Genomic DNA, 123,380 nt, shown 5'->3' on the forward strand with positions numbered 1-123,380 from the left:
CCTCCCACGGGTAGGCAGAGCCTTTCCCGTCCTGCAGCATGATGTGACAAAGTGCCAGCCACTGGCACAGGGCACCCCTTGCAGAGCCCCCACCTCCTCACTGCCCCATGGTGCTCCAGGGGTTAGAGAACATCCCAGCATCCTGCACCCCCTGACATTCCGCACCCAGCCTCCCCTGGCCCCCCATGTCTCCCAGCCCAGCCCTGGATCCACCCCAACTGGCTCAGCTCAGGGGAACGATAGAGAAAAGGGCTTGAGAGTGGCATGTTCTTGCAGAGGGTGGGAAGCCTGTGTACGAGATGCTTAGTGCAGCGAGCACAGGTGAGTAGCAGCCTGGGAGGGGGTTTGAAGCAGCACAGGGAAGGCAGCAGAATTTGAGGGTCTGCCCAAGGGCCAGGATATAGGGGATACAGCCCCAGCCCTGCATGTTCACACTCCTTCACTGTGTTCCCCTGGGGAGATTCCACTCCAGCCAGGCAGAAGGGCCTTGTGCAACATCCTTCCCTGTGTTTCAAACACTGTGTGCTTCCCTGCTCCTCAAATCGAACATCATGTCCCAGCCCAGCCCAGCCCTGCGGGAGCTTTGCAGACAGATGCATGTGTGGGATTTTCCACATGCATGTGTGGGATTTTGCTTGGTGCCCAGCACCCCCATGGATCCAGGTCAGCCCACCACAGCTGGGGAAGCTGTGCTGCACAGTGGAGGGAGAGTGGCACAAGCCGTGGCGCCAGCCCTGAGTAAGCTGCAGCTCGGTGCCGTGGTGGTTGGTGCATGGTGAGAGCAAGAACCAGCTGGAGCCTACACAGGCAGCCAGGGCGCTGGGGCTCTGTGTGCAGCAGCCTCCCAGGATACCTGCACAAGCATTCCATGAGCACTGGGACCCAACCCCATCTGGGACAGCTGGAGAGGGTGAGATGCAAGCATGAGGATGCACCAGCAACAAGCCAGCATGCTGACCCCATCCCCCAAGAACCTGTGCAGCAGGATGGGTGGAGGGCACAGAGGAGCTGCACCAGAGCCGAGGGTCCTCGTCTAGCACATTCCCACAGCTCACCCACCCTTCTGCTGTGCCTCAGTTTCCCCTCTGTTCACGTTCCCTGTGCAGGGGGTTTTTTTTTCAAAGGTCGAGTCAGGCTGAGACCCTAGCATGCCTCCAAGCAGTCCCAGCTGGGTAAGAGGTTTCAGGCCTCCATGGCAGGCAGACCACGGCCCGGGCAGAGGGAAGGGAGCAGTTTCCAGCACACGTGCATGCCAGGAGCTGCTGGCAGGGCTGTCCACCACAGGCACAATGCAGCTATGCCCTCTGCCAGCACTGTCAGCCTATGGGCACTGGCACCTGTGGGGTAGTGGCAGCACATCCCAAAACAGTACAGGCAGTCCTTGAGGAGCGGCTGTTGCTGTCCCGGTGCCATGCCACCCTTACATAACTGGGGAGCCAGTCCAGGCCTGTGCCCTTTGTTTAGGGCTGGGACAGGACTCAGCAGTGCCAGCCGGCAGCCCCCTCGGGGCTTTTGGCCCCATCACAGGTCTCAGGGCTGTCCCCCCTTCCCAGGAACACTGCCAACCCCTGTCCTCCCGCAGCCCCAGTGGGATGGGGACCTGCCAGAGCAAGCCCAGCCGGCTGCAGAGGGCAGTGGCTGCCTGCGCCCAGGGCTCACTGTCAGGGCGGGGGCCGGGGCAGGGCTGCTCGGATGGATACTCAGTGTTCCCTGGCAGTTTGTGTCCTCGGCACCCGACCCTGACACCCAGCCACAGGCATTTGTTGGTACCAGGAAGTGAAACAAACAGCAGGCAGTAACCTGGCAGCAAAACCGCAGCCGCCCCAGTGTGCACAGGGTGCGCTGCGCTCCTGCCGAGACCTCACCACCACTTGGCACGGCAACTCTCCTTGCCCTGAGTACTGCTGGGGATGCCTAAGGAGAGCACCTGGCTCATTCTCTCAGTCCTCAGGTATCCTTTTTACATTCTCCTGTGCTGCAGGATGAGTTTTCCCATTGGGAAAAATAAAAATAAGGCCATGGCCTGTGCCCTGTGGGCTGCAGCTGTGTCCCCAGCCTGGTCAAGTCCTGTGGAGGGAAAAACCTGTCAGCAGGTCCTGTTGCAATAGGACAAGTGGGACAGAATTAGACTGGATATAGGAAAGGAGTTTTTCATGAAAAGGATGGTGAGGCCCTGGCACAGGGTGCCCAAAGAAGCTGTGGCTGCCCCTGGATCCCTGGAAGTGTTCAAGGCCAGGTTGGAGGGGGCTTGGAGCAACCTGGTCTAGTGGAAGTTGTCCCTGCCCATAGCAGGATGGTGGAATAGATGACCTTTAGAGGTCTCTTCCAACCCGGACCATTCTGGGATTCAGAATGGTCCGGGTTGGAAGTGATTCTGTGATTCTGTGTCCCTTTGGTCTGGCTGGGTCCCGCTGTCCCTGCAGGTCCCTGCCTGTGGCACAGGGGTGTCATGCTTCTGGGAGCCAGACATGCTGGCTGCTCTGTCATCCCCACCCAGCTGGAGCCCAGGGAGGAGCCATCAGCCCACATTCTGCTATGGGTCAGCACACAGGGAGCCACAGCTCTGTAACCAGTGGTGAGGTGGCTTTGTGTGTAATCCTCTGCTCAGACACTCCCCAGGGCTGCGATAGCTGTGGGACCTGCTGTAGCAAAAGGACTTCAGATTCCCAGCTAGAAACGAGGTCAAACAGCCCCAAGGAGACAAGCTTAGAGGATGAGAGAAGAGGGAAGGGGATGGAGTGTGTCGGATTGTGTTAGGGAAAAGCAGGAGATACTGTCAACAAAAGTTGCTGAGGCAGGTGGAAAACAGGTGGGTCATGCAAGAGGGTGACAAAATTTCAAAAGGCACAAACAACCTGAGATGCCTCCTGACTGTCCATGCCACAGCCAGCACAACAGCTCTTAGGAGGTTAATGGGATCATTAGTGGCGATAAGGAGGCAGCTAAGCAGTAAAGTGTTCCTGAGAAAGTGAACTTCCTCATTCCAGCCAAGAAAGGGAGATTGGTTCAGAGCAAACAGCACCAGAATAAACAACTCAATTAGAAACAGCAAGTTCTCGAACCAGACAAACAACCCAGACCCGGAAGGTTTCATGTGGGAAGAGCCACGCTTCAAGCAAACACTTCCCCATGGGACTGCCACTTAATGAATAAGCACTTGGAGTTACAGAAGGTGTCAGGGATTAACTGGGATTTAGGGGCCTGGGGGACCTGGCCAATTTGCTTTAATTGATCATTAGAAACAGCATAATCCTCAGGAAAATCAGTGTGGGAAATCCGGGCACCAGGCTCCAGACTTTGCCAGGACTTAACAAGAGAACACAAGTCACAAAGGGTTTGCCTTAGTTGGAGAAGGCTTTGCAAATGTATGGCTTATCTTGTACCTGACCCTCTGGGGGCTGCCCATGGCCTGTCTCAGTCCCCAGCTGCCTGGGTGGTGCCCTGCCTGCAGATGCAGCTGCCCACACTGCCTGGCTCCCAGACCAGAGGGCAGAACAGAGGGACAAAGGTTGACCTGCACCCTGGGTAAGGCTGACCTCTCCGCCTGCTTCCTCCACATATCACTGCCCACAGCCCAGGGCTGCCTGCAGGCAGTGCGGAGGCAGGGATAGACAGCTCGTGATCTTGGTATGGATGACACTGGGGGCAGCCCTGTGCCAGGTTTACACCGTTCCCAGACACTGACATGGACATTTTCCCCTGAGCTCAGCACTCGGGCCTCTCTGGTATCTGAGGTCTCTCCTGCCAGCCTTCCCAGCCTAGTCAATGATTACCCAGGATGGAGGTTACCCAAGAGCTACCAGGACAGTAACAGAACACGAATGACACCCCCAAGCAAACACTGGCTATGCTGGCGGAGGCAGGGTGCCAGGTCCCAACAACTCCTGCACAGCTTTTTGCTCACAGCCAAGGTGTGTGGGGCCACCCCACTGCCAGCTGGTAGTCTGCTGCAGTGGGACAGACCAGAACCCCAGAAGTCCCCAGACCCCTCCCTGCCCCTGCAAAATCAAGATCCATTGGGAGTCAGCTGTGATGGCCCCTCTGCTCCCACTGGAGACATTGGCCCTTGCCAACAGACAGTCAAGGGAGATCAGGACCCTGGTATAAGATCACTCCAGCTGGTTAAATCACACAGTGCTCAAGCATATTTGTCATGTCTGAGCCCTCCTCTGCCCTGCACTGCCCTGCCTGGGCCTGGTCTGCTGCAGCTGGCAGTTGTAACCCCGGCAGGGCTAGGGCTTGCCTTCATGGCAGGACATCTCCCAGCTCTGGGATCACAAGCCAGACTGATTTTTTGACCTTCGCTTTTTGCTGTGCAGCCATCCTAGCATTTCAGAGAAGGGGACCTCAGGTGAAGGGCTCACTGCAGCAGGCACCAGGGGTATCCAGGCCTTGGAAGAGATAGCAAGAGGTGGGCTGCAAAATGCCCCTGCTCTCCTGGAGAATGGATGGGCTGTGTTTGTACTTGCACAGTGCAAAGCAGCACAACACTTCCAGTCCTTCCCCTCCACCCCTGGAGAAACTTCCCTCTAAACCTTCCTACACTCTCCTATCAGTCAATTCATTAATTATTTTGTGCCCACAGCAGAAGACACATTGGCAAAGTTAAAGATAGTCGTTGGCTACCTCTGAGCCAAATACAGCTAAACTTCCTGTCCCAAAGGTCCTAGAGGTGTGAAATGGGACTCCTGACCTGCTGAGAGTATTCTGGTGCTCTGGAACATAGAACATCAGCGTGGTGCCATTTTTAATGAGCAAACTCTGGTAGAAGAGTCACCACAGCAGAGCTGCTGTGATGCTGAACAGTCCTGTGCACTTGGGAGAAGCCCCCAAGGGTGCTTGTGCCAGGGTGATGCAGGCAGGTTTGTCAGTGGGTCTGGAGACCCTTAGCTGCTGTGGCCTCCTCTCCAGCCCCCCAGAGCATGGGCTGACCATGGGTGACCAAGGTGATGTGGTGGCAGGGGCATTGCAGCTGGGTTGGAGCTCCAGGGAGATGGTCCCACAGTGGGAGAGCAGGCAGGGGGTGGCCACTGCCAGGTGTGAGGCTGATGGCTGCAGCCTTGCCAGCAGCCTGTTATTCATTCTCCAGGAGGGAACCTTTGGACTGTGGAAAGTTCGAGGCTCAGGGAGGGCAGGGGCAGAGTCCAGGCTAGGCTCTGTATGTCTGGCCTCCATCAGTGAGGTGACTGCCAGGCTGGGAACTCCCGCAGATGAATGCATGGCTTGTGCAGGGTGAGTGGGTGTGAGTAGGGCATGCAGAGCCTTGTCTCTGTCCCAGTAAGGTCCAAGCTGCAGTGCCGTCCCATCTCAGTGTGAAGGGGCTCCATCAGCCTAACACAACCACAGAGAGAGGAGAGAGCAGGAGAGCTCGCTCTGGGTCTCTCCAGGCTGTCTCCAGCCCAGCACTGACCCCACAGCAACGCAGCAGCCCCTGCAACCTGGGCTGCACTCACACGGCTGCAGCAGCAGCCCCTGCCCCGTGCCTGGCAGCAGGAAGGAACCATGGGCACCGGGGCTGCGTGTCGGCTGCTGTGGCCTCCAGCTGGGACCCGCTTCCTGCCACGGCAGCTCCCAATTAAACCAATTTCTTGGATGGCTTCAGTAATGCAGGAGCCAGAGGCTTTGTAGTTGTGCGGTCTCTTGGGCCACCCCCAGGGTCTCCCTGTCCCCCCAATGCCCTCACCATCCCTAGGGCAGCACCTGCTCTCTTGTGTAACATGTGGCCTGATCCCCTGGGGCAGTGCCTCCCCTGGCCCTGCTGCTCTCCATAAGCCTTATTGGGAACATATCACAGCAGGAGCCAAGTGCTGGGGGACTGTCCCGGCTTCACCAGGCACAAACAAGGCAGCGCCATGCCGGGATGTGAGCCAGAGGCACCTCTGAAGTGGCCGCCTGGCCCAGGCCCCACTGATGCCAGCCTGCTGTGCCCAGAGGCTGTGGCACCAAGCAGAGCTGCACATCAAAGCCCTTCTTGCCTCAGGTCCCCACCACCCTGGCCAGGCACAAAGCGGGAGTGGCAGGGAAGACAGGCTGGCAGGGCCAGGGTCCCCATGGGGCTGGGGCCAGGGAGTCAGGTGCCTTCTCTCTCTGATCAGCCCCTTCTTCCCGCCAGAGCTCAGGTACTCAGAGTGGCTGGGGTGGAGTAGGATCAGGAACACTGTAGGGGCCAAAGCAAGGCTCACAAGCACAGCCTGCACTGATGGCCAGGAATGAGGGGAGCCTTGAGCAGGCTGAGCCAGTCACCACAGGACACAGGAGCTGCACTGCCTCAAGCCCAAAACAGATGGACAGACAGCACAGTGGCAGGGATCTGTGCTGTCTAAACAGGAGGATGCAGAAAACTTCCGGGGTGTGGCTCCAGGGAGACCGACCCAAAGGTGTCCTGGGCTGGGTGGGACAGTGCTTGGACAAACACCAGGGTCCCTTGTCAGTGCCAGTGGTGCAGGGGCAGCTCTGGGGGCACATAAGACATGGGCTTGGGCCACCTGGCAGAGAGAGCCTCTGTGGCTATGAAAGTGGCGATGCTGCTACTGGCCTTGGTGTCACCAGCACTGTGGGACACTGCACTCACACAGGGACACATACTCAGCCCTACAGCCACGGCACTGACACATACACACACGTGCTTTAAGGCACATGCCTGGCTCCATGCTCAGTGGGACCAGAGCCTCAAGGTACCCCAGGCAGCCTTTGGGGTGGCTGAAGGCTCAGGAGGTGAGCAGGTGAGACCCTGATGCACACAGAGCAGAGTGTGAGCAGTTTGGCTGCCGCAGCTGCACTTTGGGAATTTGGGTCCAGTGACGGACATGGGGCAGAAATTCTTGGTGCTGACACCACCCAGAGCTCTGGTCCCCGCACAGTACAGGGGCTCAGGGACAGAGGGGAGCAGGGCCAGGACCCAGGCAAAGGGTCTGAATGGCAAAGTACTGAGCAGCAGAGGCTGCAGGCTCCTTAGCTGGGTAATTATTGTTATTGTTGTTATTATTGTAATTACAATAACAGCAACAGCTACAGCTGGCTGCCGTTGCATCACTGCTGGCATCATTGCCATTGTCATTGGACTGGGAAAGAGTCACCTCAGGGCAGGAAGTGCCTCAGCCAATGCCCAAGCCTCTGTCCCTCTCTGAGGGTATTCACAGAGTGTGCCCCTCACTCCAGGGCCCACCGCCCGGGACTGTGCTCTGTTGCACGCAGGCGTCGGGACTGAAGAGGACAGATGGTTCTGGAGATGAGCTGACAGTTCCAAAGCTCCCTGCTGATCCCAGGGCTGTGCCTCTTCCCCAGGTCAGTTCGTTCCAGGGACCATTTTACTCTGTCCCCAAGGCCTGGCATGTTGTCATTTGGGGTACAGCCAGAGTGGGTGTCACTGCTCAAAACTCTGCCAGGGAGGATGCCCTGGTCATGGGATTGGCCCACGTAGCTTTCCAGCTCTCCTCCCACCCCAGAAAAGGCTACTATTAAGGAGGGATTGTTAGAGAATTAGAGAATTAAGGGTTGGGGCAGCAACCAGGCCTGGGCTGTGGGCTGCAGAGGGCCATGGATTACCCTGGGACAGCAGTCTGGTGCCAGCACCTCTCCAGCCAGAGCTGGTACTGCCAGAGAGCTAAACCCAAAGTGTTGGAGCCCAGCCCAGCTGGCAGCACCTGGACTTTTCTCCTTCAGGAAGTTGGAGCAGGGATGCTGCCCACCTCTCTCCCTCCATGTCACCTGATCATTCTCAACCTCCAGATCCTGGAGGGGTTCTGCTGCACAGCTGGAGCTCCCAGCTCTCCTGGGGTGGTGGAGCAGTGCCTGGGAGCTAATATTAACCAAAAGCTTACCAGCTGTCCTGGACAAAGGGAAACATTCCCCAGCTTCCTGTAACTGCTCAGTCTTCTATAATTTCACACTTAGAGAAGCACCCAGCACCCACCCAGACACCCAGAACAACCTGCACCCAGCAAGGGAAGCCATCCCTCCTGCTTTGCCCCCAGTTGCCTGCTTCCTTCAGGATGCCACGGGGGAGCAGGGCTGTTCCTGTTTCTCACAGGGCTGAGCACTCTGGGAGCACCCTGCAGCATTTCCAGCAGCCCCAGCTGTGCCTCACCATGTCCAATGCAGCCGTAACTGAGCTCACGCCTCTCCTGCCAAATGCCACTGTATCACTGCATGGAGTGGAGGAAGGTCCTTCTCAGCCCAGAAGAAAATCCCTGCTCCAAGCCAGGCCTGGATTACACTAAGGGGTTTGTGGCAGCAACAGGTCTGCCTGCAGTCCATGCAGTCCTGCCTAGGAGAAAGAGTGTGGGGACATGTGAGCACACATGGAGACCCTGTGCCTTGGCTGCGAGGGGCATCCCAGCAGTACCGGAACCACTGAGGCCATGACCTCTCAGAATTCCTGTACTGGGGAAACAGAGAAGGACTGTGTCATTTTAACAGCTCTGACCTGGCTCCACTCCCCTCTGTCTGCCCCCCACAAAAAAACTCTGCTGGCAGGCAACCCACAGGCCCCGTGGCAGAGCTGGCCAGGGAGAGGGGCAAGGGTCACTCTGCACACACGCTGGGCGTAATGAGGCAGCCAGAGGCTGCTGCAAACAGCACTGCTGCAGCACAGGAATGCCACAATACTAATTAATCCAGGCACTGGCTTGGGGCCAGCATAGACCTTCCAGGGCTGCAGGAATTCAGGCAAGAAGACAAAAAGTCCCTCCAGGAGGTGGGTGTCTAACCAGGGCCTGGATCTGGCAGCCAGTGTGCTCACACTTGGGCTGCATCTGTGCCCTATGGCTTGGGGTCACCAACTTCTGCCTAGGGGTGGAAGAACCAGCCTGTCCCCCCTGCCACCACCCTGGGGACATTTCAGCCCCCATGGCCAAGAGGGGCTAGCAGCTGGGGGTGGAAAGCTGACAGGGCTTCATGAGAAAGAGAGAGTTGGCCATCTGACCCCCACCCGAGCCACAGGCCGGTCACCACAGTGTGCTCAGTCCTTTGGCATCCAGGGTGCCAGGAGCCAGGCACAGTGCTTTATATAAGAACGGCTGCTCTCTGCCTGCTGCTCCCATCACAGTGACAAGAGGGCACCAGGCCAAAAATGCCTTTCCCTTCCTACCTCCACAGGGCAGCAGGACAGATGGAGGTGGACAGCTCATGGGAAAGGTTGAGGGAAGGAACCAAACCCTGAGGCTGGCCTGGTGCCCGTGCTTCCAGCCTATCTCACTGCATCCCAGCCATGGGATGCTCCCATCATGGCAGGTTATGGGTTATGCTGCTATGGCTCAGCCTTCAGCTTCCTCCTCCTCCTCCTCTTCCTCCCATGAGCTTGCAAGTTGCCCTGCTCAGCCCAGGTCTGCTCACCAGTTCCTATATTTTCTACCACCAGCTGTGAGCAGCACAGGGCAACCTGCTCCAGGGTATTTGCTAGAGCTGGGTCTGCAGTCTTCAAAATATCCCTCACCTGAATCCCCCTCATCCCATCCAGATGTCTTGGTGAGGGATCATGTACATGTGGGGAACACAAGTCCCCACATGTACTGACCAAGGCACTGGGGCCTGGAAGAAGTTGAAGGGGCTTTCCAGCCAAAACCTCTTCCAGGAAGGATCAACTCCCAGATACATCAAATACAAAACATTTTCTTCCTGTTTCAAGCTTAATTTTTGCATCAGAAAGGAGTGATTATTTTAAATGAACCGTAAACATGGAAAGAGGCACTGTGCTTCTGCAAACTGTTTCCTTTGGAATCTCCCAATTTTCAGGTCTAACAGATCCCACAGATGATGCCTCATTGGCATAGATGGAGTCTGGTGGGGAGGGCTCCTGGGCTGAAAGCCGAGATGTGCTATGCCCTGTATTTTTAGAAGGTGGAGACAGCCAGCTGGATCCCAGTCCAGATCCACCCCTACCTTGCTCTGACCCCGTGAACTCTGGATCTCCAGGTTGAGGTGCCTTAGGACATGCAAAAAGCTTCTGTCCCCAGCAGGGTTGTACTGCTGCTGAATGCAGTCATGCAGAATAGGACTTTTTTTTTAATTTAAACTGGTCTCTCTATGTGTTTGCCATGGAGGTAATATTCCCATGTCTGTTGTATCCTTCCCTGGACAAGGAGCAGATTTCGAAGGTGCCACTAGCGTTGCAGGGGCTGACACACACCACATGCCTGGGGCTGTTTGCAGCCGCAGTGCTGGCAGGATTGGGCCATCCCCATTTGTGTCCAGCTGGGTGCATCATAGCCATGGGATAACAGAGATCCTCAAGGCTCTGGCTGTCCCACTGATGACTCTGTCTGTCCCAGGAAGAGCTGCTGCATCCTCACTGCAGGGTCCTGCAGAACCTCGCTGTGCCTAGGCACTGCACCACTGCTGCAGCCCCTTCCATGCCTGGCCCATGGAGGAGCTGCTCCTTGGCCATGACCATGTTTGGGTGTTTTTGAGCTGGTGGATGACTCAGATCTCTGTTCCCGGGACTTGTTTACCGGATGGGTGGGAGCAGTAGAAGCATGAGGCTGGTGGCATGGCGGCCATGCACTGCCCAGTGTGCTCCCACGTGCAGCTGCCTCTGCCACTCATTCCTGTCATGCCAGGCCTGGTCAGAGACAACTTCTGCTTTCGTAGTGGGAGGTTGCTGGCCCCTGCCAAGCACAGGGAGTGCTGGGGAGGGATGTGCCCAGGCTCACACGGCGAGGTGGAAACAGACCCGGGTGTGCTGCTCCAAAGTGAGTCATTCCAGGATGTTTGACCCACTCCTTACAGGATCAGCCCAGCAGTTCCTTTTGTCCCGACTTAATGCTGAAACTATGCAGTTCCTTGCCAGTGCCATGGCTGTGCCCCTTTCCCACTGCCGGCTGTCCCAGCAGGCAGATGGCACTGTCCCCTCACATACATGAGTGCCTGGTGGAGCCAGGGGGTTTCTCGGAAAACAACCCACTTCTTGGCCTGCTTGAAATAGCACCTCACAAAACACAGTGCAGAAATCCCCAGGGCTCAGAAACAAGTTGCTGCTCATGCACAGCAGCTCCTGCACCAGGGCGGTATTTCTGGGAGGCTGAGCAGCCTCCCCAGCATCCCCCCCAGCTCTCCACCATGTTGTCCAGCCATGAGCATCTTCCCACCTCTCCTTGTTAGTGGGGCCCTGGGAAAATGTTAAGATAGACTTTAAAAGGTTAAGCTTTGTACCTACGTAAGTGGTATGATAAATGATATAATTGTTAGATGTGATGATTGTTTAGTAATTAAAAATAGTTATTGTATAATCATAAGAAGGATCATGAGAAACTGTATGTTCCTAATCTAAGGAGGCTATGCTTGGCTGAAATCTATGTATACAATTGAACAATATAAGTTTAATAATTAACATGAAAGTTATATAACGGTAGAATATAAAAACATGTTCATCCCGAACCCATGTCGGAGTCAGATTTGGGCTTGTACCCCTGACACCCAGAGCTCTTCAATAAAAGCACCTGCATATAATCATTTCTCGTGATTATGTGTTCCTGAACACTAACATCCTGGCCAGGACAGCTCCCGGGTTCTCCTTTGGCTTACCTCCACCCTGCCCCGCCCCGGTCACCCCCATCCTCAATCCAGCCATTGCTCTGGGGGCAGGAACCAAAACCTGTCACTTCCGCATGCCTACACAGCACGGCCCAAAATAGCTCAAAAAGCCCAAAAATATCGCTGCCTACTCAGCCCAGCTAGTTCCCCGAGGAAGACGTAGGAGTGTGTGCAAGGCTAGGGGTGAGCAAGCAGAGGGACCAGCCCAAAAACGTACATCCCATGGGATCATCATTTCCCCAGGCTGGCAGAAAAACAGCTGTTGCTGTGGCGACAGTTCAGCGTTTGTTGCTTCCTCCCACAAAATCGGGTGACACGACGTCATCAGCGGCCGGCCGCCAGTGAGTGCGGCCCGGGCCGTGATTCAGAGCTGGCCACCGGCCCCATCTGCTCCCCGACCTCCCCCTCGCCTTCTCACCATGCCTGGGCATCTCTGGCTTTCCTAGAACACCCATCAGGCAGCCTGGGTCACGATTAGCACGTTCAGGCTCGGAGACGGGGTGTCCCCAGCTCTCCAGCCCAGTTCTGGATTAGCCAATAGCTCCCCTGGCATGTTGGAGCGTGGGTTGGACTCGATGATCTTAAAGGTCTCTTCCAGCCTAGAAATTCTGTGATTCTGTGATTCTGTCCCCCACTCGCTGTGCAAGTGACAATAACTCAGGCAGAGCCACCTCTGCACAGGCTCCCTCTGCCTTCTTCGCTTTCCATCCTGGGCATGCCAGGGCATCCAGCAAGGACCAGGCTGCCACTGCCCTTAAGCATCCTAGTCACAGGTGAAATACTTCCCAGCACTCTCAGGTTAATCCTGATTGACTGCCAAACCATCCAGGGGAGATGCCAAACTGTAGAGTCATCCAGGGTTCACCAGCTAGGGGAGAGATCAGGAGAGTGCGTTTGGGGGAAGCTAGGTACAAACAATGCCTCCCAAGGCATTCAGCCATCCTGAAATGCTCACAGCATCTCTGGAGAATGTTAATCCCCCTCTATTAAACTCAGATTGCATTAAACTCCCTGTGTCCAGTTCTCTCTCCCTAGCTCTGCTCTGCTGGAGGACTCCCCCACCTCCCTAGCTCCAGCACCAGGCCAGTCTCCAGGCTGGGCTGTCCCCACACTTCCTTTGCAGAGCTGGATGCACAGGAGCACTCCTGGGAGAGCCTCCCCCATGGCCAGGCATCCCAGGGTCTCTCTGCTTGTCCCAGCACACAGACCCAGAACCTGCTGAAGGTGTTTTAAAACTGCTCTGTTTGTGAACAAGGGAATCCTGGGGGAGGTGAGACCAGAGCTGTGCTGTGATGCTTTTCAGGAGCAGTTTTCTTGAGAAGGCAAAGAAAAGGCCACGCCCAAAATCACAGCTGCTCTACTGCTGCCCATTGCCACCCACTGAATGCACCCAAACAAAGGAACAGCTGCTTCCAGACCCCCTGGCTCTCCCCTGGGCTTCAGCATCTCAGCTGGGAGGGCCTGGACTGTGCCAGGGAAGCTCTGTTGTGCCCATACCAGGACACAGCAGCAGCAGGCTCACAGAGCCCTTTGTCTTGCTCTCCTGAGACACAGAGTACCTTCTCCTTGGTGGTTCTCAAGCAAGCTCTGAACCCCCATCCCATCATGGAGCAGCATAGATACCCTGAGCCTCCTTATCACCAGGCAAGGAGCCAGCTCCCCTGAGTCTCCAGCACACCTCCTACTCCATCCAGGATCCCCTTGCCCGCCTTGTGCTCCATACTGCCTGTTTGTATGCTGCTGCCCTGGTTACTGGCCACTGAGTCACCACCAAAGCTCTCTGACGGGCAGGAAAGTCCAGACTCATATTTTCCATGGGATTCCTACAACTCATTCAACCTTCTGAGATGGGGAAAGATGTTTCTGAGATGGACAGAGATGTTGACACCAGAGGGATGTCCCAGGGACCAGGGCTTTCTACACCATGAACTGCCAAGAGCACATCCAAGTTCTGCAGGCATGTTGGGGTTCCTTGGGGGCCGTATGGTAGGGGATTCCTTCATCCTTTTGAAGAATGGATCCAGGAGAAATCTTTCCCCAGCAGCTGCTCTTGCAGCTAAGCAGCCGTGGTGCCTGTATGCGGGTTCACTCCTGACATGTGCTTTGTGAACCCCCCCTCACATGGGTGCTGAGGCTGTTCACCCGTCCCCTTCAAATCCCCAGTTTTGCAATGCTGCAAAATAATCCCCAGCTCCCGATAGCGCTCCCCCCCCCCCCAGCACAGGTCTGTGAGGAACCAGCATCTGGAAGGGATCAGCACAGAAACCACTGTGGGGCAAGGGGAGGGCTATAAATAGCAGCAAGTTTCCAAATCAAAGCTTTAGAAACAACAACAACCACCAAAGAACAGAGGCTGAGGCACTGGCTTTTCTGCCTGGCATGTTTATATATATAGTAATTTTGTTATTCCTAGCTTGTTTTCAATCTTCCCTCACTGCTGGGATGTTCTGGGTCTGTCATCTTTCCCACTGGGCAGCTTCCCAGAGACATATTTCTTGGAAGGTTGTAACCTCTTTTAGTAGATTTTAAATTACTCTCAGGCAGGAATGTTCCAGGACTCATTTTCTACTCATTTAGCAAAATAGGCTTGTCCCTGGTTTGGGGGTGCCACAGAGCTGTGATGGCCCTGGGGAGTGGGGTCATAGCAGGGAGGACACCAAAAGTTCCATCCAGCTGGAGGGGTGATGTTTTCTGGGGGAGCTCATTGGTGATGGGAAAGTCTCAGCACCTGCAAGGACAGGCAGGCTGCACACCTGAATTTAACCCTCATGGCTAAGAGGCAGTGCTGGTAGAAAACTGAAGCTGAGAAACAGTGCCTGGGGGTCTCCTTTGGAGCATCCAAAGGAATGGATGAGGGTTTCCTTTGGACCATCCTCAAACAATGTCCTTTACTCAGGCATGGACACTCCTTGGAATAGCCCAACCACAATCCCAGCTGTGGGGCACCTAACCATAGCCCTACTCTGGCACAGGCACTGCACCTCTTGACCTTCCCACTGTTCCTGTTGGGGCCCATGGACTGGCATGATCCCATAGTCAGTCTTGAACCTCCCACAGACACCACAGCTCTTGCAGTGCATCCTTCCTGGATGGTTTGTGGCCCCATCCGCATCCAGTGTCCAATTGGACATCTGTTCTGCAGAACAGTGGCCCCCAGCTCCTAGTAAAGCAACTCAGATGTTGCAAGACAAGGGAACAAGGAGAAATTGCACCTTTTCCCCAGCAAGTTACTCTCCAGCTTGAAATCCCCAACTGCAGCTCAACTCCTTGAGCCCTGGTGTGTCCCTGCTCCCCCCCCGCCCAGGGCTCCTCAGTGACTGTGAACAGCAGCAGCCTGGCCCTGGGAACTGTGGATGCACGGCTTCCTGTGCAGACCAAGCCAGTGCTGCTATGTTTATCCCAGCTGTATCGCCCACTAGAGTTGTTTTGCTGGAAGGGCTGTGGTCTGGCAGGCTCTGCCCTAGCAGCAGTGCTCTGGTGCAGCCAAGACAGGATGGCATGACACACACGTTTGAGAAATAACCTCATAAATCTGCTTAATTCAGTCAGTGAATCATTCCCACTCCCTGTGGGCTCCCTTTCCATGAGCCGAACTTTACTGTCCCTGCTCTGGGAAACAACACAGGCAAAAAGTACCCAGGCAGTGTCCCCTGAGCAACACCAGCAGCACTGCCTGCTCTCTCCCCACAGTTCGTTTGCCCTGCCTAGCACACCCAGCCTTTCTGCAGAATGCTGGGAACTGCTTGGCACCTTGGTGACACATCCCCAGACTCCATGGCATTCCACAGCCAGACAGCTCCAGCTCCTCAGTCCTGGCCTCCCCAGACCAAGTGGGGAATAAGACAGCAGGCACTGGAAGCAGCCGCAATGGAAAAATGCAGGGCCAATATAGCAGCCACCCCTTGGGATGCCAGCTGCTGTTGGCTCAAACCAGGTGAGAGCAGGCCCAGCTTTCTGGGGACCCACTGGCCACAGTGATGGACTAGGCACACGACTGATATCAGCATGAGCAGCTGGGACACTGGCAGCCAAATGGTGAACAGCAGGGAGGCCACAAGCAGCACCTGCAGACAACAGCATGTGTGCCCATCTCCAGGCAGAGCACAGCAGGTTGTGCTGGCCCAGCCCACACCAAGCTGCCAAGGGGCTCAGGGCTTCCGTCACAGCAAGGATTGTGCTATTGGCCTGCAGTAACATTAGTGTTACTTCTTCAAATGATGGACACTCCAAACTCATTCCACAAGGAAGCAGTCAACTGGGCTGTGTGCTAATTTGGGGCAGCGAGAGGATGGCACAGCCTTGCATGCTTTCCCTTGTACAGTAGGACTCAGTCCTATCCTACAGCAGGGACACGATCATGGTTGACTTGGCAGAAACCTTCCTCAGAACTGGATTACCATGGGAAGCAGAAGGCTGGGTTACACTCCACTCTATCAATCCAGATGGGTGAACATATCCACCTAGTTCAATGTCACAGCTGACAGAAGCACTAGGAGCAGTGCAGGACGTTCCCGTTCAGGCGTGGTCCCTGCCCTACCACTGGCAAGGAGCTGGTGCTCCCAAAGGCTGGTCCATCCACGCAGCACTGCTGCCTCCTGGGGTCCATGCTGACATGGGTAGGTCGTCAGCCCTCTCCATCCCCTCCTGGGGTGGGTACACAGCCCATGGTCCACAACCTTCTTTTGGGGGAGAAAGGGCAGAGCAAGGCATCTGGATGTCTCACACCAGCTGGTGCATTAGAGGGTGCATCTGTGTCCCACACGTGGGGTGGAGCTGCAGCACCTCCCTGTTTCCATCACAACCCCCTTCTGACAGTGTCCTGCCCAAATCAGAGTGCATCTGCCTCACGTAAGGGGCACATGAAGGGCCACAGGGACATGGACACTTGTCATGTCCCTGAAATAGCAATGACCTGCAAATATGGGCAGGGGCTCCATGTCAAGGCCTGCCACTGCAGGAGTCCCAGCATTAGGTGACAGTCCCAGTTTTCCTTTTAAAGACAAGGACACTGAAATGAGTTTCCTGCGTTCCCAATTATGGAGGAGAAATTCTGGGAACCTTTCTAAATCCATGCTAATAACATCAGCAAAGGAAATGTCATTAGACAGAATGTGAAAAGATGTGACAAAAGCCCCACATCCCATGACACCTTGGGGACTTGAACTCCCAGGATCACACACACCCTGCCCCGCTCCCCTGCCTGGGGCAAGCCCCACCCCTCTTACGTGACCACCTCACAGCATCCCTCTCAGCCGGTGCCAGTCTGGACAGTGTCCCAGTACTGTGCCCTGGGGAAAAGACTTGTGGAGATGGAGAAAAATCCAGGATGAGCCATCAAGCACTCTGCTGACACTGCACAAAATGGAAGCACTGCACTCTGTGGAAGCGCTTAGCCAAGTTCAAGGTCGAGGGCTGTAAATTCCTTGTTATTTTTAACTCCAGGATAGTAGCTGGCTGAAAACAAGAGGAAGGATAGCTTGGATTCGGAAAGGCAGGGGAGGTGCATCGTAGGTGGATTTTTTTGCCTGTTGAAATAAGGGTGAAACCTTAGGAAAGAGGCAGGGGGGTGGGAGAAAACTGGTGCTGCAGGTGGCAGGAGGCCCCCAAAGAGGGGTTGACAGGATGAGCAGGGTCCCTGTCTGTACCCCATCAGTCACAGAGTTGCAGCTGGACACGTTCGTTTGGATGGCTGAGGTGACCTGCAAGGACAAGTGCTGCTGTAGCCTGGGGCCATGGGAGGATTGGGGCACAGAATGAGCTGGGCTGAGGCATGTACCGGCACACACGTGTGCAGCCAGCGGTTTTCTCTCCCTAGAAAACAGCAGCACGTGGCTGATATTGGAAAAGAGACTTTTCTCCTGCGGGGTGTAATATCCAAAAGAGGGCTGGCATCCCATCTCCCTCATCCTGCCCTGCCCATCTGACAGTGGGCAGGTTTGGGGGACCCGGGCTCCACCCCCAGACACAGCAAATCCACGGTGCCCACAACACAGTGTCCCCTGGTCCAGGTCTTGACATAAGGCTCCATGAAATTGACATTTCCAAACCAGCACATCGTGTCACATCCCTCAGCAATAGAATGCATATGCTGAGGGGACAACACTGAGAGCACATGCCTGCAGCTCCACATATCCCCCATCCCACACACGGCATCAGTGTGGCTGCCAGGAAAAAGCAGTGACGTTCCCAGGGTGTGAAACAATTAAATGCTGGCATCTGAGGAGAAAAAAACAGTCAAGGAATAACAGAAGCGAGAACAGCCTTGCAGCACTCACTGTGAGCAGCGCAGGGTGGAGGCGTGCACAGGAGCTGCTTGTACAAACACACACACCCACTCTCATGCTGGCATTCGGATCCTGTGCGAGCGAGCTACGTGCACAAGGTATGTGTGCCCACACATGTGCATGCACACCCTGGCAGGGCTGTGTGATCCTGGGATCCAGCTACAGGCAGCATGTCTGGGTGGGCTCAGGGTGTCCAGAAACAGCTTTGCACCCACCACAGCCCCACTTGGCTCCAGCTGCACAGGGCTCTGGGCCAGGTGGACACCATGTACTGGGGCCAGTGATGGTGCTCAAGGGAAACCTTCAGATCCTTGTCCTTAAGCCCAGCCAGAAAAACTAGGCAACAAAAGGGGACTTCCTTGCTCAGAGCCTCTGCTACTAGCACAAACCTGTGCCTTGGCCTTCTCCCAAGCCTGCACTCCTGTTGTGCCTCGTGCTCCAGCCCTCCCTTGCTGTCATCTCTGACTGCAACTGCTCCAGCTTCCTGGCTTCTCCATACACCCCACAGATACACTGGGGACAATCCCAGCCCAATGATGCTGCTGGGGTGGGTGGTTCTGCATCTCCTGGCTTAGGGCAAATCCTCCTTGGGAAAACCAAGGCCTGACTTCAAAGATACCCAGGGCTGGCACTCTCTGGGCTCCTCAGGGACATTCTTCAGATGGTCTCTGAGCAACTGGGGTCTGAGACAGCCACCATTACCTGTGGCCCCTGCCCCATCTCAGCTCTGGGCTGAAGAAACTTCCTGGGTTGAGAGGCACAGTCTTTCCACCACCGCTCCATGCCCAGGAAGCCCAAGAGGCTGAGGGCTCACACTGCCCTTTCTACGCTGCCATAGGGGACACCCAAGCTGCCAGAACATCACCCCTCCTGAGGTCTGCACCCCTGAGCAGCACAGTCATCATGCCCCAACCCATATCACTGCATGGACCTGCATGGACACAGGCAGTGGCACTGCCCCATGGTGCTGTGGGAACACAGCAGACACACCACTGCAGGGATGCAGACAGGCCCTACCAGCAGAGGTGACAGCCAGTGAGTGTCTCTCCCTGACTGGCAGTGCCAGGCTAGACAGCTCTGCCAGGAGGATAGATGAACATGAGAAGATACTTCATGGTCTTGTCAAACCCAGTGCAAACAAAGCAGTGTGATCCAAGGAGTGAGGGGCAGAATCTGCATGGGGACAGAGCCACTATGCTGGCATACAAAGGTCCTTTCACTTCCCTGGAAAGATGAGCAGTGTGTGCAATGGCATTGAATCTGGGACAGGGACAATCATAGTATGAGCCCTCCTCAGATAGAAAGGCCTTTGTGAGTCAGGAGCATCCCCAGCTCTGCAGACACCATTGGTGACCAAGCACAGCCCAAGCCACAGGGCTGGCTTCCCTAGAGCCAGATCATGCCAGAACCATCCCAAACACAGTCTGTGTGATGGCCAAGTGTGTGGGAAGTTCTGGGAGCACTGGCTGAGCTCTGTCAAGGCTGGATGGCACCCAGGCAGCCAGGGAGACAGAAGCCAGCTGCTTTCCACAGCTCTGCCTGATTACCAAATCCCTGCTCCATCCTAAAAAGCCCTTCTCTGTCCCATCTCCCTCTGATGTGACTTATGCCATGCAACCCCTCAAGCTACACATCGTAAGGGCCTGGGCACCCCAGAGCCATCCTGGTGCCTCTGAGTGCTGCAGGCAAGCAGGACAGGCAGCACCCCCTGAGTCACACCAGCAGCACCCAGCTCTAGCCTGCAGCACACTCAGACCTGGTGGGCTCCCTAGCACAGAGCAACCCAGGTGCCACCCACCCAGCATCACCCTTCCAATGTCAGTCATATCAGAACTGGCCAAACAGGGCACAAGTCCACCAACAAGGTGAGACAGCAGTTTGCTCTTGCTGTGCATCTCGAGTCAGGATGCAGGGGGCTGGTGCAACAATCCCCCTCTCTGGAGACAGGATTTAGGGGAGACCACAGTGCTCCCCTAAACACAAGCAAAACAAGCAGATGCTGCTAGACCATGACCTGGTGAATGACATTCTCTCCATGGTCATGGTGGGCAGGCAAGGAGCAGGCAAGCTTGGGCAGGAGCCTCACCAGACACCAGAGAAGCCATGGCATGTGACATCCCACCTCCCAGAGCCATCCTGTTCTTACCATCTCCACATCTCAGCTGGCTCCTTCCAACAAGAGGGTGAGCATCAGGGTGTGGCCATGGCTGGTGGGGACCATCTTTGCTACTGACAGTGCCAGACTGGCCTGCGATGCAGAGTCAAGGGCTGCTGCATCCCCTAATCTGCCATGCGTGTCTCTCAGTTCCCCCAGCCAGGTGACGCTGCTCCTCTGCAAAGACTCACTCCAGGACCTCCCAGCATGAGACAGAAAAGGAACCAGACAAAGGACCTTCTTTTCCAAAGAGGCTTGCTGTTTCTCTTCTGGGATGTGGTAAGCTGCCAAGGCCATCTGAGCTCTGTGGTAGGGCAGAGGCAGGGCTAGCAGTGGGGACGGGTGGCACCACAGGAACCCCAAGCAGGGGCTGTCCCAGAAGAAGCCATACAGGGTGCATAGGAAAGGGGTGGGAGGAGTGCCAGGAGTGTGGTGCTCAGTTTATGAGCCCAGGACCCATCACGGGGACCAACCACAGCTTCACAGCCCTGCCAGGGGCCCTGCTGCACCAACATGGGTGTTCCTATGTCTTTCATTACCTGAGGAAGGACCACAGGTTTCAGGCACCTGGAAGAGCCAAGCCAGGAAACTGCACTATGCTCCAAGAACAATGCAGGAAGGACATGCTCTGCTGCCAACAGCTGGTGCCTCAGCCCTTGTTTTCATCTTCATATAAGCAGGGAACCCAAGCCTGCTCCGGGACATGGTGAAATTGGATCCATGGGGAAATAATTAGAAAGGGGAGGGATAAGGAAGAAACTTTGCTTTGTTGGCACAGCTCTCTGCCCAGGGAAGAAAACAGAGCCCATGAGCCAGCCCAGATGTATTTGTGCTGGGGAAAAACAACCCATAAGTAAAAGAGAGGCACAGAGGTGGGGATCACTCCACATATCCCTCTGGGACCAGCTTCAGCTAAGAGTGATAGGGGCAGGTCCTTGAGGACAGAGAAGCTCTCAGGGAGTAGAATTATAGAATACCCTGAGCTGGAAGGGACCCACAATGATCTTCAAAGTCTAACTCTCCTACCAAGGAAGTGATGGTATCTCACCAGGGAAGCTCTTCTCACTGGGTTAGAGACAACCATCTTTAAGCCAAGCCCAAGGCAGTCAAATGAGGACTGTGAAATGCCTGCTGGGATCCCCTCTGCCAAGACCACCTCATCCTCAGTGGCACGCTGCTCGCACAAACTGGAGGTCACCTTTGCCCAGGGGACCCATCGTCTCCACAGGGCAGGGAAAGGACATACGTTTTGCTGATGCTCTGGGTTACAAGCCCAGCCTGGACCCCGATGTGCCCCAGCTGCTCAGGCAGGCCCTGCGGGCCCCAGGTCCTCTGGGATGTGTGATACCTGCAGGGCTGGATGACAAGAAACACTCGCCCCCAGAGCTGCTTGGGAAAGACACCCCGCAGGCATGGGGTGTTCCAGGATGAAAGCAGACCGTGAGTCAGCTCAGAAAGTGGAGTCTGGACGAGCATCTTCAGGGGTGATTCCAGGATGCATCACAGCAGTGGGAGAGGTTCACCATCTGCCTGTGCTCATGGAGAAGTCCTTGGTCAGCCTGTGTGGGTAGGTGTCCACCTGGACAGAGGAACAAGTGCTGGTGCTGCAGGGAGATGCCTCTGCCTGCAGTACAGTACCCTCAAAGCCACATCAGCTCCCACCGCAGCTTCAGCACCCTCCTCGAACCTTACCCTCCAGCCACAGATCCTGCATAGCCCTGGGCCAAACCCCCTCTCTGCTCCCACTGAGGGAGCTGAGGGGAGCTGAGGGGAACAACCTGTTCTCAGGGTACCCATGGAATGTAGCTGTACTCTCCAGCTCCCCTGCCAGTCTGCCCAGAAGGACAAAATGGCAGCAGGTGTTTCATCATCCCTTTCTGGGACAGGAGGTCAACAAGACAAACAGGATAATAGACAGCACCCCGTGCCTCACCCCAGTGAAACCTGGGAGCCTGATGCAAGCACATGGGGAACTTGCTCTGCTGGCAACTTCCACTGTGTCTTTCATCAGCCAAATGGTCTGTTCCAGGTTTGTGTCTTTCAACAACAAAGTCCTTCAGAGCAGGAATCCTGGGAGGTAAGTACCTGGAATGTGTTAGGAACAGCTAATCCCAGGTTTGTCTTTCCCCACAGGAGAGGAGGAGCGGGGCAGGTGGGATGGGGCTGCAGGTGCTGGCTGGCTTCCCAAGCTGCTTAGCAGGAGCATGGGCTGCCCTCCCAGCAGCAGCATGGCCACTGCACTGAGCAGAGGTTCTCCTTACCCTGACCCTGCTGCAGACCTTCCGCAGGGACCACGTCTGTGCCTGCAATCGCTGCTGGAGTCTGCGCATGATCCTTTGTCCCCTTCTCCCTTGCAAGGGAACGTGGTCTCTCCCAAACTGCTGGTGTCCTGTCATTGGTGTCCCTGCTGTCACAGCCTGTGATGAAGCACTATGGATCTCCACTCTGTCCCTGGCTGAAGGCTGTTCTTAGCTGGTGCTCAGCAGGGTGAGAGATCGGGAAAGCAGGAGGTGAGACCTGCCAGCCCTCCTGTTCAGTGTGCTATGCTGGGGCTGAGATCCCCAGGAGATGTGAATGGTTCAAGCCTGCACTGGAGCCAGGAATCCACAGTCACAGGACAGAGGATGTGACTGAAGGGTGGCAGAGCCAGCCCAAACCACCCTAGTCTATGGCATGGAGATCACCCTCCATGGGAAGAGATGTGCCCATGCTTGACCCAGCCTGCCTCTTTGTGACAAGTCACCACTGACACTGGAACTACTGCCTGACACTTCCTGCCCTGTGTTCACCAACATTGAGCTCTTCAAGATCTGATGGTCTGCTCCGAAGTGCCCTAAAACACCCCAAAACCTCTCCCTCAGTTTGACATATTTTGGGCCAGCAAGGCCACTTGCCCCAAACCAGGCAGCCCAGCTGAGCCACTAGAACCTCTTTGGTGACCCATTCAGCTTGCTCAGGTGGCTGTTTCCATTCCCTACCCAGCTTCCTGCCAAGTGTGGATTGGTTTTGAAATGATGGATTCCTTCTTTGCTTCCAAATGTGAACATTGTTTAGTCTTGCATGTCTTTTGGGTATTTTTTGTGTAGGATATGGAATATTCCCAGCACTTGTCAGTCTTGGAGCCCAGGCAGGGAAGAAAAAGCAAACACTGTACTCAGCTGAGGGTGAGGAGGCTGGAGGGGCTGTAAATTTTAAGCATGAACTAACCCCAAATACTTTCCTATGCTGTTCAACCAGGCCTGGACTGAGCCTTTCACAATGACCAGGTGTCTTCACACAGTGACTTAGTCCCTCACTCCCTGCTCACCATTTCCCACGAGTTCCAGAAATCATAGCCCAATCATAGCTACCTCAGCCTGACCTGGATGATGTAAGCCACACAAGGAAGCAGGTGAAGCATGCCCCAGAGGACACAGCCACTTCCACTCCAGGCCACACATCTCCGTCTGCTCCAGGGAATAAATTCCAAACTCACTCTGGTCCTTCCCTTTCTGTCCTGTCTGACCACTGCCCCAGCACTTCTCCAACACAAGGACCTGCCAAAAACCCCCTCTCACCCTTCTTAGTTCCCCCCGCCCGGCAGCTCCCAGCATTGCCCTGACCCTTTTCCCCTGCTTCTCCTCCTCTCCTCCCACCCACGGTGAAAGTGCACTGGTGTGCTCAGGCAAACCCTCTGCCTGCACCCAGCGACACAAGGCACTCATATGGGCATTGGTACTTTCTGAGGGCATCCTGGAGTGTCTCTGGCTCAAATTTCCTAATGATAAAGTTCAGTAAAACTCTCAGGTGTCCATTTTGCCCATTGAGCATCCTGGATGTGCTTAACACAGTGGAAAGAAGTTACCCTATGACAAAAATCTCCTGGGAGAGCTGTGATGGGCAGAAGTGGAGCTGGGTGCCAGCCCTGGGAGCTCTGCACTGCTGTCTCCAGCTGTGCCCATGGCAGCCAGCAGTCGGGTGTGCTGCTACCACGCCAGATAATTATAGCTCCACTGTTTATATACCTTCAGCCCATGGCCACAGGAAGGAAGGCTGAAGGACACTCTATGTTACAGAGCTCTCCACCCCTTCCCCGCTCCCCCTTCCACCTGCACCTCCCCTGCCCCCCCCCACGTGTGAATTTGGCGTGTATGACAAGACACCATGGCACAGCATTGTTTGTCAGAGCTGGTTACAGCCCGCAGCTTCCCCTTTTGGTCACCCATGGAACTCTGCTCTGGACTCTCCAGGCACTCAGTCCCCCCTCTGCACAATTTGCAATCTCCTTCTGCATCCCTTAACCTGGCAGCTTCTTGATCCCACAGCTTGACTGAGGACAGGCTTATCCCTGTCCCCATGCATGGCTGAACCATGTGGGTCCTGAAGCCTGTGCTCCTCTCCAGAGCTGTGGGTGCACTGAAGCACTCAGTGATGGTGGGTCAGTGCTCTCGTCTCCACACAGATCAGCCGTGGCATCTGTGTGTCAATCCCGCCTCCCTGCTGCTTGCAAATGCATCTCCACAGCAATCCCATGCTGCTTGCTCAACCCGAGCAGGACCGAGCAGAGTGCAACGGAGCTTCTGAGCCACGGGGTTGTACATCTCTGCAGGGACAAGTGACCCTTGTCATCACTGGAGTGATATCCCAAGAAGCTGCCCGGGAGGCATCAGTGATGGCACTGGAAGGGGTTGAACAGCTGCAGTGACGAGTGGGGGAGCAGACCCCCTTACTCGGCCTTGGAGAAGGAATGACCTGGCAAGGCTGGGCTACAGGATTAGGATTAGGATGGGTTGTGTCCCACACGAATGAGCCAGGCCAGCCAGCTGTGGCTGAGCCAGCACTTTTGTGTTTGTTTGGGCTGTTAGATAACTTCGAAAGCAGAAGCTGGAAGGGCTGGCGTCTGAACAGTTTGTTCTTTCCAACTTCCATGTGCCGCTGCCTCAAACCTCAGTGCTGTGCAGGACTTAAATCACAGCTCTGTTGTGCTGCTCAGTGCCGTCCTGTCCCCTCATCTTCACCCCAAAGTGTGCCTGGAGTCCCTCCAGCCCAGGGCCAAGCTCTGCTTCTTCACGCTGCCAGAGGAGGAAACAGAGCAGGGGGAACGCTTCTCTGAAGGGGTCTCAGCCCCACAGGCCGGGCCTGGCACAGGGTGAGGGGCTGCTGCCATCTCCTGGCCACGGCCGGGACTCAGGCAGCCCACGGGCAGCGCAGCACGGCACGGCACGGCATAGTGCAGCTCAGCGCAGCTCAGCACAGGTAGCTCCCGGCCGCATCCTGCTCCCAGCTAGGGCTGGGGAAAGAGCGAGGGTCACACACCGCCGCCACCCGGCGCAGCTGGGAACTGGGACAGCGAACAGGACAGGACAAGGCCACTGCAAGCCCTGTTGCAAGGACTGTATCACACGGCTGTGCCAAAGGGCAGCAATGGGAAGTGGGTTCAGGTCACCTTTGAGCACCCGAGGCTCTCCAGGGACAGGCAGCCTCACCTCCCCAGGTAAAAGGGACAGCTGTGGCCACAACACTGAGGTGTCACCTCCTTGGGGACCAGGACAGTCCGAACAGCCCCTGAGCCTGAGAGGGTCCAGACCGTGGCACAGTGCTCTGCCTCACTTTCCTGGCCACCTGAAGTGAGGACATGAGGCACACATTGCTCTGCCATGAGCAGAAAACGAACAATGCTGAGAAATCCTGCAAGGGTGCCCTGCTCCTCTGCTCCTGGTAGTGGTAGCGCTGGGAATAGAAACGCCAGGCTGGGCAGAGTTCTCACATTCCCTCAAGCTGCACAAAGTCCACCCCACAAGGGGAGGCACCATTACTTGATCAAAGAGAAGGCCATTTTGCCACAGCTGGTCCCAATATCCCTCACTGGGTTGCATCACACCTCCCTTCCAGCTGCTGAAACATCCCAACCAGTGATACAGGATCCCAGTTCCCAGCAGCAACTGGGAGATTCCAAGAAACTACAGGGAGAAATGCAAGATTGGGCTGAGGCCAAATCAGTAGCACAGGTTTTGCCTCAGTCCAAGGGAGTGTGGTGAGGGCCTGATCCTCTGTCTCAGGACTGGGGAGACAAGCACAGTATCATGAAGTCTGCTAAGACCCCTCTCCCAGTGCTGGAATACTGGGGATGAAATCCTCCCAGGCCGGGACTGAACAAGAGGAGCAGTGTGTGCTGTGGCCCAGTCAAGAGCTGGCACAGGTGAGGTGGGGAAGCAAGGCTGTGTCATGGCTGCCCTGGAAGGAGAGGGAGGCAGCAAACCCAAGCAGTAGAAAGGACAGGCAAGAATGGAACAGGAGCCAATTGGATGCAGAGAGGACGATGCTGCAGACTTGTTAAGGCTGGGGCTCACGCAGATGAGGACATACACAGGACTGACCCAGGGCCCTGTTGGGTTCCAGAGGCATTGGTCATACTGTGTGCTATGGCCAGAGATGGTGCAGGGGGCCAGGGGTGCTGCAGGGCATCATGCCTTGACTCAGGGTACAGTCCCTGTGCACAAGGCGGAGAAAGTGGAGACAGTGGCCCAGGCACAGGAAGGCAAGTGAGTGTTCATGGGGCAGTGTCCAGATGCCTCTCAGAGACCTTGTGTTCGGGACAGAGGCAGCCCTGGGAGCCTGGCAAGCACTCTTCCTCCCTTGGATGCCCAACTTGTGACAACATGGTCCTATAAACTGCCCCAGGGCTGGCACAACTCAGAGCCAGCCCACCAGGTCCCACCAGCCCACCAGGTCCCACAAGGCAGCTTTCCTGCTGCTCAATTGCCTTCCCATGGGCAGGGACTGGGGAGAGCCCCAGGGCCAACAAAGACAGCCCTATGGACTGTGCAGGTAATGGAGGGAATGGGGCGGGACACGTCCCTGACAGGTAGAAGGGCAGGCTCTGACAGCCAGTGAGGTTCACCCTCACCTAGGACAGAGTCCTGGAAAATGGTGTACCTGCCACACCATGCCCATTGAAGAACAGGCAGGGTGAGAAGCTGCACAAGAGCTGCAGGCTCATGTGCTTTCCTGTAGGCTCAGGGCAGACTAGTTTTCAACCTGCCTGACACAAGGGAAGGTTCAAGCTTCAGCTCTGGGGACAAACTCGGGACTCCAGCTCTGCTCTGCATTCCCATAGCATGCCCTCCATCTGCTTTCACACACTCTGGCCTGACACAAGCCACCTGATTTTCTCTGCTTGCTCATGACTGCCATGCACTCCTTGGGAGCCCCTGGCAGGAGCACAAGAGAAATAGGCCAGATGCATATTCCAGCCCACAGAACTTAAAGCAATGAGGTCAGACTCCTATGGAGCTCAGTCCTTCAGTCAGAAGTCCTTCAGGGGTCTCAAGACCCCAATACACCCACCCACAAGACTCCTCCAAAGCAGTCAAGATGCTCGGTGCTCTGGGCTTTCCTGGCTGCAGGAGGGCAGAGCCACCCAGACTGCTCCCTGTGGGCTTAGGAGCAAAGGCAGGACTTTGCCGGTGTGGACATCATAATATAGGTACCCCTAAGGGATGTGGCTGCTCTGTGCTGAGGAGGACCAGAGCACAGTGTGTTTGATTTACCACTTTGCAATCACGTTGCTCCACTGGAAGAGTGGAGCCATGGCACAGAGTGAGAGGTAAGCTATCGCTGCTGCAGCTGGGCTCATCAGAGGCACCTCTGCTGCTCCAGGCCTGCAAGTGTTTTGATGTTTTTTACATCAAGCAGAAGAGACGCTCCTGACATGGAGAGCGCTTGGCTGGGCTGCTATCCATGATGGGGAGGGCCCAGCAGAGCTGTTGGCTGTCCTTAGCAAGCTGCTCCTGCCCCAGAGAGCTGGCCTTGCATGCCACAGAAGGGACGGGATGTGCTGGGTTTGTGCCAGATCCACTTGACTAGACTCTGTAAATGATTTTTTATATAACTCTGTTTTCTGGTTGCTTTCAGCACCTTCCAAGTGAAAGCCACAGGCATCCATAGTCTGCATGCCTGGCTGTTATGAATGGGATGAAGGAGTTGGTTCCCCCCACACACTGTGAGAAGCTGCCCATTCCTGCAGCGAAGCCTGGTGAGGCAGTAGCAATGCTCTCAGGTCAGACTCAGGGTAGCAGCATAGTGAGCAGACTATTCCTACTACTGCCACACAAGGAGCCTACCAGCTATCCCCTGGGATGACCCAGGAAGGAGACACATATAGCCAGGCTCCCCTCTGGTTGTTTTGCCCAGGCTTTGCCAGCCACATCCCTGCTCCCCATAGCAGCAGCTGCTGGAAGCCCAGCAGCCCAAATCTACAGTCAGTGGCACCAGCTATACCCAGTATATCAGGAGAAACCCCATTCTCTCCAGGGGAATGACTCCTGGGGCCGCAGGCAGCTGTCCACCACAGGCACTGGTTGAGAGCATCCTGCTGGTGCAGGGAGGGGGTCCCTGCATCCCCACTCGGAGCTTGGAGGAGTGCAGACCTTGGATGTGGCTCAGGAATACAGTTCCTACACGCTCAGCCCACACAAGCAGCAGCACATTGCTCCTGCCTGCATGAAACCTGGGAATGTGGCTGCCCAGGCTGGCTTCCTGCAAGTGGATGTTATTTTAACTCTCAGTTACTCTCTCATTTTTGCCAGGCAACGACTGATTCTCTTCTTGGCTATGCAATAAAGAGCCCCCTTTTATTTTTCCTCCTCCACTATTTCTAGGTTAATTTTGGCCTTTTCTCAGTGGGTCTTTGCCACAGACACTCAAAGGGCTGGAGAAGTTATACTGCTTTGCGTGCCCAGAGGAAGGGGAGCAATGTGCAGGGCACAATCCAGGTGGGGAAGCACATGCCTTGGAGCACCTGCTGCCCCGTGCTGCATAGAGGAGCAAGCGCCTCTTCTCCCACCCACCTGTGCTGTGCAAGACTTGGCCTTCCAAGACAAGCAACTGTGATGCCCACATCTTCCCAACTGTGGCAGCAGCAGCCTTCACCTCTCCAGAGCCCAACCAAGGCAGCTCCTCCATGTGGTGCCCGTGGGGAGGTTCCTGTGCTGGTCCAGCTGCAGCCCTGGGCAAGGTGAGGTGCAAAGGCATAGGGAGGGACTTCTGCAGAAGGGAAGTTGATGGGACAGGATGTGAGCTTAGGGTGACCCCAGAGAGGTGAGCTTAGGGTGACCCCAGAGAGGGTCACATAGAGCCATAGCAGTGCAGGAACTGCCAGATGGAGCCGACAGAGCTGAAGTCAGCCACTGTCATATTCAGGCTTGGGATAGAGACGAGGCCCCATGAGGGGGAGAGAAGAGTGAGAGTGCCTGCCAGCACTGCGGAGTACCTGTGCCATGGCCAGAATCCTCCCACTGAGAGTACTGATGGGAGTGATGCTGCCCTGTCCCCAAAAGAGAGGGCAGGAGATAGCACATTGCAAACCCCTTGTCTGGTCAATGCTCAGGAGAAGGAAGTGCTCTTTGGGCAGCAAAGAAAGAAACAGCCTTTGTTTTCACCAGGCAGGGACATTCCAGTCTAAGGCTGGGATCCTCTGCATCCCCTCCGCAAAGGCTGTTTTGTCCCTGGGGGCAAAAATACTCTGCACTTGGGGCAGGAGGTGTTACTTTGTGTGGCCCCACAGCCCTTTGTCTCCCAGAAAATTGCAAAACCTTAAGCTTCGCTGCAGCTCCAAGAAGCTCAGAAAGAGACAGAACCTGCTGGAAGGCAGACGCCCATGTCGGCGCTGGGCCAGCTCGAACCTTCCAGGCTGTTCCACACCCCCACAGCTGCTTGGCAAGGACATTGCAGACCCTCCCACATCACAGCCCCAAGCAGCCTGGGCCAGCTGTGTCCAGGCACTGGGCCGGGGGAATTGCTGTTTTTCTGCTTTATCAGGATGTTGCTGAGCTTGGCGGTGAGCGGGTCCGGTTTATAGAGCGGTTTGTGCAGACTCACGGTTATGTAAGCGATCGGGGTTACTCCGGAGGCTCGGCGGTGCCTCCCCGCGCATGCGCGCGGTGCCCGCCCGCCCGGCGCGGGGATCGGGGTGAGCTGCCCACGGGGCCCCGCGCTCCGCCGGGTTTGACACTGGCCCGGCTCGTTACGAAGGTGTACGGCGTGTGCCCGGGCTGCCGCGATGCCCGGTGCTATCAGGCTGCATGCCAGGGGGCAGTGACCGAGCCACACTGTCGCGCAGCGCTCTTCGAGAGCTGCAGCAGCCGTGTTTACCCTGCACGGGCTCCCGACCCGGCGCTGCTCCATTGCCAAAACGCCTGCGCCCGCTCCAGTAACCCAGCTCCTGAAGGTCGCTGGCTGGAGGCCGGGCTCGCGTTCCATCTGCCTGCTTTTATTATTGATTGTCCTTATCAACACTTGAGAGAACAGCATGTCCCAAACACCCGGGGGCAGGACGGGGCTCGCTGCCGCTGCAGCTGCTGCCTTTTGCCCAAACTTTGTCTCTCCTCAGTGGAGAGATGCAGGCACCAAAACTGTGCTGCCACTGTCACCTCTGCCCACAGGCACAAGCCACGATGCCAAAACTGAGGCCAAGTGACAGCAGTGTTCCTGTGTCTGCTGCCCTATCTCTCTTCCTCTTGCCACTGTCTCCATCCAAAGCACAGGTTCCCACACAGCAGCAGACCCCTGCGTGTGCCTGCTCCCAGGATGTGCTCCCAGCAGGACCCTCAGCAAGTGCATCCCATCATCCTGTCACTGTCTCGGCTCTCACAGTGCCTTGGTCCAGTACCCACTGACCTGGAGGCTGAAGGGACATGGGAAGGGACAGGGGACCCTGATCACAGCAGTGGTGCTGCTCCATCACAGCCCAGCTGGGCTGGGACAGCCACCATGCATAACACAGGGCAGCAGCCAGATGTGAAATGGTATGAGCAGCCCATCTCTGCTGTCGCTAGCCTGGACACCAGAAGGATAAGGAAGGGAGCACCAGGATGGCAGCAGAGGCATGTTCAGGTGGCTGTGTTGGGGGATGGGGACACATGTAGCAGTGTGCACAGGTGCATTGTCCAGGTCTGTGCTGCCTGGCACAAGCTTTTCATACTTCTGTTGAGAGCACAGTGGGATGGCAGCAGGGATGAAAGGAGCTGCAGCTCCAGGACACACTGGTCAAATCAAATTGGTCTTTCATATGCTAATTACCAGACATTGGCTAGCACAGGACCGAGCACACCATACCATAAATCTGCTGGTCTTTGAGGCATTTCCACCTTGCTAGAAGACACACCTGGGCAGAACTTACCCAGGCAGCTTGGAGGGCCCTGTCAAGGGTCACCCATTGCCTTCATTGCCTATGGAAAGAGGACCAGAATCACAGGAAAGCAAGTCCCTGGGACAGGGAATGGAGAAGCATATGGCTCACCCCAACTTGGCCAATGTGCTTGGAAAAGGGAAGCTAAGAGGCAATTCATTGCCAGGACACAAGAATAGCCCCATGGTGAAATGGGGGTGGTGGGGTCTCCTTAAGGATGGTGGGACCCTAACCCAGCCCTGTAGGGTGTCACCATGCCCCAGGCAACCCAATCACCACTTGTTTTGCAAGGACAGCCCTTGCATGGGGAGTTTATTGAGCCTGACAAGCCAGCTGGGACACCAGATAATCTCTGCCTTGCTGGGGACAGTCCCCCAGCAGGGTCAGGCACACTTGCCACAGAGGAATGGAAAATTCCTCTCACTATGCTGGCACTCACTACAGCCCAAGCACATCAGCTGTCATCCTGCAGGACTTGGCATGCCCTGGAGTGTTTACCCACACCATTTCGCAAGAGCCATGGCGTACAGCCTGGCAGGGGCATGCAAGCTGCTTGAGCAACCCGCTCTGCTGAAAGCCTATGCTCTTGGGAAACACTCCAGGCTGGGAGTCTGGTGTGGATTGATGTCATCTGAGTGGCCATCAGCACCTTCTCCTTTCTGGTCTCCTGAGTTCAAAGACAGTGCTCACAGAGCTTTGGTCTTGGCCCTCTCCCAGTCCTGCAGAATCCTTCTCTTGGTCTCATCTGGCAGGGTTGGCTAAATGACCTCAGCATGCTGGTTCCCCACTCACCCAGGGCATGCTCCTCCATCCTCACAGGGTATATGGCTTGGGGAGAGAGGCACCCCACTCCCTCCAAGGGGTTTGGAGGTATCAGTTGGAGAAACAGAGTAATTGTGGTGACAGCACATCTGGCTGAGGGCTGCCCTCCAGGCATTGACCAGTGGCTGCATGATGCCTGAGAGATGACACAGAAGAGCCAGCCTGCTCCAAATTGACTCCAGATATACACAACTGACACAATCCTCTCAGTGAGGGAAGAAAGCAGGCACATCCTGGATGACACTGGCAGGGGACATGGAATTGCAATCAGGCCCTGGGCGCCCTGTGGTTGCTGCAGACAGGGCTGGCTATGCCCACCCAGCTCCATGGTGCTGTACATGGCCATCATCAGTGGGCGCAGCAGCTGGTTGTCAAGAAGGCACGATGTCGTAAGGTTTTGCTCTGCTCGAGGCACTGGGGAGACCAGGAAATGTCTTAGCTGCTCTTGCCATTTCAAGATGCACCCCAAAGCCCTGCTTTAAGTGGGAAATGTGTGGTGGGTTTGTGAGGCGGGTGTCCCTCCCTCAGGGTAAAGAAGCAAAGCATGCCCCCACCTAGCCTTTCCAAAGGGGCAGCAGCTCTGCTTGGCACCAAGGGGATATGGGGCACAGCCTTCCCCAGCAGACAAGGTCCCTCCAATGGAACTGGAGGTGCAGGGACCGGGGACAGATGGGGTGTTCCAGTGCTGCTTCAGCTGCACTGGAATTGGGGCCGGGTCTGTGCAATGCTTCAGCTGGCCTTTCTGGGATAGCTGGCTCCTGAAGCATCGCACAGACCCGGCCCCAATTCCAGTGCAGCTGGAACAGCAGCAGCAAACAGGCTTCGTGCAGCCGCCAGGATGTTTGCTGGAGCAGAGGCACGCATAAACATTTTGTTTAATCAAGGACTCGGAGTGAACACAGTGTACCCCTGGCTCCGTGCAGAGGGAACAGCTGCGGCCCTGCGGAGCAGGGCTAGGGACACCGATCGGCGGTGGCAGAGCGACCTCCCGTGGCAGGGCTCGACCTCGGGGTGCTCAGCACCGTCGCTGCGGCGGCAGCAAGAGGAAGCCCTGTGTCACCCGAGTCCCAGCCCCCTGCTCTGAAGGGAGGCTGTGTCCCGGCTGCAGGCGGTTCTGGCTGCTTCCAGGGCAGTGTGTCTGGCAGCTGTGCGAGACTTGGTTCGGCCCAGTCCCGCTGCAGGCGTGGCGGAACCGAGGACAAGCTGGGAGAGCTCTGAACTGCCCTGCCAGTGGGTCTCTGGGTGTATTGTATCATGGCAGTATTGTATCAAGAGTGCCGGAGACCCTGGCAGCGCCAGCAGCTCTGTTCTCACACAGGCAGGATGGGATTCTTTCCGTGCACTCCTGCCCTTCCAGGAATGAGGTGTTGGGGCTTGGGACCTCCTGTGCCCCACCAGGCCCCCTGCTTAGCGAGAGCAAGGTAAGGTCAGAGATCTTAATCTGCAAAGCCCCGAGTGAGCAGCACGGGCGCCCACCATCTGCTGATGGATCCCAGGCCAGCTCGCAAGAAGACAGCTGATGAAAATGCAGAGCACAGAATCCCTCCGTGGTGGATCTGGCTAAGGCCAGGCTTGGAGGAACTGCCATCAAATTTAGGTTTGTTTTATTTTCTGGGATCAGCTAGGAATTAAGCATCAGAGTTGCTGTGTTTAAACCTGAACCTTTAAACATCCCACTCCCCCCATGTGCTGCACAAACCCCAGGTTCCTTTGGAAGCATTGTTTTAAGGATAAGATTTAAAGGACACCTTTCACAAATAATTGTGCTATCAGGTTCTTTTTCTTCTTTTAATTTCCAAAAAGGTATTTTTTGTGAATTGGGGAGTAGATAGAGAAGAGCTTTGGAGAACACTGGGAAGGCAGACAGACTGTGGTATTGCCAATCAGCGCACACCTCTTCTTCCCCAGCCTCCCACTCAGCTGCCAAAGCCTGTTTCATGGCTTCCCAGGCAATGAGTGGTTGCAACACACATCCACACAGCCAGCAGAACCACTCCAGCTTTCCAGCTAACCTCTTGTGGTTTTTAAAGCCTTTGGTAGTAATGAAATGACTGAGGATAATGACAAGCATAAACTCCCAGAGTGCAAGACCTGGAAACGTTTTTCTTCTTAGCAGCTGGTGTCCCTTGGTGGGACATGTCTGAATGTTGAGCCCCCATGCTCTTGGCAATCAGACTGGACTTAACTGGCTTCTTAGTGTGCATCCAGGGGGGTGTTTGCTTGGTTGGCTTGTTATGGTAACTGAAAATAGTCCAAATCACTTCAACCTTAGGTTTCCAGACCTTACCACTTTATTTCTAGAGCACCTTGTATCCTATTTTTCCCATTTTTCATGGAAACAAAGCTCCACTGGCCTATCATGAACTCTTCTCCCCTCCCCTCCCCCTGCATCAGGCAGGAAGAAAAGAAAGTATCCTTGATAAGATTGTGAAATGAGAACTTACTATCAAGATGACTTCGAAGTCAGCTTAGGTTTTAGGGGACAGAGGTCAGCCGATGGCCTTCTAGGGCGTGTGTGCTGCAGATTGTTCTATAAATGCTGATATGTTGACTCTGCGGTCATAAAAGATTTTCACAAGAAATGTATCCCTTTGTAGCCTTGCTTTGCGCTGATAATTCAATTGCCAGCTGTGTGGAAGGGAAGAGATGCAGCAAGGCCTGCTCACAGGCTTCTTTAATTGTTGCTTTAAAAGACTATTTTTTTCCCCTAACATTACCAATTATTTTGCCCTGAGGGTTGAGGATTATACAAAGCTCTTCCTGTTTCCATAATCAAGCACCTGAACACCTCAGAGCATGTTTAAAAATAAGTGTGATAATAGCTGTATTTTATAAGGGAAAAGCTCAAGAATGAGGCTCGGTGTTTATAACGCATAAGAACATTACAATTTGACGTCAACCTTAAACTGATAGTTCTTAATGTCCCGTAGTTACGTTAGGCACCCAATAGAGCGTTTGTTGCACAGTCTGACCCAGAGGACAGGCTTTTAGATGGGGATGGGCAACCTCTGTCGGAAAGGAAAGCTTCCTCCTTCCCGCTCTAGCCCGGGACGTTCCCGCGGACAGCTCCGCGGCATTTGGGCTGCTGGGCTCAGCCCGGCGCCTTGGGCTGCCGCCGCACCGGGCCAGGTGAGGCTGCCAGGACAGCCCTGCCCGGGGCGCGTTTCGCTAAGCCGCACACGCGGCCCGTCGGGAGCGCCGCTGTCACCTGGCGCCAGCACAGCTCGCCTTCCGTGTGCGCCTTTGTCCCGGAGAGAGGAGTGGGCCGGCCCGGGGCGGACAGAGCGGGCCTGAGCGTCAGGCAGCGAGACAGGAGGTGGGCGAGGCCGCCCTTCTCCCCGCCCCGCCAGCCATCGCTGCGTTCCCAGGCGAGTCCGGGCCGACGCGGCCCCCGGGCAGGCGGCACCGCGACGGGCACCGGCACGGGCTGCGGCGGGACGGTCGCCACGGCAACGGGGGGGGGGAGTCGCCCTGTCGTCACTTCCGCGCGAAACGAGGCGGGGCGGGGCGGCGCGCAGGAGCCGTCATGGCGCTGTCGCGCGCAGAGCGCTGTCTTGCGCTGCTGCTGCGGCTGCTGTCGCGCGCCTGCCTCGCCCTGCTTGCGCTGCTGCCGCCGCCGCGCGCCGGTCCCGCGCGCGCCGCTCCGCGCGCCGTCCCGCCGCCGCGGCGCGCGCTCCTGCTGCTGCCCGCGCGGCGCCTCGCGGAGCTGCTCCGCGCGCGGCAGGTACCACCCGCGGTCCGGAGAGGGGGAGCGGGGGCAGCGGGTCTCGGGCCGCCCGGCTCCCGCGCCTGACGGCGGGACCCGCTGTGTCCCGTGCCCAGGTGGCGTGCGTAGAAGTGGTGGAGGCGTACGTGGAGAGGATCAAGGAGGTGAATCCCCTCATCAATGCCCTGGTTAAGGACAGGTGAGCTGGAGGCAGAGGGCACCCTCGAGGAGACAGTGGCTCCCCTCCTGCTTCCCTTCGGGCCCGAGGCCCGGCCGCTGTACTCCGCCAGGGGCACGGGGATCCCCGCGCCGCCACCGCAGTAGCGCCGTGCCGAGCGCCCGGCGGCGGCTAGGCCGGGATGCCGCTCCCGGCTCCGACAAACGCCAAGCAGTCTCACTTCCCCCACAAGCTCCTGCAGCACTTGAGGTCCACCCGCACTGCGGGGAGCCCGCTGCTCTCTGATCCAGTGCCAGAACATCGCCGGGTGCTTTGTTTCAGGTTCGAGGAGGCCCTGCAGGAAGCCCGGCAGGTCGATAAGCTGCTTTCGGAGGGTCCTGGCGATGACTGCCTGGAGGAGAAGTTCCCCTTGTTGGGAGTTCCCATCACCGTTAAGGAGGCCTTTTCTCTCTATGGTGGGTTTATCTTTGTGCCTCTCCAGGTCTTGTTGTGCTCCCCAGAGTGGTGGGTGGCTGTGGCAGGTGCTTGGAGGGAAGTACTCTCCCTGATTTGCGCCAAGCTCTACCTGGGCTTCTGCATTTGTGTTAAGTTGTAGCACACAGATGCTCCAGAGCTTGAGGTGCCTCAGAGGAGCAGCCCTCACTGGGAACCTGCTTCCTGTGGCTCTGGGTCGTCTCAGGGCACTGGCCCTGATGCCTCCCTCCTGTTGACCTTGGCACCATAGGGATGCCCAACACCTCTGGCTTGGTCAACCGCCGCAACGTGATTGCCACCTCGGATGCCACTGTGGTGTCACGGCTGAAGCAGGCAGGTGCCATCCCGCTAGGTGTCACCAACTGCAGCGAGCTCTGCATGTGGTATGAGTCCAGCAACAGGGTCTACGGGCGGACCAACAACCCCTACGACCTGCAGAGGATTGTGGGCGGCAGCTCAGGTGAACCCCAGCACCTCGGCACGGTCCTGCACTAGCAGCAGGTTAAAATGCAGAAGGGAGGGAAGAGTTCCAAGTCTTTGCACACAGCTATTAACGTGTCCCAGGGCTCTTGCAGAGCTTACAGGCCTCTTTCCTGGGCACTGCTGTAGGCTGTTGAGAGGTCTAGCTGCTTTGCCTCTTCTCAGTGTTTCATCTGGCATTGCTTCAGCCTGCTCTGTTGTACTTTGGCAGGAAAATCTCTTTGGCCCACGTTCCCCAGCTATCACCAAAGCCAAGGTGTCCCCCACTCCTCTTGCTTTTAAGGCCCCCACTCCTCCCTGTGAGGTGTTCCTGCTTTCCTGGATGATTTGCACCATAAATCTATGGTGTTTTGCCATGTTTTCTCCTGTGCAGGTGGGGAGGGCAGTGTCCTGGCAGCTGCCTGCTCAGTCGTAGGTGTGGGCTCTGACATCGGCGGCAGCATCCGAATGCCTGCCTTCTTCAATGGAGTCTTTGGCCATAAACCCACAACAGGTAGGGTGGGTGCTGGGATCTCCTCCTCTTCCGCACGAGCAGAAAGGCCATGAGGTGGAATGGGGGCTGTGAGATGAACCCTTTCAGGACACCCCTGTGCTGGTCTCTGGTGGGATTGCTGTAAGGAGTCAGGTAGCCTCTTGCATGGGACAAGCCTGTTGAGGAAGCATAGCTGAGGTTGGCAGTTGGGAAACTTTTGGTGTCAGAATGCCAGGCACACAGGAGACAGTATTGCAGATATTGCATCCTCAGCATGGGATGTTTTCACAAGGTTGGGATCTGCTGGGATGTTTCTCTGTCCTTCAGTGTCCTGACTGGTGCTTTTCCTCCCATCCCCCCCACCCCATGAACCTTGCCATCAGCACTTGTGGGGTGTACAGTCCCTTGGGAGCCATGTCTCCCTGTACCCAAAGACCCCCCAGGAGGGCTGTCCCCACCTGGAGGCGATACTTGGGGTAGTGTCTGACTTCTCTGCTCTCAGGGGTGGTGCCCAATGACGGCCAGTTCCCAAACGCTCACGGGGTGCGGACCAGCTACCTGTGCACAGGGCCCATGTGCCGCTACGCAGAGGACCTGGAGCCTGTGTTGAGAGTCATGGCCGGTCCTGGGGTCAGCAAGTGAGTTGTTCCCACTGCTCCAAGCTGCTGAGCTGGAGTCAGCAGTTCTCTGGTCCTTACAATGTATGAGGCCTTTGTACGAGACAGGTCTGCACCCCATCCAGTATGCTTGTTACTGATTTCCTTCCTCTGCTGCTGGCTTCAGCAGGACTTGGCTGCTGGGACTGCCCTTCCCACCACCCACATGCTCCCAGGAACCAGCAGCCATGGGCAGACTGATAGGTCCCCCTTCACCAGTGAGCTGCTTCCCAGCTGTGTCCCACACACACACACCCCTGGGCTGGCCTTGCCCCTGGGTATTACAGCACCTTTTTTCCTGTTGAATGAGGAGTTTTCCATCCCCACACCATGGCCAGTTCAGTTCCTTCAGTTCTTGGTCCATGCAATCAAGTGCAACCATGCTGCATGCCCGTGAGGAGCAGGGCAGAGATGAGGCACATGGGGCAGCCCTCCTTTTTGCCGCAGCCTACACACAGTTGCTCTCTCCATTACCAGTTTGCTTTTTCCCAGGCTCTTGTGCAATCTCAGGCTTGGCTGAAGCCAGGGTTTTTAGTCACAAGGTGCTTCTGGAGAAATGAGAACTTTCCCAACAGAAACTTGATGGGACTGAGGGGGCAGGTGAGCAGCTGGATGTGTTGTGGGCAGTAGGTGTCTGTGTCTTCAGGGTCTCACCTTGCAACTCTGGGGGACAGAGAAGGGTCTCTTGAGGACACATAACAAGTGTGTGAGAACCTCTAGCAGCTGCAGAGGAGCTGGGATGGATTTGTGACAAAGCATCATTCCTTTCCCAGGCTGAAACTGAATGAGAAAGTGTCGCTGGAGAAAATCAAATTCCACTGCATGGATCATGATGGCGGGTCCATTTTTGTATCACCTGTGGACAAGGAGATCTTGCAGGCCCAAAAGAAGGTAGGAAGCAGCAGAAGATGGTACTCACTGGGGTGAGCCTGAAGATATAACCTGGGGAGACCAGTCAGAGGAGCCCTGGGGAGGGGAAAGAGCTACTTTGTGTGTGGTTCCTGCAGTAGCTGGCAAAATAAAGGGCTGGGGAGGCAGCCTTGCATCTCAATCCTTTGCTTTCAGGGGTTAAAAAGTAGAAAGAACTTTTTCTTCTTCAGGGCTAAAGAAGACACAAGGGGAAGATCTTGTGAGTAGGTCCCCTTACTTTCTTCTGTGTAGTTTCCATGGGCTGATGGCAGGCATCAAATCTTTATGGAAACAAACCCATCCTTGCTCTTCCCTGCAGGTGGTGGAGCACCTCGAAAGTGACCTCGGTGTCCAGGTTCAGCATGTGGAAATCCACAAGATGAAGTACTCTTTCCAGATCTGGTCAGCCATGATGTCATCCAAGGACAGTGAGGGACAGGTATGTCAGAGTGAGTTGGCAAAGGCACAACTTTGGAGGCATCAGGGAAGAAACAGCTGTTTGGGGCTAGCTGTGGAGAGCTGTAGGCTTCCCAAAGCTGCCCAGGGGCTTTCCGTGCTCCATGTACCCCCCCCCCCCCAATCTTCCTTTCACCTTTTCCTAAAGTTGCACAGCACTTTCACCCTTACTGTCCCGTGGGTTGAGGCCCTGGCTCTCAGCAGAGGAGCGATGTGGTAATCAGGAGGGGGGAGGTTGTTTTGGCACATTGACCTTTTTCATGCAGGTTGGTAAGTCAGCCAAGCAGGGGGCATCCTGACTTGCTCTTTGCCCCATGCTGTGTCTTCTGACTTGTAGGCTGGGATTAACACCCTTTGGGATGCCAGGACAGGCAGGGGACTTGCAGCTTTCCAGCAGGACGCCTGCTTGTGTAATTTTTCCCTGGCATTGCCACTGCTGTGCTATGCTATGTGCGTGCAGGAAAGTACTTTGTAAAAAAATAAACTTCTGGGAATGTCATTATTTATGCATTCCTGGCACAGAGGCAGTGATGAAACAGCCCAGCCCCACCACACCAAAGGAGGGCTTGTCTGGCTCCTCTGCCTACTTCTTTCAGGTCCAATTGCCATATCACAGGAGGAAATGCCTCTGGAACATTATCCTGTGCATTTTGTCAGTTGGGTGCTGCTTTGGGGGGCTCTCCCTTCTCCTTGCTGTCTCTGGCAGGGAAAAATGCCCCTCCTGCTGCCCTGGATCAGTGTCAGAGCTGTGGAGCACCTGATGGGCATCTCCTGTGTGAAAGCGAGAACACCTCACATTGGGATAATGGTTAACCGAAGTTTCATTGTCCATTGCCAGCTCGTGCCTCCCTGCTGCATGTTGGCTTTGCTGACAGGGAGTGGGTGTGTTACAGGAGGCACAAAGATTCACCGACCTGCTGGGGGACCATGGGAAGCCAGTGTGGCCTCTGTGGGAGCTGATGAAGTGGCTCATGGGGATGTCTTCTCACACTCTCCCAGCTATCGGTAATGCTGGCAGGGGCCCTGGGAAGTGCAGAGTCAGTGGTGGGGTGGGCAAGTTGTTAAATGCAGATATTACCCTTCCAATGCCCAGTGAAGGAACTCGGGGTTTGCCCTGAGCAGCTTCAGCCTAGTTTTGTAATGACACAAGCTCAAGAGTGTGGATCTTTGATAAACAGGAGTGGGTACCTTGGGGGAAGAAGTGAAGGTGATGGAGCTGGGGGCAAGGTTCACTTCTGCTGTGAGCCATACCAGAACTGCTGGGGGCTCAGAGGGCTCTGTCAGGGTCTACACTGATCTTGTTTCATAGCAGCAGGTACTAGAGAACCCTAATTAGACCCTAATGCTGTCTAATGAGTGCTGGGGTCGTTCTGCCAGCTCTGCTCAACCCCACTGGCTGGAAAAGCTGGAAGGAAGGGGGAGGCTGAATGCTTGTCCCTTGGCAGAGCTGGGGGAATGCTGCCAACAAAGCTGTGCTGGGGGCAATTGCTGTGGCTACTGGCAGGAAGGGGTACTTGGGGGGCCACCCCAGAAGCAGGGGATGTTGCATGTGGCTGAGCATTGTGTTTCTGCCCCACACAGACCACAGTCCTCTCATACACTCTTGTCCCCATTTCTTCCCTTTGCTGCAGCCCTGGGGCTGACAGAGAAGCTGGTGAACCTCAACCTCAGTGGGAAGGCCAAGCTGGTGAGCATGGGGAAGAGTCTTCAGGAGGAGATGGAGGCACTGCTGGGGCCGGATGGGGTGCTCCTCTACCCTTCACACCCCACCATCGCCCCCAGGCACCACTCCCCCATCTGCACGCCCTTCAATTTTGCCTATACAGGTGAGCAGCCCTGGCTCCTGTGGGGTTGCAGCTAGGGCTACCAAAATGATCTCCCTGTGGCGGAAGTGTGGGCTGGCAGCTGGGGTGTTGTATCCAAAGTGTTTGCATTGCTGACGGTGGGTTGTGCAGCAAAGAGGTGTCTTGTTGCTCCAGAGAGTGGAGTGAGGGTTGTCGTGCTTCATACTGTGTGGCATCTTTTACCTTTTGCCAAAGGTCCACAGCAGAGCAGGTGTGACTTCGTGTGTGATATTGGGTTTAGTAGGAACCTAAGACCTGCCATCTCTTGGGGTACAGTCTGGGGCCCGTTGTGTGGTTCCCATGTGGTCTGAACACCTCAGTGCCAGTGTCAGTGCTGCCTTGCATTGTGGAGTGATGGAGGGCTGCTGCCTGGTGCAGGAATGTCCCAAATTTGGCATGCCACAGTGTGTGCCATCCCTCATGGATGCTGTTTATACACACGATGTGGGCACTGCGAGTCTCTGGCCAGTGATGTCCCTTGTCACCATGTCTCTGCACTGCTGCATGAAGCACCAGCTCCCAGGATCTTGGTGCTGTGTATGGCAGAGCTGCCTGCCCAGGATGAGAGAGCCAGGCAGTGATGTATCCCTGTCTTTGTGCTCACTCTGATCTATCCAACCTTCTCTCTTGCAGCCATCTTCAATGTCCTGGGCCTGCCGGTGACACAGTGCCCGCTGGGGCTGGGCAGTGAGGGGCTGCCGCTGGGCATCCAGCTGGTGGCAGCCTCCTACAATGACCACTTGACGCTGGCGGTGGCCCGGTACCTGGAGAAAGCCTTTGGAGGATGGGTTTTGCCAGGGGAAGTTTAACCTTGGGAGACAGGGACAGAGACAGTGACAAGTGCTGATGCTTGATCCCATCACGGCACTGCCTGCTGCCTCTGCATCCCCCTGCACCCTGCTGGGAGTGGCTGGTGGTGCCTCCAGTGCAGGAACAGCTGGACCGCTGCCACTGGAGTCCTCATCCCTGTGGCACCCTCTGTCAGGGAGAGACCTGCCTTTCCCAAACTCCTCAGGAGCCCCAGTGCCACAGTCTGAGGATGCCCTGCCTGCAGTGGGCACCCACCCACCTTTTCCAGACTATGGAGTTGGCCAGCTCTGTAACCTTTCTACTTTCAAAGCACTGAGTGAGAGCTGGGCAGAGGACGTGCTTCCAGATTTCAGGCGGCAGCTGTGCAGCACCCCTCGGGGTCCTCCTTGGCCTGACCCTACCCACAGAGCTGGACTGTGCCTGCTGCACCCAGGCTTGCTAGCCCCCACAGTCCTCCCAAGCTCCTGAAGGCTTCCCCCCACTCTCTGACCAAAAAGGGAGAGGGGTTGAGGGGGCTGGAAGAGCTATAGGCCTGCCTCACCAACGGTGCTTTGTGGGCGGGTGGGTGCTGGGCTCTGCAGTGTGTGCAGCTGTCAGGCACAGCTAGGAGCATTTCAGCACTGGTATTCAGTGAGGTATTAAAGAACCTGTCCAGTCTACTGTTGCTGTGTGTCCTTTTCCTTGTGGCTGTCTCCCTTCCAGCTCCTGCCAGGCCCCAGCCCCATCTCTACCAGGGATGTGTCAGGGTTACCCAACACTGCTGGCCATTGAAGTGGTGCAGGGACAACAGTGGAGATGCTGGCATTGACCTCCGGGGTGGCTCTTGGCCATAGGGCTCTTGTTTTGGAATGCTCAGGCCAACGGTGACTGCTGGGCTCTGGGCAGAGTTGAATGGTGCTTATAAGCCCCACAATGCAGCCGTCAATGGCTCTGTTAGTCTTGCAATGGTTGTGCAGTTCTTGGGAAGCTCAAGTTCAGCTGTGTTTTGTCCCAGGGGGCTGCCAGAGGCCTGGAGCTCTTGAGGTGGTGCAGAGCCATGTGCAGGTAGGTCCCTCATGGTCTCCAGGGCAAAATGAGGGGCCCCAGCCCTCTGTTTGTCTTGGCAAGGATAAAACCTGCTACTGGTTTTGCTGGGATGTCCTGGCCTGTGTCTGCCCTGCCACATGTCACCCCTGGCCTGAGCACTTGCTCCTTTCCATCCCCAAGCCACTGGTGGTCTGTGCAGGGGTACTGCAGGATGCTGGGATGGCGTGGTGGGACAGGCTGTGCCTCAGCTCTGGTGTGCAGAGGGCACTGCTGAGCACCCATGCCCAGCTGGGATGTTGCTATTGAGGAAGCAAGGAAGGAAAAAAACCAAACCCTGGCTCAGCAAAGGAGGTACAAACCACCCAAGTCAAATCACTCCTCCCAGCGTGGTGGCACACGCAACACGAACTGTTCCCCATCTGGAGGAAGCCTGGCAGCTGAGCAGACCGTGGTAACACTTCCAGTGAACACTCAGAGCCAAATGTGAGGTTGCTGAGATGAGGGTGTTATGTTTAACAGTGTGGTTGGTGAGGCGGGTTTTTGATACAGCAGTTGGGCAGAGAGGAGATGCTGGATCAAGGCTGGGGGGAGTGCTGGTGCTTCAGGGTAGTGTGACCATGGCAGAAGGGGAACGGATGTGCTGGGGTTCAGAGGGGGGCTGGGGACTGGCCTGCAGTCACCCTCAATGCTTCAGGGAAGCATTGCCTCCCTTGTACTGCCTTCTGCAGTGAGAGCAGCCCTGTCCCTGCCTGCACAGACAGCTGGTCCTAGGGTCTCTATCACTTCCCCAGCTCTGTGCCTCCATAAGCCCCAGGAACAATCCCGGAGGCTCTTTCTCCCTCTGGACAGAAATACTGCCTCCTTCAGTGGGCTCTGGTGCAAGGCCAGGAGGGTTCTTGCTGTTCTCAGGGTGGGGGGAATCCCTAGGCCGACTGCCTGTGCTTCGGCTCTGGTGTTTCAGAGGTCTCACCTCAGTCCTCACCCACAGTTTGCAGCTGCATGTCCTTGCTTGTTGACTGTTCCTCCTTGTCTCAAGCTCTTAATCCTGCAAGGGACAGAGAAAACGTGGGGACAATGTTTTGTACCCACGTGCTGAGGTGGTTGCGCTTGTAACAGTGAAAAGAAATGGGAAGAGTGAGAAGCAGTGACAGTGGTAAGCCAGCCCCACTGGTGTCCCATCTGGTCAGGGGTACTCCCACCCCTCTGCCTTGGGAGGTGGCCATGAACTCCCCACCTTCATGGGGGAATGTGTCCCCACAACCACAAGGTTGGTGTTGGTAGCCTCAAAGCCCTTGTATGTCTGCTCCAGAAGAGGAAGGTTACCTCCATGACCGGCAGGAGCAGGGCAAGATTCCTGGTGGCTGAATGGTGGGGCAAGGCCAAGGTAAGAAGGGACTGGCCATGTGCAGCTGCCCAGCCAGACCAGCCTCTGCTATGGTTCACAGTCTGAGGTCTCTGCTTACAGCCCAAGGAGGTCCCTCATTGTGCCCCATTTTGCCCTGTGGGTGATGCCCTCCCCATACCAGGGAGTCTGTGGGATGGCTGTGGGTGTCCTGGCAGTGGTGTCACAGGTTGTCCCAGTGTGAGTCATGCCCAGAGCTGCGCTGAGTCACCTCCCCAGTGGCGTGAGCATCAGGTGAGGAGCTGAGGAGCTTTCTCAGACCCACATCCTGGTGACAAAGGCACTGTGGCTTCTCACCACGGGGTGCCAGAGGTGGGTGCAACAGAAGACTGCTGCACACGTGCATAGTGCCATAGAAGTGTAGCAGCTGCCCACTGTCCCTGTGGGTCCACTTACCACCACAGCCCTGAGGGTACCTGCCCTGCTGCACCCCCAGAGTGCAGCAGGACTCCTGCCCTCCATAGTGGACACCTCTGTGCCACAGTAGGCATGTGAACTCCATGGGGCAGTGTCACTGGCTGAAGCTTCTGTTTTTAATTTTTTAATCCCAGGTCCCAGCAGCCCATCATGTCTGTGGGTGGCAGAACAGCTCCAGCACACCTACCCATTTCCATGGCCCCTGGCACAGCTGCGTAGTGCTGGGGCAGATGGATGGACTGTGGTCAGGATGAGCCCTGCCCTGCGCCTGCTGCTGTCCCTGGCCAGCTGCTCCCTGCTCCAGGGTAAGCCAGTGCTGAAGTTGTCACCAGAGTCTGGGGGTGGGGGGGTGGGGGGTGGGCAGGCGGGCGGGCGGGCCTGGCTGCAGGGCAGGAGGAGGCACAGGGGCACCTCTCAGACCTGCTGAAGGTATCTGTGAAGAGGAGAGGCCCAAGTGGTCATCAAGGAATGATGAGAAAGAAGACCCCCGGGTCAGCAGCAGCTGTGTCAGGGTGTTGTCTCTCCCATTTTGTCAGCTGTGTCTCTGCTTTGGCAGAAGCATGGAGAGGATGTTCTCAGCATGCAACCAATTGTGGGGGTACAGGTGCTGAGCACCTGCTTTGAAGTCAGTGTTTGCCCATGTCAGGATGAAGCTGGGGAGCCTGTGCTACAAGGGGACCATGCAGGACACTGCTTCATACCCCTCTGCTTCTTCCCCAGGGATGCTACTGAGGCCACGGCATGTCAGGCTGGAGGCAAAGAACTTCCATGTCTGGCTGCACTGGGAGCCAGATCCCAGCTCACCCAGCTCTGCCACCTATGAGGTGGAGTGGAGGAACAGGTAGGTGGGGAGGAGGGGGTGAAGAGGTCTGGTCCTCTTACACCCTGGCAGAGGCTGCTGGGGACCCCTGGCAGCCAGAGGACTGTTGTCTGGCAGTAAATGCCACAGGGTAACAGAGCAGTGGAGTTGGCAGGGATTGGCTTGCCCTACCCCTGCACTTGCAAGGTCAGCTCAGGGGTGTGTCCTGGTGGGTTTTGAACATCTTCAGGGCAACATCCCCGGTCAGCTTGGTCCCTTTCCTGGTCACCATCCCAGTAACAAAGGGATTGCTTTTGGACTGAGGTTTTGGATTTGTTTTTTTTCCCATTATGCTAAATGGGATTTCCTGTATTTCAACTTATGTCCACTGCCTATTGTATTTTTGCTGGGTACCACTGAGAGGAAGGCTCTATCTTCTTCTTGTGTTGATAAGACCCCCCCCACCCAAAGTCACCTTTCTCTGAGGCTCAAGCTGTCACCACTTGCTCAGTTTCCCTCGTAGCACAGAGCCTCAACAGCCTCAACTCCTTGGTGGGTTCTCCCTGCCACGGCTGCATGTTTTCTCATTGTGGAAAGCACAGGTCAGGGCATAGTGCCAGATGCCATCTGTCCCCAGGAGGGAGTGAACTTGCTGGTGACCCCCCTCCTCACACATCCCAGGCATGCTGCTGGCTGATGTCTGGGCCTTCCTGCACTGTCCAGCTGGGCAGGATGGTGGTGGCTGGGCATCCCTCCCTTTGGGCTGGCAAGATGCTGAAAAGAAGCAATCCCTGTGTTTTCTCCCTGTGCAGAACCTCGAACTGGACCAAGGCAGGTGCCTATGGGGGGAACAGCAGAAACTCCTGTGTGTGTGAGCTGTATTTTGACAGGATTCATGACACCTACTGGGCACGGGTGAGAGTGGTTGCCGGAGGTGAGCAGTCCGAGTGGGCCAGTTCCAGCGAGCTGCAGCTGTACAGAGACAGTAAGGACTGCGGAGCTTCTCCATTTGGGCTCTTCCTGGGGAGCCGATGGGGAGAGGGGACCTTGGAGAGATCTGATGGGATCCAGTGGGAAAGCATACTAGGATACTGGAGGGAAAAGAGTCAAGAGCCCTAAACAGAGGAAAGGGATGAGGCAGAGCTGCTGGAGGATAGCTGGGTGAAGAGCTAAAGGACAGAGGAGACACAATGAGGTGATTGGTAGGAGGTCCCAGGCCAGCAAGGCACAGTGAGAATTTGGGTCTCTGGGGAATGCAGCGAGATGGGGCAGGAAAGAGGATATGCCTCCAGGCTTGGCTTTTGAGAGGCTCATCTTCCTCCCCTGTCATGGTGTCCTGGGTCAGGGCAGATTTTGGAGAGAACCCCCAAAGGGCTCCTCTAGGAAAGCAGATTCAATTGGCCCCTCCCTCCAACCAGTCTGGGAGGAAAATACCTGCTTGGAGAAAAGTGGAAAAAACCTGTTTATTAAACAATAAAACCTAAACACCATTAAACTTTAAAACTCCTTGCTGGTCCACAAGAGATGACAAATTGAGAAAGTCCCCTCCCTGGGTTGCAGTTCAGCTCATTCAGTCTCTGATCAGTCCCTCCGGTGCTGGGAATGTTGTGGGCCAGGCCCAGCCTGGTGGGCCACAGGTACAAGCTGCTGGTGCTCTGCTGGGTGTTCAGTCCAGAGCAGGTTTAGACAGGTCCAAAGAAAAGGGAAAAAAGAAAAAACCCACAGTCCATGGAACTTCTTTGCCTCAGCTAGCTGAAACTAACTACAAGCAAAGGAGAGCTCTGTCCCGCTGTCTGTCCATCCGCAGATCACACAGTCCAGGAGCGGGAATGTGGAGGAGTGAGTGCAGGGTCTGAAAACAAACTGCACACTTCTTCTCTCCCCCCTTCACTCTCTGGAACAAGTCTTAAAGGTGCAAAACTAATTATTCAGCATAAACAGAACAAGACAACTGGGTATAAAAGCATCATAAAGCCAACGCAGGACACATGGTCTGGGATGAAGCTGGCGGAGGCAGGTGCAGGCAGGGGCAGACCCTCCGGTAATCCATTTATCCTGACTATTGTGTTTGCCTGGTGTGGGAATGTGCCTCTTCTCAGTCACAGACTGGCTGTTCTGTCCAAAAAAACTAGCAGTCTCTTGGAGCTAGAAAATTTTCAGGACCCTCCTGTGACCTCTATCAGATGGGTTATTGCAATAAACAAAATCTGTAAGATAATGGATTCTACACTGGTGGTTTGTGTTCCCTTATTCATTCCCTCTGCATCCAACTGACGTGGAAGTGGGTGCATTCAGTTAGAAAGTGATTGCTGGCTTTGGCAATCTCCAGGCCCTGGTGGATGGCTCAGGGGTGAAGGTCTCAGCAGAGGGAGCCGGTGGTGCCATAGGTCTGTCTGTCTGAAGAGGAGGCAGAAGCAGTGCTAGCTGTCATGAAGATGTGGTGGCTGCCATTCCTAGAACTGGTTTCAGAGCACCAAGTGCCATCAGGCAAGACCCGAGGAGCTTCTGTGCTCTGAGAGGGGAATGTCAGACAGAAAAATATAATTTCTAGAGAAACAAGATGTCTGCCTTCCTTTGAAGACTCTAATTTTTGATTTTTTTCCCCTTCCCTACAGCAATTGTTGGCCCCCCCAAGTTGTCCTGGCTACTCCAGGACCAAATCCTCAGTGTAAACATCATCATACCACCCACTCCCTACCAGAGAAGAACTGGTTCCTACAAGCCGGTCAACCGAGTGCTGCTGAAACTGTGGTATTGGCTGCACCTGTACGAGGGGGACCTACTTGTCCAGCAGGTATGTGTGGTAGCTGGGCAGGGCCCAGAGGTGCAGAGCTTGCACAAGCTTTCCTGGTGCAGCAAAGCCACCATCTCAGGTTGTAGTGGTGTGGGGGTGCCTGTGCTGCAGTCCTGCCCACACCTCGCTGCACATACAGGTGTCAGGTGCTGTGCACCCCCAGTCTGGGGCTCAGCAAGGCAGGAGACCACTTCCCTCCCCTGGGTAAGAAGAACTGGACTGGTTCTGTTCAGATGAAAGGTGATGCCACAGGTGTCCGGAGATGCTCTGGGACCTGAACACCTCCTGGGGCAAAGAACTGAGTGTTAAAGGTGCCTGGGAGGAGGGACCATGGGGCAAGTGGGATGTTGAGGCTGCACAGAGCAGTGGAGCCATGCAAAAACCCCATCTCCAGCTTCTGTGGCCACCTGTTACATCTGCTTTCAGGTGCCCTGCAAACAGAGCAGGAGGGAAGTGCCTTGCACCTTTGGGCACCTGAAGCCCAGCACACAGTACTGTGTCCGGACGGTGGCTGCAGACATTGCCAGAGAGCGGAGCCAGGAGGCTGAGCAGTGCCTGGTGACTCCAGCAGGCCCTTCAGGTGGGAGGACTCTCACCAACTCAGCTGGCATCTCAGATCCTGCTCACAGCACAAACCTGTGTGGAGGTGTGAATACCTCACCCCCAGCCACTGTGGTCAGGGTTGTGGCCCAGTGCTGCCCAGTGGGGACCTCTCATGGAGATGCTTTCTTGTGATCTGCCTTGGGCTTGCCTCCTGAAATGTCCCAGCATGACACAGATGGGAAACACTGACAGAGGGTGGGGTGGGAGGGATGTGTTTGAGTGACCCCTCAGCCTGCTGCGATGTCCTGGCAGGCTTTCCATGGGTCCTTGCTGTGCTGAGTACCTTCTTCCTGCTGCTGCTACTAAGTGTGGCCGGGATCTGCTTCATGCAGCTGCGTGTCTTTCCCAATCCTCCGGAGACCTGCCTCCCAAAAGCACTGGTGAGTGACGATCCTCCTCCAGCCTCCACCTGGTGTGTAGCCATAGCCAAGCCAGGGTTCCCTGCATTTGCAAGAGTTCAGCACCTCCTTTCCTCCAACTCTCACATCACCAAGCCCATTTTGGTACCCATGTGCCTCCCCTGCCGTCTGAACCACTGTCCCCCAAGAAGAAGGTACTGGTGGAGGGCATTGGCCAGCCATGGGGCACAGCAAAGGATGGGGTCTCAGGCAGTGCAGCCCTTGGTGTTCAGCACAGTTTGTCACAATCCCCTAGCTGGCAGGACTTTAGCCAGCTGAGGCTGACTATGTCACTGCTTTTGTCCTTGTAGGCTCTCCAGAACAGCGAGCTGAGTATGGCCATGCAGGTGCTTCCACTCCAGCTTGAGGAGGACCCACTGGCCCTGCTCCTGCAGACTGTGCTCCCCTCCCACGGGCCACCCACAGCTGTGCAGGCATCAGCCACGGTCCCACAGCTCCTGCAAGGCCTTGTCCAGGATGTGAGTAGTGGCTACTGTGCCAATGGGTTTGGCCCAAACTGCACTGAGGGAAGGGACCCATCCTGCACCCACAGTCAGCTGGGGCACGCCTTAGGTTCTCAGGTCCCCTCACAGCTGGAGAAGGATGGGGAGGCAGGTGATGGGGATGATTTGCCAGAGCAGCTGGTGCTAGTGGGACTGGCTGGACGCAGCTACATAGGTGATGGGGACAGCCAGATACCTAAAACATGGCTCCCCCTGCACCTTCAGCTTTATTCTAAATGCCAGTGCCCAGTCCTGGGAGCAGGCAGCCACCTTCCTCTACCCGTGCCAAGCAGAAGCTGCAACCAGGAGTACCTGCAGGAGAGTCTGGGCACGGCTGGGCACTGGATCCGGCTCAGCTCCGTGAGGCTCCTGCCCAGTGCGGAGGCAGAGGGAGGGCAGCGCCTCCGTGCTCCCCAGCCCCTGCGTGGCGGCTGGACTGAACTAGAACAAGACGACAGGACCGCGCAGCGAGGCTGCCTGGAGCAGGCAGAGTCGTGTCTGTGCAGCCCCTACCAGCTGCCCTCCTCGCCCTGCAGCGTCCCTGGGGCAGTTCCCTTCCCCGGCTACGAGCCCCGTGCCCCGCCTGGCAGCGAGCCTTAGCGAGCGGGGCCGCCTCCAGCACCCAGCACAGCCAGGGCGCCTCCCCGAGCTCCCCGGCCGGGACGGCTGTCTGTCTGCCCTAACCTGCTGGGGCAGGGCTGGGGATGGGACCGGGGCAGACTCCAAGGGCAGGCACAGACACGTTCCGAGCACGGCCGCCGAGGATCCGCCGAGCACGGGCAGGATCCAGAGCTTTCCTCTGGGGATTTGGTGCTCTTGAGACACAGCATAAGGAGCATGGATCAACGTTGAACCCCAAAACTTCTTATCTAGAGATCTGTCTGTATGTGTGCATTTATGGTACTAATTAGTATCTATACTAATGTAACACTTATATATACATATATATTTATAAATCTCTTTAATGAAAAAATGTTGGGGTTTTTACTTCTGTGGAAATGTTGATTCTGTGCTGGAGTTGTTTTTAAATATCACTAATTTATTCTAGAAAACTGGCTTCTCTATTCATTGTTTCTGTGTTGCAGACCCAGCACGACCCTTCCCTGTGCAGCAATCAGGAAAGGCACGGGGTAAACTTGGGGTTTTCCAGGCAGAAAACTGCACCCACAATCTCTGTCTTGCTCTCCTGTGGGAAAAGACTGGTTTTTAGCACCATGGGATACATTTATTATTCCTCTTCTGACACTGGGGTGATTTATGGCTGAGAAGCCCTGCCCTGCGGTTCTCCCTCAGGATGTGTTTTGAGGCTGTGCCTGAAGCCACAGAGGCCAGGGAAAACCTCCTTGTACTGTGTCACAGGCTGGCATCAGTGGAGTCAAAATGCAGTGACAAATCCAGGCTCTTGGACTCACAAAAATTACTCTGGATCTGGGAACAGGTGAGAAACTGGTGTCTAGTGTCCAGGCAGCTGGTGGAGGGGATGGAGGTACAGTGCTGCCAGCCTTAGGGAGCCTTTGGGGCTGTGCTGGGCCATGTTCCAGCCCTGTGAGTCACTCCTGACACCCCAGCCATGTTCCATCCCTGCCACGTACTGCAGGCTGACTCCTGTAGCCCACAAGGGTCCATGAGGTCCACGTGCAGTTTAGGGAGGACCCCATACCAGATGCGCAAAGGAGGCCACGACTATGGGAAGATCATGACTGGAGCAAGCTCCTGACAGGCAGGACCTGTGGCCCCATGGAGAGAGGAGCCCAAGCTGAAACAGATTTGCTAAAGGGAATTGGACCTTGTAGGGAGAGCGACAGAGCAGCTTTGGGGTGTGTCTGGCATCTGGCCCAGGTCAATCTTTCACAGTTGATGTGAGGACATGTCATGTATTGAAGAAATTAAGCTGAATTAACACACACACACACAAAAAAAAGAGACAGTCCCAAAAGCTGTTTGAGGAACACATGTATTACCCATATGCTTTTTTCTACCTATGAAGTTGATGTCCAGTTGCCATCTCCTTCTCACAGTCTCTGATCTGCCTCAAAGTCATGGTGAAGCCCTACAAGCCTGCAGCCCTGTTTGATCAATTGCCTCATCCCCATAGCCCACAGGGTCTCCAACCCCATGTCACTCTGGAAGGTCACTGCATAGTCCCAGGCAAGGCAACTCTTAGCAGGAGCATCCGTCAGAGCTGCTGTTTGTGCCACAGGCTCATGGCAGGAGCCACATCCCAAGCAGGAGCTTGTCCAGGCCCAGCAGCGTCCATCATGTTGCTCCAGCCCAGTCCTGGATGGTTTGCCAGGACATTGGAGCACTGCAATGAGACCAGACTGGCTCCCACAGCTGCTGTGTTGTCTCTGATCACAGCTGGCTGTGTCTCTGCAGGTCTGAAGAGGACCAGCTCTTTCCTGAGTCTGTGCCTGAACAAGGGTGCTGGAGTCCCCATGGATGATATAGGCAGTCACTCACTGGAATCAGGGGCTTGCCCTGGCCCAGGATTGGTTGGACAGCTGGAATGTTCCCACTCTTATAAAAGAGTTCTTCATGGGGAGTGGAAAAAGACAGAAGGGTTGAGACATTTCAAGATGCCATCAGCAGCTGAAGTTTCCAAGTAGATGCAAGAGAGGGTTTCTGCTTTGCCTCAGATGTGTGAGTAGCATGTGGATTTCTGAAGAATCACAGAGAGAAAGTGCAACATTCACTGTGGGGTGAGGTCCCAGCATGTCCCAGGAGAGACCTATCACCACTATGGGCAGTGTGGGGCCTGGGTGGAGTGTCTGAACTAGATCCCACTTTGGTCTACCTGGTGGGTTGCTATGTGCTGAACAGGACTGGACTGTGCTGGAGGATGGACCTGGGTCAGGGGTAAGCCCCCAGCCCCAGACAAGATGACAGCCCCAGGCAGGTCTGCACAGGACCCTGGACCATCCCTCCATCACCACTGCAGCCTCAGTCCCGTGCATACAGCAGGGTCCTCCATCAGCATTCCATGCTCCCTCTGCAGCCTGGAAAGGGCTGAGCCCGCGACTGGCCCTCAGGCACCCAGCCTACCCTACAGCACCATCATCTTGGAGGTCAGATGCCATCTCTGGAGCTGGCCTCAGGCCCACAGCACAGTGCTGTGCCTGCAGCTACTGCTGTGGGGGCTGGTGAAAGCTCTGACTCACCACCATCTATCCCCTGTTCCTGCCTTCTCTCTGTGGTGTTTTCAGATTCTGCTGGTGCCAGATCAAAGCAACAAGAGAGATGCTGCTGCAAACAGCTCTTTATTAGAAACAGTGGGTTTAGGACTGTGCAAGAGCGTATTTCTTATTACTAATTCTCAGAGAGCTGCCAGTCTATGAAAATGATGTACAGTGGAAAATTGCTCTTTGCGGGCTAATAGGGCTTTCACAGTCATTGAGTGGGAACCACTGTACCTGACAACCATGAGAGATGTGGTGGCCCTTGAAATGATGGGGGAAAATCAAGCCCTTCTATTTTGTGGGCTGGCAGTACCCAGGACCATCCCCATTAGCCTTTGAAAACCATGGGAGGCAGAGTTGCAAATAGCAAGGTCTGTTCTGACCCTGTGCCCACACTGCTCTGTCTGCTTTCTCTCCTGCCTGTCACTGCAGCTGCCCTGCCACCTCTCTGGGACAGCCCAGAGCCACCCCAAATCCTCACAGCCGCCTCAAGTACTGTCCAGCACATCTGTATATATGGCAAAGACCTGGGACCTCACTAAGGCCCTGTCACTCATCCTCCCTGTGCAAGTTGCCTTTGTGATAGGTCTGTAGCTCTAGGCAGGTTCCTGAAAAAGCACAGAGCAGCTGGACCCCATCCTTCAGCCCCGAAAGGCTTTGTGGGCTGACAGGTCTGAGCTGCAACATCCAGACCACTGACTCCTGCTGCACCTTCCTCTCAGTGGTCTTAGCTGCTTGCCTTGGTCGGGAAGCCGAGCAGGATGTGGGTGGGGACTGTGAGAGCCCCAAAAGCTGGAGCCTGAGTGTGGTGTGTTCAGAGGATATGCATCAAGAGGGCTGCAGAGCTGACAGGATGCATAGAAGTGAATTTGGTGGCTCAGCCCTGTGAGGTTTCTCTCCAGGCAGGAGCTTTCCTGCAGTTTAGTGGATTGGAACCCAAGCAGGGTGATTGGGACGTTCAGGTCACCCCAGAAGACTGTAGGGCAAAACTGGTCCTTCTTCATGTGCTGGTCTGGGTGTGCCCTCACCTGGGGATGCATGGCAAGTGTCTGCACTCAGAAGGTGCCAAGGGCACCCTGACAGACTCATATACCATCTAGCTTGGTCACCAGGTTCCCTTACTCTGCAGGACAACCTCCCCTGAGTTGTCCTCACCTCTCACCACTGCTCTGCTCAGGGTCTGTGACACACAGCCAGTTCCTGCGCTTCCCATCCTTCAGATGCCCAGGAATAAGGGATTTCTGGTCCTGCAGCCTATGGGATTGGCAGCTCAGCTTAACACTTCCCCACTTCCTGGCACTGCTCCAGTAGCTCTCTGTCCCCTAGGGTCATTCATGCCCCTGGTGACAGACAGGACCAGCAAGCTGCCCTCTGAGTTGGGTGCATATTGGCTCATGATGCACACTGAGTTTTGTTGGGCAGGGGGAGGGGGGGTGGGGGGGGCTGGGTGTGCTTACTCCTCATGGCACCATAGCAAATGGCATGAGCCTATCTCCAGAATTTTTCATTCTGTAACATAAAACCTGGCAGGATTCTGATTTTTTTCCATCCTCTATTTTCCAGAGGATGGAAAACAGGCTAGATAAATATTTTTGTTTGGAGAAAAGTCCCAGCTGGGTGGCATGCCCACTTGAAATGGATGGTAGATTCATCTCAGCTGTTTCCCAGTTGTATCCATGCCTGACAGATGGGGACTGGCAAACAGAGGTAACCAATGATCTCTGGATAATGCACCTTCAAGCACTCCATGAGAAATGAGAGTCTCTGTTTTGTGGTCAGCAGGGTCACAGTCAGCCTCATGATTAAACAAAAGAGGCTCAGGCTGCTCATCACCCTGTCCTGTCTTCCTCAAGAAAGTCCCAGTGTGATGTCCCATCCCATAAGATGAGACGACACAATAGACTGAGAAACATGGATCTCATGCCAAGACTTCAGAGGGACTTTCCATGTGGCACCTATGAAGCAAGCACTGTTTAACCTGTCTGAGCCCCAGCCTCGGTGCAGGTAGGGAAAGGCACAGAACAAGTTGCCCTGTCTCCTCTCCTCCATGAATAACACCTCAGGATTTTAAGCTCTTCAAAGTTTAAAATCTTCTTCTGCCTGTCAGCCACTTCCCCACTGCCCCCAGGAAATGTGGTGCTCAGTGAGGTAGGGCATGAGCTGCAGTCACAACAAGAAGGGTCTGGTTGAGGTCATTCTAGCTGGATTTCTCTGAATTAAAGCCTTCCAGGGGAAGAGGAGTAATTAGAAGCATTTCCAGTTGGCTGATAGCATGGTAATTTGAAACTGAAGTCGGGTTAAAAAACAAGATCTCTAATGGGAACTGGAAAAACCTAAACACAGGAGAACTAGGCCAGGTCCCAGCTGACACAGCCAGTGCCTGGGAGCTGCCTCTGTGCCTGCAGCTTTGGGAAGAGTGTGCACTGCCTCAGTGCTGTTCTCTCAGAAAAGCCATTTTTCATGACCCTGTCTCATGGATGGTGTTTTGGGATATTGGTGGACTGGTGTTGGGGAAGATGAAACAGGAAAGCCTTACAAATATGATTGCCTGGCAAAAGATTTTAAGAATATAGAAACTATAAGCGAGATTGAAATGAAAGCAAGCTTTGACATCCCTTAGTTACTAAACAACGGGAAAACAATGGTGTGGCCGTATGAAGGTAATCCCCTTTTGATGATACTAGACCCTCTGCAAGCAGGCAGGTCCAAGGGTCTGAGCAGACCCTGCCAGCTTGGCAGAAGGGGTCTGAAGAGTAGTTTTTAGGGCTTAAAATGTAGCACAGTGTGGTAATGTAGTGATTCTTATAGGCTGTATGTAAATGCTATAGGATTTGTGTGTTGTACTAGATTGGTTAGTGAGAATCAGAATATTCAACACAGATGATTTATTGTATTGTAATGGGAACTTCGCACTCTTACTCTTGCTCTCTTACTCTTACTTACTTTTCTATGCTCTTAGCTCTTGCCTTTTACATTATTACCCTCTCATCCTCTCTCTTCTCTCGGGCCTGCTCCGAGCTGCAGCTGGCAGCTCCCAGCAGGGCCCTGTACCCACGCCCTTTGCAATAAACCGCAAGTTCCACGACCTGGCTTCAGAGATCTCTCATCTCCGTCCATCCCGACAGTGCTACCCCCCGTCTCGCCCACAGACCGGCCTCAATCACTGCCTGCCTTTTTTCCAGAGAGCAAGGATGAGTATTTCCCTCTCCAAAACTCCCTGGACCCCAGCACTTGCTCTGAATTGTGCCACTTGTCTTTTGCTGTGGAGCCCAGACTGATCTCCCCAGTCTGCAGGGGCATCCACCCCAGGAGTGTCCTCTGATGACCCCAGCCAAGGAGTCTAGGATTACGTCAGCCACCTGGAGCTCACAGACACATCCTCCAGAAGGAGGAACTGCATGGCCAGCTTCTGGGATGAAGGGGAGAGGCTCCTCCAAATGCCAGCAAGGTCCAATACTGCTCCAGCAAGGAAGCTCTCGGCAGCAGAGGATAAGCCTTGTCACTGGCTGAGTCCTGTCTCCAGGGACCAGAGCATGCACTGAGAATCAGTTTGGGATGCCCAGATGCCCAAAGACTTTGTCACTGCCCTCTTGCTGCCATGAGATGTGAAAGTAGCAGAAGACGTGTGGTATCCCTCAGGGAGGAAGATCATGCAAAAAGAAAGCATGGATCCATGTGTTTTGTCCAAACCTCAGCCTAATGTTCTCCTGATCAACCTCCAAACACCACTGGAGCCAGAGTTAACCTGCCCAGCCTTCCACAGCACTTCCCACTGACACAACGCACCACAGTGAAGAGCAGAGCTTCTGAAAAGCCAGACCTTGTGCTGGTCAGCAAGAAGTGCCAAGTCCTGCCTCCAGGGAGGAACAGCCCCAGGCACCAGGACACAGTGGGCTGACTCTGAGCCAGTGATCCAGGCCAGCACAGACTGCGGCTACAGCTTCACTTCTGCTAAATCTCAGAGGAGTTTCCACTGCAGGAAAGCCCCTGCCACTGCACAGCACCCTCTATGCCAGCAGTGTTCGTGCCTGGCTGACAGCACACCAGAAAAGCATATTAAAATATAGTTTATTGCTATTCTTAGTTTATAAAAAACAACAAACCAAAACCCATTAGTAACAAACCCAGTCCCCAAACCCAGCACTATCTGAGGCAGGCTTACGAGGACACACCTTTAGTGCAAAGAGGAAAGTGGCAGTGAGGGCTGAGGAGGCTCTGCTTGCTTCAGTTCCCACAGAACCCACCATGCCCACTGTACAGTATCCATTTGCCTGGGGCTAGTTAGGGAGGGCTGGCCGAATTCTCAAGGTCTGGTGGGAGTTCTGGGGAAGCTGGAAGTGTCAGAGGGGGAACACATGATGTCATGGCTGTGCAAAGCAGCTTTGACACCTCATGTCACGACACAGGATGTGAAGGCATGCTGAGCCAAGGGGCACTGCCCACACCTTTCCACAGACACAGCACTTTGCCAAACAGCTGCTGTCTGTTCTCCTGGGCTTTCCAGTGTGAAAACTAAACATGTGCCCTACCCTGTGGCTGCTCCTACCCTCAGGTGCTAGACGTGTTGTTGGGAACTAGGGGGTATCGAGCTAGAGCATGGCTGCACCCTCTGCAGGGTTCAGCGAGGCACAGAGACTTCTGAGCTGGGAGAAGCCATGAGGGACCTTGCAGCTAGCAGCACGTGGCCCTGGGTGCTGGCAGTCATGGGAGGGATGCCCTGATCCTCAGCCCGTCATCCTCAGGCCCTTTGCAGGTCCCCTGACCCTTTGTTTCCTCCCATAGCTGGTCCTGGCACTGCTGCACCAGGCATCACCCCCAGCACCCCTCTACCCCCATGTCCTATGGGGAGTCAGACCCATGTCACAGCCCTCAACAGTGAGACAAATTTTTCAATGTGATGAGCTGCCAGGGCAAAGCCTTTCCATATCTTCAGAGGAAGCTGATGTCTTGGAAGAGAGGGCTGTCCAAATGCCAGCCACAGGTGCTGAGCAGGTTGGCAACAGGCAAATGCAAACAGCTCCAGCCCAGGGGAAGCACTGGGATCCCACAACAAGGACAGGGTGGCTGGGACCACACAGGCTGACAGATGGGAATGGGGAGGCTGGGCTGGCCTAGCCATTTGGGGGTGTCATCTCTTGATGAGAAAGCACTACTGCAGGAGGCTAGTCCTCAGCTTTTCCCATGACACATAGTCACAGGCTGTGAGAAACATTTTCGGGGAGTCAGGAGGCAGCTACATCCAGATGGGAGCATGTATACATGTGGTCAGCACTGCTGTTGCCCAGGGGTTGCAGCCAACAGCACAGAAGGAGGAGGCAGTGGCAGGGGCTGTGAAGCAAGGTGCTGTTTCTGAAAGGCAGGAGCTAGCGGTGTTGTAAACCCTCTCCAGCCTCTCCATAGGCTGGTTTTGGTTGTGTCAGAACTGCAGAGTTGGAGGGCTCAGCCAGGGCAATGCTGTCACCCCACCCCATGGCTAGGTCATCTTCCTGGCAATGCTGGCATATGTGTGCTCGATCTCCTCATCTGCAGGACAGGTTTGATTGAACTCATCACAGGCATAGGCGTTGTTGAGGTAACGCCAGACGCCCGTCATGTCCTCTGGGATCTCGAAGTCACGGTACTTTTTGGCTGCAATCTAGAGGAGAGTGAAGGAGGAAGAGGCTGAAACTTCCAAGACCTGGTGGAGACTCACTCTCTGGCTTTGGCAGGGGGACTGTCTGCCCACTCCTCCTGGAGCAGGTGCCTGCCCTGGGGGCCAGTGGCATTACCTTGATGATATGCAGTTTGGGGAGGAGGTTGCAGTCAGCCAGAGTCAGATGGTCTCCATCCAGGAATTTCCTCTTGGAGATGGTGATGTCCTCCACACTATCCTGGTCAATCTCCTCTGGGAGAGGAGTGTTCAGGTAAACATCCAGGCGCTGAAACTCCCGCAGCAGGGCCTTCTCAAAATCTGGGAGGGTGGGAAACCAAGAGTAGTGAGTGTGTGCCCTGGATTCCCAGGCAAGCTTTAGGCTGTGCTGGGCTGCCTGAGCCTCACACAGGTTTTGCAGAAAGGGAAAACACCCTCAGGACCACACCATCGGGACACAGCCTTCACCCTGGCCAGCTCTGTTCCCAGGTGACTACAGCAGCATCACCCTGTGCTCTGCTGTTATCCCTGTGGAAGGAGCAGAGAACTGCCTTCATCCTTCCCCTCTGCCCCTCCACTTCCCAAGGAGAATTCAGTGAGGCAGGTAGCAGGAACCTTAACCCCATGGCAGGATTTGCCAGCACACAAAAGCATTTCTTGTGCTGCAGCATGGTTGATGAGAGTCGAACAACCCCAATCCTTACTGATATTTGCTTCTTTGCGTGCGTTCTTGATGTATGCCGAGAACTTGGCAAAGATGTCACTGCCCACATCAAAGGACTCCTTGTACTTGGGGCTCAGGTGTGGATACCTTAAAAAAACATTTATGTCAGTGCAGGCAGGAATGGAGTGGGGATGGAGCAGGGATACAGCAGTGTCAGTTCCTGGGCCACAGAATCCAGGGCTGGTACTGGAGGATGCAGAGGATGTTCATCTGGCTGTGGGAGAATCAGGATGATATAAATTACTGCAGCTGCCACCCTGTGAGTGTGTCTTCTATCTGGGTGTTTGCCAGGAGACAATCTCAGGGCAGATACTCCACAGTTTGGGAACACTGGTGGCAACAGAACCCCAGAGCAGAGCTCTGCCTTCAGGCAGTTCTGGACCAGCCCAGAGGAGGACACACATTGGCATAGAGGGGTCTCAGGAAGCTAGAAGCTCCCATGACTTCCTCAGGAACTGTCTTCTGTTTGCTGACATGTTCCAGGCTGTGCTGCAAGAGCAGACACGTTCAAGGAGTCAGGTGACAAATGTATTTGAGCTTCCTCTGCAGCAGTGGGGGGCCTGAAGCCACCCAGGGCACGGGGAAGCTGGTTTGAGGGACTCCCCAGTGAGCTCAGGGAAGACCATCCAACCACCCTCTGGCCACCCTCTGCATTGCTGCTGTCAAGCTAGGACATTTGCTTTCATTTCATTTCAACAAGCAAAGGGGTCTCACATTCCCCTCTACCTCAACACCAGCTGCCACAGCCAGTGGCAAACCCACCAGTGCCAGGGTCACTGCAGGGACCTCCCCATGTTCCCCCTCTGCCCCCAGAGCAGGGGTGCAATGGCTGGTGCATTTCCTCCCACTCTTTTCCGTTCCTGGTGTCCACATGCTTGACCCAGCCCCTCAGAATCAAAGGGCCTGCCCTGCAGAGCAGGCTTAAGGGCTGGGGGGGTCATCCACCTGCCTGGGCTACCCTGGGGCACCTCCTGGCACCCTGCCTTGATTCCCCAATCTGCTAAGCCCTGGACAACACTGTGACAGGCCCCAAAATGGGGAAGGAGTGAGTTTGCAGTTACATGGGTGGACCCAGGGTCTGCTCCAGGAACTCTTCAATCTTGATGAAGTCTGTTTTCAGCTCCTTGTTGAACAGCAAGAAGGGTGGGTTGGTGCCCGGTGCCAAATCTTTCAACTCTTCAGGCTTCCTGGAGCAGAGAAAACAAGCTGGCTCAGAGCCTGTAGCACATCTGCCTCCACCAGTCCCCAAGGAAAGTGGCCACAGCAGAGGTGGGGGCTGAGAGGTAGCACAGGACCAGGAACATTCCCAGCTCTGCTGGTTCAGGGAGCTGACAAGTGCTCTCCAGCCTCTGGATCTGCCCAGTAGTGCCTTCAAGTCGTCCCCACATTCCAGCAGGACAGGGAATCCCTGGGCCATGCACATTGGCAGGTGGCCCAAGTCCGTGCTGACCCACACCTGCACCCCAAGTGAGGTGGGCAGTTTGTGGGCAGTGATTGTTCCTGTGCAGTGACACACAGGCTACAGAGCAGGCAGGGGGAAGAAGTGCTGATAGGGAAGCTGAGCAGGGCGTGTCTCACCCCACTGCTGGCCCTCGGCTTCAGTGCCACCTCACCTGGTCATGTCCACCGTGGTGACATTGAACTTGACCCCTTTAAGCCAGAGCACCATGAAGAGGCGCTGGCAGAAGGGGCAGTTTCCAATGTTTTCTCCATCCAGACCAGCCTGCCAGGAAAGCAGAAAAATGAAGATTTAACCCTTACACAGACTGGATGCCTGGACCTGAAGAGCCACTGGGTACAGCAGGCTGCAGGGAGCCCCTCCCGACTCCGGGGGGTGGGGGCTCAGCTGTAGGAGCCACCCTGAGCCAGGGCCCTGAGGGCCACCAAGAGCATACTTGGGATGCAAGGGATCAGATCCTTCCCTGAAATGTGAGATAAAGCCGGGAGGAAGTGGAGAAGGAGGCAGGGAGAGAAGGTGATTGCCAATGGATGGGGAGGAAGGGAGGGTCCACTTGGCCAGGACGCCAGTCTGGAGACAGTGGGAGAGGGAAATGAGCTCATGTTTGCCAGGAAAAGAGCAATTTGTTTTCATGTGCTGGTCATGTCTGCCTCCCATCTCGTGTGTGTTTAACAAACCCAGGCACAATGTGCCCAACCCAAGAGCCAGCCAGCAGCCGGCCCCAGGCTGGGCACAGGAGGGTTGTGCCAAAGAGAATTCGTGCTGGCATCCCACACAGCACTGGGAGGAAACAGAGACGACTGTCAGCTGCTAAAGGAGCCCTTTGCAGCCCCTCTGCATGAGCACAGACACAGGCAGAGTGAAGCACATTTCCTTGCTATGTAGCAGCTGAAAATATCCTTTGCAAAAACGACTGAAACACCCTATGAGGAGTTTGGTAAGAGGATATGGCAGGTTCTCCCATTCACAAAAACTGGCTGAGATGCTGCGGTGAGACAGAAGTTGGGCTGTGGTAAGAGGTAAAATGGCTCACAGGAAACTCAGCTTTAAGAGAATTACTGGGTTCCTTATCTGCATGTGAAGCGTGGTGCTCCAGCTCATGGCCACCCTGCCCTGGCAGGGCGGAGCAGCACAGGTCATGGCAGCCCTGTTACAGAAGGATGCTGTTCCCCTGGAGCAGTGTGGTGGGACAAGCCTTAGTGGGACAGCTCGGCACTATGCCTTGATATCTGATAGTGAGCTGAAGTCCTGAGGCTAAGCAGGAGGATAATGAGATTTAAGAGGATCTGGCAGAGTCAAGTAGCAGCAAAAATGTCCAGGGTGAGCAGCTGGATGTGGCTCCAGAGTTCACACCTCTTTTGGGACCATAAGACAGGATGGCTGAGGAGACAGAGACGTGTGCCTGGTTCTCCTGGGCTGGAGGTAGGCACTACAATTCACCACAGACACCCAAAAACCTGTGGAATCTGGAGTGCACGGCTTCACTGCACTGCAGGAAGAGAACACTGACATCAAACTCACCTTAAGGGGGACTGTAAAAGGATCAAAACAACCTTCCAATACTCCAGGTAGCAAGCTGGAGCAGGGGTTCTGTTTTTTTCCATTATGCCAAGACCTTTTAGTCTTTCCCGAGGAACAAAACTTACTTTTAATAAGTATTTTTTATGTCATGAAATCTGAGGAAGGAAATGGGAACTGAGAAACGCTGATTCCCTAGGATGTGTGCCCGACATTAAAGCTGAAATCTACACATGAGGCCGGTCAGTGTCTATTAATAGCAAATACACCCAGAGGAGCTACAGCTCAGGAACATGCTGTGTCATTAATAGAAATAGGGCTTCTTTGGAAAGGAGTGAAACTGGGTCTCAATCTTCCTTTGAAGGAAGAGAGAACAGCCTCAAGGGCTGCCCATGGGCAAGAGCACAAGGCATCTCTGCTCCCCCTCCCCAGCACCCCTGCCACCTATGACCAAACTACGGCTGTGCTTTGGAGCATCTCCAGAATCAACAGCCCAGCAAGTGCTTTTGTGGCTGCCTAGCATGAGGACCAATGCTTTCCTCCCTGCTCTCCCTGCCAGCTGCACTCTCTTTAACTTCCCTGGCCTCTCACAAGGCAGGGAATGAGAGGGCTTAAATTGTCTTGTTGTCCCCCCAGGAACTGTTGTGCTGAGCCATGGCAGCACACAGCTCTGGTGGACATCAGGACAGTGGTGGGGTGGGCTGGGCTGGGGTGGGCTAGGGGGCATCAGTGAGGAAGGAGTTTCTGTGGCTCAGGCTGCTCTGGGCATAGATTCTGATCACCTGCTTCAGGTTTTTCCATGCTTGTCTGATAGCTTCAGTCTCCAGTCTGAGTTGTTCAGGCTGGTCTTCCTCCTTATCTTTTAAAAATAGAGAGCTGGAGAGTTTTGGACTAAAGTGAAAAGAAAATCAAAATGGCCTCTGCAGGGAGAAAGAATCAGATCCATACCAGGATGCTCAGAGCCAAAACCCTTATCTGGAGGAACTGGAGGAGAGCTTCACCAGTACCCGGGCACTGCTGGGGGAGCATCAGGCTCTGGAAGGGCCTTGCTGGCAAACACTGGCCGTGGAGGGAGCCTCAGGGAACCAGGAGTCCTCAGAGGAGACTTGCAGCCATGTGGCTGCAAGTGGCTAACGCAGAGCAGCATGGAGTGGGGGGAGTCATTGCTCTTCACTTCCTTCCCCAAAGTGCCTCTGCTGCTCCTCCTGATGCAGCAGGAACTGGGCGGGGGCAGGGGGGTAGGGGATGGGGGGGCACAAACTGACATTCCTCAATATTTTACCCATGACAGAGAAACCCAGAGTGGACTAGCACAGAATCTCTAGGAGGCTTTCAGACTTTTAGCCCCCACTTTCTGAGGCATCACTGGGCTGCATAGGGCATTGAAACCCCAAAGCTACTTCACAGTTCCTGTGGTTTCCCCATGTTGAAACAATCTTAAATGCAGTGGGAGGAGGAAATAGCTTTGCCTGCTTGGGGCACTGCTAAATATTCAATCCCCATGGGACCTGCCATGGCTTCTGCAACCACCCTGAGAGCCAAGAAGCAGCTAAATGCCTGGTGGAGCTGCAAAGCAGTCTCCTCCCAGGCAGGGAGAGCCTCCCAGCCTACAAGACGATGCTCGTGCCAGGGATATGGCAGGGTGAGAAACTGCCAGCCCCTTGGGAACCACCCACCCCAACCTCAGGGTAAAGCGGGACTTGCTCTGCACCTGTCCATCCTTACCCTGGTAACTCCAGCATGTGCCAAAGTGAAATTTAGGCAGGATGGCATGCCATGCTGTGCCATGCCATGCCATGCCATGCTGTACCAGTAGGCACTTGTGGAAGCACCAGCTTTCCCCATAATTTACAGCTGCCACTGGTCACAGCAACAGCTGTGTCTGGAGCATTCCCAGCCCGGGGAGGTGCTGAAGGCACAGGAGGGTTCCTGTCAGCAGCTAGAGCCACTGTGTCTTTGGTAAAGCTGGGTCCTGAGTGCTGGGATGGAGAGGAACAGCATCAACTTTTCTGTGAACAGACAAGCCAGGACGGTTTTTTCACACTGAATTACAGCACAGGGAAAGTCCTGACAATGCTGCTGGTTTTCTGTTTCACTTCCCTCTGAAAACCCCCTAGAATGTGCTGCTGCCATTGCAGTCACCTCATGTGTTGTTTTCTTTTCCAGACATCGCAAGGAAAAGTGTAAAGCAGAGAATTCAAGGCAGATTACTTTTACCAAGAATACACTTGTCTAGATCCAGCTCAGAAAAGCTCGATGTCCATCAAGAAGTGCTGTGGCTACAATTTTGGCAAGGGGACTGGGAAGAACTCTCCTGGGAAGGCTCAGATAATCCTTTCTAGCAAGTATGTCTAACTACTACCCAAGGAAGGCCCAACTCAGTGCCTAGAACTGCTGGGTGCCTCTGCCAAGGAAGCTAGTGCCTCTGACCCAGTTCTTTTGGGCACCAAACTGCCACAAGTTGAGAGCAATGAAGCCCTGAGTAGGCTCTGAATGGGCCTGAGTGCCTACAGAGAAACCACCCTTAAAACCTCGATGAGGTAGCACAGAGAGGCATTGCCCCCTACTCATTGTCACTTGACAGTGTGTCCCGTAGCCCCCCTGGCATTGCCGTGGGCAGACACAGTCACCGACCACCAGCTTTGGCTCCTCTCCTTGTGCACCGCCCATGGCCACTGCAGATATTATGAACTTGAGTGTTAAAATGTTCCAAGGAAAGGGTTCAGAAAATTGCTTAACAGAGAAAAACCCAGAAACTGTTTCCAGCCAGTACCCCTCTGTGATGCTGCCCCATCTCGCCCACATGTGGACTCCAGTACCAGTTCCCCAAGCCAGCCATGCTTGTTTCATAACTCTGCTCTCAGAAGAGGCTGAAGTGGCTGCTTCCAGCCCTTCTGTTTGCTGTTCTCAGGTTAGGGCTTGTCTTATCTGGGTTTTGAGACGCATGTGTGTTCCCACTCAATCATGCTGCTGCCAGCAGTGCCACTTCTCTGGGGTGCATAACCATCACAAGACCAAGGCATCTCTCAGTCTGCTGAGTATGACATCCCCCAGTCCCCACACCACTGCATGGCCAACCCGTTTGGGCAACCATTTAGCCAGCCCTTGTGGCGAGTGACACTGAAATTGGTACCCATCTCCAGCCTCACAGAACATGAAGACAGCTGCACCCAGCTGGATCTTGGTGAGGGTGAGCCAAAGAGTCCCTGCCCCCCCCCTCCCCCGGACCCACCTTCACAAACAGCTCGATTTCGGGCTCCCTGGGGGTGTTGTGCTGCTGACTGTCCATTCCAGTAGTGTGGGGACAGACCGCTGGCTGCACGCTGTTGTGGTGAGTCTATCTGTCCCCTGCAGAGCTCTGATGGAGGAAGGCTTTCAGAGGGCTGGTGCCTTGAGCCTCTTGGCTGCTCTTACTCTGCAGAGGGCTGGAGCTCACACTTTCCTTCCTTTTGAAGAAGGAGGAGCAATGGGGTGTGTGCCAAGACCCGCCAGCAAGGGAGGAAGCTGCAGGGCCTCTCAGACATGACTCAGCACAAGTCTATCTGGTCACATTCAGAGTCTATCGCACCCACCCAGGTGCTCCTCCAGTGCCTCTGAGCAGTGGGCTGGCATCCCAAGCAACTCTGGTCCACAGCACTGCTGCTATCTCTTCCCAGCTGGGAGCGGGGCTTTATAGAGGAAGTGTCTTGCTTGTTGCTCCTCCTGCTGGTCCCGTCTTGGCCCTTTGACACTCTCCCATCCTCATGCTGGTGTCCAGTGCCACAGGGCTTCTTTATCATTTTGGGGTGAACCTGGCTGACCTTTTCACTGCCTCCTGCAGCTGCATTATGACAGGCAGCCACCCAGAGGGAAGGTACAGCTCCTCTCCCAGCCCACCCCCCTCGGGAGATCCCTTCGTGGCTTGTCTGAGCACCCCTTGCTGCAAGGAGCTGGAGCTGGGCTGCACAGGGCAAGTGCTCAGGGAAGCTGAGTGGAGCAGTCTGGGCACATGTCACTGACTGTTTGAAGGTGGGGCACAGCCCTTGGATGGGAAGGATTGCAAAATCTTAAACTAAGGCAGGAGATTAAAGATGCTGAAGCATGCCGGGGAGCAGCACATGCCCCTGGCAGCTGCCCAGCTATGTGGTTGTTTGGCAGGATGGTGGGATGCGATGTCTTCAGGGCTGACCTTCAGCAGGGTCCCATTCCTGGAACTGGGCTGTTTTGCAGGAAGGATGAACAGCTCACTTTCCTCCCCAGGATGGGAGGGAACTGTTTGCAGTCAGATCGCCCTGGCTGCAGAGAGAGCAGAAACAGCTTCCCAGCACACACGGGCTAAACTCTTAGGCAAGACCTGTCTTGCACCCCTAGACCACATAGCTGGTACCATTGCACAAAATGGGTATCCCCAATGCTTGACTCAGCTCATCCTCCCAGCTCAGATAAGCTCCAGCTTTCCCCAAATAATCAACCCCCTGATCAGACAGCAATCTCCCTCAAGGCAATTAGGATGGGAAATTATTTTGCAGACCCCTGGAGGAGACTCCCCAACAAAGATGTTTCCCCTGGTCCTGCTACACAGCCCAGAGTGGTACTAACACTGGGGGTTGCAGGGGGTGGGCAATTTTTTTCTGCCCCATCAAAACTTTGGGAGAATTTGGAACCCTATTCAATGGGACAGGACACTCTGACTCATACTCCCATAATCAAGAGGTATGTATTGATGACACTGTGAGTGCCCCCCAGGGCCATGGCATTACCCTCATCACAAGTTCAACACTCACCACCCAGCTCCTGCTGTGCACCCCAGGTGAGGTGTGCCAGTACCCACTGCTGCTACAGCCTCCCCAGCTACGCCTGCCTGGGCAAAGCTAAGCCTCTGAGAGCTGTGATGGCTCCTGGCACTGCCAGCTGCTGCGGTCTCTGCTGATCTCAGCCGGGAGAAGAGCCAGCAGCTCCAGACCATGGCTTTTCCCTCCAGCTGAAGCAGCAAGCAGGGATTTAAATCCCACAGGTGGGAGGCACAGTATGACACTGTGCCCTCCTCACAAGGTGCCGGAATGGCCAGTAGCTGGCCCCAGAGAGGATGGGGGGCAGAAACGTGGTAGCAAAGAGGTCCCTTCTCACACTGTTGGGTGCAGGGTGTTTGTCTTTTCTGCAGGAACAGCTAACTGGGAGTCAGTTCAAGGAGCCTTTCCCTTCCTCCTCACAAAGTGAATGGTTGGACATTTGCCGAGATTGAGATTACAGTACACATTTATCTGGATTTCTGTCTCACCGTGTCTGGGAGAAAGCTGGGGGCACTTTGGAAACCTTGTCAAGCCCTGTTCCTCTGTCCAGGGGGAACAGAGGCGGGAGGGAAGGGGCTGCCAGTTTCTTTGCCAGCAATGGGATGCCAAGGCACGGCTCGCCCGTAAGAGGATGCCCTGGGGGAAGCATTCCTGTGCTGAGAGTGACCCAGCTGTCCCGAGCAGCCTTTGGCCCTGGGCAGCAGGCTAAGAGTGAGTGCACATGTGCCCGCCGAGCCTCGGGATTTCGGCAGAGCAAAGAAGCAAGCCATTGTCCCCGCGCAGTGCCAGCCCCGCGGGCACCGCCCGCCGCCGAAGCCTCGGCTGGTGCCAGCGGCCGGGTGGGACACGGCGGCTCTGCCATGGGCGAACTGCTCCGGCCAGCAGTGACTGCGGTCCTCCTCTGCTTTGCTGTGTGTCTGGAGGCCAACCCGGAGCTGTCCGGTGAGTCAGGGTGAAGGCAGGGAGGAGGGGGATGCTGAGAACTGCGCTGGTGTGATGGGAGGGTGAAGCAACAGTACTTTGGTCGGGTAGGGACAAGTGAGGTATAAACCATGGCAGGCCAGACTGAATTTCCCCAAAATGCTGGGATTTCTTTATCTCCACACAGGGCTGTTCTCTGAAAACACATCCCACAGCCCTGGTGTGTGTAAGAGCGGCTCCCCAGGTCTGCTGTGCTGTCTTGGATAGTTTGCAGGCAGAAATGCAAAGAAACAAACATCAAGCCAGTCCCTGAGCTTTGCTGAGCATGCCCTCAGCTACGATGCTCATGTCCTCGGTGCTGGGCAGCGTGTAGAGCTGAAGGAGCACTCAGGGCTACCCTGCCAGCCTTCCCTGCTCTAAGAAGGAGAGAGAAGAGTTGGGTTGAAGCTGTACCTGGTCCCTAGACAGACCTGGTGGCTGTGCCCCAGCTAGAGCACTCGTGAGTAGGGGTGCTGCAGGATCCCCTGCCAGCAGATACAGCATGGGTCAGAAGCTCTCCCCTAGGCTATGTCGGTGAACCTTATAGGTGTAGACAAGGCAGAAATTTGGGATCCCTTCTGTCCCATCTCTTTGAAAAGTCAGGACAGGTGCAGGCAGGGGGGGCACCAGGCATTCCCCAGGGATCATCTGAAAACAGTCATGCACACCTTCCATCTGCTCAGCTGAGCCCAGGTGGGTGAAAGCCTGATGCCGCAGCATGGGCTGTGGTGAGGAGGATGTGATTTCATCGGGGTAGAGCTAACGGCACAACCACAGCACCGGAGATTGAGTCAGCTGTACTGGCACGAATCACTCACAAAGTCTGCCCACAGCCTCCTTGACATGGCTCCACCCAAAAAAACATCTTCACAACTGCTCACTGGCCCAAAAGAGTGTGATGGAGAAACCTCTGCACCCATGGTTTGAGCCTCAGTTTTAAATACAAACCACTGGTGCTTACAGCAGGCACGACAGCAGAATAGGGTGGCTGCCTCAAAGCTGGATTTGGAGAAACTCATTTCTTCTCATATTTCTCCCCTGACTTCCCTGCCATCTCTAGGATTTGTCTGAGCCCTCTGCATCCAAGGCTGCCCAGCATTGGGGAGTTTAGGCAGCCCTACATCTAGCAGTATTGGGTATAGGCAGGTGGGTATGGAGTCAGTGCTAGGCAGAAGTCAAGGCCAGGGTGGCTCTGAAACCTTCAGGAGCATCTGACTGCAGCCAGGTGTGGGGCCTGGTGCTGCAAGTGTGGGCTGCAGGGGATGCAGAGGAAGAGGATGGGGGGCTGGCAGCCTGGGCAGGGTCCTGTGCCCCTCACAGGTCCCAGCATCCAGTGATATGGGGCAACCAGAGGAGAGGGTTCGTCCTGTCCCCTTTTCATGAGCTCTGCACTCCAAGGGTCTGATCTAGCTCTGTGCCATCCAAAGAGTATCTTTGCATCACACTGGAGCTTTGACCTAGAACACCTTATCTACTGCCATCTACCTTCCTGTACCTCTCCTTTCCTCTTTCCTCTATCACGCACAGAAGCAATTGAGGGCTTGCTTCTGGGATGCTGTGGCCACCCACTTGCTCATCCCAGCTTGTGAGGGATAATGCCAAGGGAGAGATTAACTCCAGGCTGGAGGCAGCTCCCAGCTGCACTCGCTGACATCCCAAGGAGGGATGCTGACTGCAGATACTGAAGGGTTAGTGGAAGAACTGAAGGTGAAAGGGGCCCTTTGTGCTGCTGAGCCTGGCACCAGTTTGCGGGGAGGGGGGGAGCTAGTGGTCCCACCTTCTTGTCTTGGTTTGGGGGAGTTTGACACAATGGTTTTTGGGAGACAGAGTGCATATCCTGCCCTGGGCCCCAGCACTGGCCTGGGCCTGAGGTGCAAGTTTCTCCAAAGACCCCAGAACTGGGATCTGGGGTCTGTGGTCTGCTCAGAAGCCCCATGTTGCCCTGCTGCAGTCTCCCAAGCCACAAAATGATGCTTCCCCTTTGGTTTTGTTTTATTCAAAGATGAAAAGTTCTTCATTCAGGGCCTACACATCATATTTTGTCAGCTTTTCTTGCCTACCCAGTCATCTACAGCAACTGGTGCCTGCTCAGAGCACCTGGCAGCTTGAAGAGCTCCTACTAAAATAGACTCCTTGCCCACCCAGTACAGCCAATGCCAACTGAAGCCAATACTGCATATTAAGCCCTTGGAGAGACTGCACAGGACAGTCCCACTTTATTGTCCCCTGTAGGGAAAACAACAGGGGCATTAGTTTGAGACATGAACTAGGCAGGATTGAAAGAAAGAAACATTCTGTGATGGGAAGTCAAGAAGGGAAGGGCCAGTTCCCTTTGAAAGGGTTGTGGGCCAGGAATAGTTTGCAGCAACACACTGGGCTTCTTCAGCTGAGACCTGAGGTCAGCTGAGCTCAAGTGATGACTTTGTGGCTCACACTCATCCATACTGACCCAGCCAGTTGTGGGAGCTTACAGCAGCCCCTGGACCCTTCTGTCATCCGGCTCATGGCTCAACTTGTGACAGAGAGCATCCTCCTCACCCTGACTCCAAGGATCATCACTGGGGGATCATCTCTGGCTCACTCTTGTTCTCTCCCCACCATGGCTCCATAACAAGCCTGATTTTCTCTAAACACTTGACAGCTCCTTACGGGATTTCTCCACTTTCTCTGACTTGCTATAGTGCCTCCATCTTTCCTTTCCTGTTGCTAACCAGCTCAGCTATTCTGTGCTGCTTTCCAGGCTCCTGGCAGCAATGTTGTATGCAAAGTTTTCTGCAAGCCCATCTTCTCTGCTGCTGTTCTGCTCTGATCTTGTTCACCCCATAAGTGCCTCATCTCAAGATATCCTCACTGCCACCAGCACTTGGGTGCCCAAGTGCCACCACTGCTGTGACCCTGGTGTCTCCTCTGGACAACGCCATCTCTGCTTTCCCCTTCCAGGGTACCTGCGCAAGGTGCTGAGGAACCACACTGCCCACACCTGTGATGGAGAGCAGCTCCTCATCGTCTGCCCTCGCAAAACCACCATCAGCATCCTTGGGGCCTTCTATGGGCGCCGAGTGCCCAGCACCAACCTTTGCCCCAGCCCCGACAATGCCTCCCAGGAGAGCACTGAATGCACGTCTGCCACTGCCCACCTGGTAAGGGAGGGATCTCAGGGGCCAGGCTGCACAACCCTCTGTCTCCACATCACTGAGCTGCCTGCTTGGGCTGGGGGGCTGCAGGCAATGTAGTCTCCCCATGCCCTGAGAAGGTTTTCATCAGCATCAGGATTATAGAATAATGGAATCAAAAAATCACAAACACTTCTTGCGCTCTGCTAGGTTTGGTGCTGAGACCACTTCTCTGGGGAGCCAGTTCCCAACTACCCTCTGTGAGAGGAACTTTTTTCTAACATCCAGCCTAAACCTGCCCTCACACAACTTCAGCCCATTCCCTCGGGTCCTGTCACTGGTCACCACAGAGGAAAGATCAGTGCTTGCTCCTTCTCTTCCCTTCAAGAGGAAGTTGTAGACCGAAATGAGGACCCACACAGACTCCTCCAGGCTGAACAGGCCAAGTATCTTCAGCCAGTCCTCATAAGGCTTCCCCTCAACGCCCTTCACAGTATTGCCCTCCTTTGGATGCTCTCTAATAGTTTCATATATTTCTTATATTATCATGACCAAATCTACACACAATATTCAAAGTGAGTCTGCCCCATGCAAAGCAGAGATGTACAATCCCCTCCCTGGCCTGGGTGAGCCTGATGCCCCTCAGGACAAGGTTGGTCCTCCTGGCTGCTAGGGCACTGCTGACTTATATTCAGGTTGTTGTTTACCAGGACCCCAGCATACACCCAGTCCATACACCCAGGGTTGCCCCTTCCCAGGTGCAGAATCCAGCAGTTTCCCTTGTTGAATTTCCTGTGGTTGGTGATTGCACAATCCTCTAATTTCTTGAGGTCTCTCTGTGGAACCTCCCTGCCTTGGAGGGTGTCAACAGTTCCTCACAGTTTTGCATCATCTGTGGGGCTCTTTTCCTGGACCATTTTTGGAAGTTAAGGGTGGAAGAGATGTTTTGTCATGTGTTCCAGAGTAGAGGCTGACAGGAGGCACTGCTGTATCCTGAGATGGCTTTTGGAGCAATCCCACAGGAAGCAGCAGGCTCAGAGAATGCCCTGGCATCTGGGGCTGGCTTCTGGGAGAGGGGCAGTGCCATAGCCAGGCTGTTGGGCTCATGAAGTGAAACAGGATGCCCTGAGATGCTGCACTCACCCCTGTGACTGCACCCCCTGGGGGTGGCACAGACCTTAGCTCTTCCCCAGCCAGAAGCAGCACCCATCTGTGCTGGCAGGTCCCAGGGACTGGATTAGTAAAGCAGACCAAAGGGGTGCCTGTTTGATGGCAGCAGTTGGTGCAGGGAAAGGGTAGGAAAGCAGAGGCTGACCAAAAAAAAGAGATGAAACCTCCTCAAAGCTAATGCCTAGGTCCCTCGATGGGGACCTAGGCATTTCATATGCTGCTTTTTTAAGACCCTGTTCCAGCTCCTTGCTAGGGCTGGGGCAAACCTGCTGCAAAGCCAGTGACTGCAGCTGCCACAAGAAAAGGGAAAGAGCCAGTGCCCTGCTTTGGAGCTCACAGGGCTTTCCTGCCTGGTCCTGCTCCAACCAAACATCCCCTTCTGGGATCCTGCATGGTCCAGGAGCTCTGCAAACACCAAGCCAGACCATGCTAGCACAGAACCAGGCTGGTCCCATGAGCCATCCTGCAAACACAGGTCAGGATCCTCTCTCTGCAGGATAGAGAGTATGGCCTGGCACAGGTGCTTGGAAACTGAAGGGCAGGTCTGACAGCAGGTCTGTGTAGCTTGGGTTCATACTGGGTAAAAGGTGAGGCGGCCATGCCGGCACAGGGCTGGAATACATGCTGCTTATTAAGGAGCAGGGATGTCTGGAGCAGAGAGCAAAAAGAGCAAAACTGCTGCCAAGACTCAGCTCTGTTTAGGCAGCAACTGGGAACAGAGATTGCTTGTGTTTCCTTAGTGAATTTCCGTTCTGGCAGGCAGTGAAGATCAAGTGGAGACTCAGTCCTGAGCTGGGCGGGAGGGACAGGGACAGAGGAGGGGAGTAAGAGATGAGAAGAGACTCCGTTGTGGATGCTGGAATCCCCGGGCCTGAGTCACGCAGCGGTAGCAAGGGAATAAACTCCTCCCTTCTGCCGGCAGCCTCTCTTCCGCTGCGGAGCCATTGCTGTGGGACTTGTGGGAGCAAAGAGGCAAACAGAGGGGAAGGGAGTCCCATAGCCAGCCAAGGCCGGGCGACCCAGGGACTCCTGCCAGAGCCGAGGGCCCGGCTCGGCCGCTTGCGGGCTGGCCCCGTGTGCAGGAGGGGAGAGGGACCGCGGCCATCTGGGTCACGGGCGGGACCCGACCGGCCCGTGGGTGAAAGCTCCTCCCCGCCTTGTGGCCGGGCGGGGTCATTGCACGGACGCGAGCCCAGGGGGTTCGCCTGCACGGCTGTTAGAGACGCGTGGTACGGTACGGTACGGTAGGGTACAATATGGTAAGGTACGGTACGGTATGGTACGGTATGGTACAGCACGGTATGGTACAGTACGGTACGGTGTGGTATGGTATGGTACAGTACGGTACGGTACAGTTCAGTACGGTACGGTATGGTATGGTACGGTATGGTATCACATGGTACGGTATGGTATGGTACAATAAGGTATGGTACGGTACGGTATGGTATGGAATGGTACGATACAGTACAGTATGGCATGGTATGGTACGGTACGGTACAGTACGGTACTGTACGGTACGGTACGGTATGGTACTGTATGGTAGGGTACGGTACGGTACAGTACAGTATGGTACTGTATGGTACTGTACGGTACGGTACTGGGATGCCAGCACAGGTAGTAGCAGCTATATAGGACACACAGCTCAGTGGGTGCAGGGGGGGAACTGGTTCAGGAACAGGCACTGGAATTGGGATGTCTGCATCAGGGGTGGGCAGGAGCAGCTATGGGACACTTCTGTGGGGTGAGTAGCCACTTCCCTGAGTGTGGTGATGGCACTGACGCACAGGAGGCGATAACAGCCTCAGGACTTCTCACCCAACTCACACCTGTTCCACTCTGCTCTCCAGAAGCTGCTGGCTGAGTGCCAGGACCAGCAGTGGTGCCAGTTCTCAGTGCACAGCCAGGTCTTTGGGCCAGACCCATGCCCTGGGACACACAAGTATCTCATCGCTTCCTACAAGTGCCGGCCAGGTGAGGTGGAGCATGGTCTGGGCAATACTGCATGGGCTCTCCCTGATCTCAGCTGCTCAGAAAGGAGCAGGAAGGAGAGCATGGCTGCTTCTGCACCTCGCAGCCCTATTTCAACCCCTCCCTTGGCCTAAGAAAGGTGATTCAGGATGCATCGGGGCACTCAGCGATGTCACTCCCTAGGGAACCATCGGGTCAAGACTGTGTGTGAGAATGACAAGCTCAAGCTGCAGTGTCGACCAAAATCCATCCTGGCCATTTATTCTGCAAGTTATGGACGATTCCTGCGGGGCAAACCAGAATGTGATGTCTTGAACACTGGAGAACCCCATATAGGTATGCCAGAATGGTTTGAGACAGAAATGGGGCAGGAGTCATGCAGAGTATGGCACATGTCCACCACTGGGCTGTACCTGTGTCCCTTGGCCTCTGCTGGCTGATGCCCAGCAGGGAGGGGCAGGCAGCTCTGCCCATGGGTCCATGCCTCATGCCTCTGCAGAGTGTGTGGCTCCAGATGCTCTGCGCAGGGTCTCCAAGAAGTGCCACCGCAAGGGGAACTGCACTCTGGCTGCTGACAAGGCTACCTTCGGGGACCCGTGCCTCCCCGGCATGAAGAAGCAGCTGCGAGTCTCTTACACCTGTGGTGAGAGCTCCCCACGGAGCCCGGGGCACAGGGGCCACTAGTGGAGTGTCTGCTCTGCCCACCCCATGCCACACAGGCAGGGGCATGGGGCTCCCCAGGGAGTCAGGGGTTGCAGGGAAGGAGCAGGGTGGTGATGCTTGGTGTGTGCTCTCCTTGCAGTGCCCAAGCAGCTGCTGGAGGAAGTGGGCCCCGACGCCTCGGACCCCTTCCTGCTCTCGGACTACATTCACGGTAATGTGGGGGGAGGAAGGTTACACCACAAGCAGTGTGACATCACGTCTGTGCTCGGGTGAACCAGCCCTTCCATGGTTTGTCTGCATCCCTGGTACCAGCCTAGCATCACTGTTCCATGGTGGAAACCATCCCTTGTGCCCATTTTGAGGGGATGGAGGTGGCATCTACTGGGAGCAGGGGAGAGGAAGACACACAGGGTCATCCCTGTGGACAGCAGAGCACTTGTGCAGGAAGGATGGAGTGTGGTATGGGGAAGGACAGGCAGGAGCACGCAGTTGGGACATGGGGCACTGAGAGCACCTCGTGCCTCAGCCTGCACCCCCTTGTCACTGCAGGTGGCTGGTACAAAGGGCCCAGGTTCTCCAGGCTCCAGGAAGACCGCATGATTTTTACTAGCTCTCTGGCAGCTTTTGCTCACCTTTGGGGTATGTGCCCTCCCTGGGTCTCATGCAGCACCTGGGGAAACAGGAGAGGCTGGGGGGTGGCTGACATCCCGGATGGCCCCAGCTCAACCTAGGGCTCATCTCAGAGGCAGCCAGACCCCAAACCTCTCCAGCAGGGCCAACAGACACAAAGGAGCATGGCACCAAGCACCCATGCTGGGTTTGGGATGGACAAGTAGCGTGGGAGCTCAGAGGTGAAACAAGCCTCAAAGACCCACAGCATCAACAATGATGGTGTGGCTACAGTCCTGCCTGTGGACCTTCCTTTTCCAACAGGCCAGATTACCCACTGGGTCTTTTTCTTCCCGCCCTGTCTGCAGGCACTGATGGAGATCACCTCTCTGCGGGCAAAATTTTCACTTGTCAGAGGAAATTACTCATTTAATCCCCCAAGGCATTATTCTTTCCCCTGCTCTGCCTACCTCACATCTCAGTGAAGGTTTCCTTTGGGGAAAGGCCCATTTCAGAACTGGTGGGTGCTGATGAGGGTCTAGGTGACACTTCCATGATCGCTGGGGCAGGGTCTGTCCTGTCTCTGCAGCCTGGGTGGTGGGGACATCCCTGCTCTCTTCCTCTTACTCCCATATGACTGGTAGAGGGGCTTTGCAGGCACTGATACCCCACAGACTACAGAGCAGTTTGTACCCTGGTGTCTTTCTTTCCTTTTCCCTTCAGGTGTCCCAGAGAAAGTTGCCCTCTACTTTCTTTGTGGAGTCTCTGGAGGCCTCATGCTGCTGCTGTGCATCATCAGCCCCAAAACAACCTTCATCCAGGAAGTGGGGGAGGCTCTCAAAGACCCAGAGCTGGGCAGCAGCTCAGAGCTGGGCAGGACCAAGCTGCGGGATGAGCAGGATGAAGACGTCCCTGATGACAGCTCTTCAGACTCCTCCTTCCGCCACCTCACCCGCACCTATCGGGCCACTGACAGCATCTTTGGCCCTGAGCTGACGGCAGCTATGGAGGGAGCAGTGGAGCACCAGGGCCACAGTGGGGAGGAGATCTGGATGCCCAAGGAGTCAAGCCCATATGCCATACACAAGATCAAATCAGCCACCAAATAAGACCCGGAGAAAAATGGCTGGAGGGCATCAGAGAGGTGCAGGCTCAGTGGGATCCAACATCAGAGAGACGTAAGAGTTTGGGCTCCTTCGGGTGGCTGGACATCCTGAGTAGCAGCAGGGTCATGGCAGCTCCAGTGAGTCCATCAACCCACTGCTCCACCAGCTGGGGGTGACATGCAGACCCTCAGTGTGATAAGGGGCTGTGTAATAGTTCTGTGGGCCATGGGCTCCTTTGCCACAGATGCCACTAACCCTAACCTAACCTCCCTGTTCTCAGCTTGCATTGTCTGGCTCTAGAGTTTAACCCTAATCAGCTGTGTCAAGCCCACCCTGAGCCCTTTGAAGCTGCTTGCTCCTATTTTTCCTTGAGTACTGGCTTCCACTGCTGGTGCTGCAAACACACCCTGCACTCAGGCACTGTGTCAGCAGCAGAGAGGCAGGAATAGCCAGGACATAGGAAGAGGCAGGTGAAGTGGGTGTGCAAGCACAGCAGGCATCACCAGCACAGCCCCACCACAGTGCATGCCATGCAGCCCTGCTGTGCCAAGGGAGCTTCTCCCCAGGCTGGGGCCACTGGCAGCTCAGCATAACACAGGCTCTCACCTGCCTGCAGGCATTCAGGAGCTCTGTCATGCCATGTTGCTCTATGCTTTCCTCTCTACTTTCCCCAGCAGCAGGAGAGCCCCAAGTTTTAACTTGCTGTGTTTTTTTCCAGTGAATAAATGCAATAGCTCTTAGGCGCAATATCTCTCCCTGACCTTGGTCATTAGTAACGAAAAGAGGAAAAAGAAAGAGGCAAAGTTCAGCCCTCCCTGTGCAGAGAAGTACCTTGCCTCCCGTCAGTGCTTCTGGCACTGGGCCATGGGAAACAAACAAGTTGGGCCTGTTTTACCACAGGAAAGAATAAGGGGAAGAGAAAAGGGAAAAGCAGCCCATCTGGGTCCTAGGAATGATGCTTCCCCTTGCTGCTCTTCTTCAGCCTGGGGTTTCCCATCTGGTAAGCAATCCTGGAGCAAAGGTCCCCAGATACTGTGCAGAGGGGCTTCTCAGCAGTCCTGCAGTGCCAGGAAGCCAGGCTGGGGCTGGGGTCTGCTCCAACTTGAAAAGGTAGCACAGGCTTTTTTAGTGCTGTGGGAAGAGTCTGGATGGAAGCAGCAACCCAGCTTTCCTCATGAAAGGGACATGCCAGGCACAAATGCTCTTGAGCCAGCACACAGAGTCTAGCGAGAGGAGCCAAGGTCCTGCATTCTCCCTGATTTCAGGGTTTGCTGAGGGAATGTCACAGCCCAAGCAGAGCTTGTGGAGGTCTCACCCCCAGCCGGCCCCCAGCATCCATAGATTGTGATCTGGACTGAGACCACACCCTTGCCTCAATGCTTGGTCAGCTGGCACAGCTCCTGCTGCACACCAATGGCTTCACCTTGCACTTCTTGCTCTCCTCATCTTTTCTCCCACATGCCCCATGTCCAGGGGCAATTTCAGCTTGTGTGGTGAGAGTCACACCCCTGAAGCAGGGCTGGGATTCCCAAGAGCCTTGCCAGGAGCACCAGCATGGCAGTGCTTTAGAGACTGGAAAAGCCTGCTTCCCAGTGCCAAGCCTAGGCAGGATAGGCAGACATGAACCTGTCCCAAAGCAGGAAGCTCATCCCAGCTTCCACAGGGCTGTGGGCAGACTTGGGTGGGAGTTTTGGCTGAGGATCTTATCCTACAGGATAATCACTGGCAGTGGGATGAGTCCTGGCTTTGCCTGGCTAGTATGCACCCAGCCTGTATTTCTGACTGGGCTATGCACTGCCTTAACATGCACAGGGAAAGGCAGGCTCCCAGATCCCACAGGATCCCAAACCAACAGCAAGCAAGCCTCAGGGAGGCCCCAGGCCAAAGACAGAAGTAGTAACATGGCGGGAGCTGGGTCTGGAGAGGACAAATGGCCAAGGAGGAAACAAGGCTGGCTGGGGCTGCAGCAACTCTGACCAGTTTTGGGGACTGAAGGGACCCAAGATGTGTGGGACCCAGGTTTAAACCTCCACTGAACCTGTAAGCAGAATTCTGCTCCTGGCTGTCTGTGATCCAGGTCTTCCTGCTGGAGATGCAGCAGAGCTGCCCGCATGCAGCCCAAGCCATGTGCCTGATCCTGCCCACATAGCCCTTGGGCAGCAAGTTTAAATCCCCACAGATGCTGGCACTGCTGTGTTTCCCTAGCTAGGGGTTCATCAGCTCCACCCATAAAAGCAGCACGTGAGTGTGCGATTATCTGAAAGGATTTTCTTGGGTAAAACCTAGGAATTTGAAAGGTTTTTCTGGGAATCTTTGGCCAAGGGAAGCTCTCCTCTGCTGCAGTGCTGAGCTCCGCTAAGTTTACCTCAGCAGGGGCTTCCCTTGTGCCAGACCTCAGTGTAGTGCTAAAGCCCCCAGTAGTTGCTGAGGACACAGGACCACTGCATGGTGGTGGCATGAGAGCAAAGAACTGTGCTGGAAACTCACAAAGGAGCAGAGTGATACACTGAGCATCAAGGATACAAACATGGATCATGTGTCTCACACATGAAAAGTGGGTGGCTTTTCCAAGACTAGTTTATCAAGGAAAAAAGCAAGCTGTGGGTCTGAGGAGTCTCCTGCATTCCTTTCGTGATACATGGAAATTAACTTCAAGCCAACGGGCGGCCTGAGCAAGGCTTTTGCGAGCTCTCCCTGCCCAGCAGCCTGGCTGCATGGCACGGGTCTCCCCAAGAACTGCAATGCCCTCAAGGCTGGTCCTTGATACATGTACAGCGCTCCTCAGCAGATGGTGTCCTGTACAACCCCATATTACAGTGACTGTGACGTGTGCCTTAGTAACTTTGACCCTGTCCTGGTCGCTGTGGATGATGGGGCAGTCCCAGTGAGCCTCACTCTGAACTTCGTCAGTCATGCCTGTACAACACCACATGAACAGTGCTCCTGTGCTACCTCAGACAGTGAAAGTAAGGTTAGACTAGATAGAAAAATATCTTCCCTGTGAGAAGTGAGGCTGGGAATGCCCTGGAATAGGGTGCCCAGAGGAGCTGTGGCTGCCCGTGCATCCCTGGAAATGTCCAAAGCCAAGCTGGAGAGGGCTTGGAGTACCATGGGCTCGTCTAAGGTGTCCCTGCCCACGGCAGGGGGTGGAACGGGTTGAGCTTAAGGTCACTTCGCACCCAAACCGTTCTGTGATTATCCAAGCGATCCAAGCCCTCTGTTCCCGACACTGGGTCAAGGAAGGTGAACGGCCAGCACACCCTGTCCCCGCAAAACACCCTGTTCCCCAGCCCGACGGGAAAGGGCAGCCCCCGAGGCCTGGGACCCACGGCTGCGGACGGAGGCAGTAGACTCAGCGGACTCAGCGGACCCAGCTGCCCGCGGAGGCCGCTCCACCCGCCCCGAAGGACAGCAAGGCCAGGGCCACTCCCCGGGCGCACTCCACTCTGCGGCCCGGCCGCCTCGACGGCCCCGCAGAACGGATTTAAACGGCGCCCGCTCCCACCAATCACTGCCATTCCGGCTCGGCGCTCGCCCCGCCCCTGCCGCATGCTCGCCTTTCCATTGGTCACCGGCGTTGAATTTTAAACCCTGCCGCCCTGCCCCTTAGCAACTGCATCCCTCTGCGCCCGCCGATTGGTCGCCGCCTGGCATCGCCTAGCACTCCGATTGGGCGAGGCTCGGCCAGTGCTGGCCGGCCGCTACCGAACTGCTACTTTCAAAAGCGCCGGGGCCGGAGGTGCGGGCGCAGCGGACTGGGCATGGGTGAGTGGGGAGGGGACACTCCGGGCGTGGGGGCAGGGGGGATCCCCCCCCGACTATGGGTGAGTGGGGCCTCCGAGGGCTGCGGGGGAGTGGGCAGCACTGGGACCCGTAGTTGGTTGCAGGCGTGGGGACTCTGGAGGATGCAAGGGAGTAAGGGCTTCCAAGATCCCCAGCTTCCCTGGGAACTCCGGGGCATTCAGGAGAGAGGGGAACTTTGGGACTCCCGACTCCCCCAGGGGACCCTGAGGGTTGCGGGAGAGTGGGGATCTCCAAGACCTCCAGCTCTCCGAGGAAGTGCAAGCCCTTGCATCCTAGTCTGGGATGCAGAAGTCTGGGAATTGCCTGTCCCCCCTACCACCTCGCCCAGCAGAGTGCTTTTGGTGGTGGTCTTTGGGGTCTGTGTCCCTTCCTCTCTGGGAGCACCCCTAGCCAGATTTGTCCCTCACCTGGGCATGTCTTGGGGCACCACCCACCTGCCGTGCTCAGGAAAGGGGTCAGTCCTGCTGTGCTAACTCCCAGGGGAGACAAACCTCCCCCTGTGCTGCCCCAAGCTGGGAGAGTGTCCCTGGAGGCAGGTGGGCAGCAGCCTCCATCACATCATGCTTTGCCTCCAGCTTGCTCACAGAGACCAAGGGAAAGGATGCCACTGCCGCGCAATGCCAAGATGCTGAGCACCAAGCAGTCCCGAGCAGGCAAGGCAGGCCCTGCTGCAGAGAACGTTGATCCTGAGAAGGTGAGCACTGAGCCATGCGAGGGCTGTAGGAGGGGCTCCTGTGGGGCAGCTTCTAACACCCTCTATTGCAGGAGGAGAGTTGTCATGCCAAGAGGTCTTCGTCCTCACCCCAGGGCGGGCCCAAGAAGAGATCAGCGTTCGGAGACATCACCAATGTGAGTACTTCTGTGAGGATGGGGGCTCTGGTCCCCGCTGTGAGCTCCCCATGGCGGGGGGGGGGGCATATCCCATGCCCATTAGGAAGAGGAGAGGTCTCCCTGCAGGGCATATCTTGCTTTCCACTGTGCAGCCCCTGTATGCCCCTGTTCTAACCCAAACAGGCTCGTAAGAACCAGGTGGTGGCAGGGAAGAAGGAGGCTGTGAAGATTGCTCCACCCAAGGCACAGAAGGCACATAATGCCTTAGGGGTGGCCAAGAACAATGAGATCAACCTAAAAAAGTGAGTAGCTGGGGGCAGGGGTTTGCTGCAAACTTGTCCCATGGGCTGATGGTGGCTGAGCCAGATACTGAAGGGAACTAGTATATCTACTGTAAATAGCATCAGGTTGTGACAGGGGAGGGTTGGGTTGGATATTAGGAAAAATTTCTTACCGGAAGGGCTGTCCAGCCCTGGCACAGGCTGCCCAGGACAGTTGTAGGGTCACATTCCATGGCAGGATTTAAGTCATATGGATGTGGCCCTTGGGGACATGGTTTAGTGGTGGGCATGGCAGTGGTGGGGGAACTGTTGTCCTCAATATCTTTAAAGGTCTTTTCCAACCTAAGTGGTTCTAGGAGTATGTGGGGATATTTTAGGGGTAGTTTTGCCCCTTCCTGAAGCAGCAAGAGTCTCTGAAAGGCCCCGCATCAGCCAAGAAATTTGGTCTTCTCCCAGCAATGATTTATGGTCTTGTCCTTTCCAGGTCAATGAAGAAAACTCCCCCAACAGCTCCTGCAGAGCCCAGAGTGGATCCTGGGCCAGAGAAGCCAGTGTCTGTACAGGAACTGAAGCCCCCTGAGCAGAGGGTAGGGACCCTGGGCTGCAGCATTGCCCCAGGCCCATCGCAGCACCGCTCTGTGGCTGCCACTGGTGGTACTCAGGCACCAGGCAGTGCTCTGGCCTTGGAGAGACTTCAGCCAGGGTGATGGAAAGCCAGGGAGGGGGGCAAAGTGCACCACCATCTTCCTTCAAGAATCCTCCCCTGGGAAAGTATGGGGCAGGTGGAAAAGAGGGATACAGAGTAGCAGCAGCCTTGCCCCAACAAGGTGACTGGCACTTTCAGGGCCTCCCCCTTACTGCTGCCTCTTCCATGCCAGCAGGTGCCAGCAGTGGAGGACATTGACAAGGAGCAGCTGGGTGACCCCTATGCCAATGCAGAGTACGCCAAGGAGATCTTTGAATACATGCGGGAAAGAGAGGTGGGTGATGCCTGTCCAGGGGGTAACAGCCCTGTCCAGGGAAGGAGTAACTGCAGGCAGGGCCACTGACTGCCCAGAGGCTCTGACCACCTGGCAGAGGACTGCACAGGGTGAGAAGGGGCTTGTTTGAAGGTGGGGATGTTTGCCCTGTCCCTGAAAGCTGGCTCTTTGGCAGGAAAAATTCATACTTCCTGACTACATGGAGAAGCAGACAGACATCAGTGGGGACATGCGTGCTATCCTTGTGGACTGGATGGTGGAGGTGCAGGTGAGAGGGCGCAGCTTTCTGCAGAGCAGCCCCCATGCTGCCTTTGGCATGTGTGACCTCTGTGCTAGCAGACGCTCCTAGCATTCCCAGTGCAGAGCTGATCCTCCTGCTGTGTGGGCTAGGGATGAGCCTACATCCCTCCCTCTGAGCCTGGCCCATAGGTACCCCTAGCCTCTGTGAGAGCTGGAAGGGGCTGGCCAGGCCTAACTTCTGTCTGACACTCTGTTCTGACCCCCACTCTCATCCTTGAAGGAGAACTTTGAGCTTAACCATGAGACACTGTACCTGGCTGTGAAGCTAGTGGACCACTACCTGGTGGAGGTGGTGAGCATGAGGGAGAAGCTGCAGCTCATCGGCTCCACTGCCATCCTCATTGCCTCCAAATTTGAGGTGACTCTTTGTGTGCTCTCCTGGGGTGCAGGGTCAGAGGGGCTGTGCCTCTCTGGTCCCTGGGAGGGGGGGGTGGTTTAGAGAAGGCCAGGTTACTTCCCTGAGAGCTGCCAGGGTGGCATGTCTGTCATGTTCCTCCTTCCTGTCCCAAGGGCTGCAAATACAGTCATGATGGGCTGAAACCTGTGTCCTGGTGTCACTGGAGAGCCAGCTTCTCTCTGCTCTGCACAGACCATCAGAATACCTTAGTTTACGTAAAGCAGGCATGGAGCTCACGCCAAGGGCTGGAGGAGTATGGACATCACAAAAGTCCCACAGGATGTCAACAGTCCTTGCTGAGTCCAGCAGCACGTGAACACTTACAGGGCCTGTGGGCTGGCTAGGATCTCCTGAGTGAGGCCATGATGAGCCCCCATTGGGGTGCTGAGCGGTTGTGCCCCCACAGGAGCGGTGCCCACCATGTGTGGATGACTTCCTCTATATCTGTGATGATGCCTACAAGCGGGAGGAGCTTATTGCTATGGAGATGAGCATCCTCAGTACCCTCAAGTTTGACATCAACATCCCCATCCCCTACCGCTTCCTGCGGCGCTTTGCCAAGGTGAGTGCATTCAGAGGGTGGGCTGGGTGCCCCCAGGCACCTCTTCTCTTGGCTCCAGGGGACAGTGACTCACATCACCGGGGCTTCAGGCTCCCAGTTGGCAGCAAGGAAACTTCATCCAGGTCCCCTCAAAGGGGGGGTGAGGTGTGAGGATGGTGGTCTGTGATAGGCTGGGTGTATGTGATTCCTGACCTGTGCCCCAGCGGCTGCATTCTAGATCCTAGAAAGGCTGGGAAGGGGAGCAGCGTTGTTCAAAAGGCTGAGCCCTTCCCTGCCCACTGGCTGCAGTGTGCCCGTGCCACCATGGAGACACTGACGCTGGCCCGCTTCCTCTGCGAGATGACCCTGCAGGAGTACGACTATGCCCGTGAGAGCCCCTCGAAGCTGGCTGCCAGCTGCCTGCTGCTGGCACTTACCATGAAGAACCTTGGGGGCTGGGTGAGTACTGTCTCTGCTGAGGCACCCTGGGAGGAGGCACTGCAGGGGGACACAATGGACTAGTGAGTGGGGTGATCGCTAGGGCTATGATCAGATTTGGATGCTGGACAGGGAAGATGATGGCTGTCCTGTCATTGAGGACACAGTTTAGCCCTGCTGTCCCCTTGCAGACCCCTACACTGGAGTACTACAGTGGGTACAGTGCCCAGGACCTGCACCCTCTGGTGAAGAGGCTGAATTTCCTACTCACATACCAGCCCCGTGACAAACTGAATGCTGTGCGCAGCAAGTACTCGCACAGGTGAGAGCACTGGGTTTATTGTCTCAGGCCTGTCCCTGACGCAGGGTGTGACACCACCAGCATGCACCCTAGGCTTCTATAGGGATCTGGGAGCAATGGTGGATGGGTGTCAGGGCTGGGTTGAGCTCTAAGCCAATGTGTTCCTTCCAGGGTCTTCTTTGAGGTTGCCAAAGTCACCCCCATGGACATGCTCATGCTTGAGGAGACACTCACTAGCTCTTAGCCCTACTCTGTGAATAAGCCTGTAAATAATGGGGTACCCTCAAGCAGGGTGGTACCATGTACATAAGTAATAGTAATTTTAACTGAGGACGAGGTGGGGGGGGGTGGAAAAAAGTAATGTGTAACTGTTAATAAAATGTGTTTGTTGTACATGCTGTCACTGGAGACTATGAGCTCCAGCACTGTACTTCCCTGTGTTGGGATGAGACGAGGGTGAGAGAACGGTGACTGGTGGGGAGCAGGAAGATCAGGGGTGAAGTCTGGAAAGGTATTTTCAGTTCCCTCCTCCCCACCTTCCCCATAGTAATGACACTACATGAGCGGCAGCAATGAGTATCTTCTCTCCAAATATTTACACAGCATAAATACCCACATAGGGAAGGGGAAACTTTGCTTTGGCTCCAGCTTGAGCACACAGGGGGTGGCCCCAGGCCCTACAGTGACCCTGATGGGGCGGGACTAGTGGTCAGATCACACACCTATCAGGGTAGACCTCTGCTTCAGTGTCTCCAGCCCCATAGACTGGGGGAGAAGCAGTGGCTAAAGGGTTACTGGGGTCAGAGAGTTAAAGCAAGGCAAGCAGGGGGGGCTCCATTCACATGGGGCAAGGGAAGGGACTTGTTCCCCTACCCAACCCCTGTTTCCTGGGGGCAGCACCCACCCAACACCTGGACTGCGCTGCTGCTCTGCTCTCAGCCTAGGGCAGGTTGCTGAGTTCCTTAATGGCCTGAAGGATCCTCTTCATATGGCCCACTTTGGTGATCCCCAGGTCCTGCAGGAAAGAGGAGATTATGCATTTGCAGGGGGCAGCTCTTGGCCCTTGCTGGTACACAAGCCACGGGGTGGAGGATGAGACACAGCTCAGCTTCCCATGCTCTCCCTTGCTAGAGCATAGTGCTTGCTTGAAGCCTACTGTCCTCTTGAAAGCACATCCCCATGCCTGAATGCAGGTGAAGGTCAGGTGCTGCTGATACTGCTTTGGATAGGTGTATGGAGCCTTGCAAGCTGGAGGACCAAGGCCACCCTCCTCCCGTGCTTCCCCGCCCCTGTGCAGAAGCTGCACAAGCTCAACTCTGCGGACCCAGATGTAGGGCCAACCTGTCACCAGGAGGGATAGGGAGAGGAGGGATGGAGGACACCATGCTCCCCAGGGCTGGGGTACCCTCAGGAGGCACAAGGGTTTGTACCTTAAGGTCTCTCCTCTCCAGCAGAATCAACTCTGAGCCCTGGATGTCATGCCGGACAAAAATGTCTCTGTATTCCCCTAAACCAAGCGTTTCCAGCCAAGCTGCCACCTCCTCGGAGCCCCACTTGTCTGCTAGCAGGGAGGAAAACCACAGTGGTGGACTGCTGCGGCCTGTGGAGGCAGTGGGACGCAGCAGCGCAGGCAGCAGTGATGGCAGCCTGCGGTCAGCAGACAGCATACCCCCTTCCCACCCCTGAGTCCAGCATGGCCAGAGGCCACAGCCTGCTCAGGCTGCAGTGGTCTCTCCTCTCATTGGCTTACTTATGGAGCACTTGAGCTGCACCCCCCTCAACCAGACTCCCAGCTGTGGACAAGGGCCTTACCCAAAGGCCTGAGCTGTACCAGCGCCCCCTTCTCCCCTTAGCCAAGGAATTATGGGGTTGTGGTGCTCTGCACGTCTGATATCAGAAAAAGCTTTAAGGGGCTCTTGGTGACAAGGGTGCCACCCCCAGGCAGCCAGGTTCCCCCTTCCTGAGGATTCTTCCCCAGCATTCCCAGGCCAGGAGATTGAAGGATAGGTCAGAACAGGGGCGTCCTTTCTAGCATGGACTGCACCACCAGCCTCTCCCTGGCATACTGCTTACTTTACCTGGCAGCACACTGTTGGCCTTCTGCTTCTGCAGCTTGTCCTTCTCCTTCCTGGACTTGGGGATGTTGAGGCGAAGCTTAAAGCTGCCCTTGCTGGCACCTTCCTGTGAAAAGCCAGGCTTGGTGGGATGCTACAGCTCCCTGAGGCTGGGCTGTTCCAGACCCCAGTCCCTGTGTACCCACCTCCTCAGCAGGGTGGGCAATAGGGCCCAGCCAGTGGATGTCCAGCAGCCGCTGCAACTCCTGGCCCAGCACACTCAGGGGGCCCTGAAGCGCCTCCTCCTCCTGTGGCGAGTCCAGCTGTGGGGTACAGGGACCATACCCAACCCTGATGCCACCCCCAGAGGTAGCAGCCTTGAGGGTCTTTGGGTACTCTCCAGTCCCTGACTCACCGCCTTCCCTTCCAGGAATGCCCTGGTCTCAGCCCACAGCTCTTTGATGCTCAGCACCATCTCCACAGCCACATTCCTGCTGAGAAACTGGGGCACAGGGGAGTAAACCCCTTGAGCAGCAGGGCCCCATGGGTCCTGGGTAAAGGCTGCCTTACACTCCCAGTCCCTGCTCACCTCTGAGGTGCCAGCAGCTTTGTGGGAGAGGGCTTCACTCAGTGCCAGAGAGCTGGCATTGACTGCATGTGCCAGTTCCTGCTCCATGGCTTTGTGAGCCTTGGCTGCCTCATGGATCCTGCGGGTGACAGGGGCTGGAGCTGCCAGGGCTCCCCTGGGCTGGGCACACACCTCTGCATGGCCACAGTAGAGTTCCCCCTTCCCTGTGCCTACTATGTTCCCCTTCCCACAGTCTGACCTGGCAATGAGGGTCTCAGCAACCTGTGAGACCTGCTGCAAGAGGCTGCTCTCCTCCTCAGTCAGGTACTCCATGGACTGCTGGGAGCTGAGCCGTGGCCGTGTGGCTGCTCGGTAGCTCTCCCCTTTCTGCTTGTCCTCCCAAGACTTGAGGGTGCTTTCAAATGCCTGCGGGGGACAGACATGGCCCCTCTGAGATGGTCATACCTCCTCATGTCCCAGCATGGTCTTTCGGAGCACCTCAATCTCACCCGGTCCCTTGTCAGCATCTGGGCTCTGTTCTTGTGCTGGATTTTGATGATGCCAGGTGGCTGGATCCAGGCCTCTCCATCCACCTGCACAGGGACACCCTCGTCGCCCCGGATGGTGATCTTCACCACGCGGCACTGTGGGGCACACAGCCCAGGGGTGGCATCAATAGCTGTCAGGCCAAGCAGAGCCGCACTGCCTCAGGCTCCACTGCTGCCCCAAAAGCGTTCAGGCATTAGTTGTGGTCCTGCAGTACACCTCACAACTACCTGAGCAATGCGATGGTGCTGGAGGTTGATGACCCGTGACACGGCCATCTGGATGCTGCCAAAGACTGCCACCACCTCCAGCTTCTTGTCATCGAAGGATGGAGCCCCAAAGTTCTGTAGAGGATCACTACACATGAAGACTTCCATTTTCCCCCATGTATGCCAAAGGCAGGGACACCCTAGCCCTGGGGTATCTTAGGACTGGGGAAAGGACATCACGCCACCCAACTCATCTCATGGTACTGGCACTCACATTGTCCTCCTTGGTGCCTCCCCAGAAGTTGATGCCCCCAGCATAGCTGGGGATGTTGAGGACAGCAATGCCCTGCAGGCTGGGCAGTGAGATAGGCACCCCGTCACACTGCAAGAGAGGGCTAAGCCTGGGGGGCTGCTGTAATGCTGCCCCTCCCACCCCTTCCCTGTTCTCCCAGCCCTATACCTCAAGCTGTACCCGCTGCTCCAGGTTCTTGTAAGTGCGCTGCAGAAGCTCCTTTGTGCCCAGCACCCCATACCACATCATATTCTTGGTGCGGCTGCTGTGAGGCAAAGTGGAAGAGATGAGGAGCTGTGGGCTCCCCACTGCTTGTCACAGGCTCCACACCCTTCCTGGGGCACTGTGCTGAACAGTCCCAGACTGCTGGCCCCACCTTAGTTTCCTCAATTCTTGCTACCTCCCAGAAAAGCCAAAGGTGCAGCATGTTGCACCAGATTTTGACCCTTCCATGCCAGCATGGCAATGTCCCTCTCTCCAGGTGCAGAGCAAGTAAATCCCACCGAGTCCTCACATCTTCACCCTTTCTGGGGTGTTGCAGCCTGCCACCAAGGGGTGCTCATCCCAGCAATGGGTGCAGGTACAAAATCTGCTGCAGGAAGGATCTCCAACACAGTAGGCCTGAGTCACCCCTATGGCTCCCAGCAACTTGATGGCACTGGAAAACCAGGGGTACATGTTTTTTCCTGGGGGAAATCTAGGGGTTCCAGCCAACCTGCACTTCTTGGGGTGCTCATCGCGTTTGTTGTTGAACTCCAGGGAGATTTTTGCATCCAGGCCGATGCCAAAGTAGTTATTCATTACACATTTCTCCAAGAAGTGTCTGAAATCAGCAAAGAGAGAAAGCAGGTTGAGCAGCAGTTGCACATCGGTGACTCTGGGTTGGCATTAGAGGATGCAGTGTAACACCCACTGGAGCAGAGTGGCTGGCACTGGGAAGCCTGACCAAAACCAGCAGGGATGGCTGCTAGTTTCCCTCAGTCACCATAGCAGGACACCCATGGCCCAGCCAGGACCTGCCTGCAGGTGGGAACACCAAGCTCGAAGCATCAGCCAGAGATCCCACACCATCCACAGGCAGGCTCCCTCAGCACAGGCACTGCTTGGCCAAGGAGGGCCTGGTAGCAGGGATGCCACACTGGTGGGCAGCAGCCTCCTCAAAGGGGCAGCATGGTACCAGCTCTGCTCCTGGGCAGCAAGAGTGGGCCAGGGTCTCCAGGGCAGGCAGAACTTCTGACTCACAGGGTGCTGGGGTCTTCAGGGAACTGCAAGCTGCCAAAGGTGTCTGGCCGGTCCAGGATGATGGATGAAGACGCAGAGGTCACCGTCACCCGCCGGGAGGCTGGCCAGGGTGACAGGGAGGTAGCTGCCACATGGGTTTACCCTGAGTCCATCCCACAGCTCACCCCCATGCTCCCACAAAATGCCACATGCCCTGCTGGCATCTTACTGAGCTTCTCCTCCTCCTTCTTTAACTCCTCCGAGCTGTCCTTGCTGGGGCCCACACTGCCCTGGTAGGCTTGGGTCTGCTTGTTCTGCTCATCCACAGCTGTATATAAAGAGGGGCATGACAGGAAGTCTGTGCAGCCCTGTAGCCCCTCCTCGTGTCAGCCCTATGGGCTCGTACCAGGAAGGGCCCAGGGCGGGGCCACTGCTGCGATCCCAAGGATCCCAGGGGAGAAAAAAGGCATAGGTCCAGCACCAACCCAGTGTGACTTCACAGCCCCTGCCAGGCTGCTGCATCATCAGGGAAGCTGCCGGCTCCCACCATTCCCTCACCTTTCTCTGTCTGCTCAATGATTTGCCGCAGGGCTTTCTTCAGGCTGTTTGCCCGCAGCATGAGCTGCTCCTTGGATTTGAAGATGCGAGGCTGGGGGTTGGTGTTGAAGCTGCCAGCTTTCTCCTGGTCCTTGACATCAGCATGGGTGGCCTGTGCCATTTCTTCAGGGGCCATGATGGCCTGAGCTTCCTCATTCAGCTCCCGCACCAATGAGTCCAGCTTTTCATTCAGCATGGCGCACTGTGGGACACCTACCCCACTCAGCACCTGCCACCAGCTGCTGCCCCCCCACCAGTGCTGGGTGCTTCCCTGGGCACTATGAGTGCCTGGATACCCCCAAGCACCTGGACAGCCCGTGCCTGGGCAACCCAAGCATGGCACACCCCAATACATGCTCAACAAGGGCATAGGCCTGAGGAGCAGCCCCTCCCCTGCTCAGGGGCTGTGCCACCAGCTTGACCCAACACTCCAGCTCCCCTGCAACACACCTTCCGTGCCATCAGCTCAGCCTCCTGCTTGTTCTCCGTTGCCCTCTTGTAAGCCTGTCCAACTTCAGTCACAAAGTCATTGACAGTGCCACAGAGGAACCTGCCAAAGGAAGTGGCTGGAGGTCAAGAGGGACACAGCATGGCCAGCGAGGCACAGATGCCAGCGAGGGTGCCTGCTGGGATAACACCCACTGCTCCAGAAGGCCAGCACAGCCAGGATTATCTGCCAGGCACCAGCACAGCCAGCAGCTGCTGGTGGCCATTTGGGACAGCCTGGCCAAGGGGGGTGCAGTGGCCCTGAGGACAGGCCCCAGCCCAGCAAAGGGGCTCCTGGCACCCCCACCAACAGCCCCCTCCTTACTTTGCAGAGGAGATCACTACTGAGTGCTTGTCTGACTCCAGGATCTTGGCCAGGTGAAAGGCAACAGAGTCCACGTAATGGGAGATCTGGACCTGCGGGACACAGGTGGAGACAGCTGGACACCTGCCACCTTGGCATGTGCCCTGCTCAGGGACGGAGCTTTGCCCAGCCAGCCTTGAACTGGGGATGATCAGCCCTTATTCAGCCCACTCCCCACCACTGAGGGTAGCATGTCCATGCTGCTGGGCAGAGGGGAGGTCAGTCACATCAGGAGGGAAACTGAGGGGCTGAACAGGAGCACACAGAAGAGTCCAAAGCAGCTGGCCAGTGGCAGGCTAGCTCTACATCACATTCTGCCTGCTCCCAACTGCACATGCCAGGCTGAGACCTGCCAGGCTCATTTCATTGCATGCAGCCAATTCCAGCCCCCTCAGAGCCCAAATCCCCAGGGACCCCCAGAATAACCTCTTCCTGTGCCATCCCTCCCTGTGTGTTCCTGAAATGGGTTGAACAGGAACCTGCCCTCCAGCTTCCCTCCCCATCTCAAGCCCCCAAATGCCAACAGTTCCCACCTGGATGTTGGAGTCCCCATTTTCCTCCTCCTTCAGGGCTGAGGGGGACTGCTTGGGGGCCTCATAGGTAAGCACACTCCACCTGCCAAACAGAGACCATGGCTGCTTGCCATCTCCTGGCCCCCCAGCACAGGGACAAGCAAGGAACTGAGACAGGCTTCCCAAGAGATGCCAGGGTAGAAGGGACAGAGAGGCATGTATTCCATGCCCTGCTCACCGGTCCAGCATCTTGGTGGTGGCCCTTTCCAGCTTCTCCAGGATCTGCAGCAGCTGAGTGTCATCGTCACATAGGCTGCCCCAACCCAGGACTCGTGCAAGGTCATTACCAGTCCCCAGTGGCAGGACACCCAACTGACACTGCAGGAGAGAGACAGAGTGGGGGGGCTCAGAGCAGCCCCCAAGGGCACCTGTGACACCCCCAACTCTGCTGTATCCATTGCTTGGCAGCACCTGGGGCACACAGAGTGTGCCAGTGCTGGGGATGGTGCCAGTCTGCACTAGTAATGCCAGGAACACCCAACTCACCTGCTTGTGGAGGCCAAGGGCATCAATCTCAGAGAGCACCCAACCCACACTGCCATCCCCACCACACACCAGGATTCTGAAGGTGGAGAACTTCTGGAAGAGGCGCAGCCTGGGTGGGGGGCAAGGAGAGAGGAACTAGGTGCTGTGCCAGGTGCCCACTGGGATCCCACCAAGCAATTCCAGGGTGCTCAGGTTGGTGCTTACCCCAGGTGTGGGCCCCCATTCATAAGGTCAAAGACTTGGGCTGGGTTGAGAAACTGCTTGAACTTGCGCAGAAACTTGACACCCTGGTTGTCCCCACTCTTGGAGTTGACAAAGGCCAGGAGAGGGCTGGAGCAGGTCGAGGGGCAGGTGGCTTTCCAGAAACCTGCAGTAAGCCCAAACACATGAGCCCCAGCGCCCACTGCCCACACACGCTTCAGGAGAACAGAGTATGGGCACTCAGTCTGTGCCAAGCCCAACCTGTGGGGTGCTGGGGCAGGAGGGGTAGTAATGGGGATGTCCAGGGGATGGTGAGGGACAGAGGGAAGAGGAAGCACTATGCTTTTAAAGAAATGAGATGGGGAAAGAAATATGCCCAAGGCAGAGCAGGATTGACAGCTGGCCCAGAGCCTGCACCTGCCTCAGGCACATCTTGGCCATCCCAGGTCCCTGGCTGGTGCCTGCAGGCTTTTTCCCTTGGCAGACCAAGCAATGCTGCAACAGGGACCATATCAGCTATCATGCCACTGCACCGGCCCCACAGCTATAGCCCTTAGAGCCCTATGGCTCTGCAACCAGGAGCTCTAGCACCCCCACCACAGCAGGAGCATGGGAACAACATCCCCACAGCCCCCCCCTCCTTGCCTGGCCACTGCTGCATCTCCACTCCCAGCCCAGCTGAGCAGAGCAGAGCAGTAACACAAAGCACTGAGAGCTGCTGAGTCAGAGCGTGGGCTGCAGCAGAAAAGCTTGCTGCCAGCAATACTCATATGCTGCAGCAGGACAGCATGGCAGGACAAGGGGAAACTGAGGCCTTGCTAGGCTGTTCCCAGTTGGGTGGGCAACAGTCACAGGCACAGATGACTGGGCTGCTGGAGAGGGACAGGGCAGAGATGCTGCCAGGGATCAGCCACCAGCAGCTGAGGCTTTGGAGCTGAGGAGCAGCCACATGATGGTTACCCTGACAGCATCCCAATGAGTAACAAGGCAAATGAGGCAAATGAGCCACCGGCTGGGCTGAGTGGTGAAAAGCAGTAAAGAATGAAGAAAGAAATATCCGGAGGAGAAGAACAGATTTTGCTCAGCGGAGGCCAGCTGGGCCCCTCAGGAGAAGGAGACAGCTGGGGGGGTCCCCCCACGCTTCACATGGCTTTTCCCTGCAGTGTCCCGTGCCAAGGCAAAGCTGTGCTCTGCACTACCAAAAAAACAGCTTGTCTTCAGACAGTGAGAAATAACCCAAGCAAGAGCTTTATCCTGCCTTGAGAGATGCTGAACCATTGAGGTGCAACAGAGGACAGAATACCTCAGGGGTATAGGGTTGGCACTGCTAATCCCAGCACAGAGGCACCATGTCCTGAGCTACTGCAAGTGGTGACCTGGCAGGAGCAGCTAAAGCCATATGCGGGCAAGAAATGCCACCCCAAAGCCCACAGAATACCACCAAGCCCTGAAACAGAGTGTAAGGCAACAAGCAGTCTTCAACTAAGGGAGGGGCATTGATTCTGGAGCCTACTGAAGGTGGTGTTCCTGCTGTGCCACAACAAAGGCACAGTGCAACAAGTCAAAGCCTCCAGAAGACCTCAGAGAGATCAAAGCCCTATCCCAAACAGCCTGTCTCCCCACCAGACTAGCCCTGTGCCCTCCACAACTCACCATCAGAATCGATGCTGTTCAGGGCAGTTGGGGGGATGATGGACACTTTGTACTGGCCCAGGGGGCACCTCTTGCCAAGAAGCTCCTTGCAGGCACTGTGAACCTAGGAACACAGGAACACCTGTATAAGCAGAGCTGGGGGATGCAGCACCAAAGTCTCAGCATCAGCTTTCCCAGAGATGCACACAGGAGGGTCAGTGCTGTCTGTGCTGGGAGAGGGGTGGGGACAGGGATGGGTGTATCCTTACAATGGCCTTGCACCAGAGACACCGCCAGTCCTGCAGCCTCCGGACACTGCCACAGGTCCGGTCACAGACAGCACAGCGTGCACTGACGGGCAAGTTCCCCTCCAGCCACTGATGGGGCATGGCCACCTGCAGAGAAGAGCAGCTACCAATAGCATCCTGCATGCTTGAGGGAAAGATCTTCGGCCACCTCTTTCCCAAAGCACCATGGAGGGCGTGCCATGCAGCAGGGCAAGGTGTGTCTGGGACCCCTCCCATGTCCTCTCATCCCTGCCCACCTGTCTGCTTGAAGCCATCAGCATGTGAGGCAGGGCAGACATATCCCCAGAAAATGTCTGGAGGTGGCCCCACTTGGACAGCAAAAAGGGATCCTGATACAGGGTTCCAGAGGAGGTGTCCCCAAGCTACGCCCCTGCAGAGCCAAGCCCAGAGGCCACACAGTGCAGGGGACAGCTATAGTTTCTTCCCGCTTCCTGATCCAGGCGCAGCAAGGCTAGTTCTGATGGAGGATCTGTCCTGCCAGGATCCCTGACAGGGACTCCCCTGCTTACCCCATCCTCATCCTCGATGATTTCAATGCCGATGGAGGCCAGAGTCGTCCACTTGCAGTTGTTTGTGGCTCTGACGGCACAGCGCTTGTGTGCCTTGAACTTGCAGACTGCATGGGGGGGAGCAGTGAGGAGCAGGGAAGGTCCCCACGGCATGCATATCCCTGGTCCCAAACCCCTCTGCATCTGGGCAGTAGGCATCATACTGTACCACTCCTGCTCTGGCCCAGCTTTGAGAGGCTGCCCTGCCCTGATCCCAAGCCCTACCCACCCCCCAGCAGGACCCCAGCACTGACCTTCACAGGAGAGGCCATGGGAGGTGACCCCTGGAAGAGCTTCGCGGCACACATTGCAGAAGGTGGGGCGGGCGTGGGAGCAGGCGTACCAGTTGTGGATGCCCGAGAAGTGCTCCATGTTGAACTGTGTGGCCTGGAGGCACAGCCCTGCCCCATCAGTGCCTGGCACCCTCAGCCAGCACTCCCTCCCTCCTGGCCCCCTGAGTCTGCCCAGTCCAACTCCTGTCCTCCTTGTGGGGCTATGCCAAGGCCAACAGCTCTTGTCTGGCAATCAAAGGCACGCAGAGGGAAACACACTCCACATAGAAATACGGATCCATACAGCACCCTGCCCACATCACCTCATGGATCTCCCACTTCTGGACAGATTTCAGGGCTGTGATCCAGTCCTCCATCTCCTTCCGGTTCTCCGCACATAAAATGAGCTTCCTGAATGGCGTGATCACCTGCAACAGCCACCACACCCACATTCTCTCGCAAGGCCACTGCCAGGCCAGCCAGAACCCAGCATGGACCCCAGCAATCTCTGCCACACCAGTGCCACCTCGAGCAGCAGGAGGCCATGCTATGGAGTGTTCCATGGCTCTGGGGGATGAGGGAGGTCTGTAATGCCTCCCCACACAGTTCTGAGGTGTCCACAGGGTGCAGTTGGTAGCCCCACACCTCCCTCACCGTGAAACTGTTGTTGATGTTCTTGGTGCTGGTCTCGGCCACACTGGCATCAGACAGGTCCACTTCATCAAAGATCAGGGACTGCAAGGGAGGAACCAGAGCCCCAGTCCACCAGGCAGGGATCTCTGTCCCCTCCTGGGCTGGGAGGCTCAGGTCCCCCCCAACTGTGCATGTTGGAAGCACCCTCCAAGCCTACCTTGGCATCCTTAGCATAATAAAGTGTCCTGCCTCGCAGCTTGAAGTATCGTCTCTTCCACCTCTGGAAGGAGCTCGTCTGCTTCAGCAACAGCCCCTCCTTTACGCTCTTCTGCAGAGACCACAGTGTCCTGAGCTCCCGTAGTGCCCCAGGATCACCAAAGCCACCATTTTCCCCTGTGACACAAGTCCCTGGGTCCCCAGGAGCACAGACTGGACATTCTGGAGCTCAGTCTCTGCTGCATGTAGCAGGGAAAATTATGTTCCCTGCCTACCATCGCCTGGTCACTGGGCATTGCCTGTGATCTGGAAGGATGCTGCTGGGCATGGCAGGGCTAGAAGATGCAAGTCTCCAGCACTGCAGAGGCTCCACTGTTGATGTTTCCTCTCCATCCCAGGGTAGTGCCTGGAGATCCTCACCCTGTTGCAGCTCCCTAGAAGCCAAGGGCAGAACTGGAGCCAGCAAAGCTTCATATAAGAGGACACTAGTGCACCAGAGATACCAACTGCATCTTCAAAGTGGCATTACCTGGGTACTACGGCCCCAGCTGGTGTGGAGAGTGGAGCCGGAGCAGAGCCGGAGTGCAGCCAGTTCCGCCTTGCCCCACAGAGAGGACAACGTGCGGCTGAGGGTAGCCCGCACAGGCAGAGCATCCCCTGCAGCACAGCGCTTCATTGCAACCTGGCTGCCCGTCCTCTGCCCTCACCGAAACACAGCACCTGCCAATATTTACCCTTCTCGCAGTGGTGTTTACAAGACTCAATTAATTAGTATTTGCAACATGGCTATGAGCCTGAAAGAGGCGGCAGAGATGCTCTGGCACTGCCTCATCTTTGATTGTATCTTCTTTAAACACCACCGGCAGCTCTGTTCAGCTGCTTCTCTGCAATTAGCTGCCACGGTGGTTGTATCCAATCCAGGCACATGATGACAAGCCACATTTAACGGCAAATTAGCACTGGGCATGAGGGCACAGGGAGGGAAGCACGGCCCCTGGGCTCTGCACTCCGGTGTCAATCCATGTGCTGCAAGAGGTGGCAGACAGGCACCCATCAGCCTGCAAACACACCAGCCTCAGGTCTCAGCCTTAATCTACTGCCACACAGGTCTGAACCAGATGGCCAAAGCACCAGGAATAGCAGAAGCCTTCACAAAGATGCTAAAACCCCGCCTGGGGTGCTCCCTGAACATCAACTGTCCAAATGCATAACCCTCCTGAACCTCACTAGGGCACCCACCATATTGTTCCCTGCTCTCTTCCAGCTTGGAGTTTGAAGAGGGATGTTTTAAGCCTTTATCACTCCCCATGACTGGTGCAGTTTGGCTGCAGTCAATCAATCACCATGATGCCTCAGAATGTCGGTGCAGGTTCAAACAGCCCAGGGGTCCCCAGTGCCAGCACCCTGGGGCACACTTTTCCTGGCCTCTCAGCTGCAAGAGCGCAGAGGGATCCTTCCAGTGGGGTCCAGCAGTGACCTCAGATCCCCACACAAATCATGCACCCTAGCAGTCCTTGTCCCACACCAGGGGACAAGCCAGGGTCCTGCCATAGCCTGGTGGGATCCAGCCCCAAACACCACATTCACCACACCTGGCTGCACTCATCAGGCACAGGTCCCATGTTTGCTGCAGTCATTGCTGTTGTTGCAAAGGATAGGCAGTGTGTGACAGCAAGGAGTGGTGTCAGGAGCTGTGATGGTGAAGGGCGGGCGGGGGGGGGGGGCAGGGGGGGCATAGGGAGAAAGGGATGACAATGAGAAGGAAGAAGGGGCGGCACTCTGCCTGGCTCCAGGGCCACGTGGGTGGCAGGATACAGCAAGGACTGGCTGCCTGGGAGGGTGGCACCCACTCCTGCAAAGGAGGGTCGGAGCTGAAACACCTCCAGCAGCAGCTCCTGACAGCAGCAAAAAATCATCACCCAGCCCCCAAAAGTCACAGCCCTGGCCCTCCCAGGGACAGGATGCAGCTGCCCTGAAAGGCACTCTCTCCCACCTTCACCACAACACCCACAAGAGCTCTCCCACCTTCACCACAGCACTTCCAATACCATGGCTGGGGGAACTAGGCCTCAGTTTTCCACCAGTGCAGACTAATCCCTAGCCATCCCAAGATGGGGCAGCAAAATTGTTGCAGAGAAGCTCAGGGAGCACCTCTCCCCATGCCCACCCTTGTGGGCTGATTTGGGCATCAAAGCCCAAGCCCTCTGTGTCGCCACATGCAGCATTTTGCTGCACAACTCCTCAGGTAAGCAGCTGCACATCCAGGCTGCATCATCCCTGGTGTGTGATGCCATGTGGTACAGGTTCCATTGGTGCCTGCATGGGGCCAGACAATCCCTCCCTGGGGAAAATAGGCAAGTCCCCTTTCCAAAATAAGCCCTGGAGTGCAGCTGTCCCACGCTGCCTGGGCAGGCACACAATTCTGGGGTGCCAGAGGGCTGGTTTGGGATCTCACTGTGGTAAGCCACCCACCTACCTCATTTTTTGACCATGGGTCTCAGCCAGGAGCACCTGCTCCAGCTGTTGGGGCAAGGAGCAGCTCCCAAGAGGCTCCATGGTTTTGGACCCCTGCTTTTGGAATGAACAACCAGAGGACACCTAAGAGGCACCTGATGGCCAGCAGCAGGCCCAGCCACACAGTGGGAAGCCACGCTGCAGCAGCATTGCTGGGTGAGCCCAGTGTTTCCTCTTTGCAAACAGGAAAGGGGTGACAATGGCAAGGGCAGACAGGCCATGCCAGGGTGGCATCACCCCTGATGTGCTGGCTCCCCAAAGCTCTGTCCAGAGCACCAGGGTCACCACAATTGTATAATAAGTGGCTATCAGGCACCCTAAAGCTCAAAAGAGCTGGAGCTGAGCACCTGCAGCACAGGGACTGCCTCTTCTTCCTGGAGAATTTTGGGGACAATGGGAGCGCTGGCTCACTGGGCTGGGAGATCTGCACCAGTCACTGCGCAGCTGTGTGCCACCCACACCCCAAAAAAACCCAAGCCCCTCCACTCACTCCAACCACAGCTCTTCTTTCTGGAAAGCCCAGGCAGCACTGCAGGGAGCCTCAGCAAAGCCAGAGCTGATCTCACCACAGCAACCGAGGCGGAACACCCAGAGCCACAGACGACCTGCCCGGCAATCAGCCAGAGGCCAGCTCCCCTGTAGGGCTCTGTCCCAGCACTCCACTGCCCCATCCCAAGGTCCCTCCCTGCTCTCTCCAGCCCAGGGGGCTCAGCACCAGCACTGGGGGGGATCCCAGAGGCACTGGGCAGAAAGGGAAAGGCGAAAACCATACAGCATCTACAGGCATACTACCACCTCCAGGTCAGATGCAGCTGAAGTGGCAGTGGCAGCAGAGCCTCAGGGGGGACACAGGTAAAAATGGCCCTGGGAGGATGGCCAGCCACGTGCTGTGCCAGGACTGGGCTGGTTTCCAGAGGCCATGATGCCACAGGCTGCCTGTGTGCTCGGCACAAGCAGGGGGCTTGAACCGCAGTCCATGGATTCTTCCAGGTCAGGCTACAACCCGAAATGCCAGCCCTTCCCTCAGCCTTAAAGCAGAGCCCCATGATGCTGCTTTGTTCTGTTACCCCACTATCCCAGCTCTGCCACCCCTATTCCTGGGAAGAGCCCATTGTGCAGCCAGGTCTGACCACAGCTGGGGAAGGAGGGTTTTCCTGCTGGGATCAGCTTGGACAGCAAAGGCATGACTGGAGAAGAGCCAGGAAAGTTGTTACCCAGGAATGCCATAACATACGGCTTCTGAGCACCACACCATCTGCCCACAGAGCGGGCCACCCTACACCAGTCCTGAAGGGATATACTTGCCCCTGTGACCACATGATGCCTCACCCAGTAGGAGGAGAAGGGAAAGAAGTTAATTTGTCAACACACCGACCTGCATTGCACCAGCATCATTCCAGGCGGCCACTCTCCTGCTCCAAGTGCAGCAGCCCACTGGACACAAGCCGGGGTCCAGTTGCATAAGAGCTCATCCCCCAACTGAGCCAGCAGGCACCAGGACAGCAGAGGAAAGCTGGCAGACCTCAAACAGCCCAGAGGCAGGGCTTCCACCAGCTGCTAGGCACTCCTAGGAGTCAGGCCGGAGTCAGCTGGAAACTTTATCAAGCTTTGTGACACAGCAGAGCTCTTCCAGGACTGGGCAGTCAGGGGGCTTGGTGCCTGACAGGTGCTATGGCCCCACAGGCACAGCTGCTCCCAGAGGATGGAGCTTTCTGCCACTGCAGGACCAACCACAATATCCCTTCCCTGTGCTGGGTGGATGCTTAAAAGGAGATTTCAGCACCAGTCCTGACAAGCCATCACCTCGTGCCCACAAGACCATTGAAAGGCAACAGACAATTAACAGGAGGAGAGGAATGAGGAAAGGAGCCCCAGGAAAGGCAACCCCCCAACAGTATATTATCCAGCAGCTGCTTTTTAGAAATGAGATCATACTTCCCTATCTACAGCCACATCGGTCCCCAGGCATCATGCTAGCAAGCATCCCACATCAGCCCAACTTTTACTAGTTCACCCCTGCACAGCCCTCCCACTCTGCCCAGCAGGGGTGGGAAAGAGCTGATGGACAAGAACGACATTCACGTAACAGAAAAAGTTAGCATGGAGAGGGCAGAGTGCTTGAGAAACCTCACAAACATCCGGCTAGTGACAGTGGGGCTATCTTCACACCCCAGGCACCAGCTTGGTGAACCCTGATTAATGAGAGCAAGCCCTGCCTCCCTGGTCTCAGACAGTGTTTTCTTGTGCTGAGGTGCAATTTCCTATTTTTTCCATCTCTGTTCATTGGCAGACATCACTGAGAAGAGCCTGGTTCCACCTTTGCTGCACCCTTCCTTTCAAAAACCGGGGACCCCTTGGTTACAGTCTCTCCTCCAGGCTGAACAATCCCTACTCTCCGAGGCTCTCTCTGTAAGAGAGATGCTCCACTGTCCCACCAGTGTCAAGTCTAGAGAATGCACTGCCCAGGAGCCATGGTCCACCCTCCTGCTGCAGAAGAAAGGTTTCCATGCCTGGCCCCAGCCAGCTCTACCTTCTTTCTTCGTCTTTTGGCCAGGATTTAGCACTCAGTGGGCAGCCTTCCCCATGGCCTGGCTCTACAGCACTGCCTCACCAGGCTCCCTACAGCTGCCCAACACCAGTATGCACAGGTACAAACACCCCAATATGCACAGGTACAGCTTGCCTCATTCCAAGGGCACCCTGAGCCTGCAGGATGCTCAATACCTGCAGCAAGGACAAGGAGACCAATAACCCCACTGATCTCCCTGAGCCCCATGGGAGGATTCTGGTGGGTCCCTCAGCCCCACAAAACAGCTGTGATGTATCTCAAGATCAGGAATTCGGGAACACAATTCCCCTTTCCAAATGGCAGACAAGCCATGGTTACCCCTAACCACCATGGCCATACACATTGTGCTCATGCCATGGGCAACCCTGAATCCCTGGCATGTACCCCTCTGTGTTCCCCTCAATGCCTCTACCTCCTAGCTCTGGTGCAATCACCCCAGGACCTGTCACTCGCTGAACCAAACAGCACTGCTGGATCACTCTCTTCCTCCACTCTGGGAGGCAGCAGCTGGGAGAGCCTGTGCTGAGGCAGTGCTGGGGAATGAACGCCCCAGACACATGGGCAGGATGTGACCCACCACCCTCATCAACTCAAATGCGTTGGTGCGCCCCAGAACCAGCCCCTCTCTCCCCTTCACCTTCTCTCCAAGCCCAGCCCTAAGGGGACCGGTGCTGGCAAGCAGCATCATATCCCCCTCCTACTCTGCACTTGCACACCTAAAAGCTGGTACAGGCAGCTGGCATCCCCTAGATGCATTGAGGAGGATTGGGGGGAACGGTAATGTCAGCAAGATTCCATCCATCCTGGAGCTTTTCAGGATGGAAAAGCTCCAGGGACACCAGCATCTGGCAGTTGTTTTTGTCACTGAGCACAATGACCTCTCCACCTCCATAAAAATGTTGGCACAAAGCACCCCACAGGGTGTCCACAGTTGCAGCCTGGAGGTGTGGAGTGGGGGGGATATGATTGATGTGGAGGCTTGACAAAGGGATGTGGAGGCATGAGCATTCAGAGTGCAAAGGCACTGGGACTGGGGAGCAGCAATCAAAAGGATTCAACAGATCCCAAAATGATCCTCACCTATTCCTGTCCCAGGGGCTGGACAGCAGCCTGCAGTGGGAGAAGCTGCCTGCTTCCATCACCAGAGACCAAGGTCTCCCCAATCAGTGTGGATAGGCTGGGGCTCCTGACCTTTCCTAGCCCCCCAACATGGCAGGCTCTTATAGACCCTCTCAAGCACCCCAACCACCACATATGACCCAAAATAGGACAGTAAGCCCTGACCCCCCCACCACCTGTTGTCTCAGGAGCTGCCACCCTGGCCCTGAACTCTCCCTTATAAACTGTGTTCTTTAGGTACCTGCGCCTGGGGTGCAGGCAATGATTCCCTCCCCCTACTCCAGCTCCACCTGGGTGCCAAGGATGTCAAGACAGGGGCGTCACTCAGGAAGGTGCCTGCCATGGCACACACCCTGTGGCTGTGGCTGGAGGACAGGCAGCACATGTGCCATGTCGGGACTGTAAGCCTGACCTGGGTGGCAGCAGCAATGTCATCCAAAAATCCTCATCTCTGTAGGGAAGGAGGGAGTCCATCCAACCAGACGCCAGGCTGGCAAGTGTAGTCCCGCCCACCTGGACCAGGGCAAAGGCATCCTCGGGAAAAACACTGAACCCCAACACTGAAAACACAGAGGTGGCAGGGGAGGCATACACAGCTCACTCTCAGGTCCCTCCAGCTCCAGCCCTGCCAGCTCTCACTCTCTCCCCCAGCTCCATGGGCTGTTAACCCAGACATGTCATTTCCACCTGCCCATCCATCATGCCACCTGCCTTCTCTGGCACGCTGCACAGCATGACATCCTGCATGGCTAATTGCTGATGCCAAGCAGAATGTGGGTAGCAACCACAGCAGGCAGAGAGAAAACCTTTCCCCACGTGCAGCCTGTCAGCAGTGAGGCCAGAACCTGCTGGTGTTATGGGGGGCTTTGGCAATTGGGCTGGGGCTCAGAGCATGCTCATGTTCCTGTACTGCTGCTGTAGGACATGGGCATAGCCCAGCCATCTGCCCCTTCCCCTCAGACTTTCTGGCATTGATGGCTCCCTGTGATGTCCCTGTGGCCCACAGCATGACAAGTGCTACATGGCAAACTCTAGTGCCTACTGCTGCCCTTCCGGAAGGGTGCTGAGGGCTCATACACAGAACAAAGCATCCCCATGATTCTGCCCACTGGCCTGGCCTTCCCACCATGCCTCCTCCCCAACACCCTGCACCCAGTATTGCCCTCTTCACCCACATGGCAGCCAACTTGGAGAGGGCAGAGTTGATGCCAGCCTGCTTCAAAGAAGGGAAAATTGAGGTATGTTCCTTGAGCAGCCAGAGGGACTCAGTAAGAGCCCCCTCAATGCCCCATGCCCCATAAGTCTCTTCTGCCAAGTGGAAAAACCCCACAGTGCTAGGTTGGGAGCATGCAATTACTATACCCTCAAGCAGGTCTCCTCTGCTCCATCTCATGCCAGTGCACCAGGCTTGGCACAACAGCCAAGACAGGGCCAGCAGGAGGGGAGCCTGCCCCAGCCTCAAGCATCCCCACAGCTGCCACCAGACCCACACCGCCTCATTCCCCTTCCTTCATGCCCTCAGCACCCAACACCAGAGTCCAGTGATAGCCCCCTTCTCCACAACTACATTCCTATGCTGTGTTTTCAGAGCTCTCCCCTCTCCCTGGAGCAGCACATCCACCAAATCCCCACTGAGGAGAAGCTAGCACTGGAAGCTGGCTGTAGGGGGATTTCTGGCTGCCCCCGTGGGCCACCCAACACTGCAGGCACTGCCTTGACTCATTCTGCCACCTCCTTCCCACAGCTGAAAGGTGGATGCAAAGGACCAGCATGTCAACTAGACCGTCCTCCCAAAACTGTGTCTGCATCCTCCCTCCCCAAAATGTCCCCAGCAAACCTCCTTCTATCCCCACATCCCACCTGGCCATTTGGCTCAGGTTATTTCTGCCTGCATTGCATTTCACTGAGCCGACCTGGGACCTCTAACCACACACTCCTGTCTGGCTAAAGGAACCACAGCCCGTATTTCGTAGGTACTATCAAAATAGCTTTTTCTGAGCAAACTGTGATACACACACACACACACACACACACACACACACACACACAGAGACACAAACACAAACACAGACACACAGACACAGACACAGACACACACACACACACACACACACACTCTCCAGCTGTTGTCATGCTAGTGGCTGGGAAGTATGAGTGTCATGTCTGACCTCAAAGGTGTTCCCATCTGTCCAGCAAACCACCACTGGGGACTAGATCCGTGGCAATGGGGCCTGCAGGGGAGCTGGCACAGCCAAATTGATCTGGGGCACTAGGAAAGATGCAGGTTCGATTTTGCCACCCACCAAGCCCTACACACACAATGCCTGCAGCAGGGTGTGAGATCTGAGGAGCCTACAGAACTGTCATGACCCTAAATCTCAGCCCCAGAGTATCCACAGAGCATCCCAAAAAGAGTCCTCTTCTTCCAGGGACAGGTAAGGGGAACCCAGGGGATACAAATGCAGAATGAAGGAAATGTGGTAGGGGCTCTCTGGGTATGGGAGAGATCCTGCTCCTGAATAGTGGGATAAAATCTGTGCTTCACAGCCTCATGGGACCAATGCTAACACTACCACTGTGGGATTTGCATGTTTCTATGTGCCCTCCCACAGGACACAGGGGGCCAGAACCCTCCCAGCTGTGGCTGGGTCAAGTCTGCCAGCAGCAAGAACCTGGTACTGATTTACACCCTGGTAAACTCCCCCGCCTCATCGTCAGCAGTGACCCCACACCCAGCCAGCCCCTCACCACCGGCATCCCCCACCCCTGACCTTGCTTCTCATCTGCCCTGAGGTGGAAACCTTCCGGATGAGCTTGTGAGAACTGTCCTCCTGCTCGCCCTCGCTGTCGGACGACTCCTCACCACCAGCCTCGGGAGAGATGGGTGCCAGCTTGTCTAAGTCCAGGGATGACACTGATTCCCGGGTCTTCCTTGAGAACAGGTCCCCAGGCACCAGCTTCTCGGCCATCTTCCAACCTGACTTGGCTCAGAGCTCTGCAGCCCCTGATGACAGCCCAGAGAGGACAAAGACATATAGGAATGGAGGAAAAGCCCTGAAGTGGCATGCATGGCCCCTCATCCTGTAAGGCTCTGCTAGCTGGGAGGTGCAGCCCTGGAAATCAAGGGAGATGGTGCATCTTTGCCCAGAAATGACACTCAGGGCGGCATCCTTTCAGGCAAAGTTTTCCTTCCTTACCTTTTTTTCAGTGTCCCAATTATTCCTCAGCCTACTTGGCATCCCAACGTTGTCCCTGACTTGGGCACAGGAGACTGTGGTTGCCCCATGCTCGGGCATTGGTGCATTGGTGCATAGAGGGATGGAAGCCATTCCCGCAGCCTGTGCTAGTTCTCCTTGTTGCCCACCCACGAGGTGCTGGGCTGCCCTGAGAGGCCAGGGACAGCGCAGGGATCTTCATGAAAAGCATCAGCTGGACCTCGCCATCCGTCTGGCTCCGGCAGCTGGGAAGGGATGGGTGAACCTCCCGCGCCCATGGGTCGCGAGCCTCGAGCAGGAGGCTGCGGGTGGGCTGGGATAGATGGGGGAGCGCGGGGTTCCCGCATGCGGGGGAAGCCATGTCCCCATGGCATCCCTGCTAGCCCCGAGGGCTGAGGAGGGACCGGGGGGGCACCTACCTCGACAAGCGAGCCGCGACGGCAAAAGGGCTGCCGTGGCCGGGCCGAGGGTGGCTGGGGGCACCCCACGGCGCCGTGCCGGGCCCAACGTACCTAAGGCTCCGCCGCGCCCTCCCCCTTCCCCGCGGCTGCCGGCAACCGCGGTGCCGTCTCTCGGCGCAGCAACAAGCGTTGCGGCGAGAGGAGAGGGAGGGAGTGAGGGCAGCGCTGCGGCCCGCGCCCCCCGCCCCGCCCCCGGGGGCACTGCCTCCTCCAACCCCAGGGCTGCCGGCTGCCGGATCCCCGCCGAGCATCCCGCAGCACGCCCAGGAGGGAGAAGGCGGAGCGCCCCCCGCCCCACACACACCTTGCACGACTCGAGCCGCCGCCGCCGCTGGTGCAAGGTCGCTCCTTCTCCGGCCCCGACCCGCCGTCCGCAGGCCCCCCGGCCCCGCCAGGACGTCCCTCCGCAAGCTGCCCCGGCCCTGCCCCTGCCGCAAGCCCCGGCCTGCTCGGCACGGCGGGCGCTGCTGCGCGGCGCGGGCGGCCCACGCACGGCCCCGAGCATGCGGGCACAGCGGGCACCCGCGCGCCCCCGCGCGCATCCGTGTGCGGCACCCGCGCGGGCACGGGAGAGCACGTGCACGCACGTGTGCGCTGCCCGCCCACGCAGGCACGGCGGGCACACCCGGAGTGGGTGTGCTCACTCACATAGGTGTGCACAGGCTCACACATGCACGGGCAGACACGGCTTCCACCGTGCACGAACGGATGCTCCCCTCGCATGGGTACATGCATGGGCACGGGAAAGCACATGCACCACTGCAGTGCACCTGTGTATGCACCACCCACGTGGGCAGGGCCAGCACAAGCATAGGCATCACAGCCGCACATGTATGTGTACCGTCCACGTAGGCATATGCACATGCAGTCATAGACCACACATGCCTGCACATCCCAGGCAAGGGAAAAGCACATGCACCCTGTGCCTGCACATAGATCCGTGTAGGCACGGGCGAGCACGTGCACTGCCACCATGCACATATTTGTGCATTCCCCACATGGACAAGGGCAGGCACATGTCTGACACAGGTGAGCATTCACACCGTGGCCACACACATTTTTATGCACACACACACACCCCATGCACAGGTGAGCGTGTGCACCATTGCTATGCAACCATTTGGGCATATGGCATTACTTGGAGGCACGGCTGATCACACACACAGATGCTGCCACACACTTAGTTGTACACACACTGCACGCAAATGTGCTGGCAGCCCAGAGAGCCACCCATGTCCTGAGTGCATCTCCAGCACGGTGGGCAGCAGGATGAGGGAGGGAGCTTCTCCCCATCTGCTCTGCTGTCCTCTGGTGAGATGCCCAAGAGTGCTGGCTCCAGATCTGGGGTCTCCAGCACAAGGAGGATGTGATGCTGTTAGAGTGGGTAAAGAGAACACCACAGAGATGCTCTGAGGGCTGAAAACTATCAACTGTGAAAACAGGCTGGGAGATATGGGGTTGTTCAGCCTGTAGAAGACAAGGCTCCAGTAAGACCTTAAAGAAGCATTTCAATATATCAAAGGGGTTCCAAAAGGAGAGTTTTTCACAGGGCATGTAAAGACAGGGCAAGGGGCATCAGTTTTAAAGTGACTTATGTTGTATATGGATTACACAGAAAAAGGAAATCCTTTTTCATGTGGATGGTGAGGCACTGGCACAGGCTGCACAGAGAAGCTGTGGCTGGCCAATCTCTGCAAGTGTTCAGTGCCACGGTGGATAGGGCTTGGAGCTACCTGGCATCCCTGGAAGATGTCCCTGCCCTAACCCTAACCCTAACCCTGACTGTGGCAGGTAGTATTGGACAGAATGTCCTTCAATGATCCCTCCCACCCCAAACCTTTCTGTGATTCTGTGGTGTGCATGCATGCAGATAGCCCAACAGAGGTGTGATTGCATAGAACATGCCCTGGAGCATGTGTTGGAGCACATACACATGCATGCACGCAAGGGGGTGTGCTGCTAAACATCTGGGGAGAGCATCTCCGGCCTCACTTTCCTTCCCACAGTGTCGCATGGGCCCCTGTGCTCATCTCTCACCCACTGCTGCTCTGGGCTCTCCATGCTGGCAGAGCTCCATATCCCTTCCTTCCTGCTGGGCCATTCTGCCCCAGCACAGGGACAGGAAGGGCTCTCTTGTCCCTTCCCAATGCATGGCTTTCCATTTTGGGCTGTAATGGACTGTGGGAGTGAGGGGGGCCTACTATGCACATACTACCATGGTGTTTGGACTTTTATGCTCCAGGATTCCCCATCTCCCACATGTGGCAGGGGTCTCTCATTAAAGCATCACTACCCGCCATGTCCTCCTCCTTCCCCAGTTCAAGTGTATGGGATATTGTGGGACAGATCTGGGATCTGTAAAAGAGAGAGATCGTCACAATGGGGAGACAGACACCAGGGCCAGGGGCTACCCCACCTTTGTGGGTTCTGTTTGCAACTCTGAAGTCTCAGAAATGGATCCCCAGGACACCCCATGTCATGGCCACATCCAGCACTGAGGGTCCCTGCAACCCGGCCATGCTGCCATGCTGTGGGCTGACGGTCCTACATGGCAGCAGCTGGAGCTGCATGGAGGGGCAATGGAGTTTTGAATGGGTCATGGGGCACAGTTTCCCTGTGCCTGCAGTTGTCCATATGCAAGGGCTTGCATAAGTAGCTCTATGAACTCACATGTGCATGCATTCACACATGCATGCACATGAATACACATGTGCATGCATTCACACATGCACATCAGATATAGGACAAGTTCCCCCGTGTGTGCGTTCACCTGCACGTGCAGTCAGTCACCACTAGCACTTGTGTGAAGCAGCATGGAGCTGTGCCCTGTACACATACGCTCAGACATGTGGCATGTGTTCAACTACGTGAACATGCGTGCTCAGACGTGTGTGCATGCATTCACCTATGTAAGAGTTCAGCTGTGTGTGCTCACATGTATGTGCACACATCCACCTGTGTGTACATGTTCACTTGTGTGCGCTGACGTGCATGTGCCTGTATCCCCTGCACAGCCATATACTCGCACTCCACATGTTTCAGGCCACTCGCCGACACGCTCCTACGCGAGTGCACGTGTGTACCGCACTGTGCGGGTTGTACCCCACTGTGCGGGTGTGCACCCACTCGCCTACACTCATACTGGCCCCGTGCACTTGTGCTCACCCTGGAGCACGCCCGGGTCCCGTCACAACACCTGCGCACGCGCGCCCCTGTTCCGCCTCGCCCCGCGCCTTCCTCCCCGCGCGCGTGTTCGCGCGCACCTGCTCTCCCACACCCACCTGCACGCGCGTGCCCCGTCCGAGCACTGGCGCCGCCCAGCGGCCGCCGTCGCCCCTGCGCTGCCGCAGGGTGCCCGGCGCTCCCTGCGAGCGGAGCAGTCCCCGGGGAAGGCACTGGGCACCACCCTGCCGTGCCGCGCTGAATCGGGGCACCCCGGAACAGACTCAGCAGCAGCAGCACGGCGACATCTCCCTGGGCACGGCCACCCCTTCCCTAGGGCTGCCCCAAAAGCTCTGGCAGCTACGCCCTGAGAGATTGCCAGGGAAAACCCTGTATCCACTACCCAAGTGCTGTGACTCCTACACGCATCCTGGCGGAAGGGTCCAGGCACTGATCTGTGCCCCAACCCAGCCTAGGAGCACTGGGAGAAGAAGACACCCTGCCCACAGCTGCACTTCAGGTGCCCCCTGTGCCATGGGGGCATTCAGCTCCCAAGAGCTTGCTAAGCCTTGATTCATCCCAGCTGGAGCAATTACCCCCTCCCTGCTTCGGTGCCACTTGTTGGGGCACAGGGACAAACCATGCAAGAGACCACTGGAACAGAAGTGCAGCTCCTGCTGCTGCTTTACTGTTACTGTTTACTGAGATACAATGGCATGCAGCAACATGCAGGCGCTGGCAGCTCGTCCAGCACAGGGCCCTGTGCAGAGCTGCTGAACCCCACCATGAGAGCAGCATGGCCCCTAGGGGGTGCAGTCTTTGGTCCTAGCAATGATCCTGGGGTGGCTGAGATGGAGGGAATGTTGAGGACCCCACTCCTGCCAGGCACAATCCCACAGTACAGCCAGGCAGGTGTGAAGTGTAGTGTTTAACAGGCTAAAGGGTAGCCCAGAACAGGGGTAGCAACACAGCAGGGCTGCTGTTGGAACTCACAGGCAGGCATGGATGCTGCCTGAACCCCGGGCTGGGTTGTCCAGCTATGGGGCCACACCAAAGCGCTGCAGCCCACATGCCTCCCCAAAACGTTTGCCCCCCTGCCCCAAACTCCTGCTGGTTGCATTAAACCCCTGTGCAAAATCAGTATGGAGGCGCCTGCTCATGCCATGGAGACAGGTGGACAGTGGCGGGGGTGACATCTAAGGGCTATTTGTGGCTTTTGCAGCAGAAGGGAGGGGACAGGTACCCTGTTCTGTCCTTAATGTGGTTTTTCCTCTATTAATCGCTCCTGGTGTTCAGCTAGAAGCTTCAGGAGAGGGCTGGTTGAGGCTGGGTTGTCTCCATGCCCACAGCATTGGTGACAGAGAGTAGCGCAGGCCTCAATGTATTTGTCCCAGCATCCATGCCCTGGCAGGGTACCATCCCAAGACACAGGTACACAACACCTACTGGCACTCACCTCGGCCCCCTGTGGTCCCTCAGCCAGCAGGGAGTGGGTTAAGAACCTGCTGGCTAAGCCATTGTTTCTGACACAATGAGGAGGAAGAGGATGCTGGGCCTGAAATTCCTTCAGCTCCCCCGGACAGATGGACAGAGTTGGGCAAACAGACAGGATGGAGGGTGAGCACAGTTTAACCCTTTCAGATGCTGCATGAATAGTAGCTGGGGGATGTTTAAGGCATGTGGTGCAGCACCAGATACAAGACAGGCACTGGTGTCCAGAACAAGCTGGAGGGACCTCATGGGCACAGAAAGACCCATGAGAGTGGTGGTAGCATCCATCCATCTGGTCTTGCTGGGCCACAGGCTGCTGAGCGGCCAGAGCCCATGACAGCTCTGTGGCACAACAAGCCCTGTCAGCACCCCTGGCAACCCCCTCCCTTGCTTGGTAAATCATAAAAATAAATAAAAGGAAGGGGTTGGACAGATGAACAGACACAGGGAGCATCCACAAGGGGCTGGATCCTCTTCGGCAGCAATCTGGGATCACAGCCAGGATCCCAGAGGGATCCTAGCAGTCCTTGGAGGCCTGGCCAAGGCTCTCACGCAGGCACCTGAGCTGTTCCTGGCCCAGCTTAATCTTCTCTTCCAGCTCCCTCTGCTCAGCAATGAGGGCCGACTTCATCTTGACGAAGTGCTGGTAGTCCTGGAGGTGCTCAGCGGGCAGGTACCGTGCCACCATGGCACCCACTGCCTCCTCACGCCGCCCCACGTGCTCCTTCAGCTCTTTGGCATCCTCCAGCTGTGCCACCAGCAGCCGCTGCTTCTCCCGCAGAGCCAGCTGTAGGAAAGACAGCTGGCGTTGGCAGGGCATTCCGCTACCCAAAATCTCATGGGTGAGGGTCCCCTCCCCCATGCCCACCTTGTCCTCAGCAGGGGCATGCGGCCCGAGGCTTCCCAAGGCAGTTTCCACCCGGGCCAGGCGACCCGACAGGGAAAGCAGTAGGTTGACCACCTTGTCCAGGTCACCCACGAAGAGGCGGTACTTGTCGAACTCTCCTGGGGTGCAGAGGGCTTGCAGGCGAGCAGCCACATCTTCACCCAGTGCCCCATTGGCATTAATGTCCTCCTGCAGCCCCCGTTGTGCCTCCTGCAGGACCACCAGCTTGCGGCTCAGACTCTCGATCAGCTGCAGCTGCCAGAGCAAAGGGGTCAGGGGGAACTGGGGCCACTCCCCATGGGATCAGGGGACTGGCACAGAGGTGGAGGGGCGCTGTGCTGGGGCCGACAGTACACAAGAACCTTGTGGTACCCCAGGTTCCCATGAGCTACTGGCAATTCCCAGTCCCCACAAGAATCTGTCAATGTCTCAGAGACCATGTGCACCTAATGGATGCCCCTGGTCCCTGTGGGTATCTGGGAACATCCCAGCCCTTGCAGACATCAAGCATCTGGAGATGCTGCTGGTCCCCACGAGCATCTGGTGAGACTCCCAGGTCCTGCAAGCACCTGACAATGCCCCTGGTCCTTGCAGACATCTGGCAATGCCCTGGCCCCGTGTGAGTATATGGTAATGTTCCTGGTACCCACAAGTGTCCAGCAATTACCCCCATGCCCATGAATGCCTGGTGATGTCCCCAGCTCCCAGGAGCAACCAGTGGTGCCTCAGTCCCCATGAGCATCCAGAAATGCACCCAGTCTCCATGAGCACCTGGCCAGGGCAGTGGGGAACCACAAAGGAATTGTCCCCAGCAGTCTTGTACCTTCTTTTTCACCAGCTCATGGTCCACCTCCTCCTCCTCATCCTCCGAGCTCCCCTCCACTACCTCTGGCAGCGCCTTTACCTTGTTGAGTGGCTCAGTTTTGCCCACTGCAACACCATAGTGCACTGGGAAAGAACTGGAGCTGGCAGCACTCCTGGGAGGCAGCGAGATGGGCTCAAAATCTTGCCTGGGGAGACAGAGATGCAGCAATAAGCATTGGGGGGTGTCAGCCTGCCCTTAGTATGGGACCCGGTGCTGTGACAGCCCTACCTGTCCTGTGCCAGGGCCTCCAGATGCCAGTCCTGCTGGAGACGCTTCCGCCAGGCCTGTCGCTCCCCTGCCACCAGCAGCTCACCCATCACCTCAGTGGCGGTGCCAGAGGAAGCCAAGGGGGCCAGGACACTAGCCAGGGAATGGTCCCTGACAGCCACATCCCACAGCCGTTCCTCGGAGACCATGCAGCGGGGCTGGGGCCAGCTGCCCTGGCAGCTCACCTCCTCCACTGCCCCAGAACTGGGCTTAAGTGCCTCCGGCAGGGCAGGGCCTGAGCCACAATGCAGGGACAGGGAGCACTCACCCACCCCACGGGGACAGGCATGGCCCTGCTCCTGGTTCTGGATGAGCCTTTGAGGCTGCTCCTCCATCTCCCCAGACCGCTTCATCTTTGTCCGCTTCTCCCCGGCTCCTGACACCCTGTCAACACCCACCCAGGGCATGTCAGCTCCCCTGCCCACCCATGGGGGCAGAGACACTCAGGGCTATGGCCATGCCAGGGAAAGAGGTCAGGGACAGGGACACTCCACAACACAAAACCCCCCCACAGGGAGCTCTAAGGATTAGGGTGCTCTGATACAGGGTAGAAGGGCCCAACCCCATGCCATGGCACCACTTGCCTGAAAATTTCAGCAGTGGCAGCATCAGGCCCAGGAGTCCTGCGGAGTGATCTGGGGGCCTCAGGTCGGGGCCAGGCATCTGATGGAGCAGGGGGGCAAGCAGTGTGCCCCCAGGACTGGCCTTTCTGCTGCCCGGTGAGGCTCTGTGACCGCTCCCTCACTGCCTCAGCAGTGCTGCGGATTGGCATTGGGGCAGCAGAGAAGGCAGAGCCATGCCCAGCACCATCTGATGGGTGCTGGGATGCCCGACGCTGTCTGTACTTCTCCCAGTTGGGCGGAGGTGGGCGGGGAGGTGGGGGGCCCTTCTTTTTGGGGATGCTGGGAGGGTCCTGCTTGGCATGGAAAAGGTCCTTCTGGTCACAGCCCCAGGGGCTGGAAGGTTCCAGGTTTAGATGGCTCTCAGAGAAGGCTCTGCCCCTTAGTGGGCGGTGCAGCGGATCCAGGGGGCTCCCAGGGGTGTGGGCCAGGCGGTCACTGTCCCACAAGAGGTCATGCGTGGATGTGGCCCGGTAGCAGGACGGCCACTCTGGCTCGGTGCTCTCAAGGCAGGTGTGGAATGGGCCAAGCCTTGGGAAACCAGGTGGGTAGCTGGAGAGCTCACTAGGAAGAGAAGGAGGCACCCATCCTTCCATACACAGTCACCCATCTGGCGGTTCAGGCCCATTTCATGCCCTGCCTCATTTACCCCAGCTAGTCATCCAGTCACACTGATGGGAGAAGCCCAGGCTTATCCACTGGGCACAGTTCCCCAGAAATGGCCCCAGACCCCTGGGGAAGGGTAAGGAGGGACCACCTTTGCTGTGGACACCTCCTCACACACCCTTGCCCTGTGTGCCTCCTCCTGCCTCAAAGGGCACCACCCCAAGGATGGCCAAGGAAGTATGGGAGGCACTTTCTACATCCCCAGTCAAAATAATGGCAGTCCCCATACCCCCCGTCAGAGGTCCCCACTGAGTGGCACACACATCCCAGCACTGTGGCATTTGGCATGGGCTCACCTGATGGACTGGCTGACTTTCCTGGTGATTGCAGGTGGTTCCCACTCATCCTGAGGAAATTCCTGTGTGAGGGGGAAGGCAGTGTGAAATCCATCCCCCAGCACCTCTGTCCCATCCCCATTCAGATGCCGAAGACTTGCAGGCAGTCTGCAGGGCAAATGCAGGAACAGTACCCCACACCCCAACCCAGGGTCATGGTCCAGGGGTGCAAGGGAGTGTCAGTGGTGCTCCCCAGCACAGTCCCACAGGGCATTACTCACTGGGACGAAAGCTCTCCGGGGGGGCCAGGCATCACTCTCCTCTCGCCCAGGACGGGTAGCTGGGTAGCAGCAGTCAGGGCAGCGCACCCAGGACACAGGGTGACAGCGGCATGTGGGGCCACGGGGCAGTGGTGGTGGGCCCAGGTCCCCTCCACAGTAGCGGCAGGGCTCAGGGCGCAGGGGAACCCCATAGGGATAGGAGAAGCCCCGCAGGTAATCCAGCTCCCCTGGCCTCCCCAGTGGCTTGTAACAGTGGGGCTGCTCCCGGCAGCACTCAGCATAGGGGACAGCAGAGCCAGGGCGGCTGGGTGAGGGAGGGCTGTAGGGCTGGTCCACAGAGAGGCGGCGGACATCCCGGTGCTCAGAGCCAGGGGGCTGGAAGGTGCTGGAATCACCTGCTGGCGGCTTGCTGTGCCGGGGTGATGCCAGTCGGATGCTCTCCTCAAAGAACCGGCGGCGGTCGGCGAAGGGCAGCAGGACCGCTTCATCGCTGCACCGTGGTGGGGAGCTGCAGGCCACCGGGCCCTGGCTGTAGCCCTCCAATTCACTGTGGCTGGGTGAGTGTTGTGGCTGCAGTTTGTTTTCTGGGGACCAGCGCCAGCGGCCCCTGGCAGTTGGCAATACCCGCTCAGGGGACAGGGGCCCTTTAGGGGCTGGGTCAGGGGTGGGGATGCCCTGGTCTGCAGAGTGGCCAGAGTTCCTGCTCTCCTTACTCGGTGTGGGGCTGAGACACTCAGGCGGGGCAGGGTGTCGCTCTGCAAGTACACTGCCCTCTGGGGGCTCCTCAGTTTCCTCCACTGGCTCCTCACCAGGTGGAGGTGCACCAGGACCCCGGCTCTTCTGCAGCTGGGCCTTGCGCCGCTGGATCTCATTGCGCAGGCTGGTGGCAAAGCGGTCACTGCGGCGGCGCATCTGAGCAGAGCGGTGGGGAGGACCCCCAGCCCGCCGGGCCCCTCCCCGGCTCTCCCCCTCCACTGGCCCCTCAGTGCTGAGTACTGGGCTAGCCCCCTGGCCGTCTGGCCCGCAGGCTTGCTGCAGCTCAGGGCAGCAGTGGCAGGGCGGTGGACGGCCGCAAGGCTCTGGGCAGTGCAGGGGATCCTGGGCAGCCCCTGTGGTTCCCCCTTGGCTGCTCTCAGGATGCAGCGGGGACAAGGTCCAGTGTTGCCCACTGGGGGCTGGTGAGGCTCGCCCGCTGTTGGTGCCCAGCTGAAGGGAGCGGAACTGGGAGGCCAGCAGCTGCTCGGGAGCACTGTGACGGTGCGACATGTGGCCCTTGAGAGGGGACAGCAATGGGTTGTCACCTGCTGTCATGGCATCAGGCACTTGGTGCATGCTGTCATCCAGGTATGGCTGGTTGTCAGACTCCATGCTCTCCCCCAGGAGTGGCTCAGCTGGGCAATGGTCCGGGTGGGAGCTCAGCATGTAATACTGGTCAGCAGAGAGACAGTCCTTCATGGGGTATGGTGCCAGTTTCCTCCTGCCCACTACTTCTGCCTCCCCATCTCGCTGGCAGAGGAAGGTGTCAGAGATCCACCGGCCTTTGGCATGCAGCATGTCCACTGACACTGAGGCCTGGCACCTGCCCCCTCTGCCAGCTGGGGCTGCTCGCAGGCTGTCCCTCCTGACAGGGGGCTGGGGGGGCACTGGTGCCCGCCAGGACTCAGGGTGCCAGCTGGCAGATGGCTCAGCCCCTGTGGTCAGGTAGCGCCTGTCAGGGGCTTTGCAGGGGCCTTGGAGGCTGGAATCAATGGACACGGCCTCTTCAGGACGGAGAGAGAGGGCGCAGTCAGAGGCGATGGAGCTGGCAGAGAAGGAGCTGTAGGCTGAGTCCCGCTTGCTGTGGTACATGCCCTGGTCAACAGGTGAGGGGTCTCCTTCACAGCAGGCCTGGCTGGGATGGTCCAGGCTCTCCATGCTCCCGATGGAGCTGCTCCGGTCAGTGCTGCAGTGCCAGGACAGTGGGTTCCACTGCAGGGACAGCTTGCTGCTGCCTAGCCCCACGTCAGTGTTACAGGCACCTGCTGCCCCTCATCCAGCTCCACAGAGATCCCCAAGGAGCCCATCCACCCACATACACCATCCCTGGGACAACAGAGCACAGGGCAGCAGTACCCCAACCTGCCCTTCACCCCCAGGTTGGGGTCACCACCAAGGTTGCCTGGCACTGGCAAGGGGAACAGGCACAGGGAACACAGGGTGTGTGTGACTCCAGCCACTCGAGACCTCCCAGCTCTGGCAGCTGGGGCAGTGGGACTAAGCAACTCCTGGCTGTCTCCAGCAGAGCCACCGCCCCTTCCTGCCGGGAGCCAGGAGTAAACAGCCAGGGGAAAGGGTAGTGCAGGATGAGGAAGGATGCCCAAAACTCGCATGGGAGTCCCTATGCCACCCCCAATGCCACAACCCAAGAGGGTGTCCCGTTTGCCCTCTCCCCTTGCACAGTCTCATAATTGCCTCCAGGGTCTCACCTGACATCACACCCCGAAGGCCAGGAGAGGCTGAAGGCATCAGCCGGGCAGTGCATGGTGGGGACGTCTGGGCGGCTTTCGGCAAGTTTGGCCACGTGCCAGGAATGGGGCCGGAAGACGGGCACGCTCCTCCTGCCAAGAGCAACAGCGGGAAAGGACAAGAATGGGGAGGAAGCCAGGCCAAGGAACCGGGGCTGAAGTCACTTCCTACGGGGTTTCCTGTCCCCCCCAAGGCCAGCGCCCGCCCAAAGGGGATGGCAGCAAGGAGGGTCCAGTCCTGCAAGCACCCGGCACTGGGCAAGGGGATCTCACAGTTCACCCAGCTGTCCAGGGCTCCCCAGACTACAGCATTCCTGTTGCCGCATTAACAGGAGACCGAGGACATGGCCCCTGCATAGCCCATAGGCAATGACCTGAGCAGGGCAAGTGTCTCTGCTGGGACTGGATTAGCTTCACCAAGGGACACTGGGGCCCTGTCTCCACCACAAGCCTGACCTTCCCCCTTGTTCTTTTGTCCCTCAGTATGTGCAGCAAGCACCAGCCATGTCATGTCTCTGGGAAGGGTCCTGTGCTGGTCTCTGTCCCACCCCTCACAGCATCTACAGGAGTCTCCAGCCCACCCAGGAAATGCCACTGCACAGACGTGGTCAGAAGCCACCTCCTGCACCTCCCAACTGCCAAGTGCTGCCACATCTACTGACTGGATAAGAGTGGCAAGCTGTGAGGTCAGCACAGGGACTTCCCAGAACCCCCAAACTCACCATGGATGATGCTGAGCCCCAGCACAGTCCCGTGGGACCCCTGCCCCTTGGGCAGTGCCCTTGCGCCGTCCCTGCCCCTGAGTGCTGCTGGTGCTGGAGTCAGTCAGGATGCAGCCAAGGAATGGATGCAGTTGGAGGGGCTGGGGGGGGAAGGGACTGCAAGGCCCAGCCCTGCCTCTCCTTCCTTTCCCAGGCAAGCAGGCAGGCAGGAGGCAGGCAGGCAGGAAGGGAGAGGAGCGGCCACGCTTGAGGATACCGCCCAGCAAGGGGGTGGTGAGCCTGATGCACTGCCCTGGCTCTGATGGATGTGGAACCCCCACTTAGTGGGAGTGCTGACGGCAGCAAGGGGCTGCTCCCCACCCTGTCCCAGCAAGAGGCACCTCCAAGCTGGAGACATGGGCACCTCCAGGTTCCTGCCAGTCCCCCAGGCAGGTAAAAACCCCACTGGCCCTCCCTGTGTCCCTTCCACAGCACTGCCAAAAACCCCACTGGCCCTCCCTGTGTCCCTTCCACAGCACTGCCAACCTGCGAACAACCATCTTCAGAGTGCGGTAGGAGCCCTTGATGAGGATGAGGGCCTCCTGGCGGGATCCGTACAGTGGCGTCCCGCTGATGTTCACCAGCTCATCACCTGGCTGCAGCCGGCGGGACAGCGCAGCCTTGCCCCCATCCTCCACCTGGGTGACAGAGAGGGGCATCAAGGGGGGCAAAGCCCCCAGAATATCCCAGGGGATGTTCCATGGCTGCACGTGTCAGGGGAGAAAGAGGCTTTGGAGAGGGTGCCTGAGCCCCAAGCACCACAGAGGCATCTGTGGGGCCAGGCTCTCCCCCTTCTCTGGTCACATGAATTTCTGAGCAAGGGCATCAGGGAGGGGAGAGAAAGAAAAATGTCCCATCCCAGCAGATTCCCTTGCAGGCAGCACAAGGGCCCTTTGTCCAGCATGGATGCCTGCCCCCTGCTGCTGCTTCCAACCCCACATTGAGCCTGTCTGGGCACTTCTGGTGATTTTGATGCCCATCCCACCCTATGTGCATACAGGAGATGATAGTAGGGGAAGTACTGAGTCCTGGCACATGCCTACCCTCCCTGACACCCATGGCCAAAATGAACCTGGCACCCTGTATTACTGTGCTTAGAGGAAGTATAGCCATGGTGCTGCCAGCACATCAGATCCTGGCCCATGCCTTCTGCCCTAGCTAGTAGGTGCAGTCCTGACAGCCCTGGGACAAGCAGTGCCCAGCTGGGCTAGGCAGCGTCCATTGACAGCACTGATCTCTGCCCATCCTGCCACTGCAATGGCCAGGGATTGCCAAGTCCACACCACAGGGCTGGCAAGTGACTGGAGCTGCTTCTCCGTGGTGGCAGTAACACAGGGCATGCAGGTACATGGGGCAGGACAGGGGGTGCCCCATGCCCAGTGTGGATGTGGCAAGACCCTATAGCCACCCGCAGGGCAGCGCTAACCTGGCCCCATGCTGGGGCTCCTGCACTCACCCTGCCCATGGGCTCTTCACCCTGCACAGCTGCTCCCAGGGCTGGCCAGGGAATGAGCTCTGCTCACAGTGCCTGCAGGACCAGTCTGGGCAGCAGCCAGGCCCCAATGCTAGGGAGCACACATGGCTTCCTAGCAGGTCAGTCATTGTGCATGTGCTCCCGGGCACCACTTTCCAGCCATGCTGGGCAGGGCTCAGGGGGCATTCCACTATCCCTGGACAAAATGTCACCTTAGGAGGGAGAAAGGCAGGGGCAGCCAAGCCTCCTGCCGAGTGCACCACTGCCCCATGGCTTTGCCTGGCACAGCTGTGCCTATAACCAACAGCTCTCCCATTTTTCTAGGGCTCTTAGCACTGCGATGCCATACCCAGGCTGGGCACAGCCCAATGTGCCTGCCTGTGCAGGCAGGCTGCCCTCCTACCCAGAAGTCAACCATGAGGCTGCCTTCCTGGCAGGGGATCTTGACTGCCCGTGAGGGCTCCCACTCCTACCATGCAGTCAGTGGAGCAGCTGGGTTTACCCCATGTCATGCTGCTGCCCACCAACAGGCACCAGCAGACTGTGCAAGGCAGGGTGCACCTTCACCTCAGTCCTCTGTCCAGACATGTGCCCACCAGTCCTGCCTGCCACCGCCATGGTGATGAGTCAGAGGTGAAAGGTGTCCCCACTTGCTGCAGGACACCACCAGGTCTGCACCCATGTCTGGGCCATCACATGCACTGGGATGGACAGGTTCAGCCCTGGCACCACTCACGAGGAGCTAAATTTGGCACAAACAGCCCCTTGTTCTGCCTTTGCCACCAGTGAACTCAGCACTGGCAACCAAACGCCAGCACTGCCTGCTGCCCTGCCTGGCTGAGCCAACCCAGGACACTTCCCAAACACCATCCTTGGAGTTCACTCTGGGCCCTAATGGTGGGCACCAGATGGCTCATGGGAATGTCTGCCTGTCGCAGGAGAAACTTGTCTTAGGAATCACAACCAGAACAGTGCCAGAGCTGCGCTCACCCTGCGTCACACCAACTTCCCTCCTTGCCCCTGATGTGCTCAGGGAAGCCTGTGCCAGAGGGCGTTTGCAGCCCCATGGAAGGCTTAAGATCGCGTGTGAGCACCGCCGTGGGACTCTGCCACAGAAAGGGATCCTGCCTGGAGTGGGCTCAGAGGCCAAACTCTGTCACCGAGTGCGGGGACACCCTTCCTCTTTCCGGCCCGCGCCCCCCGCACACACCTCAGCCGGCCGCAGCGGCGGAGCGGTGACCCCGGGGGACCCTCCCCTGAATGCACAAAGCGCTGGAACAAGCCCCTTTTGTCTGCCGAGCACACGCGGTGGCGGCGTGTCCGTGGGAGCGCGGGGGCCGATACCGCGCGGCCCGCAAGCCAATCCCCTTCTCAAAATTGGTGAGGAATATCCCCTCCTCCGGCAACCGGTGGACGCACGGGGACCCATCACCCCGAAGGCCAGCAGCGAGTGGGGACGTGGGCAGTTACTACTTTGGCGCCCGGCTCCCCACCCGCCGGCGGTGCCACCTCAAGGCGCGGGGCTGGGACCGGAGAGACTTTTCCAGCTCCCCCAGCCAGACCGCGCTGGCCGCGTCCCACCGAGGGCGTGGAACGGCCCGGGGGCGCAGTCGGCCCGGCTCGAGGCACGCAGTAGCCCCGGGGCCGCCAGCCCGGCCAGCCGCACCCCGGCTCAGCAGGACGGCGACACCGGGCGGGCAGGCGGCCAAATCGTCCGGCGACAGGGCCCCGTCCGGGCTACCCGGAGGGGTGGCTATTAGAGTTCCCCTGGCCGCTACTCTGCTCCTTGTCTTCCCGCGGAGCGATAAGCTGGCGGCGGCCGCGGGAATCGGTGACCCTCCGTGTGGCGAGACGTCGGGGCCGCAGGGGTCACCCTTACCATTTGCTCCCGGCTGCGACCGGGCTCTTCCCGGCATCGCACCCCGGCGCCAACCCCGTGCCGGGCACAGTCCTGCCCCTGCGTTCCAGGGGTGCCGGGGCATGACGGGATGGACTATGGTTCCCCCACGGTGGCCCTAAACGTCCCCGCAGAGTCCGGTGCCCGAAACACCCGTGGGCGCGGCACCGATGGATGGGCACACAGGGGGCTGACCTCCCCCGGCTACAGCCCGCGGGACGGGACAACGAAAGACATGAGGGGGGAAATGTGGGGGCCGCCCCCGACGCCAGCCCAACGGATGTGCCAGAGGAATTTCTTCCTGCCGCCGGGCCCGGGCTGTCCCTCCGCCCCTCTCGCTCTCACTCTTCACCGCGACTCTAAGTGGAGGGCCGCGGAGATCGTAGGGGCGAGTGGCCGTCCCCGTCCTGCCACGCCAGGACACGAGACCCCGCGGCCGGGGCTCCCCGCACCCCCGACGCCGCTGCGCCCTGGGTGTCCTCCCATCTTCCCCGCCCCGCCACGGGCGGGAGGCCCCTCGCGGGGGGATGTCGCGGACCCCACGCGGGACTCTGCCGGCGATTCCTACCTTAGAGACGATGAGGGGCTCGCCGTGCTCCAGCCCGCCGCGCAGCGTGAAGCCCCAGGGCGCGCCCCCCTGCAGCTGCACATGCACGTACTGGGGGGCGCCCGGCCGGCCCTCGGCCCGCTCCATGGCGGCTACAGCTACAGCTCCATCCCGGCCCGGCCTCGAACTGTGGAGGAAATGACACCCCTGCCCGCCCGGGCTGAGCGGCGCGGGGAGAGTGCGGGGCGGGGCCGCTCCGCACCGGGACTGCTCCGCCGCCGCCAATGAGGCGCGGGGGGACGGCGGCGGACGGTTCGGCACAGCACAACACGGCACGGCTCAGCACAGCTCATGGCATGGCTCTGCACACAATGGCACAGCACAGCACCTTTCTACTCAGTACCTTGGCATGCCATCCTTTAGCCCAGGGACCTAAGGAAGCTGCTTAGCTCATCTACAGCCCAGCCGGTATACTTCAGTCCAGCTCAACCCAGCACGGCATGATATGGAAGGCTGGCCAGACCTCAATGCAGCATGATACATCACAGCTCAGCTCAACGTGGGATGGCAGGGGTGCCAGCATGGGTTAACTGGCCCAGCATGGCCCAGCCTGGCATGCCTCGGTGCAGTTCAGCTGGGTTGGCACATTCTGGCTTGTCTCAGCTCAGTTCAACATTACACAGGGCTGGCAAAGTTAAGTTTGGTACAGCACAGAACAAGCAGGGGCCTCATCTGGCTTAGCTCCACTTGACCTGGCCCAATTTTGTTCAGTGCAGTTCAGCTTGGTTGACTTGAACAAGCAGGGCTGGCAGAGTTCAGCTCAGCAGAGCCTGGTTCAATAGCACTCAGGTGGGTACGAGGGGGTGGCAGTAGGATGATGCAGCCCCCCCACCATGTAGTCACACCGGGGCCCCAAGCTCCACTGCCTGCAGGCCAGCACACACTGCTGACTTCTGTCTGACCTACCCATGCCAGCCCCCACCCTGTCCATATCCTGCCGGGTACCATAGGGTGTACCTGGCAGTTTGGCCATTCTTCACCTTTGTCTTTTCCCTGCTAGACCCATGAAAGGCAGCTGTACTGCTTGGGGGAAATTGAGGCAGGGGAAGAGCCAGCAATGGCAGCCAGGGATGGTGGGAGTGGATCGGCAAGGATTCCTGAGGGAGCCTGAGAGTCCTGCTCCTCCCCTTCCCGCCTGGGGCCACGACTCTTACTCATCTCCTTCCCAGACAACGAGCCTGGAAAGCTCTGCTCTGCAAGCTGCTCTTGCAGCCCTGGTTGCCCATCACAGCCTGGGAGGGCCAGCTTGCAATGCCAGGCAGGTTCATTCCCAGCGCTGGAAGGGTCTCAAGTTTTTCTTGGTAATCCACAAGCACCTGTCTTGAATTCTGCCTGCTGCTTGTGCAGCCCAGCTGCAGCCAGACCAGTACAGCCAGAGTGCCACAGGGCACAGGGTGGAGTGGTACCTGGGCTATTTGTAGTGCTAGAGCCCACCTAGGAGAGATTCATAGCTCCCCCCCATACAGCCTTGACATGTCCACCACTGACATATCCACCACTCCAACCCCACCTGCCTTGTACTGCCCCCAAATCATGACTGGCTGCCGCCATGCCCAGACTTCCCAATGTTCACTGGCTTGTCTGCCCCTCGTGCACTTTCCCAAATGAGTAACAAGGGCTGCCCGGCCAGGCAAGAGGGCTCTTATGCCCTGGCTCTTCACATGGCCCCATAGCACATTTAGCACCACACACACCCTTACACAGCCCTCCCAAGCCCTTAGCACTGTGCCCAGCTGACACCAAGAAGAGTGGGCAGCAGACACCAGTACAATCCCTCCAGCTCTCCCCATGCCCCTATGCCTGCACCAATGATTCCCAACCAGTGTGCTCACCTCCTGGCCACTTCCATCCCAGCAGGAGAGCAACAGTGTACTGTGGGTCTGGGCACAGCACCAGGGGCTCTGGAGGTGGGACTGGCTG

The 123,380-nt window shown here is 56.6% G+C and overlaps 7 protein-coding genes across 28 annotated transcripts; 4 read left to right on the forward strand and 3 right to left on the reverse strand.

Moving 5' to 3' along the window:
- The first annotated feature begins 35,457 nt into the window (after window positions 1–35,457).
- FAAH2 (fatty acid amide hydrolase 2) lies at window positions 35,458–42,601 on the forward strand. 3 transcript variants are annotated; one of them, XM_050974483.1, is made up of 11 exons: window positions 35,458–35,681; window positions 35,780–35,862; window positions 36,163–36,296; window positions 36,566–36,775; window positions 37,169–37,288; window positions 37,770–37,905; window positions 38,697–38,814; window positions 39,152–39,271; window positions 40,127–40,293; window positions 40,920–41,114; window positions 41,766–42,601. In XM_050974483.1, exons 1-11 carry the CDS (start codon window positions 35,484–35,486, stop codon window positions 41,821–41,823), a joined length of 1,539 nt encoding a protein of 512 aa, XP_050830440.1. In that variant the 5' UTR covers window positions 35,458–35,483; the 3' UTR covers window positions 41,824–42,601. The 3 variants fall into 3 exon arrangements, with proteins under 3 accessions (XP_050830440.1, XP_030084931.2, XP_050830441.1); XM_030229071.2 differs by having other exon boundaries at window positions 40,182–40,293; XM_050974484.1 differs by lacking the exon at window positions 36,566–36,775 and having other exon boundaries at window positions 40,182–40,293.
- Window positions 42,602–42,751: 150 nt separating this feature from the next.
- LOC127059618 (interleukin-22 receptor subunit alpha-1-like) lies at window positions 42,752–50,916 on the forward strand. 4 transcript variants are annotated; one of them, XM_050974487.1, is made up of 8 exons: window positions 42,752–45,092; window positions 45,508–45,628; window positions 46,399–46,571; window positions 48,202–48,380; window positions 48,807–48,960; window positions 49,236–49,363; window positions 49,693–49,860; window positions 50,110–50,916. In XM_050974487.1, the coding sequence occupies exons 1-8, from the start codon at window positions 45,038–45,040 to the stop codon at window positions 50,482–50,484; spliced, it is 1,353 nt and encodes a 450-aa protein (XP_050830444.1). In that variant the 5' UTR covers window positions 42,752–45,037; the 3' UTR covers window positions 50,485–50,916. The 4 variants fall into 4 exon arrangements, with proteins under 4 accessions (XP_050830444.1, XP_050830442.1, XP_050830443.1 ...); XM_050974485.1 differs by having other exon boundaries at window positions 42,752–44,682; window positions 44,922–45,092; window positions 49,693–50,916; XM_050974486.1 differs by having other exon boundaries at window positions 46,399–46,520; window positions 49,693–50,916.
- A 6,195-nt stretch (window positions 50,917–57,111) lies between these two features.
- On the reverse strand, window positions 57,112–66,032 carry LOC103816300 (chloride intracellular channel protein 2). Its single transcript, XM_009090246.4, has 6 exons — window positions 65,623–66,032; window positions 61,027–61,136; window positions 60,475–60,600; window positions 59,394–59,500; window positions 58,829–59,010; window positions 57,112–58,695 (listed from the first exon to the last, which is right to left on the reverse strand). Exons 1-6 carry the CDS (start codon window positions 65,677–65,679, stop codon window positions 58,534–58,536), a joined length of 744 nt encoding a protein of 247 aa, XP_009088494.1. The 5' UTR covers window positions 65,680–66,032; the 3' UTR covers window positions 57,112–58,533.
- Window positions 66,033–67,627: 1,595 nt separating this feature from the next.
- On the forward strand, window positions 67,628–77,495 carry LOC103816299 (protein eva-1 homolog C-like). Its single transcript, XM_009090245.4, has 8 exons — window positions 67,628–68,101; window positions 71,060–71,259; window positions 74,250–74,373; window positions 74,554–74,706; window positions 74,870–75,013; window positions 75,173–75,244; window positions 75,583–75,672; window positions 76,366–77,495. The coding sequence occupies exons 1-8, from the start codon at window positions 67,762–67,764 to the stop codon at window positions 76,749–76,751; spliced, it is 1,509 nt and encodes a 502-aa protein (XP_009088493.2). The 5' UTR covers window positions 67,628–67,761; the 3' UTR covers window positions 76,752–77,495.
- A 131-nt stretch (window positions 77,496–77,626) lies between these two features.
- CCNB3 (cyclin B3) lies at window positions 77,627–85,014 on the forward strand. Of its 3 annotated transcripts, none has more exons than XM_009090244.4 (12): window positions 77,627–80,513; window positions 81,128–81,246; window positions 81,318–81,401; window positions 81,567–81,685; window positions 82,149–82,251; window positions 82,543–82,644; window positions 82,820–82,912; window positions 83,165–83,302; window positions 83,748–83,903; window positions 84,192–84,341; window positions 84,512–84,642; window positions 84,793–85,014. In XM_009090244.4, exons 1-12 carry the CDS (start codon window positions 80,510–80,512, stop codon window positions 84,863–84,865), a joined length of 1,272 nt encoding a protein of 423 aa, XP_009088492.2. In that variant the 5' UTR covers window positions 77,627–80,509; the 3' UTR covers window positions 84,866–85,014. The 3 variants fall into 3 exon arrangements, with proteins under 3 accessions (XP_009088492.2, XP_018769709.1, XP_050830601.1); XM_018914164.3 differs by having other exon boundaries at window positions 82,546–82,644; XM_050974644.1 differs by lacking the exon at window positions 83,165–83,302.
- Window positions 85,015–85,186: 172 nt separating this feature from the next.
- Window positions 85,187–106,128, reverse strand: LOC103816296 (diacylglycerol kinase delta). 10 transcript variants are annotated; one of them, XM_050974636.1, is made up of 29 exons: window positions 106,009–106,128; window positions 104,800–105,032; window positions 95,828–95,938; window positions 95,632–95,712; window positions 95,301–95,405; window positions 94,960–95,092; window positions 94,667–94,773; window positions 94,119–94,244; window positions 93,871–93,973; window positions 92,221–92,383; window positions 92,017–92,125; window positions 91,709–91,848; window positions 91,492–91,573; window positions 90,920–91,011; window positions 90,559–90,658; window positions 90,070–90,310; window positions 89,741–89,839; window positions 89,533–89,656; window positions 89,006–89,113; window positions 88,459–88,555; window positions 88,273–88,380; window positions 88,017–88,133; window positions 87,753–87,887; window positions 87,265–87,669; window positions 87,091–87,177; window positions 86,882–86,998; window positions 86,700–86,802; window positions 86,052–86,182; window positions 85,187–85,636 (listed from the first exon to the last, which is right to left on the reverse strand). In XM_050974636.1, the coding sequence occupies exons 2-29, from the start codon at window positions 104,995–104,997 to the stop codon at window positions 85,562–85,564; spliced, it is 3,597 nt and encodes a 1,198-aa protein (XP_050830593.1). In that variant the 5' UTR covers window positions 104,998–105,032; window positions 106,009–106,128; the 3' UTR covers window positions 85,187–85,561. The 10 variants fall into 10 exon arrangements, 9 of the variants coding, with proteins under 9 accessions (XP_050830593.1, XP_050830594.1, XP_050830595.1 ...); XM_050974637.1 differs by lacking the exon at window positions 106,009–106,128 and adding an exon at window positions 105,663–105,998 and having other exon boundaries at window positions 104,800–105,488; XM_050974638.1 differs by lacking the exon at window positions 106,009–106,128 and adding an exon at window positions 105,226–105,998.
- A 3,393-nt stretch (window positions 106,129–109,521) lies between these two features.
- Window positions 109,522–121,620, reverse strand: LOC103816471 (protein Shroom4). 6 transcript variants are annotated; one of them, XM_018914147.3, is made up of 10 exons: window positions 121,422–121,620; window positions 117,969–118,120; window positions 116,683–116,814; window positions 114,218–116,159; window positions 113,958–114,019; window positions 112,960–113,559; window positions 112,337–112,759; window positions 112,067–112,253; window positions 111,226–111,498; window positions 109,522–111,144 (listed from the first exon to the last, which is right to left on the reverse strand). In XM_018914147.3, exons 1-10 carry the CDS (start codon window positions 121,545–121,547, stop codon window positions 110,875–110,877), a joined length of 4,167 nt encoding a protein of 1,388 aa, XP_018769692.3. In that variant the 5' UTR covers window positions 121,548–121,620; the 3' UTR covers window positions 109,522–110,874. The 6 variants fall into 6 exon arrangements, with proteins under 6 accessions (XP_018769692.3, XP_030084688.2, XP_030084689.2 ...); XM_030228828.2 differs by lacking the exon at window positions 117,969–118,120 and having other exon boundaries at window positions 121,422–121,597; XM_030228829.2 differs by lacking the exons at window positions 117,969–118,120; window positions 121,422–121,620 and adding an exon at window positions 117,444–117,681.
- Between the last annotated feature and the right edge of the window lie 1,760 nt (window positions 121,621–123,380).

Source organism: Serinus canaria, chromosome 4A, assembly GCF_022539315.1.
Source record: "Serinus canaria isolate serCan28SL12 chromosome 4A, serCan2020, whole genome shotgun sequence".
NCBI classification, from domain to species: Eukaryota; Metazoa; Chordata; class Aves; order Passeriformes; family Fringillidae; genus Serinus; species Serinus canaria.

Bases quoted from the DNA above. Each gene is read 5' to 3' on its own strand.
- FAAH2 (XM_030229071.2), top strand. From the start codon at position 35,484: ATGGCGCTGTCGCGCGCAGAGCGCTGTCTTGCGCTGCTGCTGCGGCTG. The intron at 35,863-36,162 runs GTGAGCTGGAGG...GCTTTGTTTCAG, and splicing joins AATGCCCTGGTTAAGGACAG to GTTCGAGGAGGCCCTGCAGG. The intron at 38,815-39,151 runs GTAGGAAGCAGC...TCTTCCCTGCAG, and splicing joins TCTTGCAGGCCCAAAAGAAG to GTGGTGGAGCACCTCGAAAG.
- LOC127059618 (XM_050974485.1), top strand. From the start codon at position 45,038: ATGAGCCCTGCCCTGCGCCTGCTGCTGTCCCTGGCCAGCTGCTCCCTG. The intron at 46,572-48,201 runs GTAAGGACTGCG...CCTTCCCTACAG, and splicing joins GCTGCAGCTGTACAGAGACA to CAATTGTTGGCCCCCCCAAG. The intron at 48,961-49,235 runs GTGGGAGGACTC...ATGTCCTGGCAG, and splicing joins GACTCCAGCAGGCCCTTCAG to GCTTTCCATGGGTCCTTGCT.
- LOC103816300 (XM_009090246.4), bottom strand. From the start codon at position 65,679: ATGGACAGTCAGCAGCACAACACCCCCAGGGAGCCCGAAATCGAGCTG. The intron at 60,601-61,026 runs GTGAGGTGGCAC...TCTCTGCTCCAG, and splicing joins ACCACGGTGGACATGACCAG to GAAGCCTGAAGAGTTGAAAG. The intron at 59,501-60,474 runs GTAACTGCAAAC...TGTTTTTTTAAG, and splicing joins CAGACCCTGGGTCCACCCAT to GTATCCACACCTGAGCCCCA.
- LOC103816299 (XM_009090245.4), top strand. From the start codon at position 67,762: ATGCCAAGGCACGGCTCGCCCGTAAGAGGATGCCCTGGGGGAAGCATT. The intron at 68,102-71,059 runs GTGAGTCAGGGT...TTCCCCTTCCAG, and splicing joins GGCCAACCCGGAGCTGTCCG to GGTACCTGCGCAAGGTGCTG. The intron at 75,245-75,582 runs GTAATGTGGGGG...TTGTCACTGCAG, and splicing joins GCTCTCGGACTACATTCACG to GTGGCTGGTACAAAGGGCCC.
- CCNB3 (XM_009090244.4), top strand. The intron at 81,402-81,566 runs GTGAGTACTTCT...TAACCCAAACAG, and splicing joins CGTTCGGAGACATCACCAAT to GCTCGTAAGAACCAGGTGGT. The intron at 83,303-83,747 runs GTGACTCTTTGT...GTGCCCCCACAG, and splicing joins TCATTGCCTCCAAATTTGAG to GAGCGGTGCCCACCATGTGT.
- LOC103816296 (XM_050974636.1), bottom strand. From the start codon at position 104,997: ATGGCCGAGAAGCTGGTGCCTGGGGACCTGTTCTCAAGGAAGACCCGG. The intron at 88,134-88,272 runs GTGAGTGCCAGT...GATCCTCTACAG, and splicing joins GAGGCACCAAGGAGGACAAT to AACTTTGGGGCTCCATCCTT. The intron at 86,803-86,881 runs GTGGGTACACAG...GGCTTTTCACAG, and splicing joins TTGCCCACCCTGCTGAGGAG to GAAGGTGCCAGCAAGGGCAG.
- LOC103816471 (XM_018914147.3), bottom strand. From the start codon at position 121,547: ATGGAGCGGGCCGAGGGCCGGCCGGGCGCCCCCCAGTACGTGCATGTG. The intron at 113,560-113,957 runs GTGAGCCCATGC...TTCTCTTCCTAG, and splicing joins AAAGTCAGCCAGTCCATCAG to TGAGCTCTCCAGCTACCCAC. The intron at 112,760-112,959 runs GCAAGTGGTGCC...GGGTGTTGACAG, and splicing joins GCCACTGCTGAAATTTTCAG to GGTGTCAGGAGCCGGGGAGA.